The sequence below is a fragment of the Vitis riparia genome, chromosome 2 (assembly GCF_004353265.1).
Source record: "Vitis riparia cultivar Riparia Gloire de Montpellier isolate 1030 chromosome 2, EGFV_Vit.rip_1.0, whole genome shotgun sequence".
In the NCBI taxonomy this organism is placed as follows: domain Eukaryota; kingdom Viridiplantae; phylum Streptophyta; class Magnoliopsida; order Vitales; family Vitaceae; genus Vitis; species Vitis riparia.
This window is the reverse complement of record NC_048432.1, coordinates 15,256,191-15,396,122: the sequence shown is the minus strand read 5'-3', so window position 1 is coordinate 15,396,122 and position 139,932 is coordinate 15,256,191. Positions and strand designations below refer to the sequence as shown.

The 139,932-nt window shown below is 34.7% G+C and overlaps 19 protein-coding genes, 1 long non-coding RNA gene, 1 other non-coding gene and 2 pseudogenes across 28 annotated transcripts in view; 10 read left to right on the top strand and 13 right to left on the bottom strand.

Annotated features, from left to right (window-relative positions):
* Positions 1-1,513: 1,513 nt before the first annotated feature.
* Positions 1,514-3,778, bottom strand: LOC117905975 (subtilisin-like protease SBT1.7). Its single transcript, XM_034818885.1, has one exon. It carries the CDS (start codon positions 3,753-3,755, stop codon positions 1,566-1,568), a length of 2,190 nt encoding a protein of 729 aa, XP_034674776.1. The 5' UTR covers positions 3,756-3,778; the 3' UTR covers positions 1,514-1,565.
* A 1,702-nt stretch (positions 3,779-5,480) lies between these two features.
* On the bottom strand, positions 5,481-7,896 carry LOC117906863 (subtilisin-like protease SBT1.2). The gene has a single exon (XM_034820114.1). It carries the CDS (start codon positions 7,894-7,896, stop codon positions 5,629-5,631), a length of 2,268 nt encoding a protein of 755 aa, XP_034676005.1. The 3' UTR covers positions 5,481-5,628.
* A 10,966-nt stretch (positions 7,897-18,862) lies between these two features.
* Positions 18,863-21,130, bottom strand: LOC117907139 (subtilisin-like protease SBT1.2). Its single transcript, XM_034820546.1, has one exon. It carries the CDS (start codon positions 21,128-21,130, stop codon positions 18,863-18,865), a length of 2,268 nt encoding a protein of 755 aa, XP_034676437.1.
* A 5,389-nt stretch (positions 21,131-26,519) lies between these two features.
* Positions 26,520-28,741, bottom strand: LOC117907797 (subtilisin-like protease SBT1.7). Its single transcript, XM_034821454.1, has one exon. The coding sequence runs from the start codon at positions 28,736-28,738 to the stop codon at positions 26,525-26,527; it is 2,214 nt and encodes a 737-aa protein (XP_034677345.1). The 5' UTR covers positions 28,739-28,741; the 3' UTR covers positions 26,520-26,524.
* A 1,093-nt stretch (positions 28,742-29,834) lies between these two features.
* On the top strand, positions 29,835-36,830 carry LOC117907013 (copper chaperone for superoxide dismutase, chloroplastic/cytosolic). Its single transcript, XM_034820338.1, has 6 exons — positions 29,835-30,106; positions 30,200-30,226; positions 32,004-32,076; positions 32,188-32,322; positions 34,881-35,104; positions 36,347-36,830. The coding sequence occupies exons 1-6, from the start codon at positions 29,861-29,863 to the stop codon at positions 36,608-36,610; spliced, it is 969 nt and encodes a 322-aa protein (XP_034676229.1). The 5' UTR covers positions 29,835-29,860; the 3' UTR covers positions 36,611-36,830.
* Positions 36,831-37,473: 643 nt separating this feature from the next.
* Positions 37,474-42,190, bottom strand: LOC117906951 (nudix hydrolase 14, chloroplastic). The gene is made up of 8 exons (XM_034820249.1): positions 42,113-42,190; positions 41,707-42,017; positions 40,680-40,785; positions 39,530-39,607; positions 39,155-39,247; positions 38,891-38,983; positions 38,597-38,695; positions 37,474-38,040 (listed from the first exon to the last, which is right to left on the bottom strand). The coding sequence occupies exons 2-8, from the start codon at positions 41,922-41,924 to the stop codon at positions 37,807-37,809; spliced, it is 921 nt and encodes a 306-aa protein (XP_034676140.1). The 5' UTR covers positions 41,925-42,017; positions 42,113-42,190; the 3' UTR covers positions 37,474-37,806.
* A 3,471-nt stretch (positions 42,191-45,661) lies between these two features.
* LOC117927627 lies at positions 45,662-55,164 on the bottom strand (annotated as a pseudogene).
* A 5,084-nt stretch (positions 55,165-60,248) lies between these two features.
* LOC117905466 (cytochrome P450 76C2-like) lies at positions 60,249-61,049 on the top strand. Its single transcript, XM_034818380.1, has one exon. It carries the CDS (start codon positions 60,294-60,296, stop codon positions 60,846-60,848), a length of 555 nt encoding a protein of 184 aa, XP_034674271.1. The 5' UTR covers positions 60,249-60,293; the 3' UTR covers positions 60,849-61,049.
* Positions 61,050-63,254: 2,205 nt separating this feature from the next.
* Positions 63,255-66,034, top strand: LOC117926699 (geraniol 8-hydroxylase-like). 3 transcript variants are annotated; one of them, XM_034845942.1, is made up of 4 exons: positions 63,255-63,412; positions 63,530-63,709; positions 64,057-65,055; positions 65,210-66,034. In XM_034845942.1, exons 3-4 carry the CDS (start codon positions 64,162-64,164, stop codon positions 65,813-65,815), a joined length of 1,500 nt encoding a protein of 499 aa, XP_034701833.1. In that variant the 5' UTR covers positions 63,255-63,412; positions 63,530-63,709; positions 64,057-64,161; the 3' UTR covers positions 65,816-66,034. The 3 variants fall into 3 exon arrangements, with proteins under 3 accessions (XP_034701833.1, XP_034701825.1, XP_034701840.1); XM_034845934.1 differs by having other exon boundaries at positions 63,255-63,441; XM_034845949.1 differs by having other exon boundaries at positions 63,255-63,634.
* Positions 66,035-68,070: 2,036 nt separating this feature from the next.
* Positions 68,071-69,816, top strand: LOC117932529 (geraniol 8-hydroxylase-like). Its single transcript, XM_034853806.1, has 2 exons — positions 68,071-68,979; positions 69,134-69,816. Exons 1-2 carry the CDS (start codon positions 68,086-68,088, stop codon positions 69,737-69,739), a joined length of 1,500 nt encoding a protein of 499 aa, XP_034709697.1. The 5' UTR covers positions 68,071-68,085; the 3' UTR covers positions 69,740-69,816.
* Positions 69,817-71,479: 1,663 nt separating this feature from the next.
* LOC117932512 lies at positions 71,480-83,248 on the bottom strand. 4 transcript variants are annotated; one of them, XR_004654194.1, is made up of 8 exons: positions 83,122-83,248; positions 80,728-82,416; positions 80,426-80,576; positions 80,189-80,336; positions 79,854-80,099; positions 79,222-79,509; positions 76,747-76,797; positions 71,480-71,498 (listed from the first exon to the last, which is right to left on the bottom strand). XR_004654194.1 is itself a non-coding variant. In XM_034853794.1 (7 exons), exons 2-6 carry the CDS (start codon positions 82,391-82,393, stop codon positions 79,231-79,233), a joined length of 2,490 nt encoding a protein of 829 aa, XP_034709685.1. In that variant the 5' UTR covers positions 82,394-82,416; positions 83,122-83,248; the 3' UTR covers positions 76,085-76,797; positions 79,222-79,230. The 4 variants fall into 4 exon arrangements, 2 of the variants coding, with proteins under 2 accessions (XP_034709685.1, XP_034709678.1); XR_004654193.1 differs by lacking the exon at positions 71,480-71,498 and adding an exon at positions 72,660-72,848; XM_034853794.1 differs by lacking the exon at positions 71,480-71,498 and having other exon boundaries at positions 76,085-76,797.
* Positions 83,249-83,276: 28 nt separating this feature from the next.
* On the top strand, positions 83,277-83,350 carry TRNAV-AAC. Its single transcript has one exon. It is a non-coding gene; the product is annotated as a tRNA-Val (tRNA).
* A 3,313-nt stretch (positions 83,351-86,663) lies between these two features.
* On the top strand, positions 86,664-87,957 carry LOC117934050 (growth-regulating factor 10-like). Its single transcript, XM_034855644.1, has 3 exons — positions 86,664-86,862; positions 86,961-87,200; positions 87,337-87,957. Exons 1-3 carry the CDS (start codon positions 86,814-86,816, stop codon positions 87,681-87,683), a joined length of 636 nt encoding a protein of 211 aa, XP_034711535.1. The 5' UTR covers positions 86,664-86,813; the 3' UTR covers positions 87,684-87,957.
* A 1,532-nt stretch (positions 87,958-89,489) lies between these two features.
* Positions 89,490-91,182, top strand: LOC117906561 (probable sugar phosphate/phosphate translocator At1g12500). The gene has a single exon (XM_034819625.1). It carries the CDS (start codon positions 89,752-89,754, stop codon positions 90,808-90,810), a length of 1,059 nt encoding a protein of 352 aa, XP_034675516.1. The 5' UTR covers positions 89,490-89,751; the 3' UTR covers positions 90,811-91,182.
* A 1,625-nt stretch (positions 91,183-92,807) lies between these two features.
* Positions 92,808-94,567, bottom strand: LOC117930654 (blue copper protein-like). Its single transcript, XM_034851288.1, has 4 exons — positions 94,405-94,567; positions 94,058-94,323; positions 93,839-93,893; positions 92,808-93,121 (listed from the first exon to the last, which is right to left on the bottom strand). Exons 1-4 carry the CDS (start codon positions 94,565-94,567, stop codon positions 92,808-92,810), a joined length of 798 nt encoding a protein of 265 aa, XP_034707179.1.
* A 2,098-nt stretch (positions 94,568-96,665) lies between these two features.
* LOC117929287 (guard cell S-type anion channel SLAC1) lies at positions 96,666-99,475 on the top strand. The gene is made up of 3 exons (XM_034849564.1): positions 96,666-97,192; positions 97,702-98,507; positions 98,915-99,475. The coding sequence occupies exons 1-3, from the start codon at positions 96,710-96,712 to the stop codon at positions 99,285-99,287; spliced, it is 1,662 nt and encodes a 553-aa protein (XP_034705455.1). The 5' UTR covers positions 96,666-96,709; the 3' UTR covers positions 99,288-99,475.
* Positions 99,476-99,612: 137 nt separating this feature from the next.
* LOC117930645 lies at positions 99,613-101,497 on the bottom strand. The gene is made up of 7 exons (XM_034851281.1): positions 101,285-101,497; positions 101,093-101,179; positions 100,773-100,961; positions 100,514-100,681; positions 100,324-100,377; positions 100,166-100,244; positions 99,613-100,028 (listed from the first exon to the last, which is right to left on the bottom strand). Exons 1-7 carry the CDS (start codon positions 101,495-101,497, stop codon positions 99,613-99,615), a joined length of 1,206 nt encoding a protein of 401 aa, XP_034707172.1.
* Positions 101,498-104,224: 2,727 nt separating this feature from the next.
* On the top strand, positions 104,225-105,321 carry LOC117907084. The gene is made up of 2 exons (XR_004649941.1): positions 104,225-104,358; positions 104,829-105,321. It is a non-coding gene; the product is annotated as an uncharacterized LOC117907084 (long non-coding RNA).
* A 4,694-nt stretch (positions 105,322-110,015) lies between these two features.
* Positions 110,016-116,700, bottom strand: LOC117927364 (protein TPX2-like). The gene is made up of 18 exons (XM_034846868.1): positions 116,364-116,700; positions 115,821-115,976; positions 115,419-115,496; positions 114,749-114,902; positions 114,267-114,375; positions 113,654-113,704; positions 112,858-112,955; positions 112,677-112,752; positions 112,530-112,592; positions 112,314-112,397; positions 112,083-112,141; positions 111,500-111,578; positions 111,349-111,414; positions 111,203-111,265; positions 110,970-111,047; positions 110,837-110,881; positions 110,643-110,749; positions 110,016-110,541 (listed from the first exon to the last, which is right to left on the bottom strand). The coding sequence occupies exons 1-18, from the start codon at positions 116,542-116,544 to the stop codon at positions 110,523-110,525; spliced, it is 1,566 nt and encodes a 521-aa protein (XP_034702759.1). The 5' UTR covers positions 116,545-116,700; the 3' UTR covers positions 110,016-110,522.
* Positions 116,701-121,196: 4,496 nt separating this feature from the next.
* LOC117930634 lies at positions 121,197-123,513 on the bottom strand (annotated as a pseudogene).
* Positions 123,514-128,084: 4,571 nt separating this feature from the next.
* Positions 128,085-130,765, top strand: LOC117931418 (probable aminotransferase ACS10). The gene is made up of 4 exons (XM_034852416.1): positions 128,085-128,691; positions 128,784-128,924; positions 129,629-129,789; positions 129,884-130,765. The coding sequence occupies exons 1-4, from the start codon at positions 128,248-128,250 to the stop codon at positions 130,737-130,739; spliced, it is 1,602 nt and encodes a 533-aa protein (XP_034708307.1). The 5' UTR covers positions 128,085-128,247; the 3' UTR covers positions 130,740-130,765.
* Positions 130,766-131,753: 988 nt separating this feature from the next.
* Positions 131,754-135,376, bottom strand: LOC117931410 (probable LRR receptor-like serine/threonine-protein kinase At1g12460). Its single transcript, XM_034852404.1, has 2 exons — positions 133,527-135,376; positions 131,754-133,433 (listed from the first exon to the last, which is right to left on the bottom strand). The coding sequence occupies exons 1-2, from the start codon at positions 134,693-134,695 to the stop codon at positions 131,957-131,959; spliced, it is 2,646 nt and encodes an 881-aa protein (XP_034708295.1). The 5' UTR covers positions 134,696-135,376; the 3' UTR covers positions 131,754-131,956.
* A 2,557-nt stretch (positions 135,377-137,933) lies between these two features.
* LOC117932202 overlaps positions 137,934-139,932 on the bottom strand; it is an 8,756-nt gene continuing 6,757 nt past the window's right edge. For 2 of the 3 annotated variants that reach the window (XR_004654122.1, XR_004654123.1), the window contains exon 5: positions 138,445-138,526. Coding sequence is in view for 1 of the 3 variants with exons in the window: in XM_034853318.1 (XP_034709209.1) it covers positions 138,346-138,526 (181 nt within the window). In the remaining 2 variants the exon portion in view is untranslated. Of the gene's footprint in view, positions 138,527-139,932 lie in introns of all 3 variants that reach the window. The other variant, XM_034853318.1, reaches the window with a different exon arrangement.

The following is a 139,932-nucleotide window of genomic DNA, read 5'->3' as shown; positions in this document are numbered from 1 at the left end:
ATAAAAATAAAAATAAAAAGCGTAACAATTTCCCCAGATTGGATTTATAATAATTTAATAATGATCATATTAAATAATTCTATAATTTTTTTTATAAAATAAATAATTTCAAAAAATTAAGGATGGCTTTACCATATATTTTTTTTTAAATAAATATTTTAAAACGTTAAGAAAATCATAAAAAAAAAAAAAATAATAAAAAGATCAAAAGAAATCATCAAATACCTAGGTCGAGTTAACCACATACTATAAAAATAATTTAAAAAATCATTAAAAATATTATAAAATTAAAAAAAGTTGGGAAGCGGGGCTGGTTAAAAAAAACAGTAGACTTTTTTAAAAAATAATAAATAAATCAATTGTTTGCCCAATTAACAAAATATAAATTTATTTATTTTTTTTAAATTTTGATGAAGCAAAATTAAGAAGTTAAATTTTTTTTATCTTTTATCTTTTAAGAGAAAAGAAATATAAAAAGATTTTTAAAATTATAAATTAATAATAAAATAATTACTATGGGGAAACCAAAAAATGCATGAAATCTAGGCACAAGAGTGTTCAATGCATCAAATAAGATAAAATTTTTTATGGAATAATTTTTATATAAATAAAATTATAATTTTTTTTTTCAAATTAGAAAATAATTGTTTTCAAAGTTCTTTTTAAATAATTTTGGATTATTTCATGATGTTTTTTTATGCATATTTAACTGATTTTGATTTGTGTTATAGGGTTAATTCCACTCACCCTTGTTTAAACAATATTTAATTATTTTCAAATTTTCTAGTTTAGAATTTTATAAAAATTAAATAATGCATAAAACTTGTCATATCAAAGACAAAGATTGAGAAAAAGTAAAAAGATAACAATGAAATTCTTATTTAGTTAATATTTAAATTCATTTTTGGAAAATGAATTTCTTTTCTATGAGGATTGGTGAGTTTTGCTATGAAAATTTGAAAATTTAATTCATCTGGTAGTAATAGACAACATACTAAACTTGACAGTTAGGATTCCTGGCCTGTGTCCCTCCTCAACTAGCCTTACCGTGCAATTTCCCTGTACATTGTACTTCACAGGTATATGGTCTAATGCATAACCCTTGATAGCATCACGGTAAACAGGACCCATAGTGAAGGGAACCTGCCTTTCCTTTCAGTAGAACGACCAGAGATTTCTGATGCATTCTTGTACGTGATTAAGGAATTAGGATTGTAAGTTCGCATGACCCAAACCAATCAAGCTTTTCAGGTGATACCACGATCAATTGGAAGAATAATATAATTTATTTGCCATTCAACTATTCTTGATAGTCTATAAATCAACGCTACTACATTGTATGCGACTCCCTTTATTCAAGTATTTATTGTAACGACTTACACTCGTGTAAATATCATTCGCTCTAGGATTGAGGGGGTCTTACGATTTTAAAATGTATTTACAAGATTAAGAGAAGTTGATACTTGTATAATGCCCCTGTCCCAATGTAGGATGTCACACTTACCATCTGTTGCAAGAATTAGAATCCTCCTTTATTGGTTGCTACAACTTGAAGCCCCTATTCTTCATTCAAACTTCACAGAAATTGGGCTTCGGACTGAGTGTTTTGCAGAGACCCATTCCAGAAACCCTTGAGCAAATGGCTTGCTGCCGCTCTTCCCATCATCTTTTCTCTCAAAGGTCACTGTATACGTCTTCTTCTGGTTAGTTTGGGTGAAGTCGAGCTTACGAGGCTTGACACTCACATCCACTCCCTGAGGTGCAGAAATCTTGACGATGTAAGATGCTTTAGCCTTGCCCACATTTGTAACCGTCCTCTGAAGTTTCAAAGCACTAGACCCCATTGCAACAGAAAATGAAGGATAATTTAGCTGTGCCTCGGGTATGCTTGACTCCTTGGAGCACTGCACTTTGTGTCGGATAATAGCTCTTACTTGAGTGTCATTGTAACCCAAGCCACATAGGTAGGGTATGTAATCATTTGGCTGGATGTCGTAAATGAGTCCAGGATCATTTGCTCTTGAAGGGTTGACATGCCCGGCACCCACGGCAAAGACATCGGCAGGCTCATGTGTTTCATCTAAAATGGGGTCGCCTTTAAGATTCAATACATCTGCAGTAGTCATGATTGCAGACTTAATGGCAGCAGGTGACCATTCAGGATGAGAGCTTTTCAACAAAGCTGCAATGCCGCTAAGATGGGGGCACGACATTGATGTGCCAGAAATCATGTTAAATGCCACTTTTGAGTCAGTCCTGTTGTCTACAGAGCTGGGCCAGGCTGCTAGAACGCTCACACCAGGGCCGGTTATGTCAGGCTTCAAAATACCAGGGCTTGCCAAGCTAGGTCCTCTGGACGAGAAGGAAGTGATTTCAGGGGCTGCGGACTTTCCAATTATCGTTCCTTTGAATAGGAGAGTAGCTGTAGGTTTGTTTGATGAATTTATGTAAGCTTTGATACTTAAACCCGCCGAGTAACCCACATGTGCTGCAGGAAGACTGTGAGGGTCGGCCAATGTACTGAACCCGTCAGGCTTGCCATTTGTAAGAATCATGGCTGCTCCACCGGCATTCTTCACTTCTTTCCCTTTGTCAATTCTGGAAATGCCCCCACCTCTGTCACAAACAACTACCTTTCCTTTAACAGCAAGGTCTTTCAGTGATCCTTCCCCGCAAAACGCAGATGATGCGTTACTTCCGGCACCTGCATATACAAGAGGCAATTGTTCTGAAGGAAAATCTCTTGGCTGGAACAGTGATTCCCCATCAAAATTTTTCCCGTTTCCAAGCTTAACCATAGCCTTTATGCTTCTATCCATAGTGCTTGCAGCCACGGTAAGAATCCATGGGGCCTCATTTGATAATGTAGAATTGGCTGGACCCTCATTCCCAGCAGAACAGCTAACAAAAATTCCCTTTCGAGTTGCAGCAAAGGCACCAAGGGCAATTGGGTCTTCATGGAAAGGAAAAGATTGTCCACCAAGGGAGAGGGAGAGCACGTCGACGCCATCCTCAATGGCCGCGTCAATCGCAGCTAATATGTCACTTCCAGCACAACCACTTTCTGAACAGACCTTATAAATTGCCAAGTGAGCATGAGGTGCCATGCCAACAGCGGTGCCCTTGGCGTTACCAAATACGCTGGCGTGTTTCACAAAATTTCCAGCAGCAGTGCTTGCCGTGTGGGTTCCATGGCCCTCCTCATCAGAAGGTGGCGTCCCTGTACTCTCGCTGTCAAAATTTCTAGCACCTATGAGCTTGTTATTGCAGGACGTCCCTTTGAATTCACACTTCCCTTTCCATTTCGCAGGTGGAGGTGGCATTCCCGCATCGCTAAATGAAACATGGTCTGGTAATACTCCTGTGTCCAATACTCCGATAATGACACCCTTTCCAAGGTTGGATCCTTTCCAGATCCCTGACCCCTTATGCAAACCCAAAAAACCAGGAGTATGAGTTGTATGCAAGTGAAATATCTTTTCCGGCCTGGCTGAAACAAACCCATCCTTCTCTTTCATGGCATTCACTTCATCTTCGGTTAGTCTGGCTGCGAACCCAGTCATCACATGCTGATATGAATGAACAATGCGAGGTTGCTGGTCTGAGTCTGAGGTCATGCTAGTCGGCATAAAAGACTTGTACCAGCTTTCTAGATTTTGTGCTTCTGCAACTTCTTCATTATTTGGGTGCTTGACATTGATAACATAGGTTTTGAACTGCGTTTTATCCGCTGTTGCAGGAGAGAATCCGGACATACAAATGAAAGCAAGTAGAAAGACGATCCCCATGATTGGTTATTGTCCTTTCAACCTAGCTACAAATCCTTAAAGACTGCGAACCTCAATTTATATATGGATGGGGGGGAGGCGGGAGGCTCAGAAATGCAAAGTCCTGACTTGGAATCTAAACAAAAATCAACTATAAATAACTCATGAAAATTTATTTTTGAATAAATCTAGAATAGGACAGCACACCCTCAACGCCTACAACAGAAAACTACCGACCGAAAACATCCTCAACAAATATTCATATCTAAATTAACACCATATAGAAATAGGACCCTCCACGATATGATTTACATCATAAAATGAGAATTAAACGTCTGTACCTAACAAACTTTCTCAACAAACTATTCCACCGCCAAACAACCTCAACCCTTCTCTGCTATAGCACCCTTATTTCCAAACCGTAAGGTTATGTTTGTTCTGAAAAATATTAAGAAAAAAAAATGTTAAAAAAATGATTTTTTTATATTTGATTTTACTATAAAAATAATTAAAATTATTTAAAAAATGATAGATTTTAAAATTATTTTAATTTTGTATAATAAAAACAAACAAATAAAATAAATTTGAAGAAACATATAAATTTTTTTTATGAACTTTGAATTTATTTTTTTATTTTCTTTTACTTTTTCATTTATTCTACTTTTCCTTTTTATTTTCTTTCTCTTATATTTTCCCTTAATTTTTTTTGAAAACCAAACTAAAGGGGATTAATAGACATTCTAACAAATTTCACATTTGCCACCATAAATTTAGGCATTGATATAATTTGGGAAAAAGAAGATTTTTAGCTCAAATATGATTTTCATGGAAAAAAATATTATATATATTAGAGATGAAATTAATTTGTACTTATGACAAATTGTTACATTTGGCAAATAAGTTCCATAACCTTTTGGCATGAATTAAACTTTTATTGATGACAAAAGGCTACATTATATGGTAACGAATAATTTATAGAAATAATTATTTTTTATAAAATTTTACCATAAATACTTTGTTTATGAAAAAAATGTCACATTTAGCTATAACATACTATTCATAATAAATAATTCATAAGATTTTGTTCATAAATTTTTTTATGGCAGCTAAAATCACATTTAGCAATAATACTAAGAGTACATTTAGTAATAATTGTAACAAGTGTTTCTAGTCTTTTTAAAATTACTTTCAAATTTATCATAATGCCATTATTTTTATTTTGAGTTTCTTGAATAACATTCTTATGTATTTCCCATCTTTATTGATGATCATGAGAAAATTTATATATAAATATATAGAGCGTATCATATCTTTTAAGGTTATCACTGTTTGATTGATTAGTTATAAGATCTTTGGATGTTCAAAGAAACTGTGCATTTGAGTCTTTGAGAGTTTTCCAAGGAATTGGGTTGCTTTTAAAATCTTAATTTTCTATACAAATATGGGAAGGGTTGCATTTACATATATAGTATGTATCAAAATTGATTTGGGTAAAATTGGATTTGATTGAACCCATTCTACAATATCTTTTAAAATCTTTTCTATATATTTATATCAAAGTTGAAATTAGATGGGTATGACTCGAATCGACCGCCTTGTATAATCCGAATTAAATTTAATATAAATATTTTTTGCTAATCTAAATACTGAAATGAACCAAACCAGTGAAGCTGTTGAAAATGTTAGTGCCATCAGTTGGAATAATTTGGCTTGTCATTCAACTATGCTTAACAATGTGTTCATAACCAACAATATTCCACATTGCATAGACATGACCTTCATTATTTAAATGCTTGTTGGTTGCATGAATTAAAATCCCTCCACAAATCAATTCCTATCTACAACTACAGGCACCTATTCTTCATTCAAACGTAACAGATATTGGACTTTTGGCAGAGTGTGTGGCAGAGACCCATTTGAGAAATCCTTGCGCATATCGGTTCCTAGAATCAACGCCGCCTATACTCCTAAAGATGACTGTGTACGATTTCTTCTGGTACACTTTGTTGAAATGAATCTTAGTAGGCTTAACCACCACATCGACTCCTTCTGGTGCATTGATACTCACAGCGTAAGACGAGTGAGGCTTGCCTACATTCGTGACAACCCTCTTAAATTTCAAATCCTTGGAGCCCAAAGCAATTGAAAATGAAGGATAATTTAGCTCTGCCTCGGGTATACTTGATTCCTTAGAGCAGTTCACCTTGCGCAATACAATAGCTTCTACCTGAGCATTAGTGTAACCCAAACCGCACAAGTAGGGTATGTAATCATAAGGTTCGATGTCGTAAATGAGTCCGGGATCATTTGCTTTTGATGGGTTGACATGACCAGCACCGATTGCAAAAAGGTCGGCAGGCATATGTTTATCATCTAAAATGGGCTCGTCTTTCAAATTTAGTGTATCGGCAGTAGTCAAGATTGCAGACTTAATGGCAGCAGGTGACCAGTTAGGATGGGCGCTTTTGAGCAAAGCTGCGACACCGCTAAGATGAGGGCACGACATTGATGTGCCAGAAATCATGTTGAATGTGCTTTTTGAGCCAGTGACGTTCAAGAGAGGGGCCGGCCATGCTGCTAGAATGCTCACACCAGGTCCGGTAATGTCGGGTTTCAAAATGCCCGGGGATGCAATGCTGGGTCCTCTTGAGGAAAAGGACGTGATTTGAGGAGCAGATGTGACTCCGACATTTGTACCCTTGAATAGGATTGTAGCTGAAGGGTTTGATGTTGATTTCGTGTAAGCTTTGATCTTCAAACCCGCTGCGTAACTCACATGTGTTGCAGGAAGAACGTGAGGGTCGGCAAATGTACTGAAGCTATCATTAATGCTGTTGGCCAGGATCATGGCAGCACCACCAGCATTCTTCACTTCCACCCCTTTTTCAGTTCTGCCTATATCTCCACCTCTATCACAAACAACCACCTTTCCTTTGACATCAAGGTTTTTCAAGGATCCCGGCGCACAATAAGCAGATGTTTGGTCACCATTCGCCCCGGCATATACAAGAGGCAATAGTTTGGAAGAAAAATTTCTTGGCTGGTAAAGCGATTCCCCATCAAATTCCTCCGTGTTTCCCAGCTTTGCTGTAGCGGTTATGCTTCTATCCAGGGTGCTTGCAGCTACGGTGAGAATCCATGGTGCCTCATTTGCGACTGTAAAATGGGCTGGCCCGCTATTCCCAGCAGAACAGCTAACAAAAATTCCCTTCCTAATCGCAGCAAAGGCACCCAGAGCAACCGGGTCATCGTAGAAAGGAGAAGACTCTCCACCGAGGGAGAGAGAAAGCACATCAACACCGTCTTCAATGGCAGCGTCATATGCGGCTAAAATATCACTTCCGCCGCAGCCCAATAAACCACATACTTTATATACTGCCACATGAGCACGAGGTGCAATACCAGCAGCAGTGCCTTTGGCATTCCCATATATATTGGCGTGCTTCACATAATTTCCCGCGGCAGTGCTTGCCGTGTGGGTGCCATGGCCCTCTACATCAATAGGTAGCTGTTTCGGGGTCAGACTGTCAAAATTCCTGGCACCGATGAGCTTGTTGTTGCAGGCCGTCCCGTTGAATTCACAGGTTCCCGTCCATTTAGCAGGTGGGAGCGGCATTCCTTCGTCACTAAATGAAGGGTGTTGTGGATATACTCCTGTGTCCAATATTCCAATAATGACCCCTTCACCGAAGTTGGATCCTTTCCAGAACCCCGACCTATTGTGCAATCCCAAGAAACCAGGGGTGCGAGTTGTATGCAAATGGTAAATTTTTTCTGGCGTGGCCGAAACAAACCCATCCTTCTTTTCCATTGCTTTAACCTCCTCCTCTGTCAATCTCGCTGCAAACCCACTAATCACATGCCGATATGAGTAAAGCAAACGCTGCTGTTGATTTTCGGATTCAGTGCTGGCCGGCAAAAAGGACTGGTACCAGCTCTCCAAAGCCTCCGATTGTGCAGAAAATTTACCCACGGGATCATTTACGTGGACAATATAAGTCTTTAACATGCTCTTTTCTGCCGCTATCTGCTGAAAAGCGACGCTACCGGAGATCTCACACATGAAAAAGAGAGCGACAAGGAAGAAAACTTCCATGATCAGGGAAACTCTACACTCCTTGTTCTCCATAAATTTTGAAGAAAGAGCACGACTGCTTTGTGTAAGCCTGACCGCCCCTAATATATAGACTCTGCCTTCTTTAAACAGGGTTACTTACCCCAAAAATATAAGTTTTGCCTTATTTGATTATGAACACTATATAGACCTTGCCTTATTTAAATATGGTTTACATTCTAAATCGTGATCAAAGAGATTAAAATAGAATATAAAGAGTATGATAATGAAAAAAAATAAAAATTGCAAAGTCAAAATATTTTCTAAGAAAGAGATGATTGGTAACTACCTACCTAATTAATAATTTTAATTTAATCATTTTTAATTTCCTTTTTAAATTTATTCTATTTATTAATAATTAAAAGGAAAATACATGTTAATATAGAAACATGTTGTATCATTTTGTGAAAGTTAAATATTGAATATGGAAAATGAGACATTTAGTAAGCCTATTTGTTAAATATGGCACGTATAATAAATGGTACATAAAAATCTTTTGCGTAATTGGAATCAAATCAAAATAGTGATAATTAAAAGGAAAATACATGTTAATATAGAAACATGTGGTATGGAAAGTTAAAAGTTTTCCTTTCTCAAAACACTTTCCATTTTCTATTTTTTCTTTGATGTGTTTGATTAAAAAAATGAAAATTAGTTTCAAAAAATAAAATTCATAAAGTCTTGTTTGGTTTTAAGTTCATGAGGAACACTGACAATGGTACGGTACGCTATGGATAAAGCAAACTAAGTTTAATTAATTTAATTTAATTTTTATGGAATGTAATTACTTTTTGTAGTGGAATTAATTATAAAATTATGTAAAATTAGTTCTTTGAGAGCCGGTAATTTTATGTTAATTTTTTTTTTAAAATTTAAAAGATTATATTTATAATGTTTGCCGACTTTTTTTTTCATAGAATATCTTTATCATCTCATTTATATGCACTTCCGTCGTATAATTGTTTTATTTAATTAATTTGAATTATATTTCTCTTTTGTCATGAACACTTTAAAAATCAATTTAGATAATGTTTACCTTTTAAAAAACTTATTATAATTGAATTAAAATAAATTTAATATGAAAGGTAAATATTATTACCGAAATTTCTCAATTAAAAAATAGAGTATTACTTTTTACCTAAAAATTTGATTTAAATAATGTTTTTCTTTAAAAAAAAATTCATAATTTAATTAAAAATAATAATATTTTATAACTAATCGATTTAGTAAATTCTTCACTTATTTATATATTTATTCCCAATTTATCTTTTAAAAAATTATCATAATTTAATTAAAACAATTTTATTCTTTGTATTTAATTTTAATTCTTACTATTCTTTATTATTTTATCAATTTATTAATTAAAAATTATATTCAAATATCATCCATGTTTTACAAATTTCAAAACATTATGCTGTATTAACTTTTATTTCAATTATGAAAAAAAAAATTAAACAATAAATATAAATAAAATTCAAACGTAAAAATCAATTTTTCCATCTCATTAAATTTTCCTTCTTAAATGTATTCATTCCATTAAATTCCATTATGTTTTTACGTATCTCTTTATACTGTTATACTTTCTTTAAAAAAATTAGTAATGTTATTTGGAAAATTTGAACAGTTCTTGGAGAGTTCTAGAAATGGAAGATTTTCTCTAAAAAGAATAAGAAAAAAAAATTGTCATTTATTGGAACAAAATGTAAGATTGGAAGAATATTCCATTGTTTCCATATTCAATTGTTTGTTTTCATATATTTATATAAAATGAAAATTAATAAAATATGAAAATTTCTTTATGCTCCAAATTAACATACTTTTTTTAGTAAGATTAGGGAAAATTGGAAGGTATCCTATATATAAATGAGAAAATGAATATTCTAGAAGGATTTTGGAAGGTTTGAATTAATCTTGGAGAGTTTAAGAAATGGGAGAATTTCTCCAAAAAGAATAAGAAAATAAAAATAAAATTGCCATTTATTGGAACAAAAGGTAAGATTGCATTATTGGAGGAATATTCAATTGTTTCCATATTCAATTATTTGTTTTCATATATTTATATAAAATGAAAATTTCCTTATGCTCCAAATTAACATACTTTTTTAGTAAGATTAGGGAAAATTGGAAGGTGTCCTATATATAAATGAGAAAAAGAATATTCTATAAGGATTTTGGAAAGTTTGAAAACTGTTTTGGGAGAGTTTTAGAAAGGGAAGATTTTCTCTAAAAAAAAATAAGAAAAAAAAAAATTCCATTTATTGGAATAAAAAGGTAAGATTGCATTATTTGAGGAATATTCAATTGTTTTCATATATTTATATAAAATGAAAATTAATAAAATATGAAATTTTCCTTATGCTCCAAATTAACATACTTATTTTTAGTAAGATTAGGGAAAATTGGAAGGTGTCAGGAATATTCTATAAGGATTTTGGAAAGTTTGAACTGTTTTAGGAGAGTTTTAGAAAGGGAAGATTTTCTCTAAAAAGAATAAGAAAATAAAAATAAAAATTGCCATTTATTGGAACAAAAAGGTAAGATTGCATTATTTGAGGAATATTCAATTGTTTCCATATTCAATTGTTTGTTCTTATAGGACAATTGTGTTTTCAATCCATATAGGGTTCATAATTAAGATAAGGTCCTCCAACCACCCATAATTGATAATAACGATATGGGATAGTAATTGACAAAAATACTCACTTAACTCATTTTTGTCTTTATTCTACTACTTGCCACTATTCTTTCTTATTTAACCATTTTTGAATTTTTCATTATTTTTTTAAACTCTTTTATAAATAATTGAAAAATTAACATTATTTTTTATTTTTAAATTATAAATAGACAAAAATTATAATAATGATTCAAAGACTATTTTGGAAAATAATTTCAGAAAAAAAAATATTAATTTAAATAAATAAAAATTATCTTTTACATTTATTTTTATCTTTTACATTTTAGAAGTAAATAAAAATCAATCATGTTTGAATTGTTCAAAGTAAACTAAATGAAATATATATTTTTATTATTTTGCCTTTATAAACATAATTTCATTGTTATCAATAGAGATTAAAAAAATCATATTTAAATGGAATTAAAAATAAACAAAATTATTTTTATAACATTTTTATTTTTTTAAATCATTAATTTAAATTATGAAATTAGTTTTAAAATTAAAAATATTTGTTGTAATTATAGTTTTGAAGATTTCATGATTTTTATCTTATTACTTTGAAAAAATAGCTTTAATAAGAAAATATTTATTTTAATGATTTTAAATATTTAAATCTTTATTAAAAAATATTTAGGATTAGTATGGAGAGAAATTAGGTAATTTTGGAATGGAGAAATTTTGAATATTTTGAAGACTTTAATTTGGCCAATTACCCTATTTACACTTTTAAAATTATTGGAAGGTTGATAAATTAGTATTAAAAATATTGTCTTTTTTATTAATATATATATATGCATGTGAGTGTTTATATTATTTTTGAAATAATAAACACCATGTGTCTAATTTGCAAGTTAGAAAATAATAATAATAATATTTTATTAGGTATTTAAAAAGTATTTATTATATGTTTTATAAATTTGAAAAAATATAATATTTGATGATACCTAATTTACAAGTTAGAGCAAACAAATAATATTAATATTTTATGAGGTGTTTAAAAATGATTTAATATATATGAGAAATAATATAAGTTTGAAATAAAGAATCATATTTAAAATTATAATCATATTTATCAAATTTTTTACTAACACTATCTTTAATTATTTTAATATATTTATACTCATTTATTTAAAAAATGAAAAACTATTTTTTTTTTTTGTAAACAAGTTCTATTACCTTTCAAGTAAAAAATTAAGATAAGTTTGAAAGTCAATAAAAAAAAAAAATTAAATACCACTTTCAAAAAAATTAAATACCACTTTCAATAATTTTTAGATAAAATTTTATATAATATATTTTATTTGAAATTTAATTTCTAAAGTTTAACTTAAAAATTGTATTGAAAATTTTCTTATTGTGAGTCAAAATACTTTGCATTAGTCTATCTAGATAAGAAAAATTATTAATATAATATTAGAACTTCATATCTTAGTTATTTTTTTTCAATAAATTTATCTTTTAAAAATTTTGAAAATAAAAACATTAAAAATTAAAAAGCTAAAAGGATATATATATATATATATATATAATAAAGTGAAGTGATAGTCAATTTTTAAAAATTTTAAAATATGGTTAATGTAGAAAATATAAAAAATAATTAAAAATAAGAGAAATATATAAATGAAAGAGTAATATAAATTTAAAATAAAAAATGAAAATTAAACTAAAAGATAAATACAAAAAGATAAAAAATATTTGAATGAAAAATCCCAAAAATTTTATCATTGCTTATAATAAGAGCAAAAAGATTCAATATCTTTAAAAATGAAAAACAAAAAAACATTATTGCTTTTTATTTGACATAAAATAGAAATATAGATTGGAAGAAAAAGAAAAAAAAAAGTTAGAAATGAGTAATATTTAATAGGAAATAGAAAAGGGAAAAAAAAAACACAAAAAAAATGAAATTCACATTCACTTGTGCCTATGTAAGGATTAAGGGTATTTTAGGGATTAATGAAAGATAATATTCTTTATCTTAATTTTCATACTTTGTTTGGGTCTTGGGCTTAAATATGCATGATATATGGACCAAATGTTAATTTTTGGGCCTAGCTGGGCCCAAAACACAATTCTCCCTATTTCTTTCAAATCAATAAACTAGCTATTAGGAAGTATGATGGTGATTTAATATCATTACAAATATGCTACAATTGGGTTGTATCTTCTAATATTATCTATTTATGTCATACTTGTCCCTTGCTTCAATGAATCTTTATCATCCAATGTAACGTAACATGAATAAGGAGGAAAAAGTGTTATTAACGACATTGAACCTTTTATAATATCAATAATATTGATAAATGGAAGTAGGGATGGCAATGGGGCGGGTTTTTTCGGGTACCCGCCCCGCCTTGCCCCTAATGGGACGAGGTTCAATTTTAATAAATGAGTTTAGGATGAGTTTGTGAATTTTTTTAAAACCCGGGGTGAGTTCGGGCGAGTTTGGGGCGAGTTAATTTCATTTTTATTTTACTATTTTTATTATATAGATAATAATAAAACATTTTTAATAAAATAAGTTATAAAAAATATAATAATTTAATTATTTATAAATTATATTTATTTTAATGTAATTAAAAAATTTAAAAGTAATTTTAAAAAAAAATTAAACGGTGCGGAGTGGGTATGAGAATTTAGCTAAAGACAAAAATGAAGGATAATTTAGCTATTTTCTGCGGCTATTTATTGAAAAGCGACACTACCGAAGATCTCACACAGGAAAAAGAGAGCGACAAAGAAGAAAACTTCCATGATTAGGGAAACTCTACACCCCTTGTTCTCCATAAATTTTGAAGAAAGAGCACGACTGCTTTGTGTAAGCCTGACCGCCCCCCAATATATAGACTGCCTTATTTAAATAGGGTTACTTACCCCCAAAATATAAGCTTTGCCTTATTTGATTATGACCACTATATAGACCCTGCCTCATTTAAATTTGGTTTACTTATTCTCAATTGTGATCAAAAGGGCAACATAAGAGAGATTAAAATAAAATATAAAGAGTATGATAATTTTAAGAAAAATAATGCAAAGTCAAAATATTTTATAAGAAAGAGATGATAGCTAACTACCCACCTAATTAATAATCTTAATTTAATCATTTTTAATTTCCTTTTGAAATTTATTCTTTTCATTAAGAAGTTAGAACACAAGGGGTTAAATTTAGGGAGAATTTTTTTTTTGGGCCCAATAACAATTGGTCCATAGATGTTACAAAATTAATGGAAAGACTATGAGATATTAACTGACCAATATGCCCTTCATTATTTCCAAGTCAGATGGTTGTAAATTAAAGTGGTTTCATAGGTGTTAAATTTGAAATGTCATATCATATGACTAAAAAATCTGAAATAAATGGCAAAAAGGGTCACCACCCTTCTACCCCTTTCTATTCCTCCGTAAACACCATAGTCAAAGACGAAGCCAAATGTGAATGTCCTCCAATCGGTTTCTTCAGCAGCCGAGGATTGTGAGCAACTCAGAAAAGCCTTCGCATGTATGTGATCATCATCATTCCCAAATCGAAATGAGGGTGGGTGTGAATTAATTTTTCTGACATTTTGATTTGATCATGTTGGTTCTTTTGATGATGTGGTGGATGTTTGTTTACTGGATCAGTACAAGGCTTGAGGAAAGACATTTGTTTTGATCTCGTGTTGGGGTGTTCTTAAAAAATTTTGAACTTAATAACAACATATTTTTGGGTGCAGGGTGTGGGGTATAAATGAGGCTTTGATCATATCAATCTTGGCTCATATGAATGAAGCACAAGCTAAGTAAATTGAAGAAACTTCCAATTAATCCGTTGGAAAAGATTTCCTATAAAATGACATTTCACCTGTTTGAAAATTCTTCACTTTATAATCTGGTTGTTGGGTTTATATTCTAGAGAATAATGGTATGGTGCAAACGGTGAGCTGTGGGGACTAATTAGTGCACTTATGATCAATAGGAAATTAAATTGGGTTTCATTTTCCCCATTTTCATCGAGCCATGACATTGGGAAGTGGTTAACCGGCTCATATGCACTCGTTAAGTTGTATCTAGGTCGATTTCTTGCAACTGTACAAGACATTTACACTACTAAGTGTACAAGGTTAATGTACTAAATGTATAAGGGTGTGTATCTTAAGGGTTTTCAAGTGATTTTGAAGAACTTACTCATTTACTTTTTCCAATCGTGGGGGACATTCCTCACACATATTGCTTGACAACACACTCATTGCACGCATTTTATTTGATGTCTACCATGTTAATTCATTGTATTAGCTTTCCTACTAATGATGCATATGAACCGAAATGAGGGTTAATTTTTTCCTCATTTTTCCTTATCCATGAGAGTGGAACCATTGTTTTCCCACCCATATGCATTTGTTCGATCGACCCTATTATGGATTTCGTTACTGTACAAGACATTTACACTAAGTGTACAAGGCCAATGTACTAAATGTACAAGGGTGTGTATCTTAAGGGTGTTTATCTTAAGGGTTTTCAAGTGATTTTGAAGAACTTACTCATTTACTTTTTCCAATCGTGGGAGACATTCCTCACACATATTGCTTGACAACACACTCATTGCACGCATTTTATTTGATGTCTACCATGTTAATTCATTGTATTAGCTCTCATACTAATGATGCATATGAATCGAAATGAGGGTTAATTTTTTCCTCCTTTTTCCTTATCCATGAGAGTGGAACCATTGTTTTCCCACCCATATGCACTTGTTCGATCGACCCTATTATGGATTTCGTTACTGTACAAGACATTTACACTAAATGCACAATGCAAATGTGCTAATTGTACAAGTGTGTACAAGGTTACCTATCTTGAAGGATTTCAAATTTTTTTCAAAAAATTCTTTGTTCATTTCTTTTTTCATGGCAGAGTGTCTTTTGGTTTCACACAGTTTTTTTTTTTTCGCACAGCGTTTCGCACGTTGTTGGGTGTGCGAAAATTTTCACATGCTCTTCGAAAATTTCGCATAGTGTTTTTTTTTTTTCGCAGGGTATTGGGCGTGCGAAAATTTTCACATGCTCTGCGAAAAATTTGCATAGTGTTTTTTTTTTTCGCACAGTGTTGGGTGTGCGAAAATTTTGGCATGCTCTGCGAAAATTTCGTAGAGTGTGCGAAATGAGTTCGCAGGGTTAATTTATTTTCGCATAGTGTGCGAAATTGGTTCGCAGGGTGTGCAAAAATTTTTGCACCCCATGCGAAATGAGCCATGAAATACGAGATCGAGAGATAACGAGATTGACACAGAGGATTAGGGCATTCTTTGGGCGGAAGCGAGGGACAAAGTCGAGAATATGAAAACGCCTAATGCAGACTCCAATTTGGGGAAAATAAAGGGAGAAATCCAACGTGGATTTTAGTTTTTTTTTTTTTTAAATACCCAGCAAAGGCCATTTTCGGCAGATTATACATGGGATATCCTTCTTATCAATTTTGAGACTTTGCTTGGGTGGTGGGCTTAATTTTGTAGCATCTATGGACCAATTGTTAATTTTTGGGCCCAACTAGGCTCAAAGCACAATTCTCCCTTAAGTTTATGGTGTGTCGCACAATCATGTGTATATTCTTTTATGTAATTGGAATCAAATTAAAATAGTAATAATTAAAAGGAAAATACATGTTAATATAGAAACATGTGGTGTCGTTTTGTGAAAGTTAAAAGTTTTCCTTTCTCAAAACGCTTTCCATTTTCTTTTTTTTCTTTGATGTGTTTGATTAAAAAAATGAAAATTACTTTCAAAAAATAAAATTCATAAAGTCTTGTTTGGTTTTAAGTTCATGAGAAACATTGACAATGGTATGGTAGGCTATGGATAAAGCCAACTAACTTCTAATTAATTTAATGTAAATTATGGAATGTAATTACTTTTTTTTTTAGTGGAATTAATTAGAAAATTATGTAAAATTAGTTCTATGAGAGCTGGTAATTTTATGTTAATTTTTTTTTAAAAAAATTTAAAATGTTATATCTATAATGCTTGTAGACTTTTTTTTCCTAGAATATCTTTATCATCTCATTTATATGCACTTACGTCTTATAATTGTTTTATTTAATTAATTTGAATTATATTTCTCTTTTGTCATGAACACTTTAAAAATCGATTTAGATATTGTTTACCTTTTAAAAAACTTATTATAATTGAATTAAAATAATGTTAATATGAAAGGTGAATATTATTATCGAAATTTCTCAATTAAAAAATAGAGTATTACTTTTTACCTAAAAATTTGATTTAAATAATGTTTTTCTTTATTTTTTTTTCATAGTTTAATTAAAAATAATGATATTTTATAGCTAATCGATTTAATAAATTCTTCACGTATTTATATATTTATTCCCAATTTATCTTTTAAAAAATTATCATATTTTAATTAAAATAATTTTATTCTTTGTATTTAATTTTAATTCTTACTATTCTTTCTTATTTGATCAATTTATTAATTAAAAATTATATTCAAATAGCATCCATGTTTTACAAATTTCAAAACATTATGATGCATTAACTTTTATTGCAATTATGAAAAAAAAATTAAACAATAAATATAAATAAAATTCAAACTTAAAAACCAATTTTTTCATCCCATTAAATTTTCCTTCTTAAATATATTCATTCCATTAAATTCCATTATGTTTTTACGTATCCCTTTATACTGTTATACTTTCTTAAAAAAATTGGTAATGTTATTCATTTTACCTTTAATTAGCTCCTCTTGGCTGCACATGACATGGGATGTTAGAATTATATATATATAAAATGAAAATGAATAAAATATGAAAATTTCCTTATGCTCCAAATTCACATACTTTTTTAGTAAGATTAGGGAAAATTGGAAGGTATCCTATATATAAATGAGAAAAAGGAAGATTTTACAAGGATTTTAGAAAGTTTGAACTATTCTTGGAGAGTTTTAGAAAGGGAAGATTTTCTCAAAAAAGAATAAGAAAAAAAAAATTGTCATTTCTTGGAACAAAAGGTAAGATTGCATTATTGGAGGAATATTTGATTGTTTCCATATTCAATTATTTGTTTTTAGATATGTATGTAAAATGAAAATTAATAAAATATGAAAATTTCCTTATGCTCCAAATTAACATACTTTTTTTAGTAAGATTAGGGAAAATTGGAAGGTATCCTATATATAAATGAGAAAATGAAGATTTTATAAGGATTTTGGAAAGTTTGAACTGTTTTTAGAGACTTTTAGAAGGGGAAAATTTGCTCTAAAAAAAAATAAGAAAAAAAATAAAAATTGCGTCAGAGGAATATTCAATTGTTTGTTCCTATATATTTCCTTCAAATCAATAAACTAGCTATTAGGAAGTATGATGGTGATTTAATATCATTAAAAATATGCTTGGGTTGTATCTTCTAATATTATCTATTTATGCCTTACTTGTCCCTTGCTTCAATGAATATCTAGCATCCAATGTAACATGAATAAGGAGGAAAAAGTGTTATTAATGACATTGAACCTTTTATGATAGTAGGGATGGCAATGGGGTAGGTTTTTTTTGGTATCCGCCCCACCCTGCCCCTGATGGGATGGGGTTCAATTTTAATAAATGGGTTTGTAACGGGTTTGTGAATTTTTTTAAAACTTGGGACGGGTTCGGGTATTACCCTGTTCCGTCCCGCCCCGATTATATATAAAATTAATTTAATTTAAATTTTAAATTTAATTTAATTTTTATTATATAGATAATAATAAAATATTTTTAATAAAATAAGTTATAAAAATATAATAATTTAATTATTTATAAAATATATTTATTTTAATATAATTAAAATTTTTAAAAGTAATTAAAAAAATTAAAATTCAAAAAAAAAAAGTTAAACGGGCGGGGTATGAGAATTTATCATACCCGCCCCGTTGTCATCCCTAAATGGAAGTTGCTGATGCAAGTACTGATACAAGCCTATGGCACCCGCAAACTTGGTCACAAACTTGGTCATATACAAAGACATGAGCCCAAAGCAAATTAAAATGAACGATAATTTAGCTATTTGCAGGACTAAATTTCTGAAATTTGTGCGTACAAGTTTAATATAAATATTTTTTGCTAGTCTAAATACTGAAATGAACCAAACCAGTGAAGCTGTTGAAAATGTTAGTGCCATCAGTTGGAATAATTTGGCTTGCCATTCAACTATGCTTAACAATGTGTTCATAACCAAGAATATTCCACATTGCATAGACATGACCTTCATTATTTAAATGCTTGTTGGTTGCATGAATTAAAATCCCTCCACAAATCAATTCCTATATACAACTACAGGCACCTATTCTTCATTCAAACGTAACAGATATTGGACTTTTGACAGAGTGTGTGGCAGAGACCCATTTGAGAAATCCTTGCGCATATCGGTTCCTAGAATCAACCCCGCCTATATGCCTAAAGATGACTGTGTACGATTTCTTCTGGTACACTTTGTTGAAATGGATCTTAGTAGGCTTAACCACCACATCAACTCCTTCTGGTGCATTGATACTCACAGCGTAAGACGAGTGAGGCTTGCCTACATTCGTGACAACCCTCTTAAATTTCAAATCCTTGGAGCCCAAAGCAATTGAAAATGAAGGATAATTTAGCTCTGCTTCAGGTATACTTGATTCCTTAGAGCAGTTCACCTTGCGCAATACAATAGCTTCTACCTGAGCATTAGTGTAACCCAAACCGCACAAGTAGGGTATGTAATCATAAGGTTCGATGTCGTAAATGAGACCGGGATCATTTGCTTTTGATGGGTTGACATGACCAGCACCGATTGCAAAAAGGTCGGCAGGCATATGTTTATCATCTAAAATGGGCTCGTCTTTCAAATTTAGTGTATCAGCAGTAGTCAAGATTGCAGACTTAATGGCAGCAGGTGACCAGTTAGGATGGGCGCTTTTGAGCAAAGCTGCGACACCGCTAAGATGAGGGCACGACATTGATGTGCCAGAAATCATGTTGAATGTGCTTTTTGAGCCAGTGACGCTCAAGAGAGGGGCCGGCCATGCTGCTAGAATGCTCACACCAGGTCCGGTAATGTCGGGTTTCAAAATGCCCGGGGATGCAATGCTGGGTCCTCTTGAGGAAAAGGACGTGATTTGAGGAGCAGATGTGACTCCGACATTTGTACCCTTGAATAGGATTGTAGCTGAAGGGTTTGATGTTGAATTCATGTAAGCTTTGATCATCAAACCCGCTGCGTAACTCACATGTGTTGCAGGAAGAACGTGAGGGTCGGCAAATGTACTGAAGCCCTCATTAATGCTATTGGCCAGGATCATGGCAGCACCACCAGCATTCTTCACTTCCACCCCTTTTTCAGTTCTGTCTATTTCTCCACCTCTATCACAAACAACTACCTTTCCTTTGACATCAAGGTTTTTCAAGGATCCCGGCGCACAATAAGCAGATGTTTGGTCACCATTCGCCCCGGCATATACAAGAGGCAATAGTTTGGAAGAAAAATTTCTTGGCTGGTAAAGCGATTCCCCATCAAATTCCTCCGTGTTTCCCAGCTTTGCTGTAGCGGTTATGCTTCTATCCAGGGTGCTTGCAGCTACGGTGAGAATCCATGGTGCCTCATTTGCGACTGTAAAATGGGCTGGCCCGCTATTCCCAGCAGAACAGCTAACAAAAATTCCCTTCCTAATCGCAGCAAAGGCACCCAGAGCAACCGGGTCATCGTAGAAAGGAGAAGACTCTCCACCGAGGGAGAGAGAAAGCACATCAACACCGTCTTCAATGGCAGCGTCATATGCGGCTAAAATATCACTTCCGCCGCAGCCCAATAAACCACATACTTTATATACTGCCACATGAGCACGAGGTGCAATACCAGCAGCAGTGCCTTTGGCATTCCCATATATATTGGCGTGCTTCACATAATTTCCCGCGGCAGTGCTTGCCGTGTGGGTGCCATGGCCCTCTACATCAATAGGTAGCTGTTTCGGGGTCAGACTGTCAAAATTCCTGGCACCGATGAGCTTGTTGTTGCAGGCCGTCCCGTTGAATTCACAGGTTCCCGTCCATTTAGCAGGTGGGAGCGGCATTCCTTCGTCACTAAATGAAGGGTGTTGTGGATATACTCCTGTGTCCAATATTCCAATAATGACCCCTTCACCGAAGTTGGATCCTTTCCAGAACCCCGACCTATTGTGCAATCCCAAGAAACCAGGGGTGCGAGTTGTATGCAAATGGTAAATTTTTTCTGGCGTGGCCGAAACAAACCCATCCTTCTTTTCCATTGCTTTAACCTCCTCCTCTGTCAATCTCGCTGCAAACCCACTAATCACATGCCGATATGAGTAAAGCAAACGCTGCTGTTGATTTTCGGATTCAGTGCTGGCCGGCAAAAAGGACTGGTACCAGCTCTCCAAAGCCTCCGATTGTGCTGAAAATTTACCCACGGGGTCATTTACGTGGACAATATAAGTCTTTAACATGCTCTTTTCTGCCGCTATCTGTTGAAAAGCGACGCTACCGGATATCTCACACATGAAAAAGAGAGCGACAAGGAAGAAAACTTCCATGATTAGGGAAACTCTACACCCCTTGTTCTCCATAAATTTTGAAGAAAGAGTGCTTTGTGTAAGCCTGACCGCCCCAATATATAGACTCTGCCTTCTTTAAATAGGGTTACTTACCCCAAAAATATAAGCTTTGCCTTATTTGATAATGACCTTGAACATAGTTTACTTATTCTCAATTGTGATCAAAAGAGTAACGTAAGAGAGATTAAAATAGAATATAAAGAGTATGATAATTTTAAGAAAAATAATGGAAAATCAAAATATTTTATAAGAAAAAGATGATAGGTATACCACCTAATTAATAATCTTAATGTAATCATTTTTAATTTCCTTTTTAAATTTATTATATTCATTAAGAAGTTAGAACACAAGGGGTTAAGTTTATGGTGTCACACAATCATATGTATATATATATGGTAGACATAGAATATTTCTATCAAAATGGATATATATACATAATACATGGGAATATTGAATATGGAATAGACATCATACATGGGAATATTGAATATGGAAAATGAGACATAGTAAGCTTAATTGTTAAAAATGGCACGTATAATAAATGGTACGTAAAAATCTTTTACGTAATTGGAATCAAATCAATATAGTCATAATTAAAAGGAAAATACATGTTAATCGTTTTGTGAAAGTTAAAAGTTTTCCTTTCTCAAAACACTTTTCATTTTCTATTTTTTCTATGATGTGTTTCATTAAAAAAAATGAAAATTACTTTCAAAAAATAAAATTCATAAAGTTTTGTTTGGTTTTAAGTTCATGAGGAACATTGACAATGGTATGGTAGGGTATGGATAAAGCAAACTAACGTTTAATTAATTTAATTTAATTTTCATGGAATGTAATTACTTTTTTTAGTGGAATTAGTTATAAAATTATGTCAAATTAGTTCTATGAGATCCGGTAATTTTATATTATATTTTTTAAAAAAAATTAAAAGGTTATACCTATAATGTTTGCCGATTTTTTTTCCCTAGAATGTCTTTATTATCTCATTTATATGCACTTACTTCTTATAATTGTTTTAAAAGGTAAGATTGAATTATTGGAGGAATATTCAATTGTTTCCATATTCAATTGTTTGTTTTCATATGTTTCATTTAAATCAATAAATTAGCTATTAAATGTAGTATAAGGTAAGATGTATTAATGTTATGCATTTTTTTAGTAGTAAGACTAATATAAGTGTGGAACCGCGTTTTTGACATGCGTCCTCATAGTGAGACTCGCATTTTATTTATTTGTTCTTACTTGACGGTGAGACTCACTTTTTATTTATTTGTGAAAAATTAATTTTTAGAAATAGACTTGAGGTCGTTATTTATTTTTGTTTTATTTTTAAAGGAAAAAACAAAATAAGAAATAAAAACCCTAAGTGTGACGCCCGAAGGAAAAATAGGTCAGTGAAAAATAGAATCTAGGTCCGGAGGTTAGGTTACCTATTGGGAATGTATGGCGGTGAGCCGTAACACTCCTCTAAGCCCAAATACATACAATTTCTACTAAACGAATTGAAGAAATTGTGATAATTAATTGATCATGGATACCAAGATTAAAAGAATGAAACAATATACACAAAAATGATGATAAAATAAAATTAGAAGAATGTACAAAACAAATGACAATAGAATTATGCAAATTAATTTATTGAACTAATTAGAAAAAATGATATAAAAAAATAGTTTTCAAGAAATTTTAAAGGATTTTATTAAAAATGATTTTGCATTAATAATTTCAATTTATTTATTTACAAAAAAAAAGTCAATTTATTTTCTCAATTTCATTTGTATTCAATTTTCAAAATAAAGTTATTTACTCTTATTGTATCAAAAGAATTTATTACAAAATTTCAATTTGGATACAAAAATTATTTTTACTTGCTTTTACTATAAAAGAAAGAATTTTTACAATTTTATTTACAAAAGTATTTCAATTTATTTTCATTTATAAAAAGTGACTTATACAAATTATTAAAAAAAATATAAATTTTTTTGCCAAAGGAATTTTAATTAAAAAGAAAAAAAGATTTAAATCCACTATTTTTAAAAAAATACTTTTAAACCCATTTTAATTAAGTAAAAATAATTATTTAAAAAAAAAACATTCTTTGGACAATTTTATTAAAAATTAATTTTTGGGACAACTTTATTCACAAAACAAATTTTGGACAATTTTTATTAAACAAAGAAATTTTTAGACAATTATTATTTAAAAAAATTTCAAATTCTATTAATTTTTTTTTGAATTTTTCTATTAATAAAAAAAACTTTCTTTTATTAAGAAGAATATTTTAAAACTATTATTTTATTAAAACATATTTATTGAATTGTTCCTCTTATTTAAACAAAATTTCAAGTTTGTTCGATGTTCAATTTTGTACACAACAATTAAATATATACAAACAAATATTTATAAAAATCAATAAAAATAAAACTAAATAGTAGTGGGAAATAAAACGTATATTAAACAAGCTTACAATAAGCTCAATGTCTTCCTATAGTTTTTTCAGTCTCACTTTTTTCCATGAAATTTCGTGCTCCATATGTCATAAATTTGTATTCAGCCAACGAAATTGTAGAATAGGCTCATGCAAAAAAAAAAAAAAATAGCTCAAATGTAAATATCCAAATATGTACAAAATCTCAAACAAATATTCAAACTTAAATTCAAATTTCAAATTAGTCTGATAAATTTTATTATTCAAAATTGGCACAAATTAGCAAATATAACCCAACAAAAATATCTCACATGCTATAAACCCTAATCCAAAAATTTCAAATTAATAACCAAAATATAAACTCAATTAATCAAACCCAAAACATGATAAATTAAAATAAATTTCATTAGGCCAAAATTTAATATCTCATAATTCAAGTCTAATTTAATATATACCATAATTGTCCCATGTCCAAATTAAATAGTTCAAATTGGCCAAACCCATATCAAATATATCAAGTCATCCATCAAATTTCACTCACATTGTGGGCCTAAAATTCATATCAATTAACAAGTACACATTAATAATACACATGACCAAAGAAAATAATGTAAGTCCAATCCAATAAGTCCAAATAACTAATCAATAAGCAATAGGCCAAAGTTCAAATCAATTACTATGCAAATCAAAATAAAAAAAATCAAGATAAAAAAATGAAAATAAAATAAAGTAAAAATGAAATTTACCTTTTTTTTTTTTAAGAACTATGGATGGTTAGATTGCTAGCAGGCAGGGACTGGCCGACAGCTGAGGATGGTGGCTGGCCGATAGTGGCCTAGGAGTGTAGGGAGGGGAAAAGGAAAGAAAAATGAAGAGAAAAAAAAATGCATGAAGATGGGGAACGTGTGACAGTGGGAGTCTTTGGAAAATGATGGTGCAGAGAAAAAAAAATTGGAAGAGAAAATGGGGGTCGCTGTGTGTGGGAGTTGGAGGGAAGGGAAAAAAAATGAAGATAGAAGATGGGAGAGTTGACCACCTTGGAAATTGGGGAAGAAGATGAAGAAAAAAATGGGAAAAAAAAAATAGAGAAGATAAGGGTATGACCATAGTAACGGAGGTGTTAGAGGAGAGAGAGAAAATATGGGTGGGGTGGTTGGGGAGGGTAGGAAGAGAGATGAGAGATGAGAGATAAAAGAAAGAAAAAAGAAAATGAAGAAAATAAAAATAAAAATAAATGATGAGTGGGTTAAAAATATCACATATAATCGAGATTTAAAACCTAAGAATAAAATTGGACTCAAAATCAACGTAAAAATAAAATTGTGACAAATTTTGAGGTGTACAATAGATTATTCATATATCATTATTGGAGGAATATTAAGTTGTTTGTTTCTATATATTTTCTTCAAATCAATAAGCTGGTTATTAGGAAGTATGATGACGATTTAGAGTATGTTTGACAATAATTTTTAAAAATATTTTAATTTTTTTTTAACACTTGAATGATAAAAAATTTTAAGTGTTAAAAATGTCATAAACGTTTCTTAGAATCATATGACCAAATAGGCTCTTAATATCATTAAAAATATAATACAATTGGGTGGTATCTTCTAGTATTATCTATTTATACCATACTTGTCTCTTATTTCAATCAATCTCCAGCATCCAATGTAATATGAATAAGGAGGAAAAAATGTTACTAACGATATTGAACTTTTTATGATATCAATAATATTGATAAATGGAGGTCATATTAAAATAATAAATCAGGTGAACTATTAGCTGAAGGCTTATAAAATTACCATTCCAACATGTCATCAACAAGGCAATATTTTGATCTCTTAAAATTATCATGTCTTGATTAATGGAGTACATGTTTTTTATGTTGGCATTTCCCTAAAAACCAATGAAAGACTTTTAGTAGAAGCTCTCATTCCGATATCTTGTTTGTCATTCATGAGGTGTGCTAGATAAAAAATAGTATACATGTGCAACAAAATGCAAGTATATCATGCAACCCATAAATCATTGGTTTCTAAAGCACTACTTTTTTTTCTCAATGATGGGATGCACTTTAAAATCGAGTTTTCTTTAAGAGAACACAAAATTGAAAATTGCTTTATATGGACTAGGGTAAATTGATGACCTTACCCTTGGTGAACCTAACCTTAGGCTTAACTTTTTTGATACACCCAAAACCATATGGTGCACCCCAACTGCTCAATAAAATAAATTAATGCAAAATATGTAGGTTGAGTATGGACTACTAGGATCATAGAATTACCAACTCTCGTAGAATTAATTTTACAATTAATTTTTACTCCACTAAAAAGGATTAATTACATTTCGACATTTCATGAAAATTAAATTAAATTAATTAAACATCAGTTGCCTTATCCATAGCATATAGTAACATTGCACAATGTTCCTTATAAATCGATATCCATAGTTCAAGTGGACTTTTGTTATTCATCAATAGAATTCTATCTTAAATTTTTTGAGTTATTTTTTTTCCACGATATTCCTTAAGATAAATATCCAATTCTAAATTAATTAAATTACCATGATTATAAGTTAAACTCAATCATTAACTTCAGGATTACTCGAGGGAATATATATAGTTATCTCATCACTCTAATGGAGGTACCTTATGCTATGAAATAATTATCTACGTAAATGAAGATAGAGGGTATATGACATATGATCACAAATTAAAGCATGGAGTATTCTTAACAAAATATAGAATGGATTGATAGGTTCTTATAGTTCTACTATAAAAATTAAAATTTGGGAAATAAAAAGTTATACAATCAGCTGGAACATTTAGTATTCTTAACAATGTATCCATGAATCAGACAGTCTATGTTGCACATTCATCACCTCCGTACATTAAGGACTTGTTAGTTGCAAGAACGAATTAAATTCCCTCCTTGATTGGTTGCTAACTTGCTACAGTATATGGGTCGACCTATTCCTCATTCAAACTTAACAGCTATGGGGCTTCTAGCAGAGTGTGTAGCAGAAACCCATCTTAGGAACCCTTGAGCATATTGCTCGCCTGTGATAACCCCGGAGCTACTCCTCTTAAAGGTCACCGTATATGTCTTCTTCTGGTTCCTTTTGGTGAAATGGAGCTTATGTGGCTTCACAGTGACATCAACTCCTGGTGGTGCAGTAATGTGAACGGTGTAAGATGACTTTGGGTTGCCTACATTTGTGACTGTCCTCTGAAACCTTCGGGCCTTAGATTTCAGTGCAATAGAAAATGAAGGATAGTTGAGTTGTGCTTCAGGTATGCTTGACTCCTCGGAGCATCTCACAGTGCGCAGCGTAATAAGTCCTACTTGCGTGTCATTGTAACCTAAACCGCATAAGTAGGGTATGTAGTCATCGGGTTGAATGTCATAAATGAGTCCCGGGTCATTTGCCCTTAATGGGTTGACATGGCCAGCACCAATAGCAAAGATACTAGCAGGATGTTCTGTTTGATCTAAAATGGGCGAATCTTTAAGGTTCAGTATATCTGCAGTAGTCATGATTGCAGACTTGATTGCAGCGGGTGACCAGTCAGGATGAGAGCTTTTGATCAAAGCTGCGACACCGCTGAGATGGGGGCAGGACATCGATGTACCGGATAACAGGTTGAATGTCAATTTTGAGGGGCTGTTGTTGTGTAAAGGAGTAGGCCATGCTGCTAGAATGTTCATTCCAGGACCAATAATGTCCGGTTTCAAAATCCCGGGGGTTGCCAAGCTTGGTCCTCTTGCAGAGAAGAAAATAACCTCCGGAGCTGATGGCTCTCCAATGATAGTCCCCTCAAATGTGATTGAAGCTGTAGGGTGTGATGTTGAACTTATATAGGCTTTGATACTCAAACCTGCAGAATAGCTCACGTGGGATGCCGGAAGAACGTGCTCCAATGCAATCGTAGTTGAGCCAGCAAGATCGCTATTGGCTACAATCATGGCAACACCACCAGCTTGTTTCACGACTCGCCCTTTGTCTGTTATGCTTGTTTTCCCATCTGAGTCACAAAGAACTACCTTTCCTTCAACGTCAGCCACGTTCACTGTTCCTGCACTGCAAAAATAAGGTGAGTATACAAGAGGGAATAATTCTGGAGGAAAATCGCTAGGCTGGAAAAGTGATTCCCCATCAAATTTCTCCCCGTTCCCAAGCTTCACAGAAGCCCTTATGCTTCTGTCAATGGTGCTCGCACCCACAGTAAGAATCCATGGTGCGGCATTGCCAACCGAAGCACTGGTTGGACCATAATTCCCAGCAGAACAGCTCACCAAAATCCCCTTTCGAATTGCCGCAAAAGCACCGACGGCAATTGCGTCGTCATAGAAAGGAGTAGATTTTTGACCTACGGAAACGGAAAGCACATCAACACCATCGGCAATGGCAGCATCAAATGCAGCTAATATATCAGCTCCGGCACAGCCCCCGTCGGTGCATATTTTATAAATCGCTAAGTGAGCACCAGGCGCAATGCCAGCGGCGGTGCCCTTGGCGTTCCCAAGAACACTGGCCTGTTTCACAAAATTTCCAGCAGCAATGCTTGCCGTGTGGCTGCCGTGGCCCCCTTCATCAAATGGTGGCATTCCTTTACTCCCGCTTTCAAAATTTCTTGCACCAATGACCTTGTTACTGCAGCCGCCGGACTTGTTGAATTCACACGACCCAGTCCATTTAGCAGGTGGGGGTGGCATTCCTTCGTCCCCAAATGAAGGATGGCTCGGAAGTATTCCTGAGTCCATCACTCCAATTATAACCCCCTTCCCCAAGTTAGATCCTTTCCATAGTCCAGATCTCTTGTGCAAACCCAAGAAACTAGGACTATGCGTTGTATGCAAATGGTATATCTTTTCCGGCCTGGCCGAAACAAACCCTTCCTTAGCTTCCATTTCTTTAGCTTCTTCCTCCGTCAACCTGACTGCAAAACCGGTGAGCACATTCCGATACGAATAAACCATGCGTTCTTGCTGTTTTGAGGTTGCGATACGCGCCGGCAAAAATGACTTGTACCAGCCCTCCAGATTCTCCGATTCTGCAAAAACCCCACTCTCCGGCTCCTTCAAATGGACAATATAGGTTTTTAGCCTACTTTCTCCTCCCTGATCACAAGCAATTGCAGGGGAGGATTTAGACATGAAAAAGAGAGCGAAAAGGAGGAGAACTCCCATGATTTGCAAAACTCCACACCCCCACTTCTCCATGCACATAGAATAATCAAAGGGCTAACGCTTTTTGTCGCTACATTGGCCTATGCCAATATGTAAAGGAAGCCCATTCACAGAAGGCTGTTTCATAATATAGTTCTTCAAACATCTGAAATGGATTAATTTTTAATATAATTAGCAAAGAACAAATGGTTACAGAGATATGAATTAGCAACTGAATCTTATTAAGCTTTTAATTACCTTTCTAATCCACACATATTCGGTAGAAAATAAAGTAACTGTTCAATTAATAACGCAATCACTAATAGCATGGGTTTTGCCATTTTATTTTTTTATTAATGAGTTCAATTAATTAGCTAATAAAAATAACCGATGTGTTAATTTGTAATTAATTTTTAATTTCGGTTGGACTCAAGAAAAAGGAAAAAGTCAAACCAAATTAAATTTGACAAATTTATCCCCATGCCCTCTATTGATTATATGAAGAATGTCTAAATATATATTGAATGAAAAATTTTATTGAAATAAAGAAATTAGGGTTTTGTGAGAAAATGTTGTTGAAAATAATCTTCTATTTTAAGAAGGAAAACTTTTTTTTATTGTTTAAAAAGAAAATAATTTTTTAATTCTAAAAACAATTTTTCCAAAATTGGTTTTTAAATTAAGTTATTTTTATAACAAATTTAAAATATTTTTTTAGTATTTTAAGACACCAATAAAAACATAGAAAATATTTTGAAAACTTTTAGACCATATATAAATACACGTTATTGTCATAAAGAATGGATTTTAATTAAGGAAAAAAATAGTCAATATTGGGAAGGAAATGATTTTAAAATAGTTTTTTATTTTTAGTAAGAAAATAGTTTTAAAAAACATTTTTAGTATATTATTAATCGAAAACAATTTTTTTTTAAGGGTTTGTTCCTGAAACAATTTATTTTTTAAAATAAAATCAATTTGTAATATTTTTAAGCAAACCGAAGCCCAAGCCCAAGACCAAGCCCAAATCAGGAGCCTAGTTTAGGCCCAGAGAGGGATGGATTCTTCCAGAGACTAGTGTGAGGTCACCTGAAAAACGAGAAAAAAAAAATGGAATGAAAAAAAGGAAAGAGTAGAAAAAAGATGCTCGTAAGGGCAGTCGCGACGGTCACAACCGCGGCAGCAGTCACTGCTCTGCCAGTTGCGTATGCCTACGCATCATTCTCTCCATCTTCCTCTTCTTCATCGTCTTCGTCTCAGGTCTCCAAGACCCTAAATCTGTCGTTCCTCTCTCAACCGCATCGCCCACGCCTTGTCGGAACTGCTACTCACCCTCCCGCCGCCCTCCGGATGGACGCTTCTTCGACCAACCACACTTCCTCCTCCCAGGTACAGTTTCATTTCATGGGGTTTTCCCTTTTTTTTTTTTATTATGTCTCATTTTTATTTTCCTCTGTTGAAATTCCTTCGTTTGACTTGCAGAACGATGTCGTTTTGCCGGAGCTCCTGGTGAGTTTGGTACTCTGCTGAGTCTTGAATTGGTAGTTGATTCATATGGCTTATTTTGAAATTATTTTGTGGAAGCTGCTGTATTTTTCGAGTCATTGTAGTTGGTAATTGTTGAGCCCATTGCAAATTGTAGCAGTTTGCCTTTTCCTGTGCGGTGTTGTCATTTAGCATGTTTTTATTGGAAAATGAAAACTATTGCAAAAATAGAATCAGAGGAGGACCTTGATTTCTGAATTACCTTGATTTTCAGTGATTTCCTGTTTTTAGATTTCTGAATTATATATCTAAGGAATGACATTTGCTAGAGTTATATCGTTTGCTTTCTCATCCATTTTAGTTCAGCTTATTGAACTAGTAACCAAATATATCTGGTAATGGTGCTTTGTCTATCTATTGTATTTCTGAAGTTTATTGGTAGATAACTCTATTTAGATACCAGGAATGTGCACCAACATCTATTTTCTTAAAACAAGTTGGAAGATCATATTTTAGTGAGTCAATAATGAACATTATTTTTGTGCCCTTGAGGCCTGGCTCACGTGGTAAATGGTTAGTGGGTTTATGGGAGGTTCTAGGTTCAAGTCCCAATAGGGACAAAAAGGAAAAAAATAATAATGAACATTATTTTGTTGTTCCAAAATGGCCATGCTCTAGATTGATTAAGCTCAAAAGAATTATTTGGTGGGTAAAAATTCTGCACTGAGGTTTTATATCTTACAGCATGTGAGAACATTTGGAAAGGATAACTTAAGGGTAGTTGAGATTAGGAAGCAGTTGATATGCATTTCTTTGTTATCCCAAAACTTGGGTGGAGGATTGTGAACCAGTCTGTTGACCTCAGGTTTGGTGTTTGGGAAGTCATTTTGGTGTTCATTACTATTGTATGGACTACTCCCTCCTCTCAAACCTGTCAAGTTGTGTATGGGTTTGGAAGGGAATTCATGAAAGGCTATATTGGCCATAGTGTTCACTGTATAATGAAGGTGGACTCAGGATTTGATATTTCAGCTGATCTTTCAGCGCCCAATGTGGATGGGATTTGAGTTGAAGTGAGTTCAACAAATTTTTCCTAACATAGAGCAATCAAATGGAAGTTGTGAAGTCTTAGCTGCAGAAAGATAGCTTTCCACTCTAAGAGAGGAAATGGTTTTAGGAGTACAAAGCTCAGATAAATAAGGACAAGATAAAGTAGTATAGTGACGATTGATTGGTCACTTGGAGATCCCATAATGACGTTTTCAGGAAATAGAGACCAGGTTCTGAGGATGTAGTCTCCATAGTGAACAGTTCATGAAAGCAATCTATGTTTCAGCAGTGACCTGCTTACTTTCTTGGCTAGTGCTTTGGGAGTTGCGAAAATCAACATTGACTCAACATTTGAAAGTATTAGAAGACCTGCACCATAGTTTTATTTGGAGCACTGAGGATGATTCCATACTTAAGTCTCTCTCTTCTTTGGGTTTTTTTTTTCCCCATCTTTTAAGATTTCCAAAATCCCATGTTACATGGGTTTGGGTGCAGGCATGTATCTTCATCACTAGTAACATCTTGACTTGTAAATTTTGATGTTTTTGTATCTGATTATTCATTTATTTTGCAATTCCTTAATGATTGATGCTTATGTGGATTTAATCTTGCTGAGCTCAGCTGATTTTAAATCATTTACTAGAATTATTTATTGCCTAACTATCAAATTCTTCTTGAGTTTTTAATGATGTAAATTAGGTACCTCTGATGATGATGATATTCTGAACTTTTGGTATTGGTATGATAACAGACAGAGTTTATGGTGGATATGAAGTGTGAAGGCTGTGTTAATGCTGTAAAGAATAAGTTGCAAACCATCAGTGGTAGGTGATAGTTCTAGTGAGTGATTGTCCAAATATCAGATATTTCTAAATGGTTCATTCATCATACTGTAGTCATTTTCCTTATTGTTTCTTTCCTTTTTTCCCCCTCAGGAGTTAAGAATGTTGAGGTTGACTTGAGCAATCAAGTAGTCAGGGTTCTCGGTTCTTCACCTGTGAAGACCATGGCTGATGCTTTGGAACAGACTGGACGAAATGCCCGATTAATTGGCCAAGGGATCCCTGAAGGTTCTTGAACTATCACTTGGGCTATTGTTATGCAAATTAGCTTCTGTAGTCTTATTGATTTATAATTTCTTTGTTAATTTTTCTTGAGCAAAGGCATGACATGTGGATATTCAACCTCATTTTGGGAGAATGTTACTTGCTCTATTGCTATGACACACTAAATTTTTAAAGCTATGATTAGATAGAGACAGAGCAACCTCTGAGGGCACTGTTTTTGGTGTCTCCTCTATACTTAATATACGACTTTTCTTTACCTATCAAAAAAAAAAAAAAAAAGATATAGACAGAGTAACCTTTTAGTTCAAGCTTGAGTAGAATTTTGACATCTTAACATTGAGTTAAAAAGGGTTGTGAGTTATTAATTTTTTCTTCTTTTTTTTAACTCCAATTCCTTTAGTTTTTCCAAACTAAAAATTTCCGGCCTTTTACATGTAGCCAGGGTTTGAGAAAGGTTATCCTGAAGGAAGTTTACATCTTAGGATGGTGAAGAAGGAAATATATTCCCACCTCAACTTCCATGACAATAGTAACCATAGCATGATATTATTGGTTCACCTACTGTGTTTAGGATGCTAAAACTCAATTTCAGTGCTTTGCGGTAGACTGAATGTATAATGACTAAAGACAGCAAAAGAAAATTCAAATTCATTCTAAGATGGCAAGTGTCTCTGAAGCCATAATCAAATTTGAATTTCAGTGCTTTGCCATCCTTCAAAAAACTGTGCTTTTCAACCATCTTTTGCTGATTTTGTGCATTCAAATTAAACCTAGAATTCATGTTAAGGACATTCATTTTTCCTTCAATCATCATTTAGTTCTACATTTCGGTAAGTTCTTTTTTGCTTAAAAATCCTGATAACTGGTTGTAACTACATTTATGTATTTTGGTGTTTTTACACTTGCCATGAGCATGCACTAGAGCAGCTACAACTTGTTTGCTTTTGTCAATAAGGGCTTCTCTTTTATTTCAGCATGAATATGTCTACCTGCTTTTATAAGTCCTAAAAAGAGTGAGGGTCCTTTATGTGATGTTAGAAATCTTAGATCATGCAAAAGGGAAACTCTTTGGAAGAAGGTCATAAGGAGGAAATATGGGGAGGAAGAAGTGGGGTGGCATTCATATGAGATGAGAGACGCTAATGAGGTTTGGTTATGGAAAACTATAAGAAAATAGTGGGATCTCTTTAACTCAAAAGTCTCCTTTGCAATGGGTAATGGGAGCAGAGTGAAGTTTTGGAAAGATAAATGTAGTGAGGAGCCTTTAAGTGTGATATTCTGATTTATTTTATTTTATTTTATTTATTTATTTTTGATAACCGAGGAACCTTCAATGACCAAACTCTTAAGACTTTCCATGGGGACCCAAACCTTGGGGTGCTGACCGTCCCACAACAATCATCATCGGGTAAATTTAGGGTATCATCAGTGGTAGAAATCGAACCCAGGACCATGTTCTACTTAGTGGGACCACACTTCCCAATGTTCGCACTAACCAACTGGGCTACCTTGACGGATATATTTTGATCCTTGTTTGCCTTAATCGGATCAAAAGAAGTGTAGGCAACAGATTTATGGGCGCAGAGGAGGGAAGGAGAAGATTGGAACTTCTATTTTGCAAGGAATTTGAATGATTAAGAGTTGGATGTCATGGAGTGTTTCCTATTTAAACTCCTGGGATAGTCAATGAATAGGGATGAAGAGGATAAAGTAGAGGGTGACAACAAAGGGAAGTTCTCTATAAGGCACGTTATTCTCTTTTGGAGACAGATTGTGTTATCCCTATCCCATTAGGGATAATTTGGAACTCCCGAATTCCTTTGAAGGTGAGCTTTTTCACTTGAGAGACTTATTGGGGTAACATGTTGACTTTGGACCAGCCTTAAAGAAGAGGTTTGTTTTTAGTCAATAGGTGTGCTTTGTGTATAGAGGAGGTAGAATCCATTGATCGCATTCTTCTTCATTGTGATAAGGCTAGGATTTTATGGCAGTTGGTGTTTTCTTCATTTGGTATTCCTTGGGTTATTTCCTCAGTTAGGGAGACTCTCCTAAGATAGCATGGCTTTTTCATAGGTAGAAGGTGAAAGGAGGTTTGGATAGCTGCTTTCTTATGTATTTTCTGGACTATTTAGAAGGAAAGAAACTGAAAATTCTTTGACAATGAGGAGATGTCAAATCAAAGACTCAAAAGCACTTTCCTTAATAATCTATCTTCGTGGATTATGGTGTATATAGATGGAGGCACTATGCCTCCAATTGGTTTTGTAGATTGGTTGGGTTTTTGTTGAAAGAGGGAGTAGTTTTTATTTCCCCTCTTGTTTTTTTGTTTTACCTCTTGGCTTTCATTGTATATGTCTTGTGTACTCTCGTGCACTAGTTGTGCTTTTTAAGGCATTCTCTTATTTATCAAAAAGAAAAAAAATCTCAGATCATGCGTCCAGCATGAACTTGCACTTGGTCAATCAATATAGTTCATTCACTTCTGTGTTTGATGACTTTCAGTTCTCTTACAAAAATAATCAGAGTTCGCAATTCATTGACCCCTTGCTATCGTTCTGTAGATTTTTTGGTTTCTGCTGCTGTTGCTGAATTCAAAGGTCCAGATATTTTCGGTGTGGTTCGCTTGGCTCAAGTGAATATGGAATTGGCTAGGATTGAAGCCAGCTTTAGTGGGTTGTCTTCAGGGAAACATGGGTGGTCTATAAATGAATTTGGTGATCTCACAAGAGGTGCAGCAAGCACTGGTAAAGTGTTCAATCCAACAAACAAAGGAACGGATGAGGAGGTTTGCTCTGACTTATGCCTTTTATCCAAATATTTTATGTTTCTACAGTTTTATCTCAAATTTGTTGATAGTTGCAACTTACAACCAGTATCTCCTTTTTCTAATCATTAGTTGATGGCCATTATGCATGGAAAGCACAGTTTTCAACCTGCAAGTAATGAATGATAGTTGAAATGGAGGAACACAGACAACCTTGCCTTTGGTCTTGACTCTCCCCCAACTCCTTCATTTTCCTTCCCTCTCTGTGCTTTCAGCCTGCAAGTAATCAATGATAGTTGAAATCACAAAGACAGCCTTGTCCTTAGTCATGGTCAAAGACCATGACCCAACACCTATTGCCATCTCCTGATCCCCTGCTCCCCTTATCCATCTTCATATGGAAATTAATTATTTAAGGTGATCCTTTTGGGTGTGTTTTGGTGATTCATAGGATAGCTACATCCTTTGGCGGGTAATTTCACATTCAACAATACCTATTGGGAGAGTATATTGAAGTGTCCAGGGCTATAATATTGCCTCAAGTTGTTGAGAACACAGAGTTGCTAGTAGATATGAATGATTGGTTGCTCCATAGATTACTTGACCCTAGAAACATTAGTGTTTATCACTATCATCTCATTTCCATTTTTTGTATGGATGTGAAAAACATATCTTGGAAGTAGAGCAATGAGTAATGCTCACGGAATAGTGCCTACTGGAAAACATGCTTATATAATTTCCTTTTGATATATTTAGACTGGCTTGTATCATGTTGGCTTAAGCACTTATGTCTGGACTGCTCTTCATACCTGAAATTTGAAAGCACTTAATCACACCACAGATTGCCCCAGTTTTTCTGTCCACTTCCCCTCCCAATGTAGTATGAATAAGCAATGAAGATTGGTAGATTCCTATCCCCTCCTTCTGAATTTGAGCATGATCTTATAGAATAAGTGAATGAAAGTTTTCTCCTGCAATAACCATTTTTATTCCAAAAATCCAAAGAAAAATGGCTGAAGTTTGGTTACACAAATACATCTTTCCTCGTACTCCTGTGGAATTATCATTACCAAACTACACGAAGCATTTTACTTATTTTGTGCAAGTTATCTTACAAAAGATTACAAATCGGTCTTTTCACTTTTTATTGAACTTCATTTCTTTCATCAATTTTGCAATTTTTACAAATATGTGTAAGCATTTTTTGGTGATAATATAGTCATTCCTAAGTAGTCAAATTTTAACTTTTTTTATTTTTTTTAGCCTCTTGGTGACCTGGGAACACTGGATGTGGATGAGAATGGTGAAGCCTTCTTCTTGGGTGTCAAGCAGAACCTGCGGGTTGGTGTTCTAATTGGACGGGCTGTAGTGGTATATGGAACTGAAGATAAATCAAATCCAGGTGTTGCAGCTGCAGTGATTGCTAGAAGTGCTGGGGTTGGTGAGAACTACAAAAAGATTTGCCTGTGTGATGGAACCACCATATGGGAATCAACTAACTCAGATTTTGTCGCCAGCAAGGTTTGATGGTTCACTTAACCCTACAGGTTGTTGGCTGCTTGTCCACCCTGTATAAGGATTGTGAGTATTATGATCATGTAACTATTACAATATCACAAGTTCAAAATAAGAAACACAAAAGGATAATAAAACAGATACAGCTCTTGTGGCATTTTTGGAAATTTTAGGAACTTGGGTATCTTTCCAATCTTAGTTTGGAAATAAAGCTAAAGTACAATTTGATTAAGTTTATTTTCAAAGGTGATGACAGATTGCTAGCAGCTCCCCACAGTTCCTAACTGGAGTGGGTTTAAGAAAGTCGCCATGTATTTGTACAGTTGTCAAGATAATATGACTGACTTCAGGTCGTTGAAGATAAATAACTCTTTAGGCAACGGGCAGACAACCATGGTTTTAAAAACCGGAGCGGACCGGCTCATCACGGTTTGGTCCAATCCAGTCAATTGGCAGTCAATTGGACCAGAAAGAGGTTGAATCAGAATCGGACGAATTAGCTGGTTCCCTCGAACCGAACAATTCAATTTATTTTATTTTATTTTATTCCCAGCATCAAAACAACGTGGTTTTGATGACTATAAAATCTCATTTTCCCTCCCTCCCTTAGAGCAACCCTCCCTACCCCCGAAAGTGCTGCTGTTGCAGCCCCACCTTCCCAGTGCAAAGCCCCTAGCTACACCAACCCAGCAAAGCCCACCCAACCGTTTGGGCGCCTCAACTCCACCGACAAAGAGGTTTGATTTTTATTTTTTATGTTTTTCTTTCTTTGTTGATTATAATTTATTATTATTTTTTAATTTTTTGTTTAATTTTTAAAATTTTAATAAGATATATTTATAACATTACTGATTGGTTGGCTGGTCCAATCGATGAACTATGAATCAATAATTTTTCTAATTCAATGATCAATCAATCTAGTTGTGAAAACATTACAAACAACTGATACAAGTAGGGATAGATAATGTCCTGATTTAGCCTGATGTAAAGCCCTGATTTAGGTTGCTTACCAAATGAGTTACACCTAGAAACAAAGACCACAATGGCAAGTAAAGCTCAGACTCTTTATACGCTCCAACGTAAGGGTAAGCAACTGATCAAACCAACTTTATACAGCAGAAAAATTCGCTCACAGCATAAATGGGCCACCCATTTGATGATGGACCCCACTTGAGCGTAAGGATTCAGTGATTAGATAAGGCAGAACATTAGCCTGCTGGAGGCAATAACCCTTCTCTCTTGGCCATCTCATACAGGGCAATTGCTGACAGAGTCTTGGCATCAGCTGTGACACGCCACAATTTCTCATAGGGAACTACATGCACCTTAATCAGCTCACCACGTTCTCGAAGACCTGTTTTTTTTCCTTGCAGCTGTGTGATAGTCTCTTTGCTTACACTTCCTTTGTATAGAAACAGGCTAATTTCCTCATCGCACCCACCCTAACCATGATAAAACAACAAAATTGATATTTCACTAATAAAACTGAACAATGAAAAACAGAAAATATGGTCCATCAAGGTGTTATAAATGGTAGTTGGTTTATTCAAATTATCATAAAGCAAGCATTTGTTCCTTATGTTTTCCTTGACATGCAACAGTTTGTGTGTGTGTGTTTTTTGGTCCACCCATCACCTGTCAGAGCAACAGAGCACAATAGACTCTAATTTGTGCAAACTTTGCATATGACTGAAACTGTACAAAGTTTCACAACTCTGCAGGTTGTGCCTTCTCATTCACTAAATCTTGTACTGGATGATGATGATTCTTAAACCTTCACAACTCTTGCAATTACAGTGACCTTAAAAAAGAGAATGTATCAAGTATCATGTTACTCTGATAATCCTGTCTTCCACTAAATATTTAGAAGAATTTCAATTTCTAGTCAATCCTGGAACCAAATAATTGCCAAATCCCAATTTAACACCATACATGGGAGATCACCTACATTCTAAATCTCAATTAGACAAACAGAACAAGGGATAAGGATATACAAACCGGTGAAGGAAAAAGTCTGCATCCAGTTGATGGGTCCAAGAAGGCCGTGAGGTCAACCATGTCTTGTAGATTTAAGTGTATACCAGTCTCCTCTTCTACCTGTCATACTCAAAAGATAAAGTTTGAAAACGTTCTGAACTTGGGGTCCTAACCTAACTCCCCCCAAAAGAACAAACACAATAAAAATAAACCATGGTTTCAAATTCTGTACAATAATGATGCAAAGCTGCAGGCAGATTTATATATGGCAGTGAAGATAAAAATTTCTACATTTATGCTTGTAGAGAGAGATACCTCACGAGCTGCTGTGCCAATAAAATCACCTCTGTCATTTTCCAACATTCCAGCTGGCAATTCCAAGATACGCTTCCCAACAGGGACCCTAACCTTACACATGCATGAGTGTTTGTCAGAGTTTGGAAGAAAATAAAAGCAATAAAATAGTTATTTCTCTCTCCTTTTTTTTTTTTTTTTAATTTCTAAGATAACAATTGATTAATTGTTCAGGAAATTGAAGTAGTGCATCATAAAGAACACTGATGAACATGAAAAACCTACCTGTTCTGTAAGAACAGTGTAAATTTCGCCCTCTGAGTCCAAAAGGATCAGCACAGCTACAGCTGGTCCTCTTGCAAACACAATGCCAGGAACCTAAGAAGGTTTTAATCCATGTCTACTACATGAAGAATGATATGATAATGGGGTATATACTTTTCAAGGTAGAGAAAATAAAACACGTATATGTAATTTCATTGAAATCAAATTCAGAAATGGACATTACAAAATCAAGTAGACTATTAAATATTAGAGAAAGTAAAAAAAAGAAGGAAAAACACAACTATCCAGAAGTAGAAAGCCTGTGCTCTAACTGAATGGTGCAGATTGAGATAAATCTAAACCCAGAAGCAAAACACTGGAGATGTTAATCAATACCTTTTTCCCCGTCTCCTTATCAAGAATATCTGCTTTGAACTTGAGAAATCCAATGCGGTTTCCAAACATATCCACTCCCTGTTACCAACCAGATGTCAACTTGAAATTGTATAAATCAAGGGGGGAAAACACTCGTTTAACTAAAGGAGCTTATGAAATATGCAGATCTTATTTACCAAATTTATTAGACAATATTAAGTTTAGCCAATCCGTTTCTTAACCTCTAAAAACAAACATATATCTATAAGGAAAGAAAAGAAAAAAAGAAAGGTTTTGGTTGAACTTTTAACCAGAGGGTGACTGCTTGTCTCTATTATCCATCAAGTTGTTGACCTTAATTACAAATTTATAGATAATGTTGATTCTAGAAAAAATTACACCAGTTTAACCCCACCAAGTTACCTATAGCTAAAAGAGTATGCATTATTTGAACATTACATAAACACCTCCCTCCAAATTTCAGGTTATGGACAGCACAATATTACCAGAGACTGAAAAAAATTATGACACCAAGGCAAAGATAAATTTAACTATCCTAATGTGAGCCTTCTGGTCATCAAAAAAGAAACCAAGCAAATTCAAATACTATTGGAGGTAAGTTCAGTAAAAAAGGCACTCCAATGATGCCCTAGAATGGCAGGTTGTAACTGAGTCATGATTAAAGCTCAAAACCTGGGGATAGTGGGGAAACAACCAAGCCAGAAATCCATGACCCAAGAGTCATGATTAAAATACTGTTTTGCATAAGGATACAGGAAATTGTGGGGGATTGAAAAAGAGACTCCAAGAGTTGCTACAAAGAAGCTACCCAAACCTTAGAGGGAAGGACACAGGAGAATATTTAGCATCTAGGACTTTCTTACTTATCAAAAAAATATATATTTAGCATCTAGGATAGGTGTTCCCCCCTCAGGTATACATGTTATACACTTGCTCTCTGCAAATGGTTGATGTTTGGATATAGTTCTGTTTTCTCTATGCTACCTAGAAACAATAACCACAAGCGGTAAATACCTGATACTCAAAAGAAGAAAAAAGGATCTCAACTGATCATAAAGTACATTAACTGTTCAGGAAGTGCATTAGATAACTGGAATGATTCCAAGTTACAAATTAGAAAGCTGTGCAAACAATTTCAGGGAAAAGCTACCTGAATAAGCACACGTTCCAAAGACATAGCTCCATTAGACAATACCCCAGCTTCACTCTGCATATTCTTCAGCCATTGCTTGAACAACGAGGAATCAATAGCTTTCCTGCCACACCAAGCACAATCTCAAACAACCCAAATTGTAGAGCAATTCCAAAAATTCCCTCCTAACAGCCACTAACTTGATAAAAACAAAACAATATCTGCCTTTGCACAATAGCAAAGTTTCTTATTTGCAGCAATCAACTAACCTAGATCTATTTACCAATCTACAATGGACTAGATTCTCGTTCCAAGAAATTAAAACCAGTGTTGATGTAAGAGCTTTAATCATAACATGCCAACAATATCGCCTTCTTCTAGGACAAATTTCTTAATCTCTAAAATAGTGTTTTTCCTAAGATACCATGGAGAAACAAAACTTAGGGCATGTTTGCAAACAATTGTCAAAAAGCAGTCTTTGAGAAGAGTTCTTGAAAAACAATTCTAAAATAGTTTTCTCAGCTTATTCTCAATGAAAGCACCGTCTACTTATGTCCAATGCAAAAGTTCCCAAATATTCTCCATATTTTCAATTATGGCTGAGAACGCTCTACAATAATAATTGAAAACAACTGAAATTTGTTCCAAAAAACCTGTTTCTATCATAGGTTTGCCGAAGTGTTTTCTACGATCAAAAAACTGCTTTTAAGAACCCTTTCAAGCATCAAACACCATTTTTCCCCTCAAGCTGTTTCAGAAACCAAAACGGAATTTACCATTTCCACCACTTATGGAAAAACTGAAAATTTTCCCCTTAGCATCAACAAACTAAACTAGATCTATTTATTGAGCTGCAATACAATACATTTTCACTTGAAAGACATGAAAACAGGCCAAGAACGGTCCCAATGATATAGCCTTCTTCCACAATAAATTCCTTTAAAATGTAGAGTGGTGTTTGTTTCCTCAGAAACTCTAGAAAAAAAATAAATCTATAATTTTTTCCTTCGATTTCTCAGAAACCTAACAGAAAGGTGAGACTCGCCTGAACTCAGAAGCAGAAATTCCAGGGGCCGCATCAACAGTAACGGGATCGGCGAGTTGATTGGGCAACGTGATGAAGTGAGTGAGAGAAGACGAGTCCGACGACATCTTCGGGCAGAAAATTCGTCGATGATTTTGAAGTAGAATTGGGGAAGAGGAAAGTGCGTACTTTCTCCAATCTCTGAGCCAACACCTGGAAGGGTGATGCAGAAGGGCCATAACGACTGCAGGGTGCTTTTGGGCTCGGCGATTTTGATTTAGAACGACGTCGTCGCACACCCGCAACCTATTCGTCCTCTTTCTGAGCCATGCCTGCACACATAATAAATTATTTAGTAATAACTGTTTCATAAATTAATAAATTAATTTAACACTTGACGTAGACACAACCAACTAGGCCCAGCCACCTCAGCGGTTGAAAGAACAGACTTGTGTAAAGTCAATTCCAACGACTTCGTTGGTCCAGTCGACGGATTGCTATTAGGTTCGCTTGGAACGCTTCAGGGTTTCAAAAGGTTTACGGTGGATTCCATGAAAAGGAAGACCCCCCAAGAGACGGTGAATAAGATCATTCCAGGGTTGAGCTTGTCTCGTTCACACCATATTTCCTCCACCCGCCCAAGTTTTTTGAAAACTATGTAAGTAGTAGGACTTTCAATGACAACCTCAATTGATCGAAGATCAAACGAAGAGGGAAACCAAGTACGATGTTTATCATAGGATGCGCAATCATACAATTGAAGATTGTAGGAGCCTTAAGCATGTTGTCGAAATATACTTATAGAAAGGGGATTTGTACCTATTTCTTGTGAAGGGTTGTAAAGGGTGGTAAGAGCAATGATTAGGTTAAAAAATACATGATGGATTATAGCAACAATACACATGACAATCAATGGAATCAACTAATTACCATTAAAATATGATACAAGTTAGTATCAAAATTTGGTGAGCATTAATCCATCAATTTGATCATAGAGATTTTGCGTTTGGACAAATCTAATAACACATTAGATATAATCTTTTAGTAGCAAACTATAGGTTAAACAGATTTTAGTTACTTAGGTTATGTTTTATTTTCGAAAAAGTACTAAAAAAAGAAAAAAAATATTAAGGAAAATGATTTTATTACATTTGATTGTCTTTCAGAAAACAATATATAATTAAGATTAATTAAAAATTTATATATTTTTAAATTATTTAATCTTTATATCAAAAAGTAATTATTTTAATATGACTTCATATAAATGCGTTATCAATATAATTTATATTTTTATAAATATTATTATTTAAAAATAATATTATAATTTATAAATAATAAATTCACCATGATTAACAATTATTTTTACATATTGAATTTATTACATAAAATATAGGTATATTTTAAATAACTTTATTATTATAAAAATATATTATTAGTTAAAAAATGTTATTTAAAAAAAAATGTGTATGGGAAAGATGACTTTAGGAAAATGGTTGTTAGTAGAAAAATTGAATGATGGAAGAGGTAAGGTTTTATTTGTATTCAATGAAATAAGTTTACTTTTGTGTTTGGTCTTGGTAGAAGAAAAAATTATTACAATGATGCGATTAAAGTTTTTACTTAAGAAATGTATTTTAATTTTTTTATCAATAATAAGGATAATTAAATAAAGTTTATTTCATGTTTTATTTGAGCAAAAATATGAACTACCCAAAAATGGATGAGGGAAAGAACCAGAAAATGCCCTAAATGATCAGCAGAAGAGCTTTCAAACAGAGTATCCAGATGGTTGATCAAGCCCCACGAGCATTGGTGTCGAGCCCATGGGAAGGACACGTGGAGGGAAGCCCCCACAACGAGGTCATTCTAAAGCTTTCACCTGTCACCTCCAGAGACATGCACAATAATCAGAAAGATGAAGATCCAATCCTCAAAAGTCTGATCAAAGGAGCAAGCAACAACTCCTATTTCAAAACCAAATTAAATAGGAACAAAATAGAGAAAGATACAACTGCGACGTCCAGCAGTGGTCGCTTCCAATCCTTGTCCCATTGCTGAAACTTAGCGTGGCAAAATTGTGCCCAAGGAGATCAAGTCTCACTTGTTTTGGTAGTCTATATACTTGGAACTAGCCTCGGATATGTCCAACAGCAATCCACTTATCCTTTACATAAAGAGAAAGGGATCGACTAAAAGATAAGAAAGGTAATGTGGATGTCTTGCTACAACGCCGTGACTCTTCAAATAATGTCAATGGTTTGTAGGTGAGGTGGTGTTCGTTTTTTGACTAAATAAAAAATATCAAAATATTTGATTTTTTTCATTCAATTAAAAGTAACTCATTGACATCAACCAACATAACTAAATTAAATTTATTAATAACAAGTTCACTTTAATTAGTTATGTTAGTTAATATAACAAGGTGTTTTTAGCTTAATAGAAAAAGCTAAATATTTTGATTTTTTCTATTCAGTAAAAAAACAAACACCACCTAAGTTTACACCATACGAATTAATAGGAACCTTGCTACTCAATGATACTTCTTCCCAATGACAATGCCTCCATCTTATCAAGTAACTATTTTTAAAAACTATTCTTTAATGTTTGATAAAACAAATCCCTTTGAAAATCTAAAATGTTTTTAATTTTTTTATATTTTAAATATAATTTTTATATGTAGTGTTTTATTTTTAATTATTTTTTATATTTATATAACTATTTTTTAAAACAATTATTAGAAAACAAAAGAATATAATTGGAAAAAATTAAGAGATATTTTCTAAAAACATCATATTTTCTATTTTTAAGAATAATATGTTGTTTTTTGTTTTCTAATTTTAAAACATGTTTTTCTATTATTTTAGTTTGAAGAACGATAAATTGTTTTTGAATACACTTATTAAATAAATCCTTCATTTTTTCTAAACAAATTTGAATTATCTAAAGGAGTTTAAAACCTTAGTACTTAATCAAAAATTTATCATGGATTATCTTTTGAGTAGTTTAAAATTCCCACATATACATTCTTTCCTAGGATTTGAAAATAGACTCTTATTTGACTTTATTTAGGCATCAAACACAATTCAATAAAGCAAATATATATGTATGTCTTTAATTTGAAGTGATTTTCATTTGTTAGTAGCTTGTTTTCTTGCTCTTCAAGTCCAATTTCTAGAAGAGAGAAGAGGGTTTAACGGCTATGAGAGTTAAGCAACTTCCCTTAAACTTTACTTATATATTTTAGGGGTGTTTGATTTGAAAGAAAATTTTATGGGTTTTGAGCTGATATCATCTTTTAAGTGAGAAAATTTCTTTTAAGATGGGTTGATCTAGTAAAGGTTTCATCCCTATTTTCATATTCATCTTTAGGGTAAAACTCAAATTTTTTTCTTAAGTGGATTCAAGAAAAGGCCAAGACCAAACATGATATGAACTCAAGTATACTCTTAAGAGGTTTTCCACATTAAATTTTAGTGTTATTGTCTCTTTACCTCTATTTTATCTTTTCATTAGTTTATCTTAACTTATTCATCGATTTATTATGTCAATTGATTGAGGAATTGAGCTGGAATAAGATCTTTTAAGTTTTGGAATATTATAAAACAATCTCTTATTTGTTATTGATGTTAATGGATAACTGAAAAGTATGTTTTTTTTAGTAGATGAAATGTCTTACAAATCTTAGTTGAGGAGTGTTCGCTCATTTACGTGTGAATTGTATTAACCATCTTGTTGAAAGAGTGTTAGGGCATCCCATATTACTTGTACTTTACTTGCTTGGTGGTGGGATTGATAAAGAAGATCAAAACCATTGAAAAAAAATTAAGGGAGTGATTTCATAAGGTATGATCTCAAATTGATTTGAAGACACTTTTTCACCATCTCTATGTGCTGTTATTCATCCATAATTCCTATGAGACACAAATAGTTAAGAACTAAGATTAAAACTTCAATTGAAAAATATAAAGATAACATATGCTGCTATGCATGAAAGCATGATACTTGATAGCCATTGAAATTGGAAATTAGAAAGATTTTAGAGTTTATCTATCAATATGACAGAACTGGACTGACACGTCTAGTTAATGACAACAGAGCTTGAAACACAGCAAAGCACCCCAAGAATCAGCACATTACTTCAGCACACAAGAGCAACAAATTCACACACGTATCGGTATAGATTTCAGGGGCTGAGCCTTCTGTAAGGTAATGCCAAACCTGTCTTCCATGTTCATGTTTTCCGGTGTTATCCCATCTTCAAGTTTCCAATCACAGGAGTGAATGAGTGAGGCCAGCATCAAGTGAACCATCCGGGTTGCCAATGGCAACCCAGGACAGATTCTCCTGCCAGCACCAAACGGAATCAACTCAAAATTCTGGCCCTTCACGTCCATGTCCAACTCCAAGAATCTCTCGGGTACAAAGGAGTTGGGGTTCTCCCATATGTTCGGGTCTCGACCTATAGCCCATGCGTTCACCAGCACCTGTGCGTTCTTTGGGACTGTCAGCCCGTCTATATCTGTGTCCTCTTCAACTCTGTGTGGGATTAAAAATGGAACTACTGGGTGCAATCGGAAAGTTTCTTTCACGACCGCTTGCAAGAAAGGGAGTCGAGTGATGTCTGATTCTTTTACCTGTTTGTCTTGGCCGATGGTTTGCAGGAGCTCCACTCGGGCTTTTAAAAGTTTTTCAGGGTTGTGTAGCAGCTCTGCCATTGCCCATTCCAAGGTGCTCGAAGTTGTGTCAGTCCCCGCAACAAATAAGTCCTGTAACATAGTCTCTGGGTGCGTTAATAGGCTTGAATATAGTGTTTATTTGCCCAACTTCTATTTGAATCATTAAAAACCAGACCAAATTCATATCAAATTAAGATGGAGATAGAAGATACTAACCAATAACAAATGTTCCATATGATTTCTTTCAATCTCATTGCTGTTATCCTCGCTGATGTTGAGAAGAGTATCTAACACGTCACTGGTAGCTATTGAACCTTGCATTTTTCTTAACTGCAACCGTTGCTTGATCATTCTATCAAATATCCCAATCATCTTACCAAAATAAATTGTCAAACGACGCCTTATACCTTGTGGATCAATCTTTCTGAGCACCGGAAAATAATCTACCAAGTTGGGTCTCTCAATTTCCTCTATTATACAACGTACCAACTCCTGAAACTCTAGTACAGTCTCAGAAATTGGATCCACAAGATCCACAGAAAATATGGTGTTAGATAACTAGTTGAGACTAGTTCTAAAAGCTTCACGGCCTATATACACAGCATCACCGGCTTGGCGGCTCTCTTCAACTTTCGCAAGAAGTTCTTGCACTTTGTGGTGGCGGAGATGGGTGTTAGAGTCTAGTTTTTGTGTTGTGAATAAGTGCGAATTGCATATCTTTCGAAGGACTCTCCAAGTTGTTGAAACAGGCATCCAGGCCATTGACAATTGGTTGTGGTTTGTGGCTCGGATGGCATCAGGGACGAAGCGGTTGCAGAAGGAGAGGTCCTGCTTTTGGAGGACCTCTTTGGCCATGGGTGCAGAAGAGATGACTATTGTGGTTACATAGCCAAGTTTAAGAGTCATTATTGGGCCGTAAGTTTTTGCAAGTTCGGCTAGGGACTCATGGGGTCTGTTACCCAGGTTTAAGAGGTTTCCTACTATGGGAAGTGGAACTGGTCCCGGAGGAAGTTTGTAAGCAGTATGTTGGCTTCCTCTTCTAACTGAAAACATGATGTAAATTGAAGTCCAAGCGACGAGAAAACACAGCAGACAGCTCAACATCTCCATTTCGCTCCCTCTCTCTCTCTCCCCGACGAGCAGTATCTCTCAACTTTTCAGTTGATTTCTTAACTTCTCAAGTACCAACGGGCAAGGACGAACACCTGCTGAAACCCCCAACAAAATCATCAGAAACCCAGTTTATTCAGATGGAGTCATTCAACTCATTATTTATCAATGTTTCCAAAGAATTAATTAAGAAGATTTTTTGTTATGTATATTTTGCACAACTCATTTTCAAAATATATATATATATATATATATATATATATATATATATCCACCCAAAATCCACGGGAAAAGAACCAGGAAATGCCCTAAGTGATCAACAGAAGAGCTTTCAAATAGTAGAAGGAAATTAAACGTATCCAACTGACGGACCAAGTCCCACGGGGCCATTCTAAAGCTTTCACCCGTCACCTCCAGAGGACATGCTCAATAACCAGCAAGATGAAGACCCAATACTCAGTCTATGATCAAAGAATAACACAATGGAGGAGGAAGCAACAAGCACCTCCCTTTCCAAAACCAAATTAAATAGGAAAAAAAATAGAGAACGATACAGTACCAGATACAGACGCGACCGGCAGCGGTGGCATCCAATCAGAGCCCCATTGCTGAAACTTATGGTGGCAAAATTGTACGTGGCCAAGAAATATCAAGTCTCTCTTCGTTTGCTGGTGTACCAAGAGCTAGCCTCCCACGTCTCCACAGCAATCCACTTGTTCTTTATAAGAAAAAAAAAATGAAAAAGATAAAAGAGAAGTGAGGTGGAGGCCTAGCTACCGTGTCGTGGCCGATGGTTTACAGGAAAGTTTATACAAAGAATTGATAGGCCCTGGCCTGCACCACATTTAATTTTGGGAGTCATGTAATGATACATCATTTAAAATAAAATTAATTTTTTAGATTGTTGACTTTTTATTTTCAAAAAATATGTGTTTTAAGGAAAATAATTCTCAATACATACACTCAAATAGTCGAATTAATCAATATTCCAAACTTACCCTTAAGTCCTCTTCTCTTACCGCTAACTACCATTTTTTTTTTTTTTTGACCTTTCATTTTATTATTATTTTGAAAAGACAAATGAGCTATCATTATTATTATTATTTTAAAAAAATATAACTTTGACACATGACAATCACCCTAATGATTTTTCATTTTTATTTTGCCCCTCCTCTTTAGTATATCCATCTTCTTTTTGCTTTTGTTTTTTAAAATATGTTAGCTTGATGAAATCTTTTCAATTTCAATTTTTTGTAATATTTCATATTTTTATATTTATTAATTTTAATTATTTATGGACATTTTTAAACATAAAATAATAATATATAATAAATAATTAATGATAATAAATTTAATATAAAAATAAATACATGGTAAACAAATTTTAAGATTTCGAACATAAAATTTTTCAACATTTAATATTTTTAATTAAAGAAGGTGAAATTTTGGTTGTAATTCTAACATTTTGCTTTATTAAAATTTTAAATTTTTTATTTATATTTTTTATAAAAAAAAATTGTATTGAATTGGTTATATTAATTTTATTAAAAATTAATTTTTTTGTATATTGACATTGTGTATCATTAAAAAAAAAAAAAAAAGTATTGTTCCTTTATGAAAAATGTACTACTCTTTTATGAAAAAAGTACCATTTTTTTTAATGAAAAAAAGTAGCACTAAAGTGTGTTACTTTTAACACACTTTCATGATACTTTTAATATATTGTAATATTACTTTTTTTTACAAAAGAGTAAGTGGATCCTGTATTTCGGCTCATGCGTTTTTCACTCGATGACGAGCTTGATCCACTTATTTTTGTTTTATTTTTAAAGGGTAAACAAAATAAGAAAGAAAATCCTAAGTGTGACTCCTTGTTTTGGAAAATGTGGTTTGTGAAAAACCAGTTCGGGTTCAGGGGTCAGGTTACTTATCGAAAGGTACGATAAAGATCGTAACACCCCTCTAAGTCCCTAAAGTCGGGTCTCTACTAATAAAATGAAGCTGACATGACAATTAATGAGAAAATCAATTAATACCCAGAACTAATCATGCATATATGAGAATCAGAACATACATAGATAATGACTAGAGTGAGAGTGGGTGCGTACCTAGGCAACGAACCACCATACACTATCAAGAAAGATGGTTAGTGCACGGTAATAAATACAAAATATGTCACTCATGTCACCAAATCAAATAAAAAAGCACCAATATCATGCATGACATTTCATTCAATTCCATTTTTATTTTAAAGGAAATTTATTTGATGTCGGGCCCCCACCATAGCCCAATCTATTTTTGAATGAATCAATTTCGTAAATTCTATTACCAAGAATTACGAAAAATAAATTCACACTTATTTTAAAATATTTTGAAAATCAAAGAAAATTCAAAAGTGGCTCAGAAAATGGCAACCGAGTTTTATTAAAAATGGGATGTTGGTATCTAAAAAAAACAGAAGTTGGAAAATCATTTGAAAACGGGGTTAAGAATTTGTTATTTTGAAGTCAAAGGGAAAGAATTTGAAGGGGGGACATGTCTCAAAAAGTGGCCATGCTAGAGGTGACCATCCACTCCATGCATAAGTGAGTGGAAGGAGATGAACAATAATAACCACGGAGATGGGGACAGAGAAGGTGTTGGCAGCATTCCATGAGCTTGTTGAAGCCACTTTGCTAAACACAGAAGTGACAGAACTGACTAAAGCGACATCTGAAGGTATCCAACCATAGTGCCCAGATCCATGCCCAAAAGGTTCCATGCTACTCCCTAATGTTTTCCTTTCTCTTGCTTCAACATGCATTTCCTTATTTTCAAACCTCAATTTCCTCCCACTTGAATATTGACCATCTCAATCTGCATCATCCTTGTCATATGAATCTACTTTTGCAGGATCACTGCCTCATTCATCAACTTTGGAAGTGGAATCAACCCATTGCCAATTGCCTTCAAGAAAATCAATCATACTGTACTCAGCTGAACCCATAGCACCATAAAAAGGTAGCAATCTCATCTTCAATCAAATCATTCTCTATTAAGTATGGTTGGCCAAGGAGAAAATATCTTCTTTACGCAATACCATCTAGAACTGCATGGGCTCTACAGGTTTAAAGCTTCTATCAAAATCGTCAAACAAATTATGTGATGCACAAGTCAACACAGGAGAAGACTGATCCCAATCTTTGCTTCTTCCAGAATTTTGATATTTGATTGAAGCTGACATCAACTCTAGAGTTTTCTTCAGGAAAATGCTCCATGAAACTAGGGTCCTTCTATATCAGCATTCCGACAGGTTAAAGGATCTCTCAATTCTTGTTCCATCCATTCCTATTAGGATCATAGATTTCAACTGAATGGAGAGTCCTCTGCCTTCTTGTGCATTCGCCTTTAAACCCTTTATTCATTCGAGCACTATAGAAACTGATCCATCTCAGAGATTCCTTCAATGGATCCTCTCCCCCAAATAGATACAGATGACTACTGTTTAGAACAGTATAGCCAAAGCCCAGAGTTCAGAATATTTCACAGGTACTGGTGGAAGTGGCTGTCAAAGCTGGTAGATGAGGTCAGAAGCGTTCCATGATATCCTTGTTCGAGATCCCTTAGCATTCATTCCAGCAGCTATCGATTTGCACCATTCAGTAAACATTGCTCGGGTAAGGACTGTAGCACAAACGGTACCATCTCTTGCTACATTATTAATGGTATTTGCAACCAGTTTCACAAGGCTTGCACAAATATTCTTGACTGTAGCATTAAGGCTCGAACCTCAACCCCGAATCTGATGTCTTTAGCAGTATGGTTCCTGCCCCAGTTCAGCCTACTACCGATCTGATGGATGTTGTGCCAAGTGATCTGAACCTTAGGAGCGAGACTGGTGACGAGACAGTATATGGCTAGGGAGTTAAAAAAACTAGAATTTCATGGAATGGAGAGTTTTAGCGAGAGAGAGTCTTAGAGATAGCACGAGGGTTTTAGAGAGAGAAAGTGAAGGACTCAGTTACAACGTGAGGAAAATAGGGTCTTTTGAGGTATTCTCATCTGGAAGGCAACTTAATAAGCAAGAGGGTAGCATGAAGGATTGGCGTGGATAATATGGAGGATGACTTTCAGTTGATGAACTTGGTATACTCATGCATGGTTAGGACTCTCTCTGTTTGACACCTTCAGTCGATTGCTCCTTCTCTGCCCATTTGTTTCATCTCCATTGTCATGTCTTTGTTCACTAGGTCTAACAATTCCCAAGCTAGGATTCCTTGAAAGATTGATACTATATTCATAATATCCATATGCTGCACCAGTTTCCTTCTCGACCAGCTCATCTATTGCTTCTCTGCGAGAATGCTGGATGCTATTATGGGTGCCCTGGATGGCAGTGTCCTCTTTGTCAATGATCAAAACTCTTTCACAACTTTTCTGTACATCAGCAGGTTGAAGAGGCGAAGCATGCTGCTGTCTAACATATATTACATCCTTCCCGCTCATCTTCACACCAACTATAATATTGGTGCCAAATGTTTCAATAAACCTTGCCAAGGCAGCAGGATCCCATGATGATGGAACAGCGTTCTTAACATGTTCACGAAATACCATTTATCCTCCAGGAAGATTCCCTTGGCTCATCCCAGGTACTGTTGGGCCCATACCAACACCTCCTTGAAGATTACTCAATGGTTGAGAAATGCCAAGGTTTGAGTTTACCGACATATTAGAAGTTGCTGAAGTGAACGAACCAAAAGCTGAGTTTTGTGCAACCTGTGCAGTGCCTGCTAGTGTTCCAGGTCCAGTTATTGATGAGACAGCTGACTGCCCAGATGAGAACACAGCTTGAGTGGTATGCACAGATGATGCCATTTCGTTGGATATCATATTTGACATATGCATAGCCATGGAAGTCCCACCCATTGACAGAAGTCCTATAGAAGTTCCCCCACTTAGGGCTATAGAATACGTCACTTGCCGTGCTTGAGAGAGGTTGTTCAGAATGCTTACATTTGCTGCAGCAGGAACCACAGGACATAATGGTCTGTGATATACCACTCACTATAGGTTTCAAATCAAATCTTGGACATTGTCACCACTTGAGATCATCTCCTGAGAAGTAGAAGGTGGTGAAGAAGTCCGAAAGCTTGGAACTCCTTGAGAAACAACATATATAGTTCATCTGAAATAGATGTTCTTCTTTTTACCGTCTCAGACAATATCCAACAGCTTGTGGCAATAAGGCCATTAATAGAGGGATATGCTTCAGCTGTAATCAAAATTCAGTCCCTCCAAAGAGGCCCTGTGCCACCCTCCGGCAGGTCCCCATGCACTTACATCCCGGAACGTCAACACGGACGATGCACCTCCCAAAGTAACTCTTCAAATTCATGCATCACAAATCCATTTGAAACGCCAAAACCCAAACCCCACATGGAACCAGTGGACGAGAATAGGCATTTATACGCTCATGACATGGTAAGATTTGATGGGACTGTCAGACAGGTATGGGATACATGACTGAAGATTTTTGGAGTGCCATCTTCAAGTACCTTAATACCCTTTCAAACTCTTCAATAGGACCAGCTTGCCCTCTCATTGTAGGCATAAAGCATCAGCTCTGACGTATGTGCATGTGACATCCCATCTTCCTTTACCCAGCCAACCTTGCCAACAAACACTCTATCATATTCATCTTCCTCTTCCTCAAGCGTTTCAGCAAATTATTCTGACCTTCCTCGAAGATGTTAGCATCAACTAACTTCTCTTTCAATATATTTCTCCATTCCCTCATTCGCGACTGATGGAGAGTATAAAAAAAATTCTATCATAAAAAATCAGCAAATGATCAGCCAAAGCCGGATCATCCGTCACCCAGATCAGTATGTCAACCAATATCCTCTTCTCACTTGCATATTTCACACCAGCGGGGGCATTATTGAGAGCGATACTAATGCCAGAGTGCGTCTGCTGCACAAAAACCGGGATGCGACTTATATCGATATAAGGATAGATGGAAACTGGACTACTGTAACACAACTTAACCAACGCAGAACTGATACTCTAAGCAATGACATGTGGATCGCAATCCTTTGGTCTTGATGGAACTGCTAGGAGCTTCCTTCCCAGTTTCCCTGTGTCATCTTCTTTGGTGCGTCCTTGTTACAGTTAGCCTAGCAAGCGATTCTGCTCGTGCAGTTTGTTCAAGTTAGACATAATTATCATACCAACTTCTAGCAAAGAAGTATGAGGCACGTTCAGAACAACATCAGGGCCTCTGCAGTTCCTGCTTAGAAAAGCATACACAATATCGATAGCAACTTGCTTAACAATGGAAGAGAATTTCTTCGCCTTTGCATGAGAATGCCCAAGAATGTATGCAAGCCCAGATTCCCTAGCTTTCAGTATCGGCAGAGACTCTTCTTTGGGAAGAGAGTTTTCCAACTGCTCATCGCCAGATTTCATAACTTGGATATCATGTGAAGACTGCACTGAGTTTTCTTCATGACTAGGATCATTGAAAGTCTGCTCTGAAACATCAAGGGCTTCAATATCTAAGTTTCCAAAACTCTCTGGATGATTCTTCAGTTATTGGTCCCAAATCAGCAAACATCATCTCCACACCTGTGATTGAGATAACCACTCCTCCTAATGATATCCATCCTTCAATGCCTGTGCTTTTAAGGAACTTTAACATGTAAGTTGGAGAAAGGGCACAAAATATATGCGGATTCCACCTCAAGATGCTATATATCCCAATGTCACTAATGCACAGAAGCCATGCTGTGACAATTGGAGCAAACATGAAGGCAACTCTGTGTTCCATAGTGCTGAAGAGAGAAAAGCACCACTAACACGACACCCGAGATTAGAACAATATGATTCTTATGGAGCTCTGTGATTTTCAGTTGAACACCCGAAACTGCTGAAAGAACTGATATTGCAGGAGTGAGAATTCCATCACCAATTGCCATACAGGTTCCCAGCAAAACAAAAATCAATAGCCCCTGGCGAAACTTTGGGTGCTTCCCAAAAAACTGATTTCATAGCTGTCAATCTCCTCTTCGTATCATCATCATTCTCCATCAACCAACCTTCCCAGATTCACAGTCTTAAAGCCAGATAGTCTCTTTCAAGGGAAAACAGAGGAGCAAGGGAATAGAAATAGGAACAGAGCAGAGAGCATTTTTAACGAATATGCTAAACCCATTTCATTATTTATCCATGAGTTTAACAATCACTGGGTTAAGATGGAAGATGTTTGCTGGGGGTAAGACATTAAAAACGCAGCAAACTCTTCAAATATTAAACTAATAAACATCAAAGCACAGCAACCCAACAAACAGAGTAGCAATCACAGAGCATGAGACATAAGAGATATGAAAAATGAAAGTGCACGGGAAAGCCATAACAACCATACCTGAAAGCCCCTTCTTCAACCAGGTGTCTTGGGTTGCAACTCCCTGCTCTGTCTCCGGTAAGCGCTCAGCTCATAATCCCTCTCGAAGATCTCTGCTCCATACTATGGTTCCTTCCTTACCCTCAAACTCTTTCCTCTCACAAAAATAACCCTCAGCAAAACTTGCCTCACGCAGCTTACTCCTTTCCCCCTCTCTTTCTCCTCACTTGCCTCACAAGCTAGCCAGCCACCGGAATACCTCTCTCTCACCCTCGTCTGTTTCTTCCTCTCCCCTCAAAATATCTCCCTGCCGCCCTCAAAAGCACCTTCCCCTCTCTCATATGCTCCTCTCTGCAGCTACGCTCCTCCATAACAGAAACGTACCTCTCCCGAATATTCATCTCCAGGTGTCACATTCTGATTGTCCATCAACTCCACTAAGTTGATTCCACAACAACCAACCAGGAGGCAACATTTGGCTCCTAGAGAGCCCTCCGCTTGTCATCTTAAGAGCCCTACACCTGTAAAAGAGAGTAACCTGCAGAGGTACAAAAGAAAGAGCCCCAAATAGGGGTCTACGGAGTAGTATTTTCTTTTTCGAAAGCTATGTTTATTAATGCGCAACTTCATTATAAGTTTTTTTATTTTTAATAAATTTAAAAAAATTAACATAAATAATTAAATACAATTTTTTTATGAAAAATATATTTAATTTTATTTTATATAAATAAAAATTTTAGAATTTTAATAAAGTAAAATGTTAGAACCACAATAAGTTTTTATCTTTTTAAAATAAAAATATTAAACATTTTAACTAAAAAGAAAAAAAAAAGTGAAAACTACATTCAAGTAAGAATTGTAAGCAAAAAGTTTTAAAAAAAAAATCATGATAATTGATTTTCAATTTCACATGAAAATTTAAAATTAAAAAAAGAAAGAAACAATAAAATAATATGATAAAGGTATTTTTATTTAATCTATAATAAGATATATCAAATAAATAAATATTTTATTTAATATAATATATAAAATATTATATTCTAAAACTCTTTGTACATTAATTTTTTCTCATTAAGTATTTATCATATATTATTATTATTATTATTATTATTATTATTATTATATGTTTAAAATGCTTCTAAATAATTAAAATTAATAATTATGAAAAAGTGCAAGAGTGAACAAAAATGAAATTTTAAAAAATATTGATTATTTTCTAGGTAAAATAAAGAAAAAAAAAATAACATGTCAACCTTAAAAGCAAATGACATCCTTTGGCTTGTCATTTCAAGGTTTAAAAACAAAAACAAAAAATCAAAAAACAAATGGGTTAATCTATGTAAGAAGGATAAAGGAATAAATGACAATTGTGAAGATGCTTGTTTATTGGATTATTTTTTAAAAGTTCTTAAATATTCTATATTTTATAAGTAATGCACCTTTACATAGTTTACCCTATAATTTCTTACTCTTCTCAAAGAGGGCCCTAAATCATTTTAATTGTTTATACCGTTAAATAGGTTGATTCAATGAATTTTGCTTTCTTCAAAAAATAAAAAATAAAAAATCTACAACTAATTTGATTGCCTTTTGAAAAAAATATATATATTTTGAATTAATATTAAGTTAAACATGTTGTATTTGTTTTCATAGATGGTGTGTTAATTAATTATTTTATTTTTTATTTTGTCTTGCATACTGTACTTATTAGAGGAGAACTCTGGACCTCAAAGTTGAGGAGATGACATAAAAAGTTAAAGACAACTTTTTGTAAAGAGACCAAACTTTTTGTAGAAAATGAAATATTAAAATCAAAATTTTAAAACACCGGTGGGTAAAAAGCCCCTTTTTGACTAGACAAATTCTTCCTAAATATGTCACTTCTAAAGAAAAATAGGTTATAGCACAAGGTTTAAGACTAAAATATTTGATTTTAAAAAACATTTTAATATCATAAAATCTACTACAATTTAGTCTTAAAATGTACGATGGAATTTGATAATTTAGGAACAACCTTTAGAAACATAAATTATATAAAAACAAAGATGAAAGGGCTAACATTATTTTTGAAAATTACAAAATTATAAATATTGAGATAGAGTCGGATAGTGAGATAGAATTCATAAGGTTATGTTTGATTGGTAGAAAGTTTGAAAGAAAATATGAAGAAAAATAGAAAGAAAGAAAAAGTAAATAAAAAATAAAAAATAAATTTAATGTCAATAAATTATTTTTATATTCTATCTTAAACTTATTTCATTTATTTAACTTTTTCATGTAAAGATTAAATAATTTAAAAATATTTAAATTTCTTATTTATTTTAATTATATTTGATTTTCTTTCGGTATTTTTCATAGTAAAATCAAATATGAGAAAATCGTTTTCTTTAATATTTTTTTTTCTTAGTACTTTCAAGAACCAAATATGACCACAATTGAAGACATTTTTTTTTGTTAAATATAGGAACAATAGAAAGCTTATATAAAAATTTAGAACTAATTAACATAATACATGCAAGAAGAGTGTAGTGATCCAACATTATTAATAAAACAAATAGACCATGAAAATTTAGTTGGCATAATGTGTGAAAATTACACATATAGTTAAACTACTTTATAAAACCAATATGATTAAATAAAAAAAAAACTCATAGATATAGAGACAATAAATTAATTTATTAATTTATTATTCAACCAAAAATTGAAGAAAAAATGGAACGATTCTATAACAATTAATATGGAAGTTAGAACTAATTTTACTGTACTCATGCTTATAAATTTTATAAAATTATACTTTTTATGAACAATTCAAGATGATGTAAATGAACCTGCGATATATTTCCATAAATTAGAACATTTGAAATTATGTAATATGTCTTATATAAAATAATATGAATAAAAATTTATGAAATATACTATTCTTGATAGAGTAGATAAAATACATGAATATTTAAACAAATATATATTAAAAATACAAGGAGTACCTCTAAGACATAGACTATGGAATGAATTTTTAACCGTTGAATATAAAAACTCTCCTTATATATGATCTAAAATAGCATTTGTTAAAAAAAAAAAAAAACGGTTCGAAAAAGAATGCATATAAGAAATAAGATATAAATCAATAACTTTGTAGAGAATTACATATAAGAAAAAAATTTAAATATAAGATGTAAAGAATATAACTTTGCAAAAAGCCAAGAAAAACAATAAATTTTTAAGAAGAAAGTTAAAAACTTATTACAAAAAAAACAATATTTCCAATAAGATATAAAAAAACATAGAAAGTTTTAAACTAAAAAGAAAAATAAACAAAGAGAGAAAAAGAGAATATAAATGTTATTCGTGTGACCAAGAAGGTTAGATAAGACCAAAATATATTGAAATTAAAAAACTACCAACAGAACAAAGTAGAAAATTTTAAGTAAAAAATAACATAATAAAAGAATATCAAATAGATAGTGAGGAAGAACTTATTAGTGAATTAGATTTTGAAAATGAAAATTTAACTACGTAACATTTAGATGATTATGATAGTGAAACTGAAGATGATGAAATTTATCTGGTTATAGAAAGAAAAAAAATTAACCTAAGAAAACTCCTTTAATTTTGAAAAACCTTATACAACTTTAACAAAGTAAAATAAACCCTTATACTTTTTGGAAAGATTTAGAGATGATAACAAAGAAGAACACCCCTATGAAGGAATTAACAAAAATGATTCAAACTCAAAAAATAGAAGAACTAATAAATCTTGTAGATACAACCATACAAATAAAAGAACATATTATATGAAAAATAAGTTAAGTCTATTATATTTCCAACAACAATTAAACTAAAAACCTTAGAATTAAAAATAGATGTTATGTTATATATTGGAGTTAGTAAAAATATTTAATTTAAAACCTTAATACCTCAAAAAGACCAATAAACATTAACTTAACCAGAAGAATTAATTCAGTATAACTAAGAAAAAGTAACAATAACTAAGTATATATATTAAATATACTAATTATAATTGATAATATAATCTTAGTATTGCCATAAAACCTATCTTGTACCTATGGTAAATTTATATCATTTTATTTTAGGATTGAATTTTATTCATTCTTTATTTGAAAACATAATGATACAAAATAACCAAGTTAATTTTAATCCTAAACCACAATAATTGTTTATACAAATATAGAAAATACATTGACCAAATCTTATAATTTAATCTCTCATCAAATCAATAAAATGGAAAAACAAGAAGATAGTATAATAAAAAGTTATTTAGAACAACTAAATTAAAAAGAAAAAAAAAACACTTTTATCTCATATAAAAAATACGAAAATCCTTGGTGAAAACCCTAAAGAATATTAGACTGGAATTAAAACAATTTTTAAAATACCAATAAAAAACCCATATTCGAGAATAAAAACAATAGATATAACATCTAATCTCATAGACACAAAAAAGTTTAAAACCCAAATAGAAGAATTATTACAAAATAATCTCATTAGACAATGCTTTAATTCTCATAAATCATTAGTCTTTTTAGTTAAAAATTATAATGAAGAAAAACAAGTAAAAACTAAGGTGATAATTAATTATAAAATATTAAATAATGGCGAGGCTTATAAAATACCAAATAAAGACTCTTTAATTAATTTTATTCAAGGCTGTAAATATTTTTTAGTTAGATTGTAAAAGTGGATTTTGGTAAATTAAATTAGATAAAGAAAGCAAACCATAAACAATACTTTCATATCCTTGTGGATTATATGAATAGAATGTGATGTTATTTATACTAAAAATTGTGTAATAAATATTTCAATGAAAATAAAAATTATAATGTAATGTAATGTGTTTTGAAATTATATCACCTTTATTTCAAATCAAAAAGTTAATGGTACCCACCTACCATCATGTATATGTAAAACATGAAAAAGAACCATTAATTCCATAACAAAGACCAAAATGGGAAATGACTCATCCTAATGATCAATTTTCTGAATTTTATAATAGATATAAAACCTTTCAAATATATGAACTTAGACCAATCAAAAATAAATTACTTTATCTTATTAGTAAAACAAAAATCATGTTCATTTAGAAAAATCGACTTTAGAATTTATATTACTTCCATAACTTATTATAACTTTTGAAGAAGAAAACTTTATAACCAAGAAAACTTTATAACAGCAATGATATTGAAAGAAGTCATATGGAACATTTGTTATTGGTTAGTATCTTCTATCTCCATAAAAAATAAAAATAAAATAAAAAATAAAATCTTTTTCCTTGCTTCATATTCCGCTATGAATTTGGTTTGGTTTTTAATGATTCAAATAGCAGTTGGCCAAATAAACACTATATTCAGGTCTACCCAGAGACTACGTTACAGAACTTATTTGTTGCGGGGACGGACACAACTTCGAGCACATTGGAATGGGCAATGGCAGAGCTGCTACACAACCCTGAAAAACTTTTGAAAGCCCGAATGGAACTCCTGCAAACCATCGGCCAAGACAAACAGGTTAAAGAATCAGACATCACTCGACTCCCTTACGTGCAAGCGGTGGTGAAAGAAACCTTCCGATTGCACCCTGCATTTCCATTTTTACTCCCACGCAGAGTTGAAGAGGACACAGATATAGAAGGGTTCACAGTCCCAAAGAACGCACAGGTGCTGGTGAACGCATGGGCTATAGGTCGAGACCCGAACACATGGGAGAACCCCAACTCATTTGTGCCAGAGAGGTTCTTGGGGTTGCACATGGACGTGAAGGGCCAGGATTTTGAGCTGATTCCGTTTGGTGCTGGCAGGAGAATCTGTCCTGGGCTGCCATTAGCAATCCGGACGGTTCACTTGATGCTGGCCTCGCTCATTCACTCCTATGATTGGAAACTTGAAGATGGGGTGACAGCGGAAAACATGAACATGGAAGAAAGGTTTGGACTTTCCTTACAGAAGGCTCAGCCCCTGCAAGCTCTACCTGTACGGGTTTGAAGTTGTTAATCTTGTGTGCTGAAGTAATGTCCTGATTCTTTCAGTGCTCTGCTGGGTTTCAGGCTGTGTTGTCATTAACTAGACATGTCAGTCCAGTTCGTGTTAAATAAACAAGTAAATCTTTCAAATTTCCAATCTAAATGGCTGTCAAATATGCATGCTTCCATTCATAGCAGCAGAGGTTATCTTTATATTTTTCAATTGAAGTGTCAATCTTCGTTCATAAATGTTTGTTCCTCGTATGGAGAATGCCAATGAAAAAACAAATTCCGTGCTCTCTAAAAAGAAACTCTCCATCTACTCTCATATCTCTTCACTTTCAGAGCTTCGATTATGATCGGTTGGACAGAGGGTTGAACCTTTGGTGTTTTTTTTTTTTTTTCTTTTTGTTAACAGAGACTTGAGGCTGCCCAAGTGGAGGGAGGAGAGAGAGGCTCTCTAGTAATTTTCAAATCAAATAAAAAATCAATTTTATTTCAATTTTAAATAATTATTTTCAAATCAAAACCAAATATCAAAAAATAAAAACCAAAAAGTGAACCCATGTCAGGTTGTGCCAGGGTTCACAATGAATCTAAGAAATTTTAAAACTAGCAGCATGAAACTCAAAAATCAACTCAATTACTATCAACATTTATTAAGGTTGATAAACACACAATTATATTTTTCGAAATTTCGCTTTATGTTAATAAACTTTAAATCAAATAATGTTTGATGTGTTGAATTCTATTTTTAAACTAAAAAATTAAACCAATTAATAGTAGAATTTGCAGTATTATAATTGACTCATTCTCTTATGACATACAAATGGGTCATACTAGACTTCAACCATTCATGGATGGGCTGGTAGGCTCGGGCCACCCTAAGTTAAGCCTCGGTTAGGGCTAAGACATTTGAAAATAAAAATAATATAAAAGTAGGTATGATGTTTGTATATCAAATTTTCAATCCATGTCTAGTATTTTTCCGTATATCAAGTATAATATTTATAATTTTTCATTTTAATCCTCTGGTCTCACTTGGGCCAGCCATGGGTCCGTATTTGGCTTAAAATTTTCAAAATGGAAGTGGAAGTGAATGGAATTTTTTCTGTAAATTTTTAAAATAAAAAATTAAAGTGATAAATATATTTTTAAAATAAAAATAAAATAATATAAATTAAAAGTAAAAAACTTTAGTGCCAATTGGAGTGTAGTGTGTTAACTACAAAAATTATTGAAAAAAAACTAAGTTTCGACACAAAATTTTGAAAAAAAAAAAGAATTTTTTTGAGAAAATCATTAAAATTTTATATATTTTAATTAAATATAAATAATATCTAAACATATATAACATAATGAATATTTTTAAATTATGGATTAAAATATCAATTAAAATATAAAAAAATAGTTTACATTTTGCACATATTTTTCATAACGTTTTAAAAACTAAACTGATCATAAAAAAATGATTAGTTCACGATTCAATATTCGAACTACAGTTGATCCAATAATATAATAAATATATAATTTGTATACTATTAAAATTAAAAATAATTATAAATTTTTTAAAAATATATTTAAATAAATTAAAAATAAATAATATTTATTTTTAATATTTGATATTATCAAAGTAAATCATGTATAAGTATAAAAGTATTAATATTTTAAATTTTATTAAATGAAATATGTTTATTAATATTTAAATGTGAATATATTGAAAAAAAGAAAAAGAAAATTCATTTGTTTAATTTTAAATAAATTTATAAATTTATAAATATTATATGGTTTTTATTTAATATTATAAAGTTTTTTAGAAAATAATTTTTTTTTATTTGCTATATTAACCTTTAAAAAGTGTAGCCGAGTGGTACCCATGTCATTTTCTGATCTCCGGTTCAAATCCTTGCAGTGTGGGATTTTTTTTTTTTTTGCTTTGTTCTCTGGCTCTGTTCGGCTTGCTCGCGTTAGCAATGACTAAAATCCATACATTCATCTAGCAAAGAACCAAACAAAGTCTAGCACGTCTCCACTAATAAGTACAGCATGAAAGACAAAAATAAAATCAACACATCATCTATGGAAACAAATACATGCGTAACGTTTAAGTTACTATCATTCAAAATATTTTTCTTTTTTTTTTTTTAAAAAAAAACAGTTAAATTAGTAGGAGATGTTTTGCTTTTTTCTGTTTAAAGAGAGCAAAGTCAAGCAATAGTTAGACTTTGGACATGAAACTTTTATACAAAATTCACTGAATCAACCGATTTGACAGTATAGACAATTAAAAATTTAAAAGGATCGATTGAGTTGAGACGCCCTCTTTTAGACGACAAAAAAGATATTATATGAGGTGCAGCCGTGCAAGATAGGGGGACTATAATGTCTTCGTGTTGTAGTGGGCATATAGGCGGCTCTCTCCAAAGTAGACTAGCAAAAGAAAGTGAGACTTGGTCTTCTTGGGCACAATTTGGTTTTGGAAAGCGAGTTGTTGTTTGGCTTCCTTCATTTTTCTTTTCTTTGATCATTTACTTTGAGTATTGGGTCTTCATCTTGCTGGTTATTAAGCTCGCGCGTCCTTTGGAGGTGACTGGTGAAAGCTTTAGAATGACCTAGTAGGGCTTGGTCCGCCGTTTGGATACCTTTAATTTCCTTCCACTCTATTTGAAAGCTCTTCTGTTGAACATTTAGGGGCATTTTCAGGTTCTTTCCCTCGTGGATTTTTGGGTGATTCTGCTGGAGATGGAGATGAATATGGAGACGGCTCGCCCAGAGTTGGAATGGAGGAGCAAAAGGACTTGGACCTAGGTTCGTTTGCACACCAACCACGGTTTCGTTTTGGTTTGCTAAATATCGATCTCTTTCAAGTGGGCATCACAAGTGGTAAGAGAAAATGGTATTTTCTCTTACAAAATATCACTGTCGTATATTGTTGTTTCTATCACTTGATAAGATGCGATGGAAAATTGACTAGTTTGAACTGATAATATCAGCACTTCTAGCAATTGGCACCGGTCAAAAGTTGGTAGATAGTAGGAAAGTAGAATATTCCTTAATTAATTATGGGTATTTCTTTGTTTTGAAAATGAATTGTGCAAAAGATACATAAAAAATGAAAAAAGAATCTTCTTTATTAATTTTATGAAAACATTGATAAGTACCTGATTCCTTAAATAACTCCATTTGAAAATAAATTGGGTTTCTCCATTTTTTTTTCCCGGTTTTAACAGGTGTATATTCATAGTAACAAAGAAATTCCTGCCCGTTGGTATATAGAGGCTGAGAAATCAAAACGTAAAGGTTGAGAGATACTGCTTGTTGGGAACCAGAGAGACATGGAGTTGTTGAGTTGTCTGCTCTGTTTTCTTGCTGCTTGGACTTCAGTTTACATCATGTTTTCAGCTAGAAGAGGAAGAAAGCATGCTGTTCACAAACTTCCTCCGGGACCAGTTCCGCTTCCCATAATAGGAAGCCTCTTAAACCTGGGTAACAGACCCCATGAGTCCCTCGCCAATCTTGCAAAAACTTACGGCCCAATTATGACTCTCAAACTCGGCTATGTAACCACAATAGTCATCTCTTCTGCACCCATGGCCAAAGAAGTCCTCCAAAAGCAGGATCTCTCCTTCTGCAACAGATCAATCCCTGATGCCATCCGATCCGCAAAACACAACCAACTGTCGATGGCCTGGCTACCTGTTTCAACAACTTGGAGAGCCCTTCGAAGGACATGCAATTCGCACTTATTCACTTCTCAAAAACTAGACTCTAACACCCATCTCCGCCACAAGAAAGTGCAAGAGCTTCTTGCGAATGTTGAACAGAGCTGCCAAGCTGGTGGTCCTGTAGATATAGGCCAAGAAGCTTTTAGAACTAGTCTCAACTTGTTATCCAACACCATATTTTCTGTGGATCTTGTTGATCCAATTTCTGAGACTGCACAAGAGTTTAAAGAGTTGGTACGTGGTATGATGGAGGAAGCTGGGAAACCCAACTTGGTAGATTATTTTCCGGTGCTCAGACAGATTGATCCACAAGGTATAAGGCGTCGTTTGACAATTTATTTTGGAAGGATGATTGAGATCTTTGATAGAATGATCAAGCAACGGTTACGGCTAAGAAAAATTCAAGGTTCAATAGCTAGCAGTGATGTGTTAGACGTTCTTCTCAACATCAGTGAAGATAACAGCAGTGAGATTGAAAGAAGTCATATGGAACATTTGTTATTGGTTAGTATCTTCTATCTCCATTTAAAATTTCTTTCTTCTTCCTTGCTTCATATTCCCGCTATGAATTTGGTTTGGTTTTTAATGATTCAAATAGCAGTTGGCCAAATAAACATTATATTCAGGCCTATTAAGACATCCAGAGACTATGTTACAGGACTTATTTGCTGCGGGGACTGACACAACTTCGAGCACATTGGAATGGGCAATGGCAGAGCTGCTACACAACCCTGAAAAACTTTTGAAAGCCCGAATGGAACTCCTGCAAACCATCGGCCAAGACAAACAGGTAAAAGAATCAGACATCAGTCGACTCCCATACTTGCAAGCAGTGGTGAAAGAGACCTTCCGATTGCACCCAGCAGTTCCATTTTTACTCCCACGCAGAGTTGAAGAGGACAAAGATATAGAAGGGTTCACAGTCCCAAAGAACGCACAGGTGCTGGTGAACGCATGGGCTATAGGTCGAGACCCGAACACATGGGAGAACCCCAACTCATTTGTGCCAGAGAGGTTCTTGGGGTTGGACATGGACGTGAAGGGCCAGAATTTTGAGCTGATTCCGTTTGGTGCTGGCAGGAGAATCTGTCCTGGGTTGCCATTGGCAATCCGGATGGTTCACTTGATGCTGGCCTCGCTCATTCACTCCTATGATTGGAAACTTGAAGATGGGGTGACACCGGAGAACATGAATATGGAAGAAAGATATGGCATTAGTTTACAAAAGGCTCAACCCCTGCAAGCTCTACCTGTACGGGTTTGAAGTTGTTGATCTTGTGTGCTGAAGTAATCTCCTGTTTCTTTGGGTGCTCTGCTGTGTTATCATTAACTAGAAATGTCAGTCCAGTTCTGCTAGTGTTAAATAAACTCGGGAGTCTTTCTAATTTCCACTTAAATGGCTATCAAATATGCATACATCCATGCATAGCAGCATAGGTTATCTTTATATTTTTCAATTGAAGTGCCAATCATCGTTCATAAATATTTGTTCCAAAATATTTGTTCCAACACAGAGAAAGCGATATCCATGAAGAGACAAATGAAATATTTGATTAAAAAAGATGAAATAATTTTAAAATTGTGAATCCGGTTACTTTATATATATATATTTTTTAAAGCAACTTATTTTTTATATAAATATTTTTTACTATTTATAAATTTTCAAACAAAATTAATATTATTTTTACTATAAAATATCAAGACATTTTAATTAAAATGAGATATATAAATAAAAAAAAAGCATCGTTAATTTCAAATTTTGAATTTTCAACACTTTTAATCATATAACTCAAAGCAAATTTCATGCTCTCTAACAAAGAAACTCTCTTATCTCGCAACTTTGAGAGCTTCTATTAGGATCGGTTGAACTGAGAGTTAGAGACTTGAGACTGCCAAGTGGAGGGAGGAGAGAGAGGTTCTTTAGTAATTTTCTAATCAAATAAAAATTCAATTTTATTTCAATTTTAAATGTTTAATTTCAAATAGAAAATATTTTTTTTTTTGAGAAAATAATTAAAATTTTATTATTTTAATTAAAGATAAATAATAACTAAACATATATAACATAATAAATATTTTGAAATTATGAATTAAAGATAGTTGTCGTTAAAGATAGTTGTCGTTTTGCACATGCTTCACTTGAATTCAAGTGAGAATCCATTTCCCAAAAAAAATTCTTCTTTCTCTGGCATCCAACGGCTAGCTCGCTTCTATTCTTCCCAAAATATTTTATTCTTTCTCTGACATATATCATATACTGTTCCCAAAATTTTCTTGCTCTGTACGGCTTGCCCCAACCAAATAAAGTCTAACATAAATTCATTCAAAAGATTTCATTATTTTCTCAAAAAGCAATCAAATTAGTTGGAGATGTTTTCCTTTTTTCTGTTTAACAAAGCAAAATCAAGTGATAGTTAGACTTTAGACATGAAACTTTGATACAAAATTCATTGAATCAACCGATTTAACAGTAAGGCGATTAAAACGTTTGAGCCGCCCTGTTTTGGAAGACTGAAAAAAAAATTATTATATAAGTTTCAGCAATGGGGCTGGGATCGGATGCCCCTCTGCTGGTCTCGGCGGTATCCGGTACTTTATCTTTCTCTATTTTTTTTTCCTATATAATTTGGTTTTAGAAAGGGAGTTGTTGCCTCCTGCTTTGTGTTATTGTTTGATCATTTACTTTTGCGTATTGGGTCTTCATCTTGCTTGTTATTGAGCACGTCCTTGGGATCGAGGTGACAGGTGAGAACTTTAGAATGAACTCGTCGGGCTTGGTCCGCTATTTGGATACCTTTAATTTCCTTCCACTCTATTCGGAGGCTCTTCTGCTGATCATTTAGGGGCATTTTCAGGTTCTTTCCCTTGTAGATTTTTGGGTGATTCTGCTGGAGATGGAGACGGTTCACTCGGAGTTGGAATGGAGGAACAAAAGGACTCGGACCTAGGTTCGTTTGCACACCAACCACGGTTTCGTTTTGGGTTACAATTTACAAAATATCTTTCTCTTTCAAGTGGGAATTGCCAGTGGTAAAAGAAAATGAGTATCGCTTTCTAATGGGTACAATGCAAGGCCTTTTTATCTTCTATCACTCGCGTATATGGTTGTTTCTATCACTTGAGAAGATGCAATGGAAAATTGACTAGTATGAACTGATAATACCAGCACTAATAGCAATGATCACCGGTCAAGTTAATTAGTAGATAGTAAGAGAGAAAGTAGAATTTTACTTAATTAATGGGTATTTCTTTGTTTTCAAATGATCAGTTGTGCAAAAGATACATAGAAAATGAAAAATGAATCTTCTTAATTAATCTTATGAAAGCATTGATAAACAACTGATTAGTTAAATAACTCAATCCGAATATAAATTGGGTTTCTCTTTTTTTTTTTTTTTTTCGGGGTTTTAACAGGTATGTGTTCATAGTAACAAAGAAAATTCTTGCCCGTTGGTATATAGAAGTTAAGAAATCAGAACGTAAAAGTTGAGAGATACTGCTTGTTGGGGACCATAGCGAAAGAGGAAGAGAGATATGGAGTTGTTGAGTTGTCTGCTGTGTTTGCTTGCTCCTTGGACTTCAATTTACATCATGTTTTCAGCCAGAAGAGGAAGCAAACATACTGCTTACAAACTTCCTCCGGGACCAGTTCCGCTTCCCATAATAGGAAACCTCTTAAACCTGGGTAACAGGCCCCATGAGTCCCTCGCCAACCTTGCAAAAACTTACGGCCCAATTATGACTCTCAAACTTGGCTATGTAACCACAATAGTCATCTCTTCTGCCCCCATGGCCAAAGAAGTCCTCCAAAAGCAGGATCTCTCCTTCTGCAACCGATCCATCCCTGATGCCATCCGAGCCGCAAACCACAACCAACTGTCGATGGCCTGGATACCTGTTTCAACAACTTGGAGAGCCCTTCGAAGGACATGCAATTCGCACTTATTCACTTCTCAAAAACTAGACTCTAACACCCATCTCCGCCACCAGAAAGTGCAAGAGCTTCTTGCGAATGTTGAACAGAGTTGCCAAGCTGGTGGTCCTGTAGATATATGCCGAGAAGCTTTTAGAACTAGTCTCAACTTGTTATCCAACGCCATATTTTCTGTGGATCTTGTTGATCCAATTTCTGAGACTGCACAAGAGTTTAAAGAGTTGGTGCGTGGTGTGATGGAGGAAGCTGGGAAACCCAACTTGGTAGATTATTTTCCGGTGCTCAGACAGATTGATCCACAAGGTATAAGGCGTCGTTTGACAATTTATTTTGGAAGGATGATTGAGATCTTTGATAGAATGATCAAGCAACGGTTACAGCTAAGAAAAATTCAAGGTTCAATAGCTAGCAGTGATGTGTTAGACGTTCTTCTCAACATAAGTGAAGATAACAGCAATGAGATTGAAAGAAATCATATGGAACATTTGTTATTGGTTAGTATCTTCTATCTCCATTTAAAATTTCTTTCTTCTTCCTTGCTTCATATTCCCGCTATGAATTTGGTTTGGTTTTTAATGATTCAAATAGCAGTTGGCCAAATAAACACTATATTCAGGTCTATTAAGGCACCCAGAGATTATGTTACAGGACTTATTTGTTGCGGGGACTGACACAACCTCGAGCACATTGGAATGGGCAATGGCAGAGCTGCTACACAACCCTGAAAAACTTTTGAAAGCCCGAATGGAACTCCTGCAAACCATCGGCCAAGACAAACAGGTTAAAGAATCAGACATCACTCGACTCCCTTACGTGCAAGCGGTGGTGAAAGAAACCTTCCGATTGCACCCAGCAGTTCCATTTTTACTCCCACGCAGAGTTGAAGAGGACACAGATATAGAAGGGTTCACAGTCCCAAAGAATGCACAGGTGCTGGTGAACGCATGGGCTATAGGTCGAGACCCGAACACATGGGAGAACCCCAACTCATTTGTGCCAGAGAGGTTCTTGGGGTTGGACATGGACGTGAAGGGCCAGAATTTTGAGCTGATTCCGTTTGGTGCTGGCAGGAGAATCTGTCCTGGGCTGCCATTGGCAATCCGGATGGTTCACTTGATGCTGGCCTCGCTCATTCACTCCTATGATTGGAAACTTGAAGATGGGGTGACACCGGAGAACATGAACATGGAAGAAAGATATGGCATTAGTTTACAAAAGGCTCAGCCCCTGCAAGCTCTACCTGTACGGGTTTGAAGTTGTTAATCTTGTGTGCTGAAGTAATCTCCTGTTTCTTTGGGTGCTCTGCTGGGTTTTAAGCTGTGTTGTCATAACCTAGACATGTCAGTCCAGTTCTTTCATAGTGTTAAATAAACAAGTAAATCTATCAAATATGCATGCTTCCATGAATAGCAGCAGAGGTTATCTTTACATCTATCAATTGAAGAGTCGATCTTCATTCATAAATATTTGTTCCTCGTATGGAGAATGCGAATGAAAAAAACAAATTCCGTGCTCTCTAATTAGAAGAAACTTTCTACTCTCTTCACTTTCAGAGCTTCTATTAGGATCGGTTGGACAAAGACTCGGCCCACCCCAAGTTAAGCCTCGGTTTGGGGTAAAACAGTCAATTGATATACATAATTACATATGAAAATAAAAATAATATAAAAGTAGTCTTATGATTGTACACTATTTCTGGAATTTTCCCATCTCAAGCATAATATTTATAATTTTTTTATTTTAATCCTTCGGTCTCACTTGGTCCAGCCATGGGTCGGTAGTGGCCTTAAAAAATCAACCCAAGCTCGGCCCTAAAGGATCGAACTGGGCGGGCTCAGATGCGGGCTGGCTTGTGCTTTGACCCGAAAGGCCAGTGGGTTTACAAACGCTTTAGGTAAATGAAAAACAAAAATGATGTCCAGAGAGTAGGAAAATTTGATCATGATTACTCAGATTCTATCATCTCCACGTTGAAAATGTTAAAAAGCACAAGGCATGAGCGTTTAAAACTTTTCAATAATGTAAACTGACCTGCTACCAACCATTAACCTGATTTGAACGGCCATTATTGTTTTCTTCCTCATTTTTCTTTCTCATGTTTATATCATTTCGTTGGTTTTCTGAACAAGTGCATGGCCATGGAGGAATCTGAGCCTCCACCACCACTGCATGCAGGGTCCACAAAATGGAGACACTCTTGGAAGCAAATGGGTTTCATCGTATTCTTGCCCACACTCTTAATCACCATAAATGTAAATGGCGAGGCTGGGGTTGGAAGCCATCAAAGTTGGCCGCTGCTTCATCTGGTGCTGCAATATTCACGCGGCCTTGAGGCTTCACCTCCCGTCTCATCTTTTTATTTTTCCTATCTTTTCTTTTTTAGTGAGTCTGATATTGAGAGAGGAAATAGGGTCTATTTAACAATATCATGATTAATTTTACTTTTTTATTTTTAAAAGATTAAAATATATTTTTGTTAATATAAGGGGACCGAATGAAAATTATATTTACAATATTTTATTAAAACGAAAGAAAAAATTAGGATGAAGCAAAATGCCACGAGGAGAAAATTTAAATGTATAAAAATAAAGTATCATTTACGTATATAATTTGTTAATTAATTAAATTACTGATTATAGCTATCTGTTCGTGTTCATAAGAACACGAATCAATGTTCGTATTCATAAGAACACGGACCATCGTTTGTGTTCATGAGGAGATGATTTGCCCCGTGTTCATAAAAAGACGGACCATTAATAGCTCGTGTTCATAGGAATACGGACAGTTCGTTTTGCGATTATATCCGCTTCAATAAGTTGTATACGATACCTTAGAAACTTGAGACATCACGTCGTGTATATTGCTTGAGAGTTGAGACCTCACGTGGTGTCCACAGGTTCACAAAAGTCAAAATCTTTGAAATCGTAGGCAAGAAGTCGGACTCGGATGATTCACTTGATGTTGGGTTCACTCATTCACTCTTTTGATTGGAAGCTTGAAGATGGAGTCACGCCTGAGAACATGAAAATGGAAGAAAAGTTTGGCATCACCTTACAGAAGGCTCAGCCACCGTACGCTGATCCTATTCATGTGTAAAATTGTACCTCTTGTGCATCGGTGGCCAAGAAGGTAATCGTATGTGTTTGTTTTTCTTTTGACTTAATTTTAAATAAAACTTATACTTAACTTAATATTAAATAGTAATTAATAGTGCTAAATATTCAATTATTTTATTTTGATTAAGTATTAAGTTATTTGCTTTTTAGATTTTAAAAACCAATATCTTAATATCTTAATGTATTAAGAAAAACAATTTAATTTAACATATTTCTAAAAGGTTCAAAATAATAAAATTATTATAATAAATAATTTATCATTATCATATCCTTACAAAAAATAATTAATATGTTTAACTTTTTATATAATTAAAACAAATATTTAAACTTAATAATCTATAAAATAATGTATCAATAAAACCTGAATCAAATTAAAGAAAAAACAGAACAATTCAAGTACATATTTTCAATATCCAAAGACATCACAATTTATACTAATATCTAAACATCACATTTCTTACAATAATAAAATCTAAAAATGACAAACTAATTAAATAAATTAAAGAGTTCATTTGCAATTTGGTCTAGAAATTGTTGCATGAATTCTTGATAAAAAAAAAATTGCATGTAGTTGAGTTCTGAATTTGATTTGTATTATCACTTTCCAATTCCACTTCATTGTCATATTCAAAAAATAATATATTCACAACTAAGATTTGTCAATGAAAATTGTGAATGGAGAAGCATGTTATGACAATTTTTATTTTAGTAAACGAATAAGGTATCATTCTCTTCAATATTGGGAAACACACCTTAACAACACCAAAAGCACGGTTAATGACATTTTTAAATCTTGCATGACGTTGGTTGAATATCTCCTCTTTCCTACAACTTTACCACCGGCTATTACGAAAATCACTCAATCAATAGCGTACAATATGGTGTCATAAAACCTCGAGTGTGTGTGTATGCTGCATCTATCAAATGATATTTTTTCTAGAAAGAAAAAAGAGTTGATTATTATTATGAATAAATACAAAATCATATTAAATAAAATGAAAATAAAATATTTACTTGATGGGCATTAGAAAATTATGTTGTGGGTTATGGATAGTTTCTATCAAGACTCTTAAATCATGAGTCGTTCATTCCCATCCAACAACAACATACCTAAATATCATGTTAAAATCACAAACTTCCATAACATTCTGAAAACATTTTCCTCTCCCACGTCCTCCATATGGGGCTTGTTGATCAACAGGAATGCATGTATGAATAAGAGTTCCATCAATTGCACTCAAAACATCCTACATGATAATAAATCTTTAAAATATAAATAATTATTTTTATACGAGAATAATACAAATATGATATGAATAATTAACAATAAAAAATAACATACCTTAAAAATTTGTCTTAGCTGACAATTGAAGATACCATTTGAACCATCATTGAATGATGGAAGAGTAATCATCTTTTTTGAGAAATTCACCATAGCCACTAAAACCTCATGGAAGTATTTGTGAATTTTTTGACCCGAGTGTTGGAATCTATTCTTAATTAATCAATTCTGAATATTATGACTAATAGTCATTAAAAACATGATCATTTTCTCTTCAACATTCAACAAGTCATCCTTTTTATTAAAACATGTGACATAGAGAAATGAATCCATGTTTTTCCATTCACATTAGTTCATAACATGTACTAGATGAACCATCTAAAAGTTATTGAATGAAACCTATAAATGATGATGAAGAGACTCGTTCCTTATTAATGGATGAGTTAGTTAATAATTAGAATAATAACACAACCAATCTCTTTTTTAAAACTCTTGTCACTTCTAACTTTGTATATTCATCTTCACTTGATGATGATGATGAACTTGAAATGTTTGAATGATGTAAAGGATTCTCCATAAGAATATCTATTATAAAAAAATTTAATATTTATGAAATAAAAACATAACAATATAATCTAATAATTATAACAATGTATAAGTAATAATTTATATCATTGCATTATGCTTCCATTACTATGAAAAACTAATAATTTATATCACGCCTATTTCAAATCATCACAATAAAGAAAGTAATATAAAAATGAGTCTTCTCAATAAAATGTAAAAAGAAAGTCTTATAATTGCAAAAGTGGAAATATATCCTAGATCTAAAATAAGCAAACCAAATGTACGACATTACAATCATCATATGCATTCCATAAATCCAAAACAAATATCTAAAGTCATTTTTGCAAGCTTTGAATCCATCTCATTCGCTTTTGGTCGCTTTCCATATCCACCCACACCTCTCTATACTCTTTCTTCTTGCAAAATGCATTAATTGCTACATAATATAATGGATCCTTATAAGTCAACAATCTTCTCAAAATCTTCATACATTCCTTCACTGAAGGTCCTTCAAAATTCTCAAACACATTCATTATTCTATTCATTTCTTATTAAGTTTGCTCTTTTTTTCCTTTCTTTTGTTTTTCCTTAGAACTTTGCACTTCATTATTAATATTTCTTCGCAAATTCTCATCTTCCTCTAAATTAATCAGAGTTTCACTAAGCAAAGATGTAGAATGTGTTGATGATTCCTCTACCCCAAAAGCTATCACTACTCTAAAGCTCCAATTTTTAGATCCAGTAACTAACACTCCTCCAAACAATGTCCTCTAATTCCTCCACATTTGCTAGTGGTTTAAAACGGAATTGTTTAGCTTCTAGATATTTTTATTTTACAAAATAAACAACAAATTAGTCATACATACATATATAAGAAAAATTGTTTTAAAAATTCACTCAAATTCATAAAAAAAAAACTACCTAAAGATCTTTTTCCCAATTTTCAGCTGGTCAATCAAAAGTTTGGTTACAGAATTATAACTATGTCCTATCATAGTCATCATTTTATTCCAAATGAGATATCGTCTTTTCATGTAATCCTATCCATTCTTAAGTTATTTTTTAATATAGCGTTTTTCAAGTAATTTCTCCAACTCTTCAGCAATTTGAGGCTAAGCACTAGACTTTAAACCTCTACCTGATCTAAAGCTTTTATTTGCCTCTTAAAGACAAAGATCAATAAAGTGTTTTCTTTGGGTGAGGTTAGCCCAATTTGCCCTACTACTTTCAACATTTTGACTCATTACTATACAAAAAACCAATCAACATTGATGATTAATTTTCATTTTTCAAAAAATAAAAATATTTAATGGGATTTGAAAACTAGATTCAACTACTGGTATTAAAGAATGAATAAGTTGTATCAAGTATGAAACAATGATTAGAAGTGTAGAGAGAAAAAAATACAAAAAAGAAATAAAGGTACCAAGTAATCCAAGTAAAGATTCAAATTGAAAAATATGAAGGGATAAGTAAAAATCCTAGCATGAATGGTTTATAATATTGCAATATAATGACAAAAATAAAAATAAAAATAAGTTCTCCTTTCTTGTTAACATGGTTTGAAGCACCACAACTCTGCTGTTTATTTATTTAATAAATATATCAATCAGTTTTTCAACCAATCATGCAATTTTAATAAATATATCTAAACCACACTAACCATTTTAGCAAGGATGTGCTTGAAAAGCTCATTTTGTGTCTGGGAATTTATGTTACTCATGATCTCTGACGAATATGTGATTGTATTCTACTTTAAACAAAAAAGAGGACATAGCATAGATCTACAAAATTAAGCTCCTATTTTGTTCCTTTGTTAAGCGGATTAAGTTGTGATCAACCCAAATTTAGCATCGTGCTAAAGCATATAATTGTGGTTTCTCATGGGGAATCAGTTCTTTAATGCTACCATGACTAATTTATTACCCTGTTTTTGATAGTAAAAAGCCCTTGGAAGTGGAGAAGACCACCTAGTGAGAGAGGAAATAGTTGTATTAGAGTTGCAGATAAAGGTTGGCTCACCAATGTGTTCCACTATGATTCTCATCCATTGGGATTTTGCATTTGTTTTATGCAATTTGTGGAAGAAACTACAGCAACACCAGGACAGAGGTTGATAGCTATTTTAAAAAACCATTTTTTAAACTAAAAAAACAAGTGAGATGAACACATCTTGTATTGGACATATTTCTTCTTACAAAATGAGTATCAAACCTGGCATATCATTTTGTTGGTTGGGTATATTTTTACATTATACTCCATTTGGTAGTGGGAAGCATATCTTCACTATGATTGAATCTTTTTCGGCTCAAAAAATTTAAGTTTATAAAATCAGCAAACCAACATATCTACTCCCATCTAATTCAGATTTGAATATAAACACCAAATCCAAAGTGATTTTCTAAATTCAGCACAACAAATTGCAAAATTTATTTTTTCCAAAAAGCTTTTAGAATCCAAGCAACATTTTCAACTCCCCAATTCAAAAAGAAATCTTGGGCAGCTGCAAACTAATAAATTAATGAAAGTTTACTAAAATATTTCAAGGGAAAATCAACAAGGAAAGGCAAAAGGAGTTGACTATGAGCAGATCGTGATTGGCAAGGAAACAAGAAATAAAATATTAAAATATCAAACCAACAAATGAGAATTAAGGTCAGCTTTGAGGGTGAAGTACTAGCAAGAAGATGTATATGGTACAAATAAATCCTTGCTATGAGGTTTTGTCCCTAAAAGGCAATGATATCTAAATTGCAACTCTACTCTACGGTCTATGGGAACTGCTATTGAAACCTCTGTACAAATAACAAAGCTCAGAGAGACTAGCCAAACAAGCAGACGTCTTCCTAAAATCAACAATTTACAGAAACCCCATTCAAGAATTAAGAGTAACCACTGAAATTTGAAGTACCCAACTTTGTAAACACTGCAAAACTTTCAAAAAATCACCAGAAAATCAAACACTGGTTTCAGTACAAACCAATTGAGCGTAAGAATTAGATATCTTATAATGCCAAAACATTTTTTAGAAAAAGATTTGCAACCCTAAACCCCATTTTTCTTCTATTTTCCTTTAGGTTCCAATAATCAAACAAACCACAAAATCTTAATAACCAAACAAATCACGAAAATCACAACAATCAAGCAATCCACAGGATCCTAATAACATAATAAACCATAGATCATACAAAGCCCTACTGAAATGAGTTCACAAATTTTATAGAGAAAGAGGGAGAATGAATGAGAAATTTACACCTTGAGAAACCTAAATAGAGATAAAACATGGAAGAAATTACCTCGAGAAAGCTGGGTGTTGGTAATGGTTGTGGAACCAATGGGCAAGCAAGCTACACAGAGACAGGGTGAGAGTCAGGGTGGGCTTCAAAATGTGTCTTTTTCTTTTCAGTCAAAAAATTTAAAAATTAAGCAATAAGTCATGAAAATTTTTAAAAAATAAACAATCTAAAGTTTGAAAACAAATTATTTTCGGCAAAAAGCTAAAAAAAAAAACACCCTCTAAGAGTCCTGCTTATACCATAAACTATAAGCATGGATAGCATTAGGTAATGGTGGTCAATGACATGGCACTTGGTTGATACGGGTCTGCTAGTTGGATGGACCTACTAATAGCATGTGATTCTAAGATCAATAAATAAGATTTTTAAGACAGCAAAAGATCCCCAGGAGCTTATCACAAATCTGGGAAACAAACATGTACATTTCAAATTTGATCATATCTGGCTAATTTGCTGATTACCAAGCAAAGTTGAATCATTGTAATAAAATATATGTGAATTATCGAAATGAGTGAATCAATGTTGTCGACAAAAATTGTAAGGGTCTGAGCTGGGTGTGAGCAGTCGCAGGATTCATTTAGGATGACTGCTTTTCCAACCTAGAAAAACAGAACAAAATATAAATAATGTAAAGCACTCAGTTGCGGTTTGATCTTTGCCTGAGAATTTTCTAGAGCTCCTACAGCAGGTCTTCTTCTGAAAAGGCACTTTCCTAAAATTTTAAACGGTGGGAAAAAATATAGTCTCCACAGATCAAATTTCATTTGAAACCAAAAAAAAAAAAAAAATCTACTAGTTGCTACTAGCAAGTGTACATCGATGATGAGTTCAGCCTAAAAAATAAGCCTATGGTGAGTTCAGCCAAGCACTTAAGCACTCTAGTGATACACAGATAACTAAATCAGTCAATTGATCATTTTAGACCAGCAGAACATAACAAGAAATCCTAGTCTTCAGTTGCAGTTTTTGGTTTCCAGAAAAATTCAGCAGCTTCTGCTGGAAATCCTTTTTCTCCTTGAGATTATCATGAAGGTCATATATATTGGCAGTTAAACTTTGTAGGCCCCAAGAGACATGATGGACATAACAAAGAGCAACTTCCACCATTTCTTTTTAACCTATGCTATCCATTTCATGCCATAAACAGCTAATTTCATGACGACCATTCTATCTCTGATAGAAACCAGCAACAAGGGGCAACAATAATTTCATTCATCATAAAATGTGTCTTCTTATGTGAACCGATCACATTATACATACTTAACAGAATAAAACATAGCTCTGATGAATCACAAGACAGCAGCTAGATGGAATGAATTTTTCTAGCTCTGTGCCCTGTGCTCATGGTTGAAGATGAACTTATAAGTCCTAGTTATCTAATAATAGTATAAAATCCTTAAATATTTTATTTGGATGTATGCAACACTCACAAGACCCTGTGTGCCCGGTCAATTGAAATCCACAGCCTAAGAGCTCCAGAGTTACAGTTGGAAGTCACTATGGATGTTGAGATCCAATGCCCATCCAAAAACAAACAAAAGAAAACATCCAAGGCACCTATGATTCATCCATTTAACTTTTACTCTGAAAATTCTATGGCAAACCAATGAGGGAAATCCGACAATGGCCTAGATTATCTCCCTTACTATCTTTCTAAACCTCTACCTTATTTCTAACACATATCTCTCCACCTTTCTTGGCAAGATAGCCCTTCAAGACTTGAAGACCATCCTACACTAGTAAAATGTGTTATTGTGTTGGGTAGCACCTGGACCAAAGAAGCAACTGGCCATGCAATTCCTTTTTGCTACATCCAAATCCTGAGCTCTCCACAACAATCAGATACACAATTTAGGTTTGAATCCCAACCTCTCCATTACTCACTATTAAGAACTTTGTAAAACTTAATTAATGTATTAAAAAGAATAGCAAACCATCCATATACATGGAGAGAATCCAAAATTGTACCTGATTTAACATCTTATTTCTGACAATACTCAATCTTTTCCTGTATGTTAAAATGATCTCTGGATAAAATAAGAGGATGGCAATCTGAAACCCATATCCGACACGTGTATATTGAAGCAGAAAGGGTCTAAAGGAGGAGCCAGTCAGACACTTCTTGTATGTGGTATGACTACCGCCTAATTTAACCAATAAATTTACCCGCAGAAGTTCAGATCACAGAACTTATCAGAGTTGCAATCAGCATTTGGCTGGAACATTAAAAGAAGAGCCACAAAACATAAAAAGCAGAGCCAGTAGCATAAATGAATAGAACTATATTATCCTTTACAGTTTATTGCATTATTGAGATAAGGAAACATAGGTGCATATCCATTGCAACTGGTTATTTCTATATATCATTCTTCGAGACACTAAATTATGTCAGCCTTAGGTGAGACAGAAACCGAGCTGAACAAAATAATTTTACAACAAAATCCATAAAAAAGGAGGATTATCTGAAAATTGCACCTCAATGTCCTAGAGCCGTGCACTGATTCTATTCCAGCTTAATGGTCCCATACTTAATGCAGAAGCAGAATTTTCTTCACTTTCCAGGCTTTTGGAGTTTGCACTTCCACTAGTTGCTTGAGCACAAAGGTAAGATAATGACTGCACCCATGAAACTAATGTGGGTTTTCGAGTAACATCATCAGATTCTGCAACCTGTGAATATATCTCATTAAGAACCATGTTCTGGCCATCTTTTGGCAATTGGACGATCAGCTGAGCTAACAACTTCAACAAGTTTGGCAATACCTGAGCAAAGAAGATAACATGATTAAAGTTCAAAGGCCAAAGTCATCATGCCAAGAGGGGCAAAGAAGATAACATTGTTTAAGCTCAAAGACCAAAGTCATCATACTAAGAGGTAGAACTCCTCAAAAAATTCTGTTCTGAACATCACAATATTGTGGGGCAAATAGGTCAAATTTAAATGCAACTATCTTATTAATAATTCTTAAGAATACAGTGGCATTCATATAAGAAGTAGCATACATCCAAACTAGATGAGTGCACAAACTTTTCAAATGGAGAAAAGTGAGTGGGATTTATTAAATAAAATAAAAAAAGGCCAAAAACAACTAATAATTTCTTCTTACCTGTACATCTACCAGGGAAATGAGCCGTAAAAGCAACTCTAGCATTTTCTTACAAGGCTGGGACTCTCCTTGCCAATTCTTCCACAGATCAACCTCCTGAGTCAAAACTTCTCTGCAGAGATTATTAGCTTTCTCGATAAGAGTATGGATAGTGTAAAATATAGCCGAACTTCCTGCAGGAAGATGCCGAACCAAGGCTGCAACTCCAGAAGCCATACCATCAAAAGGAGTAATGTCAGGATAGCCCTACATTCATATCAAAGAACAAATTCAGTACCTATTTTCAATGATAAATATCAAGCTTGACTATCATGGCCTTCAGGAGCTTTATATACCTCTAGAGATCTTTGTATGTAATAAAAAACCAGTTGCTCCTTCAATAACACTCTTTCATCATGATTAGCATCCTTCCCAGATGATATGAATGCCACAAACATTGAATGTGAGGCTCGTGCAACTTTTCCATTTGGATGTCCCATGTATCTAATCACATTTGTAATAAGGAACCATTATTAACATCAGACTCTAAAAGATGAGCTTCTCAAAAACCGTAGTTATTTAATAAAGGATACAAGAACATAATTGGAGCTACAATCTTTCGAAATGTGAGGTCGGGCAAACGTTCAACACAAGTTGGAATAACCCGTAGATAAAACAATATGCGAGCAGTCTGCACTTCATCCTTGTACCATTGATATTCCATTTTCTGCAAGTAGGAAAAGCCTGTAAGACAAGAATTGAGATTTTACCCAGAAAAAAAGTTAGAATGTCATTAAGATTAAAAAGAGAACAACTCACTACAGGACTTAACATCCTTAATTCTAGAACTTAACAACAAAATTCATAATGGTGGTTATTAAACATTTATATATACCTTTTTGATTTGTCAAGTCAGCATAAGAAGGCATTGATTCCACAAAAGACACACAGGCAGACTCATACTCCTGAACACTCACAACAACCCCTCGAATTGTGTCCATATATTCTGGTAAACGCATACGCCGGAAATACTCCACACAAGAGAATGAAACCAGTATTCTTATTGAAATTTCCATCTGATTTTCCCTTGCGAATTTTGAATTTAACCTGTACTTTGTGACAGCCAATGCAAAAACTACAACCATAAGAAAAGCAGATTCGGTGATTTTCTCCAAATCCCCAAGCAACTCAGCTTCCCTGCCTCGAAGCATCAAAGCAACCTGCCGGTGCCCCAAGTAAATATTCTGACAATAGGCCCATATAAGATTCTCCACAACACCCTTGTTCTCTTCATCTACTGAGACATACTGGTTGCAGAAAACCCCTGTTATGGCCCCAGCTTCCTTGAAGGGGACACTGCCCAGGTGTTCTTTGACTTCATTAACCATCAGTCCTGCCAAATTGTCATGTGGGTGATTGAGAATTTTTGTATAGAACTTTTGTAAGGGAAAGATTTCAGTCAACAATGCTGAAGCAAGGCATGAGAGAAGAGAGGCTCGACAAGAAACTGGACCACTTCGAACCAAAGCTAATGAAACACACTGTAGGAGAAAACCAACTTCTGGATCATTAACCAAATTAGTAAAACCTCCCGTTTTAGATATTAAATCTCTTGTCACTGCTTCAATTCTTTCCTCTGCAGAAGTCCTTAGACTCGAAACAGCATCCAGCCCTACACCACTCGGTATAGTTTTACTGGCAGCCCTCAGTACTCCAGCTGCAGCCATGACCACAGCAAATGGAAGGTAGCTTACCTTTGAAATCTCTAGAAACTCTTCGGAAAAAACATCAATTTTGTCCAAAGAACATGAATTGATGAAACTAGATAGAACCCATTCAATCAAATGCAAAATGATGAGCCCATGAGAAACATTGCCATGGGGACCACCGTCCTTACCCCAAATTCCCAGCAAAGAATTCAAAATTTGGGCAAAATGAGCCTTCCCAGAAGAGGATAGCGCATAGCCAATCCCTCCAAGAATATCAGGAATAAGTTCTTCGGATGATCCAATTAACTGATATTCTTCTTCCAAAAGCCTACAGAGCAACTCTAAGCAGACTGTTTTGGAGTGTTCAGATGCAACTCGTACAACAGAAAAGGCACCCAAGAGGAGAATGCCTTGGGAGAATAAGGAAGAACTCTTTCTAGTATCAAATTGGATGGAGAAAAGCCTTGCAACAACTTCGACAGCAGAATCAACAAGCACTGAGGAAGGCTTGGTTGATTTCCTGACCCAGATATAAAGGAGTCTGAGAAAGAGAGGGTATGATTCATGAGGAAGAGAGAGGTTTGAAGAAGAAAGAATGGCGAGAAGAAGCCTTGCTTGCGGGTCTGCAACATACAGGGAGGATTGGGAATCAAAAAGGGTTCTCAGAGATTGGAAGTGATTGGGGTGAAATGATTGGTATTGAAGAGAATCCCTCAGCTCCGTCCACGCCTGAATAATGGCACGGGCAGACACAGAGGAAGGGCGTCCAGAGCTGATGCTGATGCTGCTGCCACTACCACTATGGCTCCTCAGCCACTCTTCAAGAAAAGGGGTTTGAGCTTGTTTTGCCATCTTATCATTTCCCAACGGTATAACTGCAGAGGAAATTTCATAATACAAACCCACACATAAAACACAGAATGATTCAATATAAAACACCCAATATTGAATCCTATTACTAAATATGATTCTACACCAATGTGCACAAGCATGAAACCTAACATTTATGTCAAACAAACACACAAACTTGTAAATTCAACCAACAAATAGTTACATCCAAATCCCAAATTTAGTATATTTCACTCTTCTGCCATTCTGGAGCATTGAAATCTATAATCAGAAATGTACTAGAAGGGCGCGTTTGTCCAGAGTTTCTTCAAAATCCGAATACCACATAGCTAAATGAGAAGGATTTGAAGAACAAGTTACGCCCACAACATGTTCGAAAAAATTAACACTCGAGTAAAGGTTGCTAGAAATAGTTTTGTTCTCCAAAGCTCCATTCAAGCCATTGGAAAAAGCAACCTGAAGCAAGTTGGGAGAGTTTAAGCTTTTAATATTCCCTCGAAATATGCATAAAAAAATTTTAAAAAAAAATCCAGAGAAACAAACGGAACATAATAGAAACTCTCCCACAGAAAAATGATTGAATTTTAAAATGAATGCAACAAGAAAGCTAGGTTTTTGCTAGAGATACAATATTGTAGTTTTTTTCATGTTATCTGAAATTATTCAAAATTCTGGAAATTTTCAGGAAAATAGAAACAGAGGAGAAAAGGGCAGGAAGTTAGAAAACTTACCGAAAAAAGGAAAAAGAAAAATGCGTGCGCAGTGTTTTCGAGTTTCTCAGTTCCCCTTCTATCGTGCACTGGTTTGATCGTCTTGGGCTGCAAATGGGAGTTGGGTTTTAGCTTGTGTTTCTCTTTGAAATTTGGAGTTGATCCTCTCAACCAAAGGTGTCGTGGTGTAGTTGGTTATCACGTCAGTCTAACACACTGAAGGTCTCCGGTTCAAGTCCGGGCGACGCCATTATTTTACATAACTTTTCGATCCCCAAAATATTTTTCAATCCAAATTGGAGATGCTACCCAAAAACATAAGAGTTTTAAAAAATAGTTTATCAAAACTAAGGGCTCGTTTGGGGGGGTGTTTTTAAAAATTTGTTTTTGAAATAAAGAACCAAAAACAATTTTTTATAAATTTTTAAAAATTAGAGTGTTTGACAAGAATCAAGATGTTTTAAAAAATAAGAAACTTGTTTAGATAAAAGAATTTGTATTGTTTTTAAATATAATGTATTACTTTTATTTTATAAAAAAATTATAAAATTAATTTATAATAATATGAAATCAAATTCAAGTTAAATCTTATTAAAAAATAAAAATTAAATGTACAATTATATATAAGTTAAGGATAAATAATTTTTTAAATTATGAAACAATATTTTTTGTTGTAGTGAAACAAAAATTTTTATAAGATAAAAATAATTTTAATATTCATTTTTAATACAAGTCAATTAATTACTTTAATTAATTTTTTAAAAATGTTTGTTTGATATTTCTTATGCTTTTTTTAGAAACTTTTCTAAAGTTAAAGAATAAAAAAAAGTGTTTTTAATGTTTTATAAAGTTAAGGATATTTGGTAAGTTGTTATTATTATAAAAGGATTTTAAAAATAAAAAACAAATAGACTTGTTCATAAATTGTTTTTTTATTATTTTGATTTTGTAAAAATGTTTTAAATTCAATTCATATAATATTAATTAATTAAATTTAATTGAAGTCTTATTAAAAATGAAAAATAATTTTTTAATTACAAATAAATTAAAAAATATAGTTTTTAGTAAAACATAAAAAGTAATATTATAATAAAATCATAAATTATATTTTTAGTAGAAAATATACTATTTTATTACATGTTATAAAAAAAATATTTTATTACATTAATAAATTTTTGGTATTAATGAGTTTATTATTTAAGTTTTAAATTATTTTTAAAAATTAATAAACTTGTTAACAAATCTACCGCATTAAGTCTTGTTTAATTTGGAATTAATTTGCCTAGCAAAAAAAAATTAAACAATAATAATTTTGTGTAGAAGATAAATAATAGAGTGTATGTGTTTTTCTATTGTTTTTAAAAACCGATGAATACAATTCTTACTTGTTCTCTAAAAGTTGTTTTTTATTTCACTTTGTTTTTAAAATCTAGAAACAAAAAACAATAACCAAACAGTCTTATGAATTTTTAAAAATTGTTTTCTATTTTTAAAAATAAAAAATTATTTTTAAAAACTCCGCCAAATAGACTCTTTAGTATTTTATAAAATAAAAGTTTATTTAAAAACCTAAAATATTTTTAACTTATTTTAAATAAATTTAAATAAATTTTAAAAATATTTTTAAATAAAATTATTTTTAGAAAATAATAGAAAATAACTAAAATATGTTTTTTTGAAAACACTATGTGTTCTGTTCTTGAAAACAAAAACAAAAACAAAATCGAAAAATAGTTGTCAAATAAACCTATAATCTCCCATCAAATAAAACTTTGATATCATGTCAAATTATCAATTTTTCAAAAAGTTTAATCTTACAAATTTTAGAATTAACAATGTATGTTACACTCTTTAACAGAAAGTTTAAAATGTATTTTGTTGGAATTTTGTAAAATTTTACAAAGTCATTTTGTTATTAGTAAACAAAAGTATGTGATATTTAATCAATGGAGTATTGTTGATTGAAAAAGTTGTATTTAAAAGTTGAGTTTGAATTAGGGAATACGATTCATACTTCTGGGGACCTCCATCACGTGTACCTTTACGCGTTTGTCCATATGGTAGTACCCGTATTGGTCATCCTCCACATGTTTGTCCACGTGTACCTCCACGCGTCTGTCCATGTGACAGTACCCGTGTCAGTCCGTGTGTCACTCCCTCTAATACTGTTCGGACAACCATTGAACTATCTAGGAGTGTTCTGTCCGGATTGTATGGGTTCACTAAGCGGACAACATCTTTTTGTCAACCCCCAAATCCTTCTTGATACGTAAAATGACGACCATATGACATAGGAGTAACTAATGAGACCTTCTCCCATTCTTACGTCTACATCAGTGAACCGTCACACCATGTCTCATACCTTCAACAGGTTGAAGCGACGGCAAACTGCATCATGATGTACCATATAACGGAGTTACCAGTTGCCTTGAACTACAATGAGTGTCATGTCACTTACTGAAAAGTCATCATTACAATTTAGGTCAAGGTCCCAACCCAGCATTATAATACTTTCCCCTTTTAGCACTATACAAACTCTTCTAAAACAAAACCTAGGTATGCAAGACCAGAGGGCTACCCTATTTACTCTCATCTTTAAAGGTTCGTACCCATTTTGTGCCTAACTTGAGTTTCGGAGGGCATGTTCGAACAACCTGTTTAGACATTCTTTGTGCAGGGAAGAAGTTGGCCTAGTCTCCGATTGCTAGGAAGAAGCTTCCACGGTCGAAGCTACCTTCAATTGACCTAATATCAACATTTCAGTTGACTTGGTATCAAAAATACTAGCGTCCAAAAAAATTCGCACAATTGACAAATAAGTGGAAATGTACATTGTTTTAATGAATTAAATTTAGCTTCTTAGAAAGTAGATTCTAAGAGATTGTATATTAACCTTAACATCCACTGCTCCAACTCATGTACGGTCAGAGTAGAACAAAGTTGATTGTGACATTAACATAGATGGGAATCCCTCAGGTTCCTTGGTCTTGAGAGCTTCATACGGTTGATCTCAAGGGAGACAAGGCTCAATCAATGGTTGTCCCCCTGTACCTTACATTGAAATTAATCTGCCTCCCTCCTCTTAATTTTGCCCATCCCATCCCCCATTTGCTTAGACTGTTTCATTAATTAAATATTAAAAAATAAAAATAAAAAATAAAAGAGAGCACGTGTTCACGTGGAGGAAGAGAACGGAAGCTGAAGTGGGTGATCTTTCTTCGTCACGTTCAGTTTTTGGGCGTTTTCCCCAATTCACTGTACCCACCTCAGTCGCTCTCCCATCGTACTCTCCGCAGTGCCTTCAATACACGCGCCACGCATGCGAGTGGGACCAGAATCCAGAAGGCTGACTGCAAGCCCACTAGGTGGCTGAGCTACAAAGAAAGTGGGACCCAGAGTCTAATGCGGACAGTGGGGTCCAGGGCTCAGAGCAGAACCGTGACGCGTTTTTCCATGCAAAAATCTGACATGTCAGGAGACTTGCAGGCCAACTTTTAAAGACAAGAGAGAGAGAGGACAACGAGTACGTGGCACTGCCCAGTACTCCATTGTCTTCCTTCACTGCATTTTTTTTGGGGGAGCTTTTAAGCTGTTTCCAAGGGCACCCATCATCCCCATTTTGCCTCATTAGTCCATTTAGCCCCTTTGTGTTCCTGAACTTGCAGTGCCACTACTATTACTTTCAGAGTCTGTTCGAGTTTTGATGCCCACTTATGATGATGGACTCCCATAACCCACCTTCCAAGATTGCCCGCCTTTCAGGTTCTGGTACTCTCATTCTGTTTGTTTGTTGGGGTTTTATTTATTTAAACTTTTTGAATTTTGAATTTTGATGTCTCAGTTTTCGGTTTTTGTTTCAGGGTCACCTCCAATTGGGTTGGGTCTTGAACTTGGACGTGGATCTGGGGATATGCTTGGCTGCACAAAGTCCTGTGGGTTCACGTTTCTCCAGTTGCAGGAACTGGAGCACCAGGCTCTCATCTACAAATACATGGAAGCGGGGCTTCCAGTGCCTTATCATCTAGTTTATCCGATATGGAAGAGTGTAGCTTGCTCTCTCGGGGGTCTCACTGCTGGGGCGTATCAACACCACCCTGGCTGTAAGTGCCTGGAACTGCTCTTCGGTTTTTGGTTATGGGTTTCATTTGCTGTCCAGTTTTTAGTGCCAATTTAGGAGAGATTTGATTTGGGGTTGGTGTGTTTGTTCTGACAGTGGGTTTATTTTGGTGTTCTCAGTTCTGGGTTTGAGTCCTTTGTATTTGGACTATAAAAACAGCATGGATCCAGAGCCAGGGAGATGTAGAAGAACGGATGGGAAGAAATGGAGGTGTAGCAAAGAAGCAGTCCCGGATCAGAAGTACTGTGAGCGGCACATGCACAGAGGCCGTCAGCGTTCAAGAAAGCATGTGGAAGCTTCCCAACTTGGCGCTAGGACAGCTACTTCTGCTCTTAATAACACAGTCAGAGATGCTGTCACCTCAAACACCAATCTCTCAATTTCACTCCCAGTGAGCAGCACCACAAATGACATCTCCCCCAAGAGTGTTCTTCAACTGGGTGCTCAGAAAACTGAACCCTCTTAGTGGAGTTTGGATGTAAGGAATTTTCCATAAATTTTTCTCAGAAAATCTTAGTGTTCTGTGCTGCGTCTGTGTCTGGGGCCAACAAGGGTTCTGAGAATGGTTGGTTGAGGGATTGTTTCAAACAGGAGAGACATTGTTGTTGTTTGTGGGTGTGGTCCGGTGGAGGACTGGAAATCATGGCCATGGGCTCCACCCACCATGAATCACCTTTAGCTTCGAAATCAGGACATTTTCAAACCAAGTAGATCTACATGTTTGTTACTTTATGGTTCAATTTGTGTCTGCCTCTTATTTCTTTACTTAAAATGGACATATATTCCAACTATCTAATCAAACCTAGCTGCAACGTAAAATTAAGTTAACATACGGTGAAAAAAAGAAACGCTTCACTATTAAGATTACTTTTTGTTGCGATATAGTAGTTGCGAAATTATATTTTTAATATAAGTGAAAGTGTTTTTCATAGTAATTTTCGAAAACCTTTTTAGATTTTTTAATATTTAAATGATAGAAAATTTTAAAAATATATTTTACAATAATTTTAAGATAATGTTTTTAGCATTTCTAATATTTAAAAATATAAACATTTTTAAATATTAAAAAAAAGACTAAAATCATCTTTAAATGTTCTCTTTAAGTGTTATAAATGCTATAAAAGCCTTTTAAAATCACTAGAAAACTGGCTAAAAAAAATTGAGATGAGATGAGTTGAGTTGGATATTTTCCAACCCAACAAAATATAAGTCAAAGTTCATTGAAGATTGGTATCTTTCTTTCATTATGTTTTCGATTGAATTATAATTGCAAAATTTATTAATAATATGTTTGGAATATGAGAAGAGAGAATGAAAATTGTAATTTATTTAAATTTCCATTCATTAGTGTCTTTATATGCTATTTATTAAAAACGGTGATAAGAGTAAAAAAAAAACTGATTATCATGGAAATTAAAACTGACTTTTATTATTAAAAATTTAATTTACTTCTTTTATGAGATATTATGAATAATTTAGTTGCCTTTCTCATTTTTATTCATAATTTCAAATGCTCCGTTACATTGGAGGCTCTTTTCCCGTCGAGCGAAGTAAATTCTTGGCCTAGTGAAGTCCGGAAGGGATCAAACCACGCAAACCGCCGGTCTAAGCTAAATGGATTGATCCATGAATGAGGCAGGGCCCAACTGTGGGTAGAAGCCCGCCGAACCCAGCTTCGGCTTGCTTGTTAGGAAGGCCCAAATCTGGTTTTGGCCCTAAAAATTGGATATCCAAGTAAATACACGAAACCCTCCAAATCAGGTCATGAAGGCAAATCCCTCTAGGTCTCGTTTATGATAATTTCCTTCTTTTTTTTTTTTCTTACATAAGTCAAAATAATGTGAAAAAATGTCAAAATTTGGGGTATATAATATTCCAGCTAAAAATTAGGGAAAAAATGATCTCAAATCTCGCATATCATATTTCTAAAATTTTTGGAAAATTTTGAAGAAAAGAGTAGGGTTAAAATGGGTTCCCGGGTTATGGATCCGGAACCCGGTGATCACTGCCTACAATTCAGGGTATGTGAATGTGGCAATGAGATTGAATGCTACACGTGACAACTCGCACGTGTGCAGTTCCTACCGGAATTTTTTTTAAATTATTGGATTTCAGAAAAAGAAGGAAAATAAAAAAGAAAATCTAGTCAGACCACAGTCACCACATACGATCCAATACCGACACTTGACTACATTAAGCCCGCGTCACGAGGAGTCTCATTATGTGTTTTTTTTTTTTAATATTCCCATACCCCTTTCTTTCTCATCCGACGGCCCAGTTCGTGTCCTCTTCTCACAAATCTAAATATCTGCCGTTGGATTAGATCACGTCGCACCCATTGTTGTACACCTCAGCACATCTTATCAACGCCGTCGTCATCTTCTTCCCAGTCTTTCCCCTCCCACCTATCAGATCTGAACACGCTGTTAGCCTGTTACTCTCTCTCTCGGGTTTTTAAGGGGGAAGAAGCGATAATAAAGGTCGAGAGAGAAAGTAAGGTGGTGTGCCAGTTTTCCCCTTTAGGAGGAGAGGCGATGGTGGAGGCGCAGACATGGACAACGAGGAGGGGGAGCAATCCGAGGCTGGAGACGACGGAGCAAGTGGTGGACATTCCGGCGACGCCGCCGGGGGGCGTGCGGAATAGCGGCAACGCCATTGGATCGTTCCTGTCGCCGAATGTGTTGACGGCTCTGATAATTGCGTCTTGGTATTTGTCAAACATCGGCGTCCTCCTCCTCAACAAGTATCTCCTCAGCTTCTATGGCTACCGCTACCCAATCTTCCTGACCATGCTCCACATGCTATCGTGCGCTGGATACAGCTACGCCGCCATCAACTGGCTTGAGCTTGTACCCCTCCAGCACATTCTGTCTCGCCGTCAGTTCCTCAAGATCTTCGCCCTCAGCGCCATCTTCTGCTTCTCCGTTGTCTGCGGCAATACCTCTCTGAGATACCTTCCGGTGTCGTTCAATCAGGCCATTGGGGCAACGACGCCGTTCTTCACCGCAATTTTCGCCTTCTTGATTACTTGCAAGAAGGAGACTGGTGAGGTGTATTTGGCACTGTTGCCGGTGGTGTTCGGCATCGTTTTGGCGAGTAACAGTGAGCCATTGTTCCATCTGTTTGGGTTTTTGATTTGCATTGGATCCACTGCTGGGCGTGCTCTGAAATCAGTGGTTCAGGGGATATTGTTGACATCTGAGGCTGAGAAGCTCCACTCAATGAATTTGCTGCTGTATATGGCTCCAATGGCGGCTTTGATTCTACTCCCGTTTACTCTTTACATAGAGGGAAATGTGGCCGCTTTCACGGTGGAGAAAGCCAGGGGGGATTCCTTTATCATATTTTTGTTGATTGGGAATGCGACGGTGGCGTATTTGGTGAACTTGACCAACTTTTTGGTCACAAAGCACACCAGTGCATTGACACTGCAGGTGCTGGGGAATGCCAAAGCGGCGGTAGCAGCAGTAGTGTCGGTGTTGATTTTCCGGAATCCGGTGACGGTGATGGGAATAACTGGCTTTGCTGTTACAATAATGGGGGTGGTGCTTTACAGCGAGGCGAAGAAGAGATCCAAAGTTACAACTCATTGACAATGAAAATTGATTCCATACACGGGTGCGGCTCTGTCTTTTACTTTATTCATCGCTTTTGCTTTTGAATTCTAATTAGGCTTTGTTGGAAGGGGAAGAAAAGAAAGAAGGGAAATTTGGATAGGAAGAATGAGGGATTCGATTCGATTGTATAGGATGATGCAGTAAAAGTAAAGGGTTATGCTCTTTTCTTTTCTTTTCAGTTTTCTTCAATTTGTTCTTCAATGGGGTAGTTCAAGAGAATAAAATTCTCTCACTTTCCCCTGCATGCAATCTTATGTATTGTTTGCTGAACTTAGAACACACAAGAACACTCCACTTCATTTTGTTAAACATTTTTATTTTCTGTTATTATGCCGTCTCATTCTTTTATCTAGAGATTTTTTGGCGCTTTCTCTGCATCCATTTTGGGTCTGTATCCATGTTTGGTATAGAGCTCTTTGGCTTGTTTGTTGTTCTCTCACTGTATGCTGAATGTGCTCTTTCCCCGTTTTAGAGGCCATCGAGTTGAGAACGAAATCGGGACCTATTTGGATGTTTTATGGAGGTTGAGTGGCTTACTTCTGTTTTACGTAGCATTTGTCTAGACATTGTTGTGGTCTATCTTTAGGTATATTTACAAAATGATGATGAAGTCATCTGATACACTTATCTTCCAAATGAGGAGGGAAATCCATACGCACCCCACCCCTAAGAAATATCTCAATCACCAATTAGCATCAAGATTTTAAGGGATCTACGAGAAAGAAAGAAGCCATGTGTTAAGTTTTGACAAGAATGGCCATAAGATTCCAATTTTCTTTTCTGGGCAACTTGGCTGGTGATGAATGGATCGATTGGAACTGAGCTTCTGCTTAATTATTGCAAGATGATATTACTTTTGGTATGTCATGGTTCCCATATGCTTCTCAACATGTTCTAAAAAGTGGTTAATTTTTATGGTTCACTCAACCAGAAGTTTATGTCAATGGACATGGATTTAGGAGATCTAGATAATTTCATAGACTCCCAGGAAGTGAATCCGAACCATGTTACTCAAAATTCATGTTGCTTGGTGTCTTAGATTCAGTTTTTCCTGAACAAACACTTCCCTTGTTTGATCTCTTTTTGACGTAGAATTGAAGTCAGATGACTACGGAAGCACAATTATTAAAATGAAAGTTTATGACAGCTTCTAGAACATATATTAAACATTGGCTAGTGCTCCACGTGGTAAAGGTTTGAGCTTTGCTAGACTTGATCACTTTGTCGGTGGGTCAACCTTCATGGAATTAGAGGCAAGTGGGGCTCTTGCACTAGTTAGAAAAAACATGTTCAAGATGTAGGAGAGTCTTTGATGGGCTTTTGGAGATGTAGAGATTCATTCTCTGGTTCATGTTGAGATTATCTTTTGAAGTTCCAGAAATTTAAATCTTTCTCATCATTTTAGTATTGATGCTATAACTAATAATTATCTTTTTAATTTTAGGTGAATTTGTTGGCTAGTTGAAGTGACAGAAACATTTTCATCTGTTTGTCCAACCAGCTATTTGTGTAAAGTAACCCTCATCTGGCTAGGCTATAGATTGAGAGTCCCAAATTTTGGTTCAGGTGTCTCACCGAATCTTACGATCAATACGGCATTTTCTTTCCTATTCTGCATTTGTTCTAATTTTGTGGGAGTAGCCCAGGCAATTTGCCATTCATGGGTTGCATTATCAGCAGTGGTGGGGACCTGTAGACATGCCACTTGCTTAATATTTGGAGTTAGTTGAGATTTCTTTGTCAGATTAACTTGTCTTCGATTAATATGCTAGTTGAAGAGTTAAGTAGTTACTCTTGGCCGATCAGGATTTGGTTGCTGTTGGATCTCATCTTTGACCAAAGGGTAGATTTGTTCATAATATCTTGAGCATACAAAACCTTCCATACACAACATAATAATAACATTCCGTAAAAGAGAAGAAATAAAAGCAAAGAATATATATGATGAAGACTGCAATACTTTTAGACCATGATCATGGCCAGAATACAAAATACCTACGATGAAGCTGCTGATTTGGGGTTGGGTTGGGACTGGGAGCATCATCACTATCCGAAGGTGAAGCTGCTGGAGACACCAACTGAGGGAGGACAGTTACGGCAAGTTTCTGGTTTCCGGCCTCACAGTGCTCACCAACTACGCAAGTATGCCATTTTCTTCCTGCCGTAGCAAGTGTATTTACATCATTGCCGGTTGTTAGAGCTTCAGTATCTGCGGGCATCACAGTCTGTTGGAAGGCAGTTCCATCTACTCTGGCCCCATTGTGGGCTCCCTTTGGGTAGTTAAAAACTGCACCATAAAAATTTGATTAGGTCCGCAAGTATTTGAGTACTTTGGATTTCAAAATATTTCTAATAAAATTCAACACTATTTTGGGGCCTGACAAAAGACAATGCTTGGTTTATAAATGTTTGGTAGATTTTTTAGTAGTGACCAACGGAGTTTTCTCCGACTCGGAAATCTTTCTTTCCCCTCAGCCAAAGCCTGATAATCAAAATCAATCCAACTACTTTTTGTCCCCCACAATGAGTTCATTTGCCAAAGCACAAGGAGCATGAACTGCAACAATGGCTACATAATCAACACTTGCTTACAGGCCATTAGAAATATTTATCAGACGTAGAAGTCTTCTTTGCCTGCTTAGTTCACCTTGGGTGGTTACTGGCATGCTTACTCCAACGGGCTGAAATGGGTTCTATCTATAGAGTTTGGGATGAGGAAACTGGCCAGCTAGGGGCGGCACCGCTGCCAATGGGCACACAGCGCACCAAATGTTTATGCCAAGCTCATTTTTAACTCCGGCAATGCTGGTGAGCAAGTTAAAATAATGGAATAACAATAAGCTACAAAATTTGTTTAATATGTTTATTTGATGTTTTAATTGTGTTATACGTTGTGATTTGATGATCAGCTCATGGTGAGATAAGATCCTATTTAGAGTAGTCTAATCTTAATATTCACCATCTAGAAACTTAGTATGTATGAATCTTTTAAACGCAACATTACCCATTAATGACCAAATCCAGAACAGTACAAGATTCAGATTCATTAAGAACATAAACTGCAAACCACAAGTTGGCAAAACCAAACAAGACACTTGTGAGTTCAAACCAAGAAGATGTAAGAAAAATGTTTGCATCACTTCATCCAACACTAAATCATGACTATCGAAGCATCCCTCCGTGATATCTAGAGGCAGTGCTTGTATTTGCGGCTGCAGTAAACCGGGGCTGAGGGGGCAGGAGCCGGTGAAGGTGAGGGCAAAGGTGACAAAGATCCCAATTGAGGTTGCACAGTTATGGAGAGCTTCATGTTTCCTAAGGCACAGTGTTTGGCAACACCGCAAATGTACCATTTATTTCCTGGGGTGGCAAGGGTAATCACATCATTTCCAGTGGTAAGAGCCTCATTTGCAGGTGGGATTGAGCACTGCTGGAAGGCAGTTCCATTGACTTTGAACACATTGTGAGCTCCCTTCTTGTAATTAAAAACTGCACCTAGGATTTTGAATAAGATACAGTAGTGAATATATTAAAGCAACGTAGTGGAAGTGTTTAGAAAAGCTTATTTACCAAGCTTGTCACCAACTTGGAAGTGTTTATCCTGAGCCCAAGCCTGGTAATCGAAGTTGGTTGTCCAACCAGTGCTATCTCCAACGATGAACTCCTTTCCCAGAATGGAAGGAAGAAAAACTGCGGCCATGGCAATGATGATGAAGGCTTTGGTAGAGGCCATTAGTGATTTTATCGAATCCACAGACTCTATAACCTGAGATGGGTTTAATTCAAGTGCTTGTGCCACAGAGTTGATGAGGTGCCCATTTATAGGCCAAGTGATCGTGCAATGATACACAGAAAAAGACACTGGAATCCCACCACCTTGGGACGGCCGGGCATGACCAGTTCAATTGCTATCAATTTTTGTAGTTATTTCTATGGCCTATTGATTTGGTCATCTCTCAATTCTCAGGCGAGGTTGAGCTCTAGGCAATTATAATCAGACTTGTTAAATTGAATTTGTCGGTTGGATTTGTAATCAGTTTGAAGTTGGATCTTAATTGGGCGGCAGTTGGATTTTGAAGGACTTGAACTCTCCGAAGAATATGTGGCTTGGTCTAATTTGTGAAGGAACGAAAACAAATTGATGTCTCTTCCCCTCTTCTCCTATACTTTTTTAAAAGATTAAAACAATATTGCTATTAAAAAAATTTATAATTATTGATCCATAATTGTATTCGTTATCAGCATTCAAAAGCGGCAATAGGATCAACCAACATATATCATCTAAGAGTAGACTCTGCTAATATATGGCATCAACAAGGACATCAATGTTTTTTTTTTTTTTTTTTAAATTTTTTTAACTATATTTATAAGAAAACAGCCTTAAATTTTTCCTCCCAAGAATAATTAGAAATGATTTAAATAATGATGTTCTTTTGGCCTATGTTTGGATTATGAAAAAGTACTACAAAAAGGAAAAAATAAAAAATAAAAAAAAAAGAAAGGAAAATGATTTTCTTATATTTGATTTTAGTGTGGATAATAGTTAAAAATAAGATCAAATATAAATAAAATTAATTACAAACTTATGTATTTTTAAATTATTTAATTTTTAATATAAAAAAGATAAAATAAATAAATGAATTTGAAATAGTATATAAAAATAATTTATTAAATTTAAATCTAGTTTTTATTTTTATTTTTTTTTCTTTTACTTTTCTCCTCCATTTCATATCCTTTGTATTTTCTCTTCTTTTTTTTTAAAATTAAACATAACCTAAAACTTTCACATTCAACTAAAATTATTATGCAATAGCAATATGGGATAACATAATATCTCTATTTTTCCACATACTTATAATTGCTATTGTTAGAATTAAGTCCAAATAAATTTGATACACCTTATTGGCTTAAATAAATATCTCAAGTCTATATCAAAAGTAGTTTAAAATAGTGTTAAGAGTTTTGTTTTCTTCCCTCAATTTATTGACTTCATGTTTAAGTCCAAAAAAATAAAGCTACCCCAATCCCACTGGGAGGTATATTTATTGGGAGAAGTGTGAAAAAAAAAAAAAGGGCCTCTAAAAAAATTAACACCATTCAAGTCAAAGTAGTAGCTATATTGTTAAACCTATATGGCCTTAAGTTACATGAAATCCTAGGATTTGACTAATCTGAGGCCTATAATGTGTGGAAGAGCTTAACGATTATTTTAGTCTTTTAACCTAATCACTCATTGCCAATTTTATATGCATATATATAGCCAGTAGAAAATTTGATGGTTTTATTAGATTGCTTAAATAAGGGCCTTCCAATTTCTTTCGACAAGTAGTGTTCTTTACAGAAGGATGAATGGCCTGAGTTCATCACTTGTTTCAGATAATTAGTGTGATAAAAAAGTGACCCGAGACTTTCTTTTGGCAAAACAAACATGACTACAAGTTGACATCTATTGATACTCGCTTTGTTGCTTACATGGTTACATGTAACCCTGTCTTAACATTTGAGTTCTTCCCTTCTGAACTCGTGAAATTAAATGCTGAAAGCTCTCATCTTCTTCCAAGCTGATCACTCAGTTCCTAATACTAGGAAGCCCCTAAGCCACAAATATTTTTTATTTGCTCTCACGAGATGCATGTCCCTCGAAAGATGAAAGACCCACCCTTTCTATAGAAAGTAGTGGCTCCCATTTCTTCTATCAAACAACCACCACCACCTAAACAAGTGCAGCTTGTTCTCCCTCTTCTCGTGACCCTTTATTCACACGCATACACCATGTAAAACTATCATATATAGGGTATAAAAAAAACCAAGGACGAGGACAAGCTGAAGGACTCTGAACTTGGGTTTAGTTTGTTGAGCCTTTGAAGAAGCAAGCATGGACAGAAGACCGACTTCTCCAAGCTCTCTTGAGACTCATTTTGTAGATATCCATGAAGTCCTCCCTGAAGAAAAGGAAGGAACGACGGCGGATAAAGGGGAGAAGCCACCAAAAAGGCCCAATAAGTTTCGGGACATGAAGAGATCCCAAAGGAGTTTCAGCAGGCAGGTCTCGTTAGAGACTGGGTTTTCAGTGCTTAATAGAGAGTCTAAAGCCAAAGATGAGAGGCGTGTTCTCAGGAGAAGTGGAAGAAGCTTTGGAGGTTTTGGTGCTACTAACCGAGTTGGTGGGGATGGAAGAAAAGGAGACTTCAGTATCTTCATGACAAAGTCCTCTCTCACTAAGCAGAATTCCTCATTACCTTTGAGAAGGGAAAGTGAGTTGGATTGTCAGAAAAATGATGGTTCGGGAGTTGATGACTCTGTTCCTGCGGGGAGATACTTTGCTGCTCTTAGAGGGCCTGAACTAGACCAAGTCAAGGTAATATACTGATCTTTGCAAACTCTACTTGTAAAATGTTACATTTCTCTCCGGATTGTCTTCCATAGCGCCATTGCTTGTTGCAATGATGATTTGTTGGGTTGTTGAATATGAAAATGTGAGTAGTACTAGTTTCATGGCTAATTCATGCAGAAGTGTTAAAGGTTAGTAATAAGACTTTTCAGATCTCAGAAACAGTAATCAAGACACCTTCTTTTTGGTATAAAAATGAGTCTCTAAAAATCTTCTAGGCTTCTTCTCATTTTCATCAGGTTGACCAAACCATAGAAGCTGATATCATTCTATTTTTATTCTTCTTGTTTTTTCTTTGGTATTTGTTTCATTATAAGAATTGGATAGATAAGTAGAGAGGAAACCCAATCTGTCTCAGATGCTCATGTTTACTAGATCATGTTAAAATTTAGGAGGATCTGGGGGGTGAGTGAAGACCTTCTGTTTGCCTTAATCAACATTCATGTGCTCTAATTTTTATTTTATTTTTTGTGCAGGAATCTGAAGACATTCTCCTCCCAAAAGATGAGCAATGGCCCTTCCTACTTAGATTCCCAATTGGTTGCTTCGGTATCTGTCTAGGCCTTAGCAGCCAAGCCGTCCTATGGCGTGCCCTTGCAACAAGTCCAGCTACCAAATTCCTCCATGTTACCCCCTTCATCAACCTTGCTCTCTGGTTTCTAGCCCTAGCAGTTCTTCTCTCTGTCTCCTTCATCTACATCCTCAAGTGCGTGTTCTACTTTGAAGCTGTCAAAAGAGAATACTTTCATCCCGTCCGAGTCAACTTCTTCTTTGCCCCTTGGGTTGTCTGCATGTTCCTAGCCCTCAGCCTTCCATCCGTTCTTGCTCCTAAAACCCTTCACCCTGTCATTTGGTGTATCTTCATGGCACCTTATTTCTTTCTTGAACTTAAAATCTATGGTCAATGGCTTTCTGGGGGAAAGAGACGTCTCTGTAAGGTAGCCAATCCATCTTCTCATCTCTCAGTAGTTGGAAACTTTGTGGGGGCCATTTTAGCATCCAAGGTGGGGTGGCAGGAAGCTGCTAAGTTTTTGTGGGCAGTTGGCTTTGCGCATTATCTCGTGGTGTTTGTCACATTGTATCAGAGGTTGCCTACCAGTGAAGCATTGCCTAAGGAGCTTCACCCTGTGTATTCCATGTTTATTGCAGCGCCGTCGGCTGCAAGCATTGCTTGGGAAACTATATATGGTGACTTTGATGGGTTGTCGAGGACTTGCTACTTCATTGCATTGTTTCTCTATATATCACTGGTTGTTCGGATCAACTTCTTCAGGGGCTTTAGGTAAGATTTTCCTCTAGTAAATCTATAGCCCTCAAAAGCTTTAATTCAGTGGCCTAGTTTACCATACCAATTTGAAAAAGTCTAACTACACTTACAACAGAGTGATTATTGTTTAGGAGTCTTGTAACCTAAAGCATTCAATAATTTGGGCTTGGATCTGGCTCTTCAGAGAGTAGGCAAAATTTTCATTAGTGTGGATTCAGTGTCAATTGGCTTAATTAGTGCCCTTGGAATTAATCAAAAATATATTTCAATGTTGCATCCATTGATCTTGGATAATTTATAGTAATATAACTGAATTTCATCATTCTTGACTTGCGATATTTACAAGCTAATCTCCACTGAGACGATTGCCCATGTCCTGGAATTTTTTCTTGCCCATTTTAACATGACCAACATGTTTGCAGGTTTTCAGTGGCATGGTGGTCTTACACCTTCCCCATGACAACAGTATCAGTGGCAACCATAAAGTATGCAGAGCAGGTCCCTTCAGTTCTAAGCAAGGGCCTTGCAGTATTTCTTTCATTCATGTCATCAACAATGGTCTCAGTGTTGTTCGTCTCTACACTTCTACATGCCTTTGTTTGGCACACCTTGTTCCCCAATGACCTCGCGATTGCCATTACAAAAAGAAAACATGGCAGGGATAAGAAACCGTTTAAAAAGGCCTACGATATAAGGCGTTGGACTAAGCAGTCTCCTTTGTCCTTTGTTTCAGCCATAACCAAAAATAATTCTGCAGACAAGGGTTTGAATGAGCAGAAGGAAGCAGAGCACTGAGACCCATACTATATACAACCCTATCACCATCCTGTCTCATTAATACAGTTCCTTGCTGTCAACCTAAAATTCTTTCACATTTGTAGCAACATCAGAATGCAGACTTCTTGTAGATAATCATATTGCAGGGAATGATGAATATATCTAGCAGTTTGTTCCATTAATTTAATCCCAGCATCAGTTGTTTACAAGCCGATAAAGATGGCATTCCTTTGAAGGAAAAGCATTGCGCCAAACTTCATGATAAGAATAGAATTGAAAACGAAGAAGAAAAGAGGGCTGATGACACTTCCATATTGTTCATAACATCAAGTTGTTTGCTTTATTAGTACTCAATACAATTAGGACCTCCAGGTCCACCAAACATGGTATTATATCTAAACACATCATCCCAAAATTCACAGTAATTTGCATAATAGCAATTTGGCTTGTTGGGAGTCAGTACCATCGATATATTTTCGGGTTCTGTTAATACATTTGATCCATCCACAAATGCAATATTGCTTACGGAAGCAGTTTTAAAAGCGTTTTTAGGATAGAAATGTCCGCTGCCCATTTGTGGGGAAGGCTGATTTGGAGGGCTGTAAACCTGTCCACCGAACTCTAATTCTGTTGCATGATCCGCCAAATTATTGAATAGTGATCCCGGCCAATACCCAAAATTCACAACCCCTTCAGAGTTGCGTACTATGAACCACCAATTTCCACTAGCAGGATCTTCCATTGAGAAACCACATAAAGCTTGGAGTAAAAATATTGAAAAGAAAAAGCAAAGCAAAGAAACAAATATACCAGTAAATTAGACCTTACCTTGAAAACTAGAGAATTTACGTAATAAATGGATCCACCATAAGTAGAAATGCGAGTAAAGGGCATGCCCATATAATATTGTCGAGTAATTTGTACGAAACCAGGGCAAAGAAGATTGAAGCAACCAGTTTTTTGATGACCATCCGCCTGTTGGTTAATGCTGAGCTTGTTACTAATATGTTGATCAAATGCATTGTGTTAAAGCATATAATGTTTTGAAACTTACAGTCCAAGAACTAGTTAACCGCGGTTTGTCGTCGGAGTACAACGATGGGATAACCTATAGAAGACGAGCAGACTATTTATCAGCGGAAACCTATCAATTATTCCTTGACAATACATGATTTATACATTGTGTTGGCACTTGGTAGCCTTCACAACTGTGAATTGAAAGAGGAACAAAGATTAATACTAACAAATATTCCTAGCTGTATGCTGTTCAGACGGTCTGAATCTGCATTTCTGATCCACATTTCTGATGAACTGAATTGGTCAGCAGAAACATTCGGTTTCCAAATCTCTATAAACGATCTGGCTCCATAGAAGTTGGTAGGCCGGTCTCTGAAGGTCTTAACAGTTGAGAACTGATAACAGAAAATGTTGGGCTTTATGTAATTCACACAGTATTAGTAACCGGTAGTTCATTGATTCAAATAAAACATTAATTTTACTCACATGGTATCCTCCCTCGTTGGATGGAGCTCCATATGACGTTGATAATGTTTTTGCGGCTATCAGATCTTTCTTTCGAGTCCTTCGAACGGGTACCGTCCCATGGGGGCATTGAACTGTTTCAAATTTCACAGGTTCGATGGGCAAATCACTTGCAGGTTTCATACCCTTTGGGAGAGAACTAGGCTCCATCTGCACACACATTTAGGAGCCAAACATAACATTAAGAAGTGCCACCTTGACTATATAGAAGATGACTTGTAAACGAGCACATTACTGAGAATAACTCTTGAAGAAATTAATTTAGAAGAGATTAGAGGCACCTGGATGGTATGATTTTGAAGCAATGGGTGATCAAATGCAAGTTGCTTGTTGATATCAATACAATCAACAGTACTGCCATCCTGGGTCTGAAAATACATGCTACAATTGATCGTCAAGTTCATTTATGATGCTAAAAATTAATAAATAAATTTTTGCAAGAGAAAATTAAAATTTAATTTGAAAAACAAAACCTGAATACTCTTGACGGGTGGTTTGTTCAGGAGCTTGAGTTGCCGTTCCAATTCCAAGTCTTCATCTCTGAAAGCCTTTGCTCCTTCTCCTCTACTTTGCCCTATTAGAATCAGAGCAGAAGCAACTAAAATGGTCACCTTTAGACTCATCCTGGCTAACAAAGTGGAACAAGCATGAAAACCCAGTGTGTATTTAAATTGCCGATGCTCCATTAATGCTGGTTACATATAATTTAAGATGGAGATACATTTGTTTTACCTTTGATTTGAGATAAGCATGCATTTAATATGGCTCTATCCACTAACTGAAAAGCAGACATGCATGAACTGATAAAGAAAAATAAAGTCAATGGAGATGGAGTTCCCAGGCAAGGCCAAAAATTAATTAATACGAGTAGCCATATTAAAACAAAAGAAATTAATAATTAATTAAGATAAAACCTTAACTTTAAAACACTTCAATTTTGAAATACAATGCTTATATTTAATATTGTGGTGTATGACTAGAAGCTTTAATCCACAAATTATTGTAATAACATAAAATAAAAATAAAGGATTTATTATTATTTGTGAAAATATATATATATATATATATAAGTGGAAATGGAACGTATTAAAGTGATTCATCCAAGGTGTTATAAATGTTTCTAGAAACAACTAATATCAATGAACTAAAAATCTAGCTTAGTGGCATAGGTTTCAAAACCATAAAGCTAGTTTATTAATCAAAGAACTAATTTTTTACATTATTATTACATGTGCTAATGACCAAAATTTTGTGGGTGACAATTCCTATTGGTAGGTAAATCATATTTGTACCGTGTCAAAGAATAAACATTCTACTAAATAAGTCAATCCAATCACGACATAAATAATAAATAATTTAAAATTATAAACTCAAAAAATCATAATTATTAAACAAATAACATGCATATGTCTATTTAATTAATTTAATAATCAAATCCCCTTATTTAATAATTACGTAGAGTTAAGTCTTATATAAAATTATTTGATTAATGTTCTAATAAGACATATTTATAACTTGATTGATATATGAGTCAAAAGCAAATTTAAAATTAGTTAAATATGTGTTAAATAGTTTGAAATTATAATTAAGTTAATCCAATAGGATTATTAAATGAATCGGTTCAAATCAAAATCATATTACGTAAATTGATCCAAAAAATATATCTATTTATCAAACAAGTTAATATGAATTTAACCCACAGACGATTCTAATCAACCTGAACTTGTTGATGCATAATGATGCAAAAAAATAGGCAACATGATGAGCCGTGTCTCTCTAGTCAATGGATGTTCACTTGGGAGTGATGGGTTGCAGGTTAGCCTGTGGACATATGATCAACCCTTTTCTTCACTCATCAATTAATGAATATCATGGTGCCCATGGGCCCTACTTCTCCCACTAATGCATGACTTCGTCTCCAAGTAATCAATGAGTTGCTATATCTAATCAAAATTACAAGAGAATAATCAATGAGTTTCAGTGTTGGTGATCATGGAGAAATGCAAGTTCTTGGCTCAGACTTAGCTTGTTGAATTTTGGTGAAGCTTTCTCTACTCAATTTCGTGATTGTCTTCCACTTGATTTTAGAATTGGCCGTGTTATATATCTTTCTGACGCCCATGATGATGATGATGACCATGCTGACGATGGAGATGAAAACAAGGACGTCTCCGGTGAAGGTTCGGGGAGAGTGGAAGATAAAATGGAAACATTGATTGCTGCATCCGAGGCACCTGCGAGTCTCCGTCTGATGAAAAATTCAAGTGGCAAGGCTCGCCTCCATTTACGACTGTGGCACTGATAAGTTCAGGTACCATATATCCAAAACTCGGTTAGTTTCCAATTAATACGTGCATTCTCAAATGCTGTATAATTTCCTCATTGTGCCAAAGTTTTTGCCATACTTGTGCTCTCTCTCTGTGTATCATGGGTTGTGGTTTGTGTGCGTACATGCAGCACTAAGAATTTGATTGCAATTTATCCTATGGATTGAAACTTGGATGAGATTTTGACAAGTCTGATGTCTTTAACATTGAATTTTGAATTTGTCATAACCCCAAGCCTAAAACATAGAAGCTTAAGGCTTGACGTAAAACTTATTTGAAGTAGCAATTAATTAAGTTAACAAAAGGTCTTAACAAAAAATTACCTTTTTCATACGAAATTCAAAAATCCAATTACGAATATAACAACACATATCCAATTAAACTAATATCAAAATAAATAAATTTCTCCAAATCTCTATTACCCATGGCCGGCCATTAAGTGATATTAGTCTTAACCACCCTAAGCTCAATATCATAAATGTCATTTGCTATATTTAGACTTGGCCCCTCACCTCTATGTGCTGGCTTGCTAACTAGTATAGCGACATTTAATTTTATTTTTCAAATTTTGTATTCTAATTCCCCATTTGAACACTAGGCTTAACAATGGAGTCCACAGGACTTGGATAATGCCCAACTAGAATTTGGCGGAGGGTTGCTTTTTGTAAAAGAAAAACTTGCGCCTGTTTGGGAAATAGTGCAGGGTGGTGCTTGAAATGAAAAATAGATTGAAATGACGAGTGGATAATAAGAAAAATATCATGGGCAGTCGAATGAAAAAAAATCCCCACAATTGACCAAATGGGTAGTGCTCGACTTCAGCTGTACGTACAACTTCATCCAAAAACCTTCAAATATTCCTCTCTCTCAGCATTAATTGTTCACCAACCGACTAAGAGAATCGTGACAAAGAATGGAAGAAAAAGGATTAGAAAAACAAGAGGCGAGTGGCACCTTTACCTGGGTGGAAGGTGGGAGAATTAATTGACATAGGACATGAAATTTATACGGTAACTGAAGTCACTTGCAAAAGAGCTTCTGTCGAGTTTGCACCTTACAAAATTTTACTTCCACTTCCACTTCCACTTCCGCCATCACTCCACTACATAGTACTGAGACTTTTTTTCAGGGTTGTTCAGTTTCTACTCTCCAGAGAGGGTTGCGAGAAGCACCGCCATCATCAACAGTCTCCACTATGAGGAGATTCTTTGGAGTTGAGAGTTGAGTTTGTCTTCTATTTATCATTATCTTCTTCTTCTTCTTCTTCTTCTTTTTCTTCTTCTTCTCTCCACGCCACTGTGACATGTTTTTACTGGCTTGCTTCTTCATATTTTTTTCTCCATGAATGGTTCTCCTCTCATGCCCTTTCTCTATTTGAAGTGGAAATTATGCTCTTTTTTTTTTTTTTTCCTTTTTGAAATGTTCAACTCCTTGTTGGTCTTTGAGTCTTCTTCAACCCAAAGAAAACCCTTATTCTATAGTTTCAGTGCCCTCTTTTAGAGAAACAATTTTTCATGCTAACCTGTTTGAAAACCTAAAAGAGAGACTCAGTGAATAATGATGAAACATGAATAGGCGTCTTTAATATGTCCGAACAGTATTTTTGTCGGGGTTTTCTTCATTTTCATTTTTTAAAATCTTATAGCTACTCTGGGAACTCAATTCCTTTACATGATTCTTTCTGATTCAGGTGTTCCAGCCGTGCTTGATGCAGAAGTGGTCAACATATTTTGCTTCCTAATAGCTGCAGCCATACTAGTTGCAGTAATGGGATTCACTCTAATATGGTGCGCAGTTTGCCTTCCGTCTCCTATACCAAGACCGGCTTTATCAGCAAGAACTCCCCTACTCAGGTATCTTGGTGTGGCTACCATTCGCCCCTTTCGCTTTCGAGCTGGGACCGAAGACCCCTTTCTCGTTTAGGGTTTGTTGTATGAACATCAATAAAGATTATGCATTTAGCATAATTTCTGGGGAGAAAAAAAACCCTTGTATCCAGCGTTATAATATTGAGATCTGGGCTGTCTTTAGCTGCTTTGATCCAGCTTTTCCGAACCTTTTACTGGCAAAATGTGCGCCAGATATGTTAAGGGCTTGTAGTATATGGCCTTTTAACCGGGCTGTTTTTGGCTGCTTGTGGATGGCTTTTCTAAACCTTTTTACTGGGTGGTGGGTTCTTCAAATTTCAATTTCTTCATACAACTGTTAGGTTCTGAATAATGAAATACAGTTGTAGAATTCCAAAACACAACAACGCAATGGACTGCATCCTGAGCAACTAGCAAAACTGCTGTCACCTGTGCAGTAATACTGAGGTGATTTGGACTCTAAATGCTAACATGGCAACATTTAGATACTCTTAAATAAAATTAAATTCATGGGTCCCTTTTGTTATGTACTCATATAAATGAAAATGAGAGCAATATATCATCTTTAATGGTCATGACCAGCGCAGTCTGCCATAATTCAATCTGTTAGGTACCAAAATGAACCACACAATTCATCAACCAAGAAACTGCTGCATGCAAATGGGTACAAATACCATACAGTGAGAATTCAATTTCCGGGAATTTTAAATTTCAAAATAGGAGAGCCATGATTCTTTTCCCTACGCATTTATTGCTACTTAACCGACATGCAGACAGTGACAAAAATAAAAGAGAAAAGGAAAAAGAAAAGAGCAGGTGAGACTCGAGAGAATCACCTGGTCTGAGTAGCAGGTGCGGAAATTAATTACATCCGACATGAAAATGCCACCGAAATATTTCAGTTTCCAGCGGGTTGAGTACTCTCCCAGTGAAAAATGATAAAAATAAAATCACTTCTACTGAATTACGTGCGAGAAAGCAGGACATGTGTTACAACTTTGGACATTCACTCAAACCCTCTTCACTCTCACCCTCCACTTCCAGCTCTTATATCACTCAAGCATAGACCATTGTTCTCAGAAAAACAGATATCGTGACATCGCTCCATTTCTTAGGTGGAGTTGGGAGTTCAGGAAGCACGAAATTCAGTCATCAACATCACTGTAAACTTGTTTGGAGTACAGAATTGAGTACGTACAAACCTTATATCATCTTCATTTTCTTCTTCTTCTCTCTTGTGTGATGTATGGTAGCTTGTTTTTATGTAAGCGTCTCCTTGCCCTTTCTCTATTTTCTGTCAGTCCTTCAAAACATGAAGTTGAATGTTACGGTTCATCTCGAGCCAGCTTTGGCCTGTGAATTGCCCTTCAGAAATTCATGGATACCAAAATCTGGGGATCAAAACCTGCAGTTTAGTGAATTTTTTTTTTTTTTTTTTTTTTTTGAGTTTCATTTCATTTAATTTTAAATATAAATAAGAGGACCTCAGATTTCATCAAATTAATGGGCATATCTCTTTGTATTTGAACAATATTTATTATCATAACGAGTACTTTTATGATATTTCTATTATTAGGAATTAATTCCTGTGTGTAGCGGTTTCCATTCAGGGTGTTTCCAACCATGGTTGATCACGGGGAAGCCACAAATATACTGTGCATCGCATTCGTTGCAGCGATACTTCTCGCCATGATGGCATACAGTCTAATTTGGTGCGGAATTTGCGTTCGATCTGCAACACTAAGGCCAATTGATATAGCAAGAGCTCCACTACTGAGGTACCTTGATGCATCTGGAATTCGGGGTTTTCGGTATAGAACTGGAGAAGATGACCCTTTTCTCGTTTAGAGAGGAGGTCTTGCGGACATGCAAGGGCGACTGTGTATCCATCTAGCAAGCATGAAGTTTTTCCTTTTTTTCAGAAAAAAAAAAAGCCTTGTAATAAGCCTGGTAATTAGGGTAACTTTTTGAATAAAGACCAGCGTTATAATTCACCTTCTTGTCTTTACTTGCTTGTGATTTGGCATTTCTCGACCTTTTACTGGGAGTCTTGTCTATATGCACGTACGCTTTGCTTTTCGATCAGCGAAATAAATGCATGCTTATCTCATATATATTAAGGAAATAGGTAGGAACTAGCTTTAATTCAAAACATAAATATTTTGATTTTTGGACTGATTCAGGGCTATATGCTGCAATTTGTTTTTTCTATAAAATTTAATACATTTGTGTTATGTATATGCTTAGTTAAGTAACTGGTCATATAATCTTGCTCAATGGGTGATATCACTGTCGACTCAGCACCCATGGCTGCCTGCTGCTGCCTCAGCATTCATGGTTCTTCCCTTTTTCCCATTCTTTCTTCCTGAAAACACAAATCCTGAAGTATGTAAGATGATCATTCTAATGACAAAACCTTAATAAGAAGAAAAAAAAAAAAAAAACAAGTAGAAAAGGAAAATGAGTTCTCCATGACTATGAAGTTCTAGCATGCCATGGGGATTCGATGGTAGTTCTGCAAATAAGAGATTCATTAATTTAGAGCTGGTCAATAGGATTAGTCTAGGGACAAATCCAATGTTAGTTAGGATTAATAAGAGAATTAATTCTACATAGGGCTTGCTCATGGGAATTAATCCCAAGTACGTCCCAGTTTTTTAATATAACAAATATTTTAATAAAAATATATCTAAAAATTGTCTTTTATAAAGACTTTTTGTAAACAAAAAAAGAAAAAAAAAAAACTGTTTAAATGGAAAGTCAATGTTCATTAAACCATTTCCAAAAACTTTAGCATATGAAAATCGTCTCGTTAAGAAATTAAACTATTATCTTTTGTATTTGTAAATGGGAAATTTTTTTTTTTGATGTTTTTATTATTATTATTTTTAAAAAAAATAGAACATATGAACTCATTTATTTAAAATCAAATTCATAAATTTGAATTTCCCTAGACATTACTTCTTAATACATTTTCTTCAAATGTCTTATACGCTTCTTTGAAAATGAAAAAAAAAATAAAAAAAAAATTTGTTTATTTGAAATAAAATTTATCTTTGCGAATTGGAATTTTAAGCTAATGCTAGTTCTTGATATATGCTAATTTATGTACCCTTCATTTAGTAGGTCTTTGTTAAGGTGACTATATGGCATGCATCGGAATTATGTAAAATCATTATAACTTAGAGGCTTTTCATTATTTGCTTTAGACTATTTAAATTTGAATTATTTGTTTTAAACATTTTTTAAAAATTATTTAAAAAATTATTAGCTTTGAAAGAATTCTTTAAGGAATTATCTCCTTAGATTCTTTTTCTCTCTTGTTTTCCCTTGTTTCCCTTCTCTCATTGTCTTGATCTTCAAAATTTTATTTTTTTATTATTTATTTAAGAAGCTGAAGGGAAGGGAAGGGAAGGGAAAATAAAAAAGAAATAAGATTAAGGTTTTAGATGGATCATATGTATATTTGATTTTGTTTTAAAAAAAAATGGTGAATACACAGAGTGAATGCACTTAATTATTGTCATTTTCTATTTGGAAAACATGTCACATTAATTATTGTCAAATAATTTTTTTTTTATATAATTTTAAATTTAAATTTTACATCTACATGAATTAACTAATAAAAAATTAAATTTTACTCAAACAAAAGAATATATTATTTTCTTAATAATTTAAATAAGACGAAAAAAAGAATTATGTTTCAATTAATTTTAAATTATATCTTAAAAGTCAATTAAAAGATTTTAATTTTCCTATTAGTTTATTTAAGTCTTTACAAATCAATTGATAGATAAAAACTAAAATTTTAAGTCAAAAGGATAATTTTTTTCCTTCCATTTTTAAGTTTATCTTCAAAATAATAATAATAATAATAACCTATTTTTTTTTTTATAAATATTAAGACTTGCATTTTTATTTCTATATATTAAAAATATAAATATAAATATAAGTTTTCAAAATGAATTATGTGAAGCAGTCTATATGGTTTAGGGTTGCTTGGTGTGTTATAGAAAAGAAGAAAATTTGATGCATTATTGAAAAAAATTACTTATTATTAAAAATATAGTAATAGTATTTATATTAATATTTTGTTATCATCATTATCACAAATTGTTATTATTATTAAAAATAATGAAAATATTATTTATATTAATATTAAATTATTAAATTATAAATAATAAAGTGAATAATAGTAAAAACGATAACAAAATAGAAGAAAAGAAATGGAAAAAAAAACAAAAACAAAATTGAAATGGTAGAAAAAGATTAAAAATTTGTCAAAATTACAAAAAATAAAAATGAAATTGTAGAAAAAATATATTTTAAAAAAAAAGTCAAATATCCTTAAAAACAATTTAAATAAGAGGAAATTACGGGTGGAAACAAAAGGAGGCTGTGGAATGTAAAAGGTAGGGAATATTTTGGGGATAAAAACAGTGTCTTGAGAGAAAAATTCAAAGGAGTGCATTGCCTGAAAAAAATTCTAGAGAATGTTGAGAGGGAAAAATTCAGAAAGAGACTTGGGATGCATTAAACTGAAGAAATTGGATCAGCAAGGAAGATAAGGCCAAGGCTCAATATTGTAGAGAGCATGAAGTGAAGATTAGTTGTCCAATATCACAAAATGTTAAGACATTTGTTATACTTAGCATCATCATAGGTTGATGGAAGATGTTGATTTCCACATTTGTTATATCAACACGAAGTACCCATTAACCTCCCAAAATCTCGACCGAGGGTATAAACAAATAGGATCAAGTTAAATAAATAAAACCAAGTACAAAAGAATGGAATCAAGGTACACAAAATAACCGAAGAAATTGGATGCAAAACAATGGAACCTAAAATATATAATACGTATATGACACAGAGTGATTGGTCCTATTATTTTGTAGATACTGTAGTAGGACCCTTCATTTATACTTAGCTATTAATAAATTTTAGTTTGTAGCAAAGTGGCTAGTAATTCAGCTCATGCGTGCAGCAAACTGGCCAAGAATCAAATGCAGGAAATAATGCATAGAAATTTCAATTGAAATGTCACCAAGGGAGAGAGCTTCATGGAAATGTAAATGTTTTTGTATACATTTCTTAGATGTAACCATTACATGTGTTGTTGATGCTACAAGATGGTGGGAAGATGGTTTTGAAGGGAAGAGGCCTCGAGGCTGTACAACACTGGCACTCACATTTTTATTGGGGAATTAACTGAGACTCACAAATCTTGAGAAACATGAAACAAGTCAGTCTAACTCCTGTCAGAAGATCAGTCTTCCACCCGCCCACCAAACCCTCAAGACCCCAACCATCGAGAAAAAATAAAAAGGAAAGATTTTTAAGGTAAGATGTAGGCTTCAATGGATCTTGTATACAGAAGCTTGGCATTTCTGAATTATCATGCCACCATCAATAATAAGAGTATTTATTCATCAGTCTTCCAGCTATCAGAAAAAATCTAAACTCTGATGACTAAAGCAGACCACCATTTTAGACGATTAGCTCTCTTTTTACAGTCAGCGGATGCCCAAACTCCTGCAGCAATTTCATGGTTGAGTTCCGAAGAAAAGATCAATCCTATGTCTTGAATGTAGAATGTCGAACAAAAAGAATAATCCTGTTTAGAGTTACACTACCTGCTTATCCCAGATTTAGTATTGATTTCGTTGATGCCTCCATTGCTTCCACATTGAATCTGAACTCCCCTGGACTGGGGCAGTTTGTCTTTCACCAGATATGCTATCTACAGGTGGAAAGCCTCTTCAATGGAATAATAATAATAACATAAATTTGCATACAATTGGTTCTTCATAAAAGATGACATGCTTACCTCATTTTCCGGTTGGGAAAAACCCAATCTATTCTCTTTTGAGCCCTTATGCCATACAACAAATAATTCAATAAAGTACTTGAGAAATATCAGAATGCATAGCAAAAGACATCATTCAATAGATGAGAAGAACCTTTGTAGATACACAGGTAGGTTGAGGCACTTTGAACTGAGAATCATTTTTCTGTTGAAGTTCAGATGTCAGGGAAAGCTGTCATTCAGCCAAATGGGTGGAAGAGGGTGAGTTGTGGACAACCTTATAGTGACAAAGCAAGAAACTTTATGCCTATATTCAACTGTAGATTTTGGAAACAGGGGAAAGAAAATTATTACAGTAGAACTAAAATATATTTGTTTAAGGTTTACCTTATTGAAAAGTTCTATTGGTGGATTATGCTGAGCCCTCTTCTCTGTCTGGAAATTAAATTCCTGTAGTGAAGTTAAAACATGATATTATTCAAAACAGTAGCTAACAAATATTAGCAAGTAGAAATGGTACAACCAGTTATTACCAATGGCACAGTAGTTTCCCGCTTGCTATTACGGAAAACACCAATATCTCCTTTGCTTGAAAATATCTGTATACAGACATGAAATAGCTCCACATCGGTAATTTCAAATATTGTAATTGCAACAATAAGATCTATATTAACAATTTCTTACCTTCTTATTAAGAGGACGAGCTTTAAAGGTGCGCACTGTTTCACATGCATCCTGCTTTGGAGCATCTGTGGTGTTTGGTCTGAAGAATTTTCAAAGTAACCACTATTATTGAATGAAAATAGTACTCTGAAGACAATATCAAATGTAAATTGAGATTGGATTCCGAAGTAATAGATTGGACTTTAATAACTGCTCTAACAAGGCTTCTATTGATCACCAAAACCTAATAATTAATAAGAGCCTACTCTGAAGACATCAATCATGAAACTTTTTGCCAAAGAAGTAAAACTAAATTTTTGTGTAGATGGATTTTGTTTCTTGATCCAATTACACATGCCTAGAAATAAACCTAGTCAAGCATCTGAATGGTTGAGCCTGAATAAGAAATTTTGCAGCTTGTATGGAAAGAAAAAAAGATGAGAAGCAACAGATTACCAGTAAACAAATTTGGAGAACAACTAATAGAAGTACCACAGGAAAACAGAGAAATACAAAAGACCGACAAAGGAAACAAAACCATCACAGATAGACTATGTCTACATGTTTGAATTTGAAGTTGGAAAAATGGTCCTCAGATAGTCACCTTCTCAAATCTTTGTTCCCATTTTCTGGAACAGAGTTAGTACTAGGTTTCTGCAAGCCCTGCAATGACAGAAGTTCAGTTCCCTAGAAATGATAGCACAAAAGAAAAACCAAATATAGTAAAATAGGGTAAAATCATAGTCCTGAATATCAGTGTCACAGATTAACAATTGATCTACCACTTCATGTGGTAATCTAAATAAAATTAAAAAAGAAAAAGTTAATGAATAACCTTATCAGGGTCATTGCAATGAAGTGAGGAAGATGAACCAGTTGTGTGTTGCCTAGCCCTCTCCGAAGTCTTCAGGTGAAATTCCTGAGAAGCAATGTGCAAGTGTAATCAGATGCGTGAACAGTATGCAAGACACCTGTTTCCCAAAAGCCATCATCTATACTTGTACAAAAGAGAGATTTTCGTCAGTGGACAAGAAAGATTGTTAGGGCTCACTTGAAACTCTGGCAAGCGTGGAGTGCTCTTTTTTGGTAGTGGTAATGAAGGAGCCTCAAGAATCTGCAACTTACAAGTATAAATATCGAGAGGAAAGGAAACAGAAGATTTATAAAGAAGCACATTTTCTTGAATGCAAATACAAACTTTTCTGTTTAATGGGCGTGCTTTGAATCTATGCACATTCAATGCCACTTGGTCTACTTCTGTATGATGCTTAGACCTGCAATTGGAACATAGAATTTGTGCCCTGCAACCTGTTAGGCAACCTATGTTTTCTGTCTCAAGATATGGTCAGAATAGTAACATCAATCTGTCAAAAGTTCACCTCATTCTTTGTGTCCTGTATGCTGTCTCAAGATTTGGCTCTCTTGGAATAGTAAGCTTCAGCCGAGCCTGCATGGAGTTTCCATCAATGGTGGCATCCTGCAAAAAGCATCAAGTATTGAAAACCTTATCATGCTAAAATGTAAGTTCCTGCATAAAATCCCACAACATGAATATCCCTGCACCACGACAGCCTTCAAACCCCAACCCACCTCTAAAAATCCACTCTTCTAACGATTGAAAGGGAAACCACTTTATGAATTTATGCATCAAACAAATCCAAATGGTGAGAAAATCGTATCTACAAACCCAAAGTTATACTTCTTCCCAAATATTGCAACTTATGGACCAAAAAGGTCCTATCAAATGTGCCTCAATAGCCAAAATTAAAAAATAAATAAATTTAAAATTAATTAAAAAGAAAAAAGAAAAAGAAAATAAATCTATTCTTGAATAGGTGGAACAATCTAATTCTTCTAATCAAAGCACGGTGGGAAAGAAACAGAAAATTTTGGATTGAAGAGTATAAAATTATCAGTTTTTGTTTTCAGATACAATTTTGATATTTTTCTAGGTCTAGAGATGCAACAATAAGTCTATACATTTTATGGATGCAACATTTTGTGAGCATCATTTGGATCTTGATAAAAAAGTATGAAATATAATTATTATAAAAATGAAAGGAAATGGAGCAAAAACTATTAAGTACTATGCGAGGGATGAACAATCAAATGCATAGGAGAAAAATGAAATATAAATTGAAGGCAAGTCCAGGCATCCTGCATTAGCTAACATACCTTCTTAGGCACCTTATGAACCAAATTTGTTTGTTCCTTTGTATCAGCTACCTGTTAGACAGAGCATATAGATACACTTGAGTGGATTCCTTTTATATAAGCTGTTCTTCAAAAGGGGATTTCTAAACAATAATCATGAGACTTTAAAATAATTTATTCTTCTAATTACTAGCACCAATCAACTTATATGTTCTGCTTGTATTTGTGCGCCTCTAAATTGGAAGTATGAAATGTCAATAGCCACCACCTAGTTGCCTGACTACCCAACTTACCCAAAACCAACACATTAAGATTAGGGTCCGAGAAGTACCCACCAAGAAAATGGTTAGATAGTATATCTATGTTGTTCTCATATAGAAGAGAGCTAATAAACCAATAATGTGGTCAAACTGAACTGCAAAATGTTAGGAAAATTTGAATAGCATGTATTTATATAGTAATTCATAATTAGCAGGTGAAACATTGTAGACAGGAGTATTCCATCAATTAAACAAGTTTCTTAGGAGAAGCTCATTAAAGAATTCAGCATATTCAATATATAAAACTTCTGTACAAGTTCACCAAAATATAAGCAAATTAAAGGAACAAGAACAGGGAAAAACAAATTAAGGACCTTAAACAAGTGGCCTCCCTCTAGTTTCTGCCTCTTGGCAGCTTGACTTTCAACCCCAGAAGAATTAATGCAGCCTCTCTCATTATTTTGAGCCAATAGCGTCTGGAATCTAACAATTGGCAGTATTAAGTAATTAGAAAAACAAAAAGGCCAGCAAAAAAAATAAAATCCCAGTGATATTGGGTTCCCATATTTTGCCACATATATACCCCCTTCTGAATTAAGGAATAGAAGGTCAAGATCACTCATTTTTGCAGAAAAATACTTCAATATAATAAACACTGTTTCAGAAAAAAAAATTGTAATTCAAGAGAAGGAACTCAAACTACTGCCTTGAAGAAATTGCATAACAAAAGGGACAAAAGAAAATGTTGAGATTTTATCCATCACCATTAGACTAAGATTTCTTACACATCACTCTCAGAAGAAATGATGGCACAATAGTAAGCCAACTAGGAAAAATAAACCTGTCTAATAATCACCTGAAACTACCAACTTGATGGGGTCGGTTCTGCTTCGCCAGCTGACTTGCTGTCGGTTTCATCAAAGTTGAGCTTCTTGGCAGAACGGACTTGACAGTAGACTTAGTTTTAGCTTTTGGATTATCATTCAACATGTGATTGTAAAATATCAATCCTACAATGAACAATGAAATAGGCATGTAAAAATATTAGAGAATCAGAACATAATCATTCAACACCATTGAACCATGGGAAGTGCAAATAGTTAGCGAGTAAATCTCTTTCAATGAAAGAAAAATACGGTGCAGAGATTTGATAAAATACAAGCAGTTCAAACTCTAGATTGGATGGAATGAACTGCGAGTTATAGTAACAACAACAACAACAAGAACATTTTTAATTCTTTTCTTCTTCTTTTTTATTGGTAAGTTTTGTCCCCATTGGGACTTGAACCTGGAACCTCCCACAAACCATCCCCATCCCATTCCTTTACCACTTGAGCTAGGCCTCAAGGGCACAATGATAAGAACAAAATTACCATTGAAAATTTAATGTTCAAGAAAATAAAGCATGGTTCACTTCAAGGAATAATTATAAATTGCTGATACATTTTCTAAACCCTTGGAAAAAAACCACCATCTATGCAGAAAGCATCAGTTCTTACTTTCATCAAGGTAACTAACTGAAATACCTGAGATTGATTCTTGTGCTTGACTATGGACATTTTGTAGGTAGCCACTCTGTAAATTGGTGATCGTTCCACCACAGTCTAGAAGAAAAAATTACAAAAATATTGTCAATATATAAGCATTGAGTACGTCTCCCTAAACATCGGTCTGCACTAAGCATGCAACTCGAATAAATCATATTCATTCAAGTCAACATCATCATGGATGCATTCAAAACCATAGCATAACAAAGATTCTTAAAATTAAAAATCTGTAATTCAATTCAAGAGAGGGAGAGAAAGTTCAAGAAACAAACTTGCACATATTAAGAAAAGGCCACATTACCAATATTGTAGAGTATACAACTAGAGAAATGAAGTCCCAAAAAAAGGGTTTAATGATGTTTAAACCATGTTAAATTATACCTCTGTTATTTGCATCCGTTGTAAAAATCTCTTGGCCCAGGGCAACAGCAGAGTCACTGTCAGGTACCACCGCGATCTCCATGTCTTTTGATTTTGGAGAGGTGTTAACATTTCCCAAGAGGATATCCTCCCTCAAAACCAACTTTGCTACAAAAGCTGAAACAGAGAAGATGACCCAAGAAAAGGAAATATAACCCCATTAGTCATCAGAGTTGATAGAAAGAAAGAGAAAAACAGGAGCAAATCTAGAAAATTCACAAAGTACACCACAAAATGTTCCATCAACCAGTTCTTGAAGATTTCATGAGCCTTTGTTTCACATTTTCCCGGTGACCATATTCACTGAATCAAAACTTTGTGTTTCCATTAACTCTAACTAACAGAAACAATTAGGAATTCAAAACAATGAGTGAAAAAAAAAAAAAAAAAAAAAAGTTTTACAAATCAATCAAACAACAAATACATACCAAAATATATATAAAAAAGTCAAAGCTTACAAACAAATTTGAAGAAACTCTAGGGCTTTAGTTTTGAGACACTTACGAGAAGGAGGATAACTCTTTGCGGACTCAAACCAAAGCTCGGCCTGACGCGCCTCCGCCGGCGACTCGTCACGACTGAAATCAAAGTAGCGCACAGCGTCGAACTCGTAATCGAGATCGATTTCCACCGCCACAAACGGCTCTGCAATCTCATCTACCATTTCTTCATCCATACCTCCCATGTGCGACGCCGTTTCAGACAGAAGAGAAGCACATTAATTTATGCCGCCGCTCTCTCTCTCTCTGCTTCTCTGAATCTGATTCTCAAAACCCTCCTTAAAATCCTGAAAATGGGAACTGGATTTCTCGCAGGGTTTAACGATCCAAAATTTTTTTGAATTCGTGGGTCCGACCGATTAATGCAATGGGAGGATAGGGCTGTTGAAAATTTTATTCCGAATATGCCCCTATTTTTTGGCATACTGGCAGGCTAGGGCTCCTACAGGCTTTAAAATTTAAATGTAGCGGTGAGGGATGAGATCGTCAACTTCGGAAAACATTATATAATTTCTTTGTCTTTTACTCGAGGAACAGGGTTATCGGGGTTTGGGCTCTGTTTCGGGTTGCGAAATTCTGTCGGAGTCTGAAATTTCGGCGGATTTCGGGTTTTGCCCTTGTCGCTCTGCAAAATTGCGAGATTGCCCCTAACGGTTTTATTCGTTTGTCAGGCCATAAAGTGGAAAAGAACGAGGCCGGCAGGGGCCCCGCTCCACAGCACCAGCAAATTCAAACGAGACAACACGGAAGGATAAAATGGGAAATTAAGAAAATCACAAACATCTGTTCAGAATATTTTGTATTAATTTCAGAAACAATTTCATATTAAATCCCGTTATTAGAGCCTGCATATAATTTAATAATTTCCACGTAATCATATAGTACATTTTCTATATTTAAATTTGAAATGTATGCACATTTTAAAATTTGTTGAAAGGTCAAACTCATAAATACTTATTTAATGAATTTTTTTTTTTATAACCGAACAATCTTTGATAATCAAGCCCTTAATACCTGAGACCGAAATCTTAGAGTACTATATGTCCGATAACAACTAACATAGGATAAATTTAGGGATGTTGATCGTCCTGCAACAACTAATATTAGGTAAATTTATGATATAATTAATGATAGAATTTGAACTCAAAATCATTAATTATTTAGACCCACTTCTCAATGTTCATCTTGATTAACTGGATTACCTTGATAGTTTAATCAATTATTTATCAAATGTGCATCCATTTTTATAAGAAAAAAATACATTTAAAAAAATAAAAAATAAAAACCCAAATTATAAAATCTAAATTTAATATATTTACTAAAAATAATTAAGATTTTATGTATTTTTTCATCAAAATAATAACTTTAACCATTCAAATATTATCTTTTAATTATATAAATATTATCTTTGACTAATCACATAGTATTTTTCACTTAAAACTACATAAAATTTGAATTATTTTAACATTCCCTTGAAAAAATATTTTTAAACTTTTTTTCAAAAAAGAAAAAAAGAAAAAGACACATTTTTCCCATTATGATTTCAGAATGGTTGAAGAGTTTTCATCTCATTGATTAGGAGGAGGTACAAGACAAGCCAAAGTGAGGACTTCAAAGCAATTGAATGCCAAAAATGGCCTTGGGTCAATTTCATGGGCACATCGACGAGTCAACATCTATACATGGATCAATTTCAAGGCTAAAAAAGGGCAAAACTTTTTCATTTGTTTTTTTCTCTTTCACAAAGTGGGAAGCTTAAATGCATTAGGGTTTATGGTGTTTTTACAAGAAATGCGGAGAATCTGAGATTGGGATCCCAACAAAGAAAAAGGGGAGGCAGGTTTAAATCCATTCATAAATGCGAATTGGGTAGAAGAAAGTCTTCTAAGGTAGAAAAGAGGGAGCACTGGAGCAGTGGCATGTGGCATAATTCTCTTCTGTCATTTGGGGCATTTTTGACTTTTGCCTGCATGGGACCTGAAATTTTCAGGGCTTCCAAACAAGGTACCTCAACATATAAATGTTCATTTATTTCATTATTCAGTCTGGTCTTTGGATTCCACATTGGATTCCTTTATTTTGGAAAAATTTAATGTTTTTTTTATTAGTTTTTAGTATTTACTACTTAATTCTTCAATCCCAAAGGAGTTCGTTGTCATTTCCAGAAGTGCAGCTTTATTGCTCCACTCACTGCTTATTTTCAGACATGGGGCTTCCAAAATAATTTCAAAAAAAATAAAAATCACAGAAACAAAAAGAACAGAAGTTGAGGGAGAGGCTTCCAACACCCCTTTTCATGAGGAAAATGAGCCTGGCAAAGGAAGTATGGAAGACTGAACCCCCTGTTAAAGGAAGGCAGGGAAGGGGTGTCAAGTCATTGTTGATTGACGATTTTTTACCTGTTATTTGAGCTACGTACTCCACTCTTGGAGTTCAAATTCTTGGGAAAGGGAGCAACTTCCACTTGTTTCAAAAATTTAGGCTTTGAGTTTGAGACCACTAATATTTTCAAAGCAGCTCCTCATTTCCTACAAATCATAATGCATCAAAGAGGATTCATTCTTAAGAATAATAATACTTTAATTGTGGTTAAGGTAATTAAATTTCAGGTTTAATTTAGGGATAATTTATGATTAATATGATGGGTTTTTAGGTTCCATTTAGTTGGCTGGATTGACAAATACGAATTGTATTTCTAAAAAAATTTACCTCAAAAATATAGTCGGATTTAATGATTCAAATTCTTACATTTGGATAAGTCATTAAAGATTTAGAGATTCTAATTCTTTATTTTTGGGTAAGTTAGTGAAGTAAAAAACTATATATATATTTCAGTATATTATAGAATTAAAAATAAAATAATAGTTCATAGTAATAATTTTCTATTCAATCTAATGTATGGATTTTTTTAAAATACAATACATAAAATTTTTATATTATTTTAAATAAAAAATAAATAATAATTAAATATGGATTGACAATTTATTAGATTAAAATATTATAAGAATGATTGAAATGGAAAAATTAATTTATTAAAATTATATATATTAAATTTATAAGAATATGTCTTATTGCAAATATTTATGTTATGATGATAATAATAATAATAATAAATTAAAAAATGAAAAACTAATGGCATGTTCTTGTTATAAATGATACTTTTGCTTTTGTCCTCTCGGCCATGGTAAAATTAATTTCTCTAGTTATTAATCTTGTTCAAAAATTTTATATTTTTTTATCTTTCTATACTCATCTCTTAATCATTGGAAAATCACCAAGATTTGAACTCTAATTTTCAATTTTTTTTCTCCTTTGGCATTTCAAGATCATACCATGGGGAAAAAAATATTGGTGAAAACATTTATTCTTATAGTTTGTACATACTTTAGTAGATAGATAAAACTTTATTATAATAGTTATTCTTATGGTTTATACTTGCTTAAATAGATTGGATAAGACTCACTTTACAGGCAACATTTTACAAAGGCGATTTAGATCATCCTTCTAATGTGGTTATCTTTTTTCTTTTTGTTGGGGTACAATAATGTCACCCTTGTGATTATATGTGCTTTTTGAGTATTCTTCCACAAAAAGGGAGTCAAGTATTTTGACTATATGACTCAAAAGTTGTTTATCCTTGTGATATAACATGCATTTTGTTGAAGGCATAAATCTTCTTGGAAGACTAGCTAGTGACAGAATTTTACTAATATTGTTGATTTTCCTATACTTGCTCTTGATTTAGATTCTTCGATCTCCTAGTTCTAATATAGATTTTTCTCATAGTTCTAATTTGAATTCTACTCCTATCCGATATAATAAATAAAAAAGTGATTAAATGTGAAACATGATAATATTATTACACTAAAATCTCAAAGATATCCACAAAATCATGGATGTTCAAGGATTCTTCTAATATTGTTCAACATCAATCAACAATAATTTGTTATCCACTAACCTAAATAAATGAGTTTTTCGCTTAATTATCATGTCACATCTTTTCCTCTTTAGAGTTGTTTAGATTAATAAGTTGCGATCTTACTCCATCTTATTAAATAATACTTTCAAAGTCAATTAATCATTACAAATATATATATATACTCTTTTATCATTGGCTATTAATCTTGATTTGTTTCCAACTGTGATCAATGCTAAAATCTTTTATTGTATAAAGATTTAGAAAAAGTGCATATGAGTCTTCCATTAATAAATCATTAAGGCTATGTTTGGTTCTCAAAAAATACTAAAAAAAAAAATGCAAAGGAAAATGATTTTTTCATATTTGGTTGTACTATGAAAAATATCAAAGAAAATAAAATATAATTAAAACTAATTAAAAACTTATATATTTTTAAATTATTTAATCTTTATATTGATGAGTTAAAATAAATAAAATTAGTTTGAAGTAACAAAAAGAAATAATTTATCAACTTTTAATCTATTTTTTATTTTCCTTCACTTTTTCTTTCCTTCTACTTTTCCTTTGTATTTTCTTTCCATTGCATTTTCCCTCAAATTTTCTGTAACCAAATATAGCCTAAGGGTTGATTGAAAATCTAATTTAGTCATTAATAAAGCCACTTATGAACTCAAGCAATGATCACCTTGTGCCTCATATTCAAAGTTAATTATAGATTTCAAAGGGCTAGGCATAACTGATTCATCTTTAGTTGTTAAAAAATATATTGATGTTATTACCTTTGTTAGGGTTTATATTGATAACATTATTAATATAAGAGGCATAAAAAAGCTGCTGATAAAAATGGACTCAAAACCCAGCTGCTGATAAAAATGCATACCATCAGTTTGGTCAATTTTATTTTCCATTTAGCTATTCACAAAAATATAAACACAAATCATACGTTTCACAGTAAGCAGTATGACCTCCATTATTCATGTACTAATTACCCCTTCTTGATCATTCAAACTTAACAGATATGGGGCTTCTGACAGAATGTTTAGCAGAAACCCATCTTAAAAACCCTTGTGCATGTGGCTTTCTATTTTTCCCCTTGGCCCTTATTTTGCTGAACATAACTGCATGTCTTCTTCTGGTTCAGCCTGGTGAAGTCAAGCTTGTCTGGTTTCACACTCACATTGACTCCTGGTGGTGCAAAAATTTCGATTATGTAAGTTGAATCAACTGCACCAACATTTGTGACTGTTCTGGTGAACTCCTGAGTAGTAGTACTAGACCCCAGAGCAATAGAAAACGAAGGATAATTCAGTTGTGCTTCTGGGATAATTGATTCTTCAGAGCAGTTCACCCTCCGATTCACAACAATTCCTACCTGAGAGTCACTGTAACCCAAACCACAGAGATAGTGTATGTAATCTTCTGGTTGGATGTCGTAAATGAGTCCAGGATCGTTTGCTCTTGATGGGTTCACATGTCCGGCACCCACAGCGAAAATGTCAGCAGGCTGATGTGTTTGATCCATAATGGGTTTGTTTTCATGGTTTACCTCATCTGCAGTAGTCATGATTGCGGACTTAATGGCAGCAGGTGACCATTCAGGATGAGAGCTTTTGAGCAAAGCTGCGACGCCGCTGAGATGGGGGCATGACAGAGATGTGCCTGAAACTATGTTAAATGAGCTACTGTTCATGCGATTTGCAGGCCATGCAGCAAGAATATTTGCTCCGGGGCCGATAATATCTGGTTTTAAAATACCCGGACTGGTCAAGCTAGGTCCTCTGGAAGAAAAGTGAGCCACTTCAGGAGCAGACGAGATTCCATTGATGGTTCCTTTAAATTCAATTGTAGCTGTAGGCTTTGTTGTTGAATTTATATAAGCCTTGATCTTCAAACCTGATGAGTAGCTCAAATGTGTTGCAGGAAGAATATCAGCATCTATTTCGCTCGTACTGAAGCCGCGATATTTGTTATTTGGAAGAATGATGGCAACACCGCCGGCATTTTTCACTTCTTCTTTATCAGAGACGTATATTGCCCCATCTTCTATGTCACAAACAACTACCTTTCCTCTAATGTCCATGTCTTTCAATGATCCTTTGTTGCAGAATGCTGATGACACATTGCCATTGGCACCTGCATATACAAGAGGTAACAATTTTGATGGAAAATCACTCAGCTGGAAAAATGATTCCCCATCAAAATATTCCCCGTTTCCAAGCTTGGCTGTAGTCCTGATGCTTCTGTCTATGGTGCTTGCTCCCACCGTAAGCACCCATGGTGCCCCATTTGATAAGGAAGGACTTCTGGGACCTTCGTTCCCAGCAGGAGTGCTCACAAAAATTCCTTCTCGGGTTGCAGCAAATGCACCTATGGTTATTTCATCTACATAGAAAGGATCAGAATGATCTGCAGCAAGGGAAATGGAAAGCACATCAACACCATCCTCAATGGCAGCATCAATTGCAGCTAATATGGCGCTGCCGGTGCAACCTAATTCACCACATGCCTTATAAATCGCCAAGTGGGCATGAGGTGCCATGCCGGCAGCAGTACCCTTGGCTTTGCCAAACAAATCCCCGGCGTCTTCCACAAAATTTCCAGCGGCAATGCTTGCTACAGGTGTGCCATGGATAAAATCTTCTGTGGGTGGCAGGGACTCTACAAAATTGGTTGCACTAATGATCTTGTTGTTGCAGATCGTCCCATTGAATGCACACTTTCCTTTCCATTTAGCAGGTGGAGGTGGCATTCCTTCGTCGCTAAATGAAGGGTGGTGAGAAGATATTCCAGAGTCTACTACTGCAATAATGACGCCCTTACCATAGTTAGATCCATTCCGGAAGCCTGAATTTTGGTGCAAACCCAGGAAAGCAGGACTGTGAGTTATCTGAAAATGGTATATCTTTTCTGGCCAGGCCAGAACAAACCCATCCTTCTCTTCCATGGCTTTAACTTCCTCCTGTGTCAATTTCGCTGCGAACCCAGTAAGCACATTCCGGTATGAATATACCAAGCGTTGTTGTGAGTTTGAGGTTCTGGAGGTAGCGGGCAAAAATGACTTGTACCAAGTCTCTAGATCTTCTGACTTAGAAAAATCTGGTCCACCTGCCGGCTCTTTTATATGGACGATATAGGTCTGTAACTGGCTTTGCTTGGTTGCTATTTCCTCATGATCTCTGACTGCATAAGAGAATTTAGACACGAAGATAAGAGAGAGAAGGAAGACAAACACCATGATAGGAGACAATCCAAACCCTCTTCTCTCCATAAACCTCATTAGAAGGGTTTAAAAGAATGTTAACGTGCTGGGATTATTACATCAACCATGGATACACAGAGTGGGAGGGCAAATATGCTAAGAGTGTCTGAGGTTGGTTTTTTTTTTTTTTCTGTTAAATAAACTTTGGGCGTGATTATTTTATACTTCGATCTCCCGTGATAAATTAATCCTCTAAACTTGTTAAAAAGTCAATAAACAAATCATTAAATAAAAAAATAAGCATGTTAAAATACAAAGAAAAACATTACTTGTCCAAGTTTGAAGTTACCACACTTGATTGTCAAGTTCGAAAATCACAAATTATCATACAAATATCTCTCTAAAATTAAAAACTTAAAACGGGTTACCTTCATATTTTGAAAGAGTTTGATAAATACCATTTTAAAAATATTAATTCAAAGTTAGTTTTACTTAAATTCGAATTAAAGTTTAAATCAAAGTACAAAAAAGAATAATCTATTTTATCTTTAGAAGTATCATTGTTTAGCTTTCAATTCGTCTCTGACCATCAAATGAAATGTGAATAACCACTCCTCTCTTAAAAACAAAGGGCGTTTCCAGTTTTGTCGGTGTTTGAAATAATTTTGTTTTCTCTATACTACTATATCTCTAGAGTTCCTTGACCCGTAACACAAAGTTAGAATTCTAACTCTTTCCCACTTGTTTCTTGAGAAGAGATTAAAAATATGTTTGATATCATTTGATTGAATAGTTGACTCAACTCCTCAATTTATGGAAGGATTTGTAATTTGAGACAAAATATTACTCTTTTAACAAATTTGGAGGATAAAATGTTGCGTTTTGGATGTGAGAAGGAAAAATATAAAATATGTCCCAAGTTAAGGGGTAAAATATCTTCTTCTTTTTTTAACCATTTATCATATTGATTATGGAGACAATAATTGGTGAAGATGGTTAGTGATGAGAATAAGAAAATTGATTGAATTAATGTTTTATTTGTTAGTAAATTTAATAATTTCATTTAAACAAGGAAAATATACTTCTTATTATTATTGTTTTTTTCTTTTTGTCTATATCAACTTCATTTGATTTTATGAGAGGGCAAATTCATAGAGTGGACATCAAGGATGCATAGATATAAATGTCATTCACTTCATTATTAGTATGCTATATTATATAGTAAGATAGGATAGACTTGTAAGGAGAGGAGTTAAGAATATGGTCCAATTCAGGGAAGATGAGTAATATTATTGAGTTTAAAAGGTATTTTTGAAAATATTTCTGAAATTGTTCCGATAAAAGTCTATTTCAGAATCTAAAATATTTTTAATCTATTTTTCATATTTTTAAAAATGTTTTAGAAATAAAATTTAGATGTAGTGCTTTATTTTTAATTATTTTTTATATTTGTATAATTATTTTTTAAATTAATCTTTAAAAAACAAGCAAAAATAATTAAAATATTTTAAAAAAAAATACTTTATTTTTTGCTTTTAAGAACATAAAACAATTTTCTTTTCCTTTTTTATTCTGAAAAAATAGATAACTCTGTTTAAAAACACTTACCAAATAATCCTACATGTCATCTCCAAGATGAAGAGCTTTTGGGTTGGCTTGGTCATTGGTGGCCCAAAGGGCTCAAATGTAGGTATTCTCAGACAGGCCAGCAGGCCCATACCCTAAACATCAACTCAACTGCTGGCATCTGTCACATGTGTTACAATGTGGCCTAATAACATAGATGGTGGATGGTGAGGTACTGAAATTGGATGGCTGATATTTTATAAAGTATTGTATATTCTCTTCTTTAATCAGCACCAAAAAGAGGTGGTAGTGAGTCTGATATTTTATTTTTCTGTGGCAAATGTTTGTTGACTAGTTGTGGTTGTGGATGAAGAGAGGCTTCATAATAATGAAATCAGCTAGGCAACATGAATCAGTAGTATCATATACATGCATGCAATGACAAAATAAACAGTAAAGCAATATTGGAGTGATATGAAGGAAGAAGACAATCTTTAAGAGTCCAACGGTGACCAACCAAGCAACATGAATCAGTGGTATCATATACATACATGCAATATGCCAATAACAAAATAAACAGTAAAGGAATATTGGAGTGATGTGAAGGAAGAAGACAATCTTTAAGAGTCGTACCGTGACCAACCAAACACCCCCGGTTGTCTGGATTCAGGCCCACTTTGCTAGAAGACACGCAACCCAACTTTGCACTCGGGCCGCAAACATCCACATCGGCTGTAGATGGTGAAGCTTTTACTCTATCTCATCTGTATCCATCACACAAAAGTCTCCTTTCCACTGAGATCGAGCCTGGAAATTAACTACATGCAATGCAATGCATTAGAAGATTACAAAATTTCTTTCCTCTCGCTTGATTTAAAGATGGAAAAGCTAGTGTTATTGTCGGCTTGTCATCATGTAGTGGGATAATATCAAATGATAGCCGCTAGTTGTCCATCAAGTGAGTATGGGAAATTCAATTTTGATGTATTTATATCTACAATATCTAATGACATTAATTTTTGTTTTTCTTTAAGTTCTGTTCAGAATCCTAGTACTCATGATGCCGTGGAGCATATTAAATTTCAAAGTACAAATTAAAACTCCTATACACATGTTCTTATCAAAATTTTAACATAAGAAAATCATAGGTGGTGACACTAAATTTAGGTACATGTCATGAGGGTACTCTTCAAATGACGCATCTCATCTCAACCACACACCAAAAAAGAAGGCATTTTTTGGGTACCACCTACTAAAGGGTATCTCCCTGAGTCATCACTTGCCGTTAGTTAATCACACTAATAAGACTACGTTTCCCAATTTGAAACTTAGCAGAAAAGCCTACAAACATCACCATGACCATCTTGGAAAGTCCACACATATTACCGTTGTATATAAGACAAGTGAGTCTATTATTACCATCAAGACAAAAGGAATATAAAAATAATAACCAAGAACACTTCTATGTGATTTGAAGATTTATTTTTTAAACTATTTTCTATACATTATAACAATATAAAAAAATTAGTGAATATGATTGGAAATCTAATACAGAACTAATGAAAGTCTTCGTATGCTCTCTATTATCAAGGCAAAGACCATGTACGAGGAGGTCTTGAATCAACATTATTAGTGATCAAGAAGGGAATAAAAGGAAAAAATAAAAAATAAAAGAGGTATGAATGATAACAAATAAGGAAAGGTGTGAATCGAAGGGAGATGCTATGGGCCTGGGTGGCTAAAAGCTTGAGAATAGAATGGCTAAAAGGAGAGCAGGACTGAGGAGTTTGTGGAGGAGGCAAGGAGGACCCTCTGTGCCTTTTAAGATATTTAGTTGCTGCTTTGCTTGTGGTTGACATGGGATGGGTACGTATTCCCAACTTCTGGTTTGTAGTGTAAAAATTATGTACATTACATGCAAAGGGTGCTGCAGGTGGAGCTATCCAATCAGTTTATAGGGTTTAGGAGCTTAGCAATTTGAGATAATTTTTTAATTTATTTATTAAATGATGAATTTGCTCTTCTCGTATTTAATCCTTTTATGATTGAGGATTTCGTTCAAGAGAAAAAAAAATGTATAACCATAACTACGAGGACATTAAGTAAAAGATGAACCTTCACTATCATAACTTTTCATCTTTTTTTTTAATTAGTGGATTCTTGAATTTCGGTATCTTTTAATGTAAGAATTATATTGATGATTGAATCACATTAAAATCTCTTGTCTAATATATATTTTAGTTGTTAATATGACATGGGTGATATTCAATTTAAAGTGGTATAAAATATTTTTAAAAAAAATACACCTATCATATTACATCTCAGGAGGAAAAATAAAATATTTTTTTTACAAGAAAAAATATATTTGAAAAGATGTAAAACAATTTTTTTCAATTACAACTCAATTAAATATCACTTTTAAATTGAAGAATTGTTTAGAATAGATAAAAAAAATTATTACAAAAGAAAAAAGAATTAAAAGAATGATGAATTTTGAGTAGAAACCAATAGTTTTTTATTTTAATATTTAGTTTTTATTTTAATATTATTAATCCTAAATTTTATTTTTATTTATATTCTTAAAGGTAGTTAATCAAGTTTTATTATTTTATAATTGATATGTTAATTTAAAAAATAAATAAATTTTATTCACACAACCCTATATTAAAAATTATTAAATTATAATAATATTTATTAAATTTTCTAGATTATTACCTTAAATTCCTTTAATATATTTATGATTTATTTATTTTAAAAAATTAAAAACCAATTTTATTAAACATTTTTATTTATAAAATATTTTATATAAAATTTAATTCCTAAAATTTCATTAAAAAAATTGTGGTGACAATTTTTTGTAGTTAGTTAAAATACTTGTATTAACATTAAATTAAAATTTTATGTTATTAAATTAATTTTAATTTAAATTATATTTTATAAAATATTTGAATTTCATTAACTGTTGGGGGTTACAAAAACATGCCAGACTTGTAAAAATTCCCAATGAAATTAAATTAAAAAGGAAAAAAAGGAAAAAAATCCAACGACGACATCCATCTCCTCCCAGAGGCAGGAAGGCCGCAGAATCAAAGCCCCGTCACACTCTCCCCCATAAGGCATCGCCAGCGCGCCGCTGCCACCCTGTCACCCTGCTCTGGCAAACGCAATCCACCTCATCTCCATGACTCCTCTGCTCCCACCGCAATGACCCGAAGTCGGCCCTCCGAATCTGACGAAGATTCCGGACCCACCACGACAGGAGGTGGCGGCGGCAGAGGAAGGACAGAGATGAGAGTGATAGTTCCCTTACAAGGGGTGGTTCAGGGGAGAGGGGGACTTGTGTTGGGTTCAGTAATTCCCTGCGCACTCTTTTACCTCTTGCAGCTCTACTTCAAACGACATCGTTCCGAGCCCACGCCCCCGCCCCAGGAGCTGACGGAGGTCTCTGAGTTGAACAGGTCCCTGTCTCGGACCCATCTGCCTGCAAGGGGTTCGAGCGCGCCGGCTTGTGTGTCAACGCGGGCAAATTCGATTGTGAAGTCCAGTGATTCGCCTTTCTATGTTGGGCTGAAGAGGGTTTCAGAGGATCCCTATGATGAATTGAGTAATCCAGAGGGGGTTATTCAGCTTGGTTTGGCTGAAAACAAGGTGAGCTTTGTTTGGTTATGGGTTGAATTGATTGCTTCTATTGATGTTTTTTTGGTGTTACTGATTGCTGTTTCTTTTATTAATGGATGTAGTTGTCATTGGACTTGGCTCGAGACTGGCTTGCAGAGAATGCAAAGGATTGGATATTGAGTGGAGGTGGAAGTAGTGGGCCATTGAGTATGGGCGGGATTGCAAATTATCAGGCGTCAGATGGATTAGTGGAGTTGAAAGTGGTAATTCACAGAACTCTTTCTGTTGTTTTTTAGTGAATTGAATGGTTGGTTTTCTGGTCCGTACTGTTTTATATTATGATTATAATCCCCTGTAATCTAAAATTTTTCATTTGAATCTTTTTGCCTTGTAAGGGTTTGGATTAATGAAAGCATATGGGTCTGGATTAAGTTCAATAGTATACTATTAAGGCCATCTTGTGTCTGAGAGTGATTGTAGGGTAGATTTTGATTAAGGCTTAAACTGGCCAACCCATTCACAAAGCTTTTGATAGCAGTAGCTAGGATGAACATTGTAGATACCACAGGATCAAAATGTTTCCAACAATTTTGGATTTTATTTTGGTTCGTATGGACTAGCTGCACATGCCTTAGAGCCTTATGTGTCTTTGAGTTCGAAATTGAATTGCAGATATATTCTTCAATTTTGTTTGCAAATGTACATTTTTGCTAGTTTACACTTCCATGAAAGCAAACGACACTTAGAAGGCTAATTCAAAGGTATAGTACTATTTCTTGGTTTGGGTCATCCTCATTTATCTCGCCTCTCTGACCAAAAAATTATACTCAAGTGTTTCATGGATGCTGCGGTTTCTTTGGATTTATTGCTCCACTTCTGTCAACTGTGAAGGCTTTTATCTTCTGCATCAAAGGAGCACTAGTTGGGTATCTTTTAATTACTGCATTCTTCTACCCTGGTACTGCAGGCTGTGGCAGGATTCATGTCTCAAGTCATGGAACGATCAATATCCTTTAACCCATCACAGATAGTCTTAACAGCTGGTGCAGCCCCTGCAATTGAGATCCTCAGTTTCTGCCTAGCAGATACTGGAAATGCATTTCTTGTTCCCACACCATACTATCCCAGGTAATACATATTCAACCTCATAAAATTTCTAAATCTTATTTTTCTCACTAAATATGTCAGTTTAGGAAACTGATTTAAGAATAAACCATGGCAGTTTTGATAGGGATTTAAAATGGAGAACTGGGGTGGAGATAATTCCTGTTCCCTGTCGCAGTGCTGACAATTTCAATCTAAGTATAAGTGCTCTTGACTTAGCATTCGACCAGGGAAAGAAACGTGGTTTAAAAGTTCGTGGGATTGTAATTTCCAACCCCTCAAATCCTGTTGGCAATCTGCTTAATCGAGAAACAATTTACAGCCTTGTAGACTTTGCTCGAGAGAAGAACATCCATATAATTTCAAATGAAATATTTGCTGGGTCCACTCATGGAAGCGAAGAGTTTGTGAGCATGGCTGAAATTATTGATTCGGAAGACTTGGACAGGGACAGAGTTCACATAGTGTATGGGCTGTCAAAAGACCTCTGTCTTCCACGTTTTAAAGTGGGGGTTATATATTCATCTAATGAAAATGTTCTGGCTGCTGCTAAGAAACTCTCAAGGTTTTCTTCCATTTCAGCTCCAACCCAGTGTTTGGTTATCTCCATGCTTTCAGATATAAGATTCATACAAAAGTTCATTCGGACCAACAGAGAGAGGCTTCAAAGAATGTATACTAAATTCGTGGCAGGGTTGAAACAATTAGGAATTGAGTGCATGCGGAGCAGTGGGGGCTTCTACTGTTGGGCTGACATGAGGGGATTAATCCGCTCTTACAGTGAGAAAGGGGAGCTCGAGCTATGGAACAAATTGTTGAATATTGCAAAGATAAATGTAACTCCAGGATCTTCTTGTCACTGTATTGAACCTGGATGGTTCCGCTGTTGTTTTACTACATTGACTGAAAAGGATATTCCTGTAGTGATGGAACGAATTCGGAAAGTTTCTGAAACCTGTATATCCCCCAGATGAAATACTATTGGTTTATTACATTCCAATCTGGATACTCAAATCACCTGCAGGTAGTAGGAATTAGGAAAAGCCCTTGTTGCATTTTGGACTCGCTAGGAGCCTAGTATGGAAAGATCTAAGCAAGAGTTTAGGTGTCCTAATTAAACCAAGCTATGGTTCCATGGTTTAGTATAATTATCTACTTTATTAACCTAGCCTATTAGCTGATTGATTGAATTGCAGACTAACATCTCATTTTTATTGGGATTTGGTTGTTATTCGGATACAATAAAAAGTAGTAGTCATGTTCCCCTGCAATTGTTTTGTTTTTCCCCTTCATATTTTTTTTTCTTTAGTTCCTTGAGATGGTTCGATCAGGACATTTTTTAAGCAGTTTAAGGGTCATCCATTTTACCAGTATGGGCCTCTTGATTCCACATTAACTCCTTAAGTAGATTGCTTTTTCTTCCCAGTTTCTTGGGCAATCTGGTAGAGATGATACTTACACCTAGGTTAGGTACGCTAAAATAAATGACTCTTTTTCTTTAATTTTTGCATCTAGACTGTCAGCCCAACTCATCCAAAAGCAGCAATGATTGGATTGGCCAAGGGATGTATAATTCTTGTACCTCTCTTCCTTTATCATTTTTCCTCGAAAAATGTTTGGCTGCAACAGTCTGCATCTTTATGGATAAATTAGCAAAGGGCAGAGCTGAACAATAACCTTGGAGAGACTCCACTTCACAGCACACCACTATGATTACCTGACATTCAAAAGAAGAGAAATGGGGGTGGGGGAAAGCAAGCTTCTCTCTCAGGGACTAGTCATTCTGATTATTGTTGCTTGAATTGCACTATATTGAGCATGGTAAGTTTGTGAGCTGGCAAAAAGTCTCCTTGCTGTACTGCAGCATTCACCTATCAATCAAGGGAGCTGAAGCTAAGGGCTTCCCAGATATTGAATCAGGGTCCTGCTTATCCTTTCCTAGATTAACCAGAAACCAATATGATAGTTCTTATTTGATAGCAAATGGGTTACAAGAAATGAATGATTTTATTGCAAAAAAAAAAAATACAAATGTCAACAATTGATAATAGTAACCACAAAAGAATCCAAAAGAATTTTTCCTCTTTTTTTTTTTCTTCTCAGTGACTAACCCGAATTCCTTTCCAGCTAGACTACTACCATTTGTTTGGCCCCTCTGAGGTAATCAAAACCCTCTTTTTCACTTTTATTGCTATGATTCCGATCCAGATCGGATGGACTCGAGAACCTGAATAACTTCAGCCATGCTCGGTCTCCTCAAAGGAGTCTCGGATGTACAAATCAGCCCTAACTTCATAACTTGAATCAGCTCATTCTCTGAAAACCCCCTCAAATTTGTGTCAAAGCAATTTGAAGCAGTCCCACTCTCCAATAACCCCCTAACATATTCACACAAAACCACCACCTCATTTGCTGCTGAACTCTCCACTGGATTCCTCCCAGTAACCAGCTCCAATAGTATTATCCCAAAGCTATAAACATCACATTTTTCGCTCAATCGGAAACTTTGAGCCAACTCTGGTGCAACATACCCAACCGCATTGTGGAATTTGGTTAAACCATAATTATCCAATATGGGAAGTAATTTCCCCAACCCATAATCTGATAGCTTGGCCTCATACTTCTCATCTAACAGTATGTTAGAGGATTTTATGTTGAGATGAAGAATTGGAGGCCTACAGTCATGGTGGAGATAAGCTAGAGCTCTTGCTGTTCCAAGAGCGATCTGAAACCTTCTAGACCAGTACAATTCACTATTGCCAACACCAGTACTGGTGCCTGGATAATTGAGGCCGTGTAGATTATCATACAGATTCCCATTTGGAACAAATTCAGATAGAATTAATTGCATTGTTGAAGACCAGTAATAACCTTGAAAAGCAACCAGATTGGGGTGTTGAAGGTTTCCTAATCGCCCAATTTCATGCTCAAATTCATCTTGGCTTCTGATCCTGCCCAGGAACTCAAGCTTCTTCACTGCAATTGAGATTCCACCTTCAAAAGTAGTTTTGTATACTGTTCCTATCGACCCACCACCAATGAGGGAGTCCTTGTCCAGCAAAGCTTTGGTGCCTGCCTCCCAGTCTTCATACTTCGAGGGCAGACTTTTGCTGAAGAGAACCAGCTTGCCAATGATGACATTTGATTCCGATGAACCTAGTGGGGTGCTTTCCACCACTGTCTCATGGTCTTTCCTCCTCCTACGAGCCCTGATATTCATGATGGAAATCACACAAACCCCAGTAAGAATCACTGCAGCAGCAACTATTGCAACAATGGCCGGGACTGTAAGCAGTTTGGTTTTTCTTGAAGCCGAAGCAGTTCCATTTCCTGAGCATGACTCCAGAGGATCACCACAAAGCCCTGGATTATGGAAAAACGCAGTGGAGCCAAAACCCTGGATCTTTGGCATAGGAGGAATAGCCCCAGAGAGGCTGTTGTAGGAGATATTAAAATAAGTTAACATCGTTAAATTTTCAAGGGAAGGTGGGATTGAACCAGAAAGTGAATTCTGGGATAGATCAAGAATCTGAAGTTTTGACAGGCTTCCCAAAGTTGCCGGGATGCTTCCATTGAGCTGGTTCCGATGCAGATCAAGTATTTCCAGGTTTGTCATGTTGTAAATAGTCTCAGGAATATCTCCCCCTAAAGCATTACCAGAAAGATCCCTGCAGCAGCATTTCAGAACATTTGTTTGAGATCAAATCCAAAGCAATGTTGAAGTAAAATGTAGAATATTTCAAAATGGTAATTGGACTCACAGAACGCGAAGATACATGCAATTGCTGATATCGCCTGGAATTTCACCAACAAGGTTGAGATTGTGCAAATCTAGAACCAGAAGCAGCTCAATTCTTCCAAAACCCACCGGGATTGTCCCACCTATGGAGTTATTGCCCAACCTGATGAATGTAAGCATCCTCAGATCCCCAATCTTATCTGGGATACTCCCATTAAGCCTGTTAAACCCCAAGTCCAAAACCCTAAGACTCCCACAACTAGCAATGCTCAAAGGGATCTCCCCATCCAAATTATTTCTTGAAGCATCCAAAACTGCTAGTCCTCCACTGCAGGTTATGCTCTCAGGGATCTCCCCTTGAAACCCATTATTTGATACATTAAAATAACTAATATTTGTCAAACCAAGAACCCCAAATGGAACCAATCCAGTAAACATATTGCTACCAAGATCCAAAAGCTCCAAGCTCTGGCACCCCGCAATCAGCTCTCGAACACTCCCTGTTAACACATTGCTTCTCACAGACAAGTATGCTAATCTCTGTACATCACAAATTGCAGGAGGCAATACACCACTGAGATTATTGAAAGAGAAATCAAAGCCTTCAAGTTTCGAGCAATTGGCAATGGACGCGGGAATGAAGCCCGAAAGACTATTCCGGGATAGCGAAATGAACTTGGTTTTGTAACAATTCTTGAACAAAGATGCCGGAATTTCACCGGTGTAACCATTTCTTGCCAAATCTAGTAGCCGAATGTTCTGTAAATCGCCAATGAACTCTGGAATCGACCCGGAAAGCGCATTGGTACTCAAATTGATTTTCCAGAGTGTTCCCAGTTCAGCATATTCTTGTGGGATATTCCCAGTGAAACGATTACCGAACAATGACAAGATCCTTAAGGATTTCAACCCAGCTAAACTCGGCGACAACACTCCGAAGAGACTAGTGTTCCACAAAACGATCTTTTCCACTTTCCCCTCAGAATTGCAGGTAACACCCCTGTAATCCAAGCAAGGGTCCTTGCTCTGATCCCATGAACCCAATGCATTGCCGGGATCACCGGAAACGTTGCTTTTGAATTCAAGCAAGATCTCCTTCTCAGTCGCCGGAGAAACTCCGATTGGCGCCAGAAAATAAGAGAACAGAAGAATAAGAACAACACGAAGAAGAGATCGCCGGAGTCTTCTCATGCTGGTCAATGAGTCTAGCCGTTTGGCATTATGGGTCTACTCGTTTTGGGACGCCAGAGTCTGCATTAGCTTCAATTGCGAGAAAAATCACATCGCGATCGCAACCCAAAACCAACATTTTATCACTGCCACCACCTTGCTCTATGAAAACGAAACCACATTGAGTCACAGTAAATGCCTTCTGGAATCCCTCAACCCAACGACAAACAACATATTCCAACTCCAGCCACAATGGGGCTGGACCAAAAACCCTAGATTCCAAGGTGGAGAGCCCGGAATGGAGAGAGGAAAAGGCAGTAAGAAATGCAGAATAGCTGAGAAAGCAGGTAAGGCAATTTAATAACTGCTTTTAAAGCCCACCCCTCAACAGTTGCCACCAGCTGAAGAAGAACCCACGTGCCTCTCCCTTTCTAGTTTCTTCTCAAAATTGAATGAGCACAAAGGGAAGCATCAAGCATCCATCACTCCTCTTATCGCACCACCACCACCGTGTAGGCCCTCAGCCCCAGCATTTATTCTCCCTCAACCACTAACGCCGCCCACCACCACCACCAACACTCCCACGGCAACAGCGTTGGAAGAGAAGAGAAGAGAAGAGAAAGGGGAATGGAGATAGTCAGGCTCGTCGTCAAATTTGGGCATTGACGGGCTTTTGCATTGAAGTTTCTTCTGTCTGTTGGGACGCTGACTTTGATAGGGCACCCATTCTTTTATTTTTCTAATTAATATTCTGAAGAGACGTTGCCCACAAATAAAAATGAAAATGAAAATGAAAATGAAAACAAAAATAGAAAAAGTGTTTTGGCGGAACAAAGAAAACAACTTAATGCGTTTCCATAATTCACTTCAGAAATCATGTGGCAGAGAAAAAAGTGCATGGTTCACCTGGCACACTTTTTTTGACCTTTAGTTTTTATTTTTCGTATGACCAAAATTATTTATATGAAATTTATATTTTCATTTTTTACGAAAATAAGAATATATTTTATAAAATTTGGAATGATTTTAAAAAATATTTTTAATCTTTTTAATATAACAAAAAATTCAATGTTAAAAACGGTTCTTAAAATTATTGTCAAACAAATTCTTTTATTTATAGTGTTTTAAAAAAAAATATATGTTTTTTTTTAAAAACATTAAAAACCATTTTATAATATTATAAATAATTTTAAAATTTTTTAAAAATATTTTTAAAATTTAACTAACCACTTTCTAAAATCAACTCAATTTCCATGAGCAATGTATAAAAAAGGTCCAATGGAAGAAAAAAGTCAAGTTTTGGTGGGGTTTGAGATAGGGGTAGTGGGCCCCACAGGGACACATTAGCCTTTTGATCTTTTGTCTCCCACGGATCAACGTCACTCAAAACTTTTACACCTAACAGCTGCGAAGCACTTTAATACGGCTCCCTGCTCAACTGTAGCTTTTGACACGCGCCCTCGCCTCGCCCTACACATCACTCTCCAGTCTCGTGACCACATTTTGCATTGTGAACAGATGGTGACGACACGAACTCCGAGAGAGAGTGGGATGTGAGAGCGCACATTTTAATAGTAGTGTTGGTGGACGTCACGGAGTTGCAGAATCTTTGCCCGCACTCTTTTGTTTTTGTCTCCAATCGGAACCTCTCATTTTCCTCTTTCTTTTTAAATAATATTAATATTTAGTAAACTTTTGTTTTTATTCGAAGAAATTAATAGCTGGAATGAATGTAAAATAAAAAATAAAAAAATAAAATAAAATATTTATATTTTTATATATAATACCTTAAAATTTTGTGAACTGAAATTAATGCATGGTACAATAGTACAAATAAATTAAGGTCTTAAGTAAGTTAAAAACAAGAGGAATCATTGAACTACCAGGTACGTTCAAATTAATAATAAACTTCAGATCTTCCAAATTTTCATGATTTTTTTAAAAAGAAAAAAAAACAATTGTTTGGGAGTTTAGACACGTGGCACAGGTATGTCACTGCTGTAGTTGGCGTGGGAATTATGTGACATGAGCTGTATCATGAATGCCCTGCTTTCCTTTCCCACTATAAAATATGGAATTTATATATATAGATTATTGCTTTGGCCTTTTTGTATGTACTTGCTGAAGACCACTCTCTCATTCATCATTTTTCTTCAAACCTAAGCACCCCGGTGTTCCCACCCTTCCAGAATCCTTAGATGATTTGAAAAAGTGGATGATCGAATTCAATTTGTGTACTTCGTATGTTATCAATATCCAACTTTATACTGGATTTATTTAATCCGTTTGTAAAATAATCCCCTTTTTTGACCCAACACTACCTATACCATGATCTATGAGGTCAAGAGGATTGAATGGAATTGAAGAAAAAAAAACCATGCATTGATATAAGTTTTTGGAGTGTGTCACTCCAATACCTATAATGGGATGTCGAGATAAAGGCAGTACAATTTGATGCAAAAAGATCGTGTCGTCCATGCATGTGGTACTCAAGTTTCATAATTTGATTGGATTGAGGTTTGAGTGATGTGAGAGAGTTGTATAGTGAGAGATGTGTTAGCATATGCGTGAGTGGTCGTGCTTTCAGGTCTTTTTACTAAAAATTCTTACTAGAAGGATGAAGAAAAAGTATGGGGAACCTAATGATAATTGATAGGGAGCCCCACCCCCCCACCAACACCCTTTCTCTAAAAGCCTTCCTTTTTGTGGATGGAATTGCCTAGTCTCAAGTCTCAAGTGTCAATGAGGTGGGGATGATGTGAATATGTGATGATTAACCATTGACCCAACACAAACACATTCTTTCTATATATGTGTATGGAAGAGTGAAGAAAGAAAGAGAGAGGAGGCGGATGTACAAATTAAGCGTGTGGAAAAAGAAAACATCATTTAAAGCCTCTCAACCCTCAAGCCCCTTCACGCGTTATTAGATGGAAGTATAGAAAGGGAAAAGGGGAAAGAGAAAGGGAACAGATAAAAGGCCTCGTATGGTTGGGATTTGACTCTTCTTTTGATTTAATGAAAAGCCCCCTCTAGCCATACGGAAAAGGCCATCCCATCTCACAAGGTTGGAAAACAGAGACAAGTGACACAACAAGATGAAAAAGGAAATATGCCCATATGGTCTCTAGGATTCTATATAAACTTCACATCATCTTTCTTTTATTTATTTTATTTTATTTTTTTGTAGTTTAGGAAAGCATTAGGTGATTGAATAATAGCATTTTGTTGGACAAAATATAACGCAGAAATGCAAGCATTATCGACAAGACAGGAACGGCAATGTTGTATTGATTCACAGTTCAAGAATTTTGCTAGGTTCCAATTTAACCTTCCAAAGAAGTTTCCATCCTATACAAACAACAGTTCTCTCTATGAGAGGGAGAGACAAACGGGGAGTAGACTAAGACAACAAAGAAGACATCCTTTTTTCCTTTAAAAGAATCTGCTGGTTTAATAAATGTCAATCATGTTAGCTGTTGTGGGTCTTGATTCTTCCTTCCTCCCTTCCAAGCAGTGTTTAAATAGCACCATCTCACTGTACATCAATTGCCCACGGATGAAGTGTAGTAAATAAAACCTCATCCAGCCATGGATGGTCTTCAGAGATGAAGCTCTGACCTGGCTTTGCTGACAGATAATTTTCCCAAAACCCAGACAGAAGAAAAAGCTTACTCCAGTAACAGCTCTTCTTCCTTCTGTAATGCCTTGAGCTGCCTTTTTGAATAAACCGTGAAAAATATTGTTGTAGCCACAGTTGCACAAAAACCAACTACATTCAGGATAACCTGTGAGGCAGAAAGGGAGTGCTGTTCGTGTGATGCATCAGCCAGAGCTCTTATCAGGATCCCTCTGCAATAAAACAGAACCACCCATGAGTTCAACAGAAAATCAAAGATCATGTATATAACCTATGGACCATTTCCCTTGATCAGCATTTATGATGGATACATTGTGAAGAGGAAAAAAATGCATTTTTTTTCATGTTATCTATGAGAAGAAAAAGAGGCAAACGTGAAAGCAACTGCAGTTATCTATCCAACATATTGGTAACTGTACCACAGAAATGAGATGTATAATATAGTATTATTGGAATGAAACAAAGCTCCAATTCATTGACAACATAAACAGCTACGTGGTAAAGCAACCAACAATTGGTTCTTTATAGCTAAAGCACAAACACTGTGGAGAAGAATATATCTCAGCAACAAAACCTAAGAAACCATCCATTTTACAGCAGATGAGAATACAATAGCTAAAGATGTGAACCAATCAAGGCATAATTAGCCCAAGCAATGAAATGAATCAGGCCAGGACCATATCCAATTCATTGACAACATAAACAGCTATGTGGTAAAGCAACCACCAATTGGTTCTGTATAGCTAGAGCACAAACAATGTGGAGAAGAATATATCTCAGCAACAAAACCTAAGAAACCATCCATTTTACAGCAGATGAGAATACAATTAGCTTAAGATATGAACCAATCAAGGTATAATTAGCCCAAGCAATGAAATGAATCAGGCCCAGGGACCATATCCAATCCATTTAATAAGATACAACAGTGAGCAAAGAAGGTAACACAGGTTAATATAACAAAATTGTTAAACATGGTGAATTAAGGGTGTCAGAGAACTAGTAGAAACCAGTGTTTGATATTCAAGGGGTGGCAAAAGGAATGCTTTTTATGATGGAGTGATTACAGGAACTACTCCGAATAAACAATAGCAACCTGTAATTTTTATTCAGTTGTGGCATTAGTTTGAATAGAATAAACCATAAACTCAATCTTTGGAAAAAAACATTTTTCAAGGTTCTGCCAGAGTATTAACAAATTTCAAAGTTGCTGTCATCCAATATCCTTAGCAGTCTCATATGTTTGTAGCGCTGGATCTCATAAGGATAATGGATGCTGGGGATCTCATGATCCTAATCCCTGACCAAACACTCCATAAAGTCTGAAAGTTCATTGTTAGAGGGTTTTTTTTTCCTTTTTCCAGTTAGTCTTGGTCATTAGAGAACAAAACTTCCCTTTCTGAAAAACTATAATACTCTAGCATCTTATAAAATTTCATCCCTCATGCCTAGTGATGGATCACCATAAGACCAGTCTATCGGAGAAATATTTAATAAATGAAAGAAAAAAGTCATAATCCTTCTAGATAAATATTTCCTATCAATGGTGAATCCATACACATGGCATGCACCTCTTTTCTAGAGTTAACATCAATGTTTATGCCGTATTTGCCTCTTTTGT

Excerpts from the sequence above, each read along its gene's own strand:
- LOC117905975 (XM_034818885.1), bottom strand. The coding sequence starts at position 3,755 with ATGTCCGGATTCTCTCCTGCAACAGCGGATAAAACGCAGTTCAAAACC.
- LOC117906863 (XM_034820114.1), bottom strand. The coding sequence starts at position 7,896 with ATGGAGAACAAGGAGTGTAGAGTTTCCCTGATCATGGAAGTTTTCTTC.
- LOC117907139 (XM_034820546.1), bottom strand. The coding sequence starts at position 21,130 with ATGGAGAACAAGGGGTGTAGAGTTTCCCTAATCATGGAAGTTTTCTTC.
- LOC117907797 (XM_034821454.1), bottom strand. The coding sequence starts at position 28,738 with ATGGGAGTTCTCCTCCTTTTCGCTCTCTTTTTCATGTCTAAATCCTCC.
- LOC117907013 (XM_034820338.1), top strand. The coding sequence starts at position 29,861 with ATGCTCGTAAGGGCAGTCGCGACGGTCACAACCGCGGCAGCAGTCACT. Across the intron at positions 32,077-32,187 it reads TAAGTTGCAAACCATCAGTG|GAGTTAAGAATGTTGAGGTT; the intron begins GTAGGTGATAGT and ends TTTCCCCCTCAG. Across the intron at positions 32,323-34,880 it reads TGGCCAAGGGATCCCTGAAG|ATTTTTTGGTTTCTGCTGCT; the intron begins GTTCTTGAACTA and ends ATCGTTCTGTAG.
- LOC117906951 (XM_034820249.1), bottom strand. The coding sequence starts at position 41,924 with ATGGCCCTTCTGCATCACCCTTCCAGGTGTTGGCTCAGAGATTGGAGA. Across the intron at positions 40,786-41,706 it reads ATTTCTGCTTCTGAGTTCAG|GAAAGCTATTGATTCCTCGT; the intron begins GCGAGTCTCACC and ends TTGGTGTGGCAG. Across the intron at positions 39,608-40,679 it reads TGGAACGTGTGCTTATTCAG|GGAGTGGATATGTTTGGAAA; the intron begins GTAGCTTTTCCC and ends GGTTGGTAACAG.
- LOC117905466 (XM_034818380.1), top strand. The coding sequence starts at position 60,294 with ATGGCAGAGCTGCTACACAACCCTGAAAAACTTTTGAAAGCCCGAATG.
- LOC117926699 (XM_034845942.1), top strand. The coding sequence starts at position 64,162 with ATGGAGTTGTTGAGTTGTCTGCTCTGTTTTCTTGCTGCTTGGACTTCA. Across the intron at positions 65,056-65,209 it reads ATATGGAACATTTGTTATTG|GACTTATTTGCTGCGGGGAC; the intron begins GTTAGTATCTTC and ends ACTATGTTACAG.
- LOC117932529 (XM_034853806.1), top strand. The coding sequence starts at position 68,086 with ATGGAGTTGTTGAGTTGTCTGCTGTGTTTGCTTGCTCCTTGGACTTCA. Across the intron at positions 68,980-69,133 it reads ATATGGAACATTTGTTATTG|GACTTATTTGTTGCGGGGAC; the intron begins GTTAGTATCTTC and ends ATTATGTTACAG.
- LOC117932512 (XM_034853794.1), bottom strand. The coding sequence starts at position 82,393 with ATGGCAAAACAAGCTCAAACCCCTTTTCTTGAAGAGTGGCTGAGGAGC. Across the intron at positions 80,577-80,727 it reads TGACTTGACAAATCAAAAAG|GCTTTTCCTACTTGCAGAAA; the intron begins GTATATATAAAT and ends CTTGTCTTACAG. Across the intron at positions 79,510-79,853 it reads TTTCCCTGGTAGATGTACAG|GTATTGCCAAACTTGTTGAA; the intron begins GTAAGAAGAAAT and ends TTCTTTGCTCAG.
- LOC117934050 (XM_034855644.1), top strand. The coding sequence starts at position 86,814 with ATGATGATGGACTCCCATAACCCACCTTCCAAGATTGCCCGCCTTTCA. Across the intron at positions 86,863-86,960 it reads CAAGATTGCCCGCCTTTCAG|GGTCACCTCCAATTGGGTTG; the intron begins GTTCTGGTACTC and ends TTTTTGTTTCAG. Across the intron at positions 87,201-87,336 it reads GTATCAACACCACCCTGGCT|TTCTGGGTTTGAGTCCTTTG; the intron begins GTAAGTGCCTGG and ends TGGTGTTCTCAG.
- LOC117906561 (XM_034819625.1), top strand. The coding sequence starts at position 89,752 with ATGGTGGAGGCGCAGACATGGACAACGAGGAGGGGGAGCAATCCGAGG.
- LOC117930654 (XM_034851288.1), bottom strand. The coding sequence starts at position 94,567 with ATGGCCTCTACCAAAGCCTTCATCATCATTGCCATGGCCGCAGTTTTT. Across the intron at positions 94,324-94,404 it reads CCAAGTTGGTGACAAGCTTG|TTTTTAATTACAAGAAGGGA; the intron begins GTAAATAAGCTT and ends TCCTAGGTGCAG. Across the intron at positions 93,894-94,057 it reads CTCCTGCCCCCTCAGCCCCG|TTTATGTTCTTAATGAATCT; the intron begins GTTTACTGCAGC and ends TGTGGTTTGCAG.
- LOC117929287 (XM_034849564.1), top strand. The coding sequence starts at position 96,710 with ATGGACAGAAGACCGACTTCTCCAAGCTCTCTTGAGACTCATTTTGTA. Across the intron at positions 97,193-97,701 it reads CTGAACTAGACCAAGTCAAG|GAATCTGAAGACATTCTCCT; the intron begins GTAATATACTGA and ends TTTTTTGTGCAG. Across the intron at positions 98,508-98,914 it reads AACTTCTTCAGGGGCTTTAG|GTTTTCAGTGGCATGGTGGT; the intron begins GTAAGATTTTCC and ends ACATGTTTGCAG.
- LOC117930645 (XM_034851281.1), bottom strand. The coding sequence starts at position 101,497 with ATGGAGCATCGGCAATTTAAATACACACTGGGTTTTCATGCTTGTTCC. Across the intron at positions 100,962-101,092 it reads TTCAAAATCATACCATCCAG|ATGGAGCCTAGTTCTCTCCC; the intron begins GTGCCTCTAATC and ends ATGTGTGTGCAG. Across the intron at positions 100,682-100,772 it reads CCAACGAGGGAGGATACCAT|TTCTCAACTGTTAAGACCTT; the intron begins GTGAGTAAAATT and ends TTCTGTTATCAG.
- LOC117927364 (XM_034846868.1), bottom strand. The coding sequence starts at position 116,544 with ATGGGAGGTATGGATGAAGAAATGGTAGATGAGATTGCAGAGCCGTTT. Across the intron at positions 115,497-115,820 it reads AACGGATGCAAATAACAGAG|ACTGTGGTGGAACGATCACC; the intron begins GTATAATTTAAC and ends TTTTTCTTCTAG. Across the intron at positions 111,048-111,202 it reads CAATAGAACTTTTCAATAAG|CTTTCCCTGACATCTGAACT; the intron begins GTAAACCTTAAA and ends GCTGAATGACAG.
- LOC117931418 (XM_034852416.1), top strand. The coding sequence starts at position 128,248 with ATGACCCGAAGTCGGCCCTCCGAATCTGACGAAGATTCCGGACCCACC. Across the intron at positions 128,925-129,628 it reads GATTAGTGGAGTTGAAAGTG|GCTGTGGCAGGATTCATGTC; the intron begins GTAATTCACAGA and ends CTGGTACTGCAG. Across the intron at positions 129,790-129,883 it reads CCCACACCATACTATCCCAG|TTTTGATAGGGATTTAAAAT; the intron begins GTAATACATATT and ends AAACCATGGCAG.
- LOC117931410 (XM_034852404.1), bottom strand. The coding sequence starts at position 134,695 with ATGAGAAGACTCCGGCGATCTCTTCTTCGTGTTGTTCTTATTCTTCTG. Across the intron at positions 133,434-133,526 it reads TGCATGTATCTTCGCGTTCT|GGATCTTTCTGGTAATGCTT; the intron begins GTGAGTCCAATT and ends ATGCTGCTGCAG.